We start from the raw sequence: 144,179 nt of genomic DNA on the forward strand, positions 1-144,179 counted from the left end.
TTTTGAAGTTTCTCATTCAAAGATTTAAAGTAGATGTTGCTCTCCTTGAGCACTTTGACTTGACTCTCAAAATTTTGTTTCAAGATAGCCACACTTTCTAATTCACTCTCTAATGACTTAATCTTCTCACACAATTTCAATTTAGCATTCTTTAGTTTCTGATTTTCTTCCTTTATGCTAAGAGTTTCGGTGAAAAGTAAGTCATACTTATCACAAAGTGCAGTGTAAGACTCATCATCAGGAGCAGATTCTGAGTCAGACCCACCATCTACTTGTTCAATCTCCTTGATTGATGCAACAAATGCAACTTCATCACCCTCAACATCGGAAGAAGACTCACAATCATTTGAGTCATCACTCTCACTATCACTCCAAGTGATTTTCATGGCTTTATTCTTACTTGAAGAATAATTCTTTCTATTATTTGCACATTCAATTGCTATGTGACCTATTCCACCACAAGTGTAACATTTCACATCTCTCTTGGTTGTTCTTCCTTCTTTAAAGTTAGACTTCCTCTCTTGGTTTCTCTCTAATGAATTCTCTCCTTGAGGTTTGAATTTGAACTCCTTAAAGTTGTTACCACTAGTTCTAGCTTCTCTCCCTTTATTTCTAAGAATTCGTCTAAATCTTTTGACAAAAAGGGCAACCTCATCATCGGACATGGATGATTTTTCACTCAAGTTTTCACTCATCTCTTTGACACTTTGCAAAGCAATATCCTTTGACTTCTTGCTGTCCCTTTCATCCATTTCAAGTTCCATCTCAAAGGTTTTAAGTTTTCCTACCAATTTACCAATTTTGAGTTCATCCAAATTTTGGACTTCTTGTATTGCATGCTTCTTAGATTGAAATCTCTTAGGTAGAGATCTAAGAACCTTTTGGACAATGGTAGACTCCTCATAAGGTTTACCTAGGGACATAGCTTCATTTGTGAGGGCTTCCAACCTTTCATAGAACTCGGAAAATGACTCGGACTCTTTCATCCTAATTTCTTCAAATTTGGCATGTACCATTTGAAGCTTAAGTGACCTAACTTGTTTGTCCCCTTCATGAACAACCCTAAGTTTGTTCCAAGCTTGCCTAGCCGTGACACAATGTTGTATGTGTGCAAATTGTGAGGAAGACAGTGCAGTGACAATAGCATTTCTAGCCTTCTTGTTAGAGCTAGAGGCCGTGACTTCGGCAAAAGACCATTCGGACCTAGGCTTAGGAGTTTCAATCCCATCAACAGTTCGTGTGGGAGGAATCCACTCAACAGTGAGATACTCATATGCCAACTCGTCATAGGCATCAAGAAAAATTTCAAATTTTTCTCTCCAAGCAGCGTAGTTGCTGCCATCAAAGAATGGAGGAGAGTTGCAAGATCCTGCAACGCGATCTCTTTCCATCTAGACACACCTAGAAAACAAACAACACCCTAGGATCTCTCTATTTGCTTTTAGAGTAGCGCTCTGATACCAATTGAAAGTTTAATTTAGGTGATCTATTCACTCAATTAACTTGATTAAATTCACTTTCAGTGATCGGACCCCAATTTTTGATTTATGTGATCACTCAGGAACTAGTCAAACAAACACAACTCAGACGATTCAGTAACGAAAATATGAAACTCCAGATTGACTTCTAAAAACCAAAAATCACTTCTGTAAACAACACAAATCAAACACACCAAGGATCAAGTGACATCCTATACACTCAGAGGACCCATCACAGTAGGCATCCCAGTGTTATCCACAACTACAGTGGTGTGTGATTAGCTAGACAGTTATATAAGGCATATATCAATTTAAAGCTTATAGCTACAGTACAGATTTGTGTTTAAAAGTTGAGTGAGTCAGTAAGCATAACAACACAAACAAGGAAGACAAATGCACACAAGATGTTCACCCAGAAAAACCACAAAGGGTAAAAACTGGGGGTCTATCCAGCTGACCAAGCAATCCACTAAATAAGAAGTTCAATACAAAGGGAGCACACAGCACACAAGCTCAATCACTAAGTCCTAGACTAAGTGGCAGCTTTCTTACCCCTTTGTGCAACTTCCATAAGCAAGGCAATTGGTCATTCATGAAGAAGGCAGCTCCAGTCCAAGCTCATCAACCCATGGCACCAATTCGCACCAAGCCCAGTAGATTCATCAATGCATGAACATGATATGCAAATGTAGGATTTTTAAAAAGAAAGGATCAACCTTATCAAGCTAGAGGCATGAAAAGGTTGATAATGAATCCTTCAACTAAAATCTAAAATGAATGTGTTTGAAGAATTATGAAAAGATTTAAACACTCAAACCCATTTAGAATTTTAGATGAAACAAAACAATTTCAGAAAATCTTTTTGATTTTTGAAGAATTAAAAGAACATTTTCTGAATTGTTAAAGATGAGCACTTAACCTCCAAAATACCCAGGCATGAAACCCGAAAAATACACACTCAAAATGCTCATACACACCCACGAAAAGATCTGAACAGAATGCGCCATATACCCGTACACACCCACGCAACTTTCATGTTTGCCCAAGCCACGTGGAAGCCAATCAATGGCTGTCCACAAGAGACGAATGAGGGGCATATTCTCTTTGTCCTAGAGGGGTATCCTAGTATTACTAAGGATAGGAATGAGGAGCTGTAAAAAGGAATTTTGCTTTATTTTGCAAAAATCAGAAATGGGGAAGATGATGAATAGTGCTGATGTGTGAAGGTGTGTGGCGTGAATGGCAAAGATGCAATCAGATCTGATTGATACAGTAGGGGAACCAAGCCATGTGCAATGCACATGCATGTTTAGTAAAAAAAACGAACATGGGCTTTCAATGAAATGGGCTTTAAAAGTAAAACCCGAAATGGCTCCACTGCAGTGTCTGTCACTGTATCAGTCACTGTACGTGAAGAAAATTGTTCTTTATGTTCAGTGAATGACTAGTCAAATAGACAAAAAACTGTTATTTTCCTGAAATGAATGAAGTGCAGTATACCTTGTGTCTTTGTTTATTCTTGACTTCTTCAATACAGCTGAACTTGTCCTTAATCTAGCCTAGAGCTTGTGAGTGATTAAATACAAATAAATACAATTGTTTTGACAAGGAAAATAGCCAATATAACAAATCCTAGAAACTAACACCATTTTTAGTGAAGCATCCATAATTATTTAATTAATAATTTTTAATAAATCTAATTTTAGCCTAAAATTATTTTGTGTGCCTATTTTATTTAACAAAATTATTTTAGCCTAACCCATTTTTAGGATTTAGTATTTAATACTAAATCCTCCTTTTTACTTAAACGAAATGAAAAAAATAAAAAATGAACAAAAACATACTTAAACAAATCTAACAAAAGTCTCGTAATCCATCTCTAACGTACTAACTTGTAATAACCCGAACCTAGAAATATTTATATAACACTCTAAGGTCTTACCATTTAGAGAATTATCTCATTATATCTCAGAACCATGTAGACACATGACACTTCTGAAATTCATAATCGCAAATTTTCTTAAATCATGAAATTAAACAATTTTAGAAGTTTTGGAGTTTTTGAATAAAATGACAAAAATATCATTCTACGTATATCATTGTTTTTGTTGCTTGACAAGTGACCCATATAGGAGTATGGCAATGATGTTACATCATGTTTTCATTTATGTAACTAATTGTAGAATTTATTTTGCTTATTTACGAATTCATGAATTTTTACTGGAAATTACCAAAATACCCTTAATTGTAGTTTTCTCTAAATTTCATTTAATAACGTTTAAACATCCAAGAATATTGTCTTAATGTATGAGTTTCCCACTCTAGAAAATTGTTTATAGACATGAATTCTTTTAACTCATTTTTTTTTTAGAAACTAGAAATTATCCTTTAAATAGGGGATAAGTGAAACAACAGTAAAAACAAAATCTAAAGAAGACACATCCGAGGTTATCTCAGCTGAGGTCAGCTTGGGATAACATAAGGTCATAAGCACATGCAGATGCTTGTGGTAATAATGAAACCTACAATTCCTAGCTAGCTAGCTTATCTGCTAAGAACAACTTGTTGATTTGGCCTATAAAACAGTAACTCCTGACCCTCACTTAACAGAACACCAAACTCCAAATAGCTCTCCCGAAATCACTCAAACAGAAAGCAAGTATCTAAATAGGAAACCCTCACTCAAAAAGGAGCTTCTACACTTGCACCCAACCACAGCATCTAGGATTGAACTCTTCGTCAACTCACTTCAAAGAATACTTCCTGTAAGAATCTAAACACTTTTGCATAGTCCCTTTGCCTCTAGAATGCTTTAATCGTGATAAATTATAAATTTTTCTATATTCAAGTCACTTTCAGATTTTCTCATTTTTCATACTTTATACTTTGTTTGTAGTTAAAACAGTCCCCATAATCTTAATATACATGAAAAATCGTTCAAAATAAACTCCGGAATTACTTAAAAAGGTTAAGAAATGAAGTAGTTATGCACAAAACAAATTTCCAATTTCCGGCGACATTTTTCCAAGAATCCGGCCACCGGAAAATCGGGTCTTCCATTTATTTCACCATTTGATACTCTATGTTGCATCTAACCTGCTTAAAATTGATTATATAACAAGTATATAGCTTTTCAATTAGTTTTAAAATGTTCAAAATACATGAATATGAGATGTATACAAAACTTTTTCGACGAACCTTGCCAGAAAACTCATAAAATGTTCATAACTTTGTTTGTTCATAATTTACTCAATTCTCAACTATTTTTAACGTTCTTTATATCAAATTAAAACTTATAATATGAACTTTGGATTTGGAAAGTTTGAAAGTAAGATCATAAAAACACAAAAAGATATTGACCCCGAAATCATACTGCCGGTCTAAAATGATATTTCTGCCCAGGTCTGTTATTGGCTTAATTTCAGATAACCTAAAATGAATTAGTAAATTTGATTCCGTTAGTTGAATTCCTTGTGAAAAATCCTTCAACTTTGTGTATTTATTTGCCCAAATCAGTCATAAAATGAGTAAGATATGCAAGGAAAAAGTTAAGAAAAATTTAGTATTCAAAGGTGACGAAAATGAACGTGCATGGGACAATTTCAGAGAATTTTGACTTTGTGACTATTTTGCCCCTGAATGACAAATTCTAAAAGTTGACTATTTCAATACCTGTTCCATTTTAAATTTTTGTCAACCAAGTTTGATGTTTCAATTTGTAAGTTATATGCTTATAAAATATTTTCTGCTTATGTATATATACTCATGTATATTTATGTTATGCTAGATTCTATGTAAATATATATTAATGTGTCTGAATTCGTATTCAATCGTGGATACAACGCTTATGATTTATGAAGATCTTATTCACCTACGCTAATGACTTATGATAATCTTATTTAATACTTATGATTTATGATGATTTTATGCACTAAGGCTTATGATCTTATTTATGTTAATAACTAATTCAATGAATCTTTCCTTTATAAAATTTTTTTTGATATACTTGATTGTTCTTGTTTTATCTTTATGATTTTAAGTATTGTTTGAGGTAATACTAATATGTTTAAGTTATTAGTTCTTACTGAGTTCGTGTAACTCATAAAGCTACACATTTATATTTTCAGGAAAATAGTAGACCCATGGGGAGTTTTGGGAAGAATATTGTTGTTTCCCTAAAATAAAAGAATTCGAAGTATTATATTTTCTACAAGTGTAATTTATATTTTCCAAAGTTTATGTGTTATCGAACTTTTAATTATGAATAAAGGTTGTATTTTGAAGTTTTACAAAATTTTATTCTTATGAAAATGGAGAAATTTATTTTCTCTCGTGTCACAAATTCATGTGCCATATTTTAATACAATATTGGCATTGGATTTGGCGGCGTGACATAACTACTAAGTATCTTGTTAACAATTTTATAGATAAAGCAAAGAAGCCAATTAAGTTGTGTAAAAGTTAAGAATCTTTAGTAAAAATTATAAATTTAATCACCCAACACAGAGAAATGAGGTTTTTTGCCTCCAAATGACAAAGGATATACCTTTCATGTGCCATATTTTAATACAATATTGGCATTGGATTTGGCAGCGTGACATAACTACTAAGTATCTTGTGAACAATTTTATAGATAAAGCAAGGAAGCCAATTAAGTTGTGTAAAAGTTAAGAATCTTTAGTAAAAATTGTAAATTTAATCACCCAACATAGAAAAATGAGGTTTTTTGCCTCCAAATGACAAAGGATATACCTTTCACTCTCGATGGGTATTGATGGGTACAAGTAACAATATCAACACTTAACAATATCATCATAAATACAATAATCTCATTCTCATCCCAGTTGTGCCATATTATAATACAGTACATGTGCGTCCACTCACAAAATTTTGTTGTATGTAACGAAATTTAAATGAACTCACTTTTCCAATAAATTGTCCTAAAATTTTTAATTCAATATCATAATGCTCACATATTAGACTTTCATTCAGTTTCCATATATTAAACTTAAAAATCATGCTCTCTCTCAGTCATATACCAAGAATTCAACCATTTTATGAAACCATCATAGCTCTATTCTACAAATAACAATGCCTACTTCATTCTAATTCAGTGCATGTATAAACATCATAAAACTAGATTTAGCAATGCACTAACATGATATCCGAATACTACATCCTTAATTATTAGAAGAATTACTTATTCAACTTTCTTTCTATGAAGCTCTGTATGGATTGAAATATTACGAGCAATTAGTATATTGATAGTATGAATATGAAAGAATGATGAAGGTCTCTCTGCTTCTTTATACATCCATCTGATCTTCCTCTCTCTCCCTTACTCCCATTATTAATTATTTATTTATTTATTATAATTAATTTGTTGGTCATAGTTTAGGAATTTCATGCAGCGACTTTAATTTTATTCTAACTGTCTTGCTAGGATCTTTAAGCAAGACATTACTTTGAACATACCTCATTTCTCAATCAATAACAAGCTAGCTAGTGGCCTCCTCTTATATTAACAATTTAACATTAATATAAACAGTTCTCCTTTCAGAAATAAAATTATTTAATTTAGACATTATTTAGCAATCACCTCATTGGCTAACTCTCTAATAGAGGTGAAATTTACTTATACAGATTCATGGATCTAGACTATCAAGTACCTCTATTAAAAATGCGGTATAACAAGTTGCTTAATAAATGTGAATCAAACAACAATTCTCCTTCTATTTCTTGTATGCGCATCCATGCCAATTAAGCAACTTAAGGTTTGAAGCCTTTCGGTCAAAATATGTACCTTCAAGCTTTTCATATGAAGCTAATTAAGCTGGTAGACAGAGTTAGGACAGCAAGTTGATTACTTACTCTATTTGTAAATTAGTACTTAGGAGCTGCTCTGCAGGCATAAAAGTTGAGACTATTTTTTTTTTTTTGGCCACTAATTAAGTTGAGACTATGTTTCAATGAAAAACTATGGGTTCGTTTTAGCATCTATTCCTGAATATACCTTGATTCTCACTTTTGTCTATGAATTAAATTTCGAAATTCTATTATCCGTAAATTATTTAACAATTCTCACTTTGATTGTGAAGCCCGAGGAGGTCCGGCCCTGCCCACCCGACCGGATTGGGGCATCCAGGTTCCGGTATCTGGACCGGGTCGACGCTATTGACAATGACGGGTGGTGGGTCGGAAGTGTTACTGGGAAGAGAGGGTCCAGTTACTATGTGTCCTTTGAGACCACTAGGGATGAGATTGCTTACCCTGTGGACAGGTTGAGGGTTCATCTTAATTGGAGGCATGGGAATTGGGTGCCTTCAAAAAAGAGAACTCTATTCACCATTTGAATGACTATTTCTTTCTGATTTAGGTTTAGTTAGTTAACTAGAAACTTTTGTTTATAAGAAAAATTACATCTACAAGATAGACTCTATTTAGAAGAAAGATTGCATACTTTATATCTTACGTTTTTCAATATTGATCTAGGGCTGATTTAAGGCACAGTCTGTTATCATAATTATGTCTGCGTTTTCTTTCCAAATTAGTATATCTCTATTAAATGAAAGCATACATATGTACTTAAATTTTTTTTCTCCTAAACTTTTCTTTTTCTAAGTTAAACATATGGAACAACCGTACCCCAACGTATGAAACATCATATATATGCTTTCTTTAGTACCAACTCAGTGAAAAAAGCAATATCTAGCTGTTGATCACTTCCTCACAAGTCACAATTGTGAATTGCTCTCTATATCCTTTAATTTTGTGACAATTCGTAGTGTAATTAGTACTATGAGCACTATCTTGGTGATGGAAAATACCGTCCATGTGGTACAAGCACTATCTACCAATTTTCTAAGAATAATCATTAACAAGCTAGAAAACAACTTTGAAACTTGGACTGATGCTGATATCCCATATAGTAAGAGTAGCTAGACTTTAAAATAAGCAGGTCCATAGATCCAATGACAAGTCTTCGCTTTGTCTCTGTACTGGAAATCGCTTTCCACATAATCAAGCATCTTGAAACTTGTGATTAATTAGCAATCTACATTTAACACAAATAGAGGTGTACAACGGGGGTGGGTCGGCCCATTTAAAGTCGGTTCATTCGTGCTTCATGTCGTGTTTGGGCCGGCCCATTTAATAATCGGGTCGGGCTGGGCTGGGCCGGTCTAATTATTTTAAATCTTAAGTCCAGCCCGGCCCATGACTCACCCAATAATGGGTCGTGCCGGGTTCGGATCAGGCCGAGCCGATTAATCATTTTAAGTTTCTATTATTGTTTAATAAATCAAATAGTTTTTTATGTCATTCCATTTCTATCAAAAATTTTAATTTTCTACTGTTTTTATTTCATTTTCTATCAAATTTCACCACCAAAATCAAAATTAAAAATTAAAACAAGGCTAATAGTAAATTTTTTTTTTTAAATTGAAAAATACTAATATAAACGGGCCGGCCCAAACCCATAACGGGCTCAGGCCGGCCTCACACAAAACGAGCTTGGGCCGGGTCGGCCCAACGAGATAGAAAACATTGGCCCAACCCGGCCCACTTATTAATGGGCCGGGCCCGTGCCGGTTTCGGGCCGGCCCATTGTATACCTCTAAACAGAAACAAGCCTTCTAGAAATACATCTGGGAAACAACAACTTGGAAGGCAATTTCTCTACCCTTAATTTCTCCAAACTTAGTCAACTTAAAACTACGGATTAATAACTTCACTGGTATGTTTCCTATGTAACCAAGTTTGAATCTATGGTTGATTTAACACTCCTCCTCTCTAACTGTCTTCCTGTTTGATTAAATTAACTATCCTTTGATCACTCACGTTGTATTTGATTTACGAGTATGAGTTTGTGCATAGCTATGTTTAATGTTGTTAAGTGGATAGAGTACTTTCATGTTTATGGGATTGAGAAAAAGGAATAGAGAAGGGGGTTTAAAAAATGTTTATTAATAAGGGTATTTTAGGGATATTATGGGATGAAAAAAGAAGATTAATTATTATTTCTTAAAATTTGATGTGAATGGGAATATAGGGTTGCAGTACTATTTCTATGGTAAAATGATATATATATTTTTTGCTTTTGGATTAAGGTAAAATGGTATATTGAAAGGAGTAGTACTATTTCTACCCACTTAATTGTCTTATTTTCTCACCCATATTATAATAAAAAATTTAACGACAAGTTCAGCCTTTTATAAAATGACCTTTAAAGACCTACTTTAAAAAAAACAAATGAATTCATCCTACTGGACCTACTCTATCCACCCATCTAAACTCCCTAAATCCTAAATTCATCTTGTTTCCATTTCTCATCTTTTAATATGGCCTTCATTTTTCATAGATTTTTCGCAATTTTTTTTGGTATATACATCGCGCAGTAAATTGTTTGCTACATAGATCCACCAACCCAGTTTGCAGCGGGCACAACATCTAAATGAGAAAATTCTGATTTGCAGCAACACCCCATATATGGTTTGTACAAATTATATATATCAAGACAAAGACATATATATGCAACAAAGTCTCACAATAATATGCCCACCCTCATAAAGAAGTGGAAAGTGAATGAAATTTGCGATTCACCCCCTCCCCACTTCCGCTAAAAATATGTGGAGAAAGAATGAAATTTATGATCAAATTCACCGGCCCCCAAACTAAAAACAAATTTAAAATATAAAATGATCATACTTTGTGATTAAGAAATGTATGAGTTTGTAAGATGAATTTAAAGTTTTTATGAGTGAATAGAGTTAGGATTTATGAGAGAGAGAAAAAATGAAGGAAGAGAAGGGTGTGATGATAAGATTGAAAGGTGAGAATAGTGCTTAAAGTTTCAATTTATATATTAGGGGTGTTTTAGGGATAATGGGTGGTGGGAAAAGAGGATGGTGTTTTTTTTTTTTGTTTTTTGTTTTTAAATTTAATGGATGGTGAGAATATAAGGTGGGTGACAAAATAAAAAAAGAGGGTAGAAATAGTAGCATTCTATTGAAAGTAATATATGATAAGTTTTTTTTTTTTTTAATGGTGGATTGAACTCTGATCTTTTTTAAATAATAATACATAGAAAATTAGATCCATGGAATTGGGATAGTAATGGTCCACGTATGGCTGCTCCTTCACAAGGACGTACAAGTTGGTTTCTTTCTCTCCTATGGCCACTGAAATTTTGGCAGGCTGAAGGAGCTATATATTTTAGAGGAAGCTAGACTATATATTAATTGTTGTAATTTTCATCGGTGCCGAATGATGAGTCGGTGTGAGATTATATATATATATATATATATATATATTTTTTTTTAGATTATAGAAGAAGGGGAGGGTTCGAACCCAAATGTGTAGGAAGAGAACTTTTGACCTCGACCAACCAGGCCAACCCCAATTCACGAATCTAGACTACATATTAATTGTTGTAATTTTCATTCTATTATCTATACATGTATGCAATTGGAGCATATCTTCTTGCGAAGAAGGTGCTTATGTTTCCCCAAGTACAGATACAGGTGGAAGAAGGGTCATGTTGGCTCTCTCATGTATTACTTCCGTATGTCAATATATATTGATCATCCATAAATGAAGTATTTCTTGACAACAAAAAAAAATTTAATACAAAACATAAGTCGCAAACCTGTGCCAGCGCCGCTGATGATGCAGAAAGCTTTTTTTATAGAGAGAGAGTCAAGGGGGCTGGGCGATTCTATAAGTTTCATTTTTAAATAAGACACGTTGAAAAATTAATCTCACAATATTTGCCGTAGAAAAAATCATTAGATTGAACCCGGCCAAAACTTAAATAAATGATAATGTCTGTTGTAGCCTATAAGAAAATAATAACGTATGCACAATAGAAAATTAAGTCATCTCACACGCGTAAGAGCCACTTCAAGTATGTGAAATAGGGAGAGCCACTTGATGCACGCATAAGCGGTGTTGAGAGGCTACTAAAACTATTAAATGAGTCTTATTTAATAGTAAAAGAAAATGATTTGAAATAAGTTAAAACAATAAAGAGTTTAATGATGTCTTGTTAATTACTTTTGCCTATAAGTTCACTAAATTTTGCAATATTTTCAATACTTTAAATGTGATTTCCTTTCAAATAAAAAACACCTTAAATGTGATCGTCAATAACTTTTACATGATAAGTTGCTCTTAATAAACTTACTCGTCTAACTTATGATAATCAAATATAAGTTTGTGTGTCTATAAGCGTAAGAACAATCAATGTAAGAGCTTTCATAAAACACTATCAATGCAAATAAAAAATTAAGGTGATATGTAATGATTCATTTTTTAGATATATATATATATATTTATGATATTGGAAAAAATTAAAAGAAATTACAGTTAATGTTACTACTAGCTATGGGAGGTTGAGGGTTCCTCTTGATTGACTCCATGGCAAGTGGGTTACCTTGCCCACCCGACCAGATTCGGGCATTGGGTTAATGTTATCTGGACCTAGCTGACGCTTTTGACAATGACGAGTGGTGGGTCGGAAGTGTTACTGGGAAGAGAGGGTCGAGTTCTTTGTTTTATTTGAGATCACTGGGGATGAGATTACTTACCCTGTCGAGAGGTTGAGGGTTCATCTTGATTGGAGGCATGAGAATTGGGTGGCTTCAAACAAGAAAAGGTTCACCGCAGCAATCTGATGATGAACAATTGATCATATGAATAAATGTTTTTTTCCGATTTCTTAAGGTTTAGTTATTTAGTTTTACTAATATCTGAGTTTTACAAAGATCTTCTCTCATTTGATATTATCAAATCTTCTTGTCTCTCAACAGTTTTGTTTTCTTTGTTCTCTTATTCACAATCTCAGTATTGCAGCCTAAAATTTCTTGGGTATGTAACCAAGTTTGAATAAATCAAGTATCCTCTCACTCACATTGTATTTGATTTAGGAGTATGAGTTTGTGCATGGGTTTAAATGTTGTTAAGTGGATAGAGTTTAATGTTTATGGGAGAAAAAGAAAATACAGAGAAAGAGAAGAGGTGGAAAAAATGTTTATTAATAAGGATATTTTAAGGTATTAGGGGGTGAAAAAAGAAGATTATTATTTCTTAAAATTTGATGTGAATGGGAATATAAGGGTGGGTGGAGAAATAGGATATGAGTGGGAATAGTAGCACTATTTCTATGGTAAAATGATACATATATATTTTTTTTCTTTTGTTGATTAAGGTAAAATGGTATATTGAAAGAATAGTAAATTATTAAGACCAGATATTATGCCCCCAGCGCTAGGCAATGGTATCGAGTACTTAATGTCATTTTTATAACAGCTGAGCACTGCAAGAAGCACTTAACTCTGCTTCCTTGATCCGCCTAGTTTTTGACCCCATCTGCAACAGTTTACCTCATACCCTCCTAAAATGAAGACAAAATCTCATAGTTAAAACATAACATAAAATTTACATGGAGGCCCTCCTCTTCAGATCATCGACAAGTCTTCGCTTTGGTCTCTATATTAATTGGAAATGATTTCAACGTATTGAGGGATTTGGAAAAGTTGTATTAAGCTAGCATTAACGTTTTGAGGGGTTTGGAAAATTTGTGTTAAGCATCATATCAAGTCAAAAAAGAAAAAAAATATAAAATCTTTTTCTTTTAGCTTTGCTTCTAACTCTTCAATGTATTGAGGGGTTTGGAAAAGTTGTATTAAACTAGCATTAACGTTTTGAGGGGTTTGGAAAATTTGTGTTAAGCATCATATCAAGTCAAAAAAGAAAAAAAATATATAAAATCTTTTTCTTTTGACTTTGCTTCTAACTCTTTAACGTATTGAAGCGTTTGGAAAAGTTGTACGTATTAAGATAGCATTAACGTTTTGAGGGGTTTGAAAAATTTGTGTTAAGCATCATATCAAGTCAAAAAAGAAAAAAAATATAAAATCTTTTTCTTTTGACTTTGCTTCTAACTCTTCAACGTATTGAAGGGTTTGGAAAAGTTGTATTAAGCTAGCATTAACGTTTTGAGGGGTTTGAAAAATTTGTGTTAAGCATCATATCAAGTCAAAAAAGAAAAAAAATATAAAATCTTTTTCTTTTGACTTTGCTTCTAACTCTTCAACGTATTGAAGGGTTTGGAAAAGTTGTATTAAGCTAGCATTAACGTTTTGAGGGGTTTGGAAAATTTGTGTTAAGCATCATATCAAGTCAAAAAAGAAAAAAAAAATATAAAATCTTTTTCCTTTGACTTTGCTTCGAACTCTTTAATTTAATTGTTCCAATATATATACAAACTAATTGTGATCAGCAATCTAAATATTCCATAAACATGGCCCAAAACAAACGAGACTAGCTAAGAACAAAGCTGACATCAATATTAATGAGGTTTTTCAATCATTTGTTACTGTCTTGGTGTTGAAAGTAAAAATCTCAACTTGCATAACAAAATATAAGGTCTTACGTACACCTCTTTACTTTTTACCAATTGATTTTAAATAAGTGTGTCTCTTCACTTTTTAGTTGAGATACATATATTTTCAAATTTTAAACAATATACAAGATTGACTCTATTTATTTTTCTTTCTTTTTTTTGTCAGAAAGTAACATTTCATTAAAGAAGCCCAAAAGGCAAAATATTACAAGAGGGGTGCTTTTCCAACCAACCTAAACAGTTGAGTTGACCACCCTATTTCAAAATTTCAATTTTACCTTTAAAACAAAAAAAATTCAATTTTGTTCGTTGGGTCATTCGACAATTATCTACCGAAATATTTGTGGTTATTCAACAGTTATCTGCTGAATATTGGTAGATTATTCGGTGGATAACCACCTAATGGAGATGAAAAAGGCATTTGACAGTTATTTGTCGAAATGTTTATATTTATTCGACACTTATCTGCCGAACATTGGTAGATGTTTCGATAGATAACCACCGAATGGATCTGGATGATTTTATCATGTTTTTGCAATAAAGGATAAAATAGGAAAAAATTAGGTAAAATATGTTAGGGTGCATGTTCAACTCAGCAACTGAGGGTGGTCTGCATAACCTCACTCATATTACAATCATGAAGGCCCAAGAGGCACAAGCCCAGCAAACACCACACAGAAAAAGTGCGAAGATAAAAAAGATTAAAACATAAAGTTCCCAAGAACATTTGCATGAACCCTAGCCAAACATAAATCCTAAAAGAGAAGCAAGTCCCACCATCTAAGCACAGCCCTAGTCCAAAAACATCAACCATCTCCATCATTGAAACACAGCAAACCAAGCAAGACCCGCAACCACCAAAGAGAGACAAGAGAACCGAAGTACTACATAAAGGAATTGAGAAAAATTGAGGTGTTTCCACCTACACATAATCCGATTGGGGAACGAAAAATCGCTTTAAGGTGGTAGTTACAAATGCTACAATGGTCCACCAACTCCAAGTGAGGAAACCACAAATGATTCCAACAAGGGCTTGAGATCTGGGTGGGCTTGGATAAGGGAACAAAGGCAAAAACAAAAGGGGAATAGAGTAGGAACTATGAGAAGAGGGGAGAAAATAAAATGAGAGAAGCACAAAGAAAAAAGAGGATGCAATACCTCTAGATCTGAGCATATAGCTCAAACAATCACCACAATAGGGTGAAGGATCACCACAAGAGGATGAAAGATCACCACAAAGGGGTGAAGGAAAGCTCAAATATGAAAAGAGAACACAAACGAGAGAGAATGGAGGAAAGGGAGGGAGATGGAGAGAGGCAAGTGTGATGAAGGTTAGAGGCAGGTGAGAGAGAGGGAGAGGCGAGTGGGATGAGGGGGAGGGGTGAGTCGACTCTCAAAACGGCACTTAGAATCAGTGCTCTCTAGTCCTTCTCATCCACTACTCCTACAACAAAAACCCAAGATTGACTCTATTTAGAAGCTAGATTGCACCTACTTTATATCTTATGTGTTGAACAAAAAATTTGATAAATATATATTAATAATTATATTGTTACCCAACATAATTTCACTCTACTCATTTAGGGAATAGAGTTTAATTATTTAGAGTACGACTCATTCAAGATGGAATACATCTCTTACTTACAATCCCTTGGCTCAAGGGAATACCATTTGATCCCAATTGCAATGAAACCAACGGATTATTCTATAAGTGTTTGGATTTCCAATAGATAAAAGACTCATTGAAATGAAATTTATTTGCGATTGCGATTGCACCCATATTTTAGGTTGCCTACTTACCCATTACAGGATCAAACCACACGTTGTTCTAATTAAGCTTTTTAGAAATTAAATAGGTGAATGACCCTTTTAAATGATTTGAGTAATTTGGGTAGGGTTTAGAGCCCTTGTATTTGATTTGAAAAATCATTTCAGTGACTTTCGTGTGTATAACTAATTTCTGGAAAATTTGGACGGATTTGATTTAGAGTCGGTTGGACTTAAATTTAAATATAGGTTGCGTACGTATCCTTAGAGGAATCAAACCGAACGTAGTTCACAAAAGAATTTGACTTGGTTGGCTTTGTGCCACTTTAAAGTTGAATTTAATTAGGATTTGGATTTGAGATCGAGATTTGGTTTTGTACCAATTTTAGGGAGATGATTTTGTACCATTTGAGAAAGTTTGTTTTGTACAAATTGGAGAAAGATGGTTTTGTACCATTTGAGAAAATTGGTTTTGTACCATTTGAGAGTTGTATTTTAGTTTTGGGATGGAAGAAATGTACCCACCAATTATTTTTTATTAATTATTTATTAATTGACACATTTTATTTTTTTAATGGGCGAATGAATTTAGGAAAGAAGTTTGTTTATTTTGTACCAATTATTTGTTAATTGGCAAATTTAAATTATTAATGGGTTCTCAAAGTTTGAACAAATACCCATTAATATTTGGGGCTTGAAGGCTTAGTTTTGACCACTGCCCTTGTATTTATTAACCATGCGGTGAGCCCATGAAATTTGGGGTTGTCCTATAAGTTAACTTTGATGGCCTTTCCTGGACTTGGCGAACTCCACTCCCCGTCGTCTACAATAAAACTACTCCAGTAGCCTTCCTTGGTGACTTGTAGGATTAATTGATTAATCTCATTTGAATGGCTGGACCCTTTTTTCTATATGTCAAAGATGGAAAAAACAAATAACATATTTCTTCTTTGGTCTCTCTTATCTAAATGGATTCCATTGCCACAATCTTTTTATGACTTAGCCAAGCATCCAATTATGCAAAGTCACATGGAAGAGAAGCGGACCATGCTTGACTTCTGCATATATATATATATATATATATTTTCTTTGTGGGGTTTAGCACAGAACTACCAGCTTGGAAAATTAATTTTCCATCTCTTGAAAGATGATAGATTTATGGGAGGATCTTGAGAGAAAAATGATTTATTGAAAGCAATTTATGGGGGGGTTCTGTTTCTGAACCCCCAACTCAAGAGATAGAACACCACCATAGGCCACTATCTTGAATTTGAGCAGCAACGGTACATCTTTTTTGAATCCTTCCTCCTCTATTTATGAAGTCCATGGGAAGCCTAAGTGATGAGATCAAATGGGGATGAAATAACTCTCTCTATTTAAATTTAATCTCATCTGATAAGAGATAATTAAGCTTCCAGATAAATCCACATTTTCTCAGTTTCCAACTTGTTTTCATTTGAAATTAATGTGGCACATGGTACATGAGAATCCAATCTCAACCTCAACCTTTGTATTTTTTTTTTTTTTTACAATTCAACACTATGTTTTTCAGTTTTTTCTTTTGGGGGCTGATTTAAGGCACAATTTGTTCTTATAATTCTGTCTTCTTTTTCTTTCCAAACTATTCTCTATTAAATGAAAGCATACATACTTAAACATTTTTTTCTCCAGCGCCACTTTTCTTTCTCTATGTTAAACATATGGAACAACCCCAACATATGAAACATCATATATATGCTTTCTTTAGTACCAATAGTCATGGAATGATTACTAATTCAGTACTAACTTAATTCAAATTCCAAGACATCCCACAAAGTATAAGTATAACACATCCCTTGTAGAATTATAAATTTAAAACTATAAAGCATATCCATTAAGTACATAACACGCTCAGTTATATCATACTATATATAAATATACATTATTTATACCTTTAGTTTTCCTTGTAAAAATACTGTTGGAAAACGAGAATAATATACCACAGAATAAAATTGTTACTCACTTATTAAGGTGTCATTATTTTTCAGTGAAACATGCAATATCTAGCCGTCCATCACTTCATCACAGATTGTTGCTCTCTATTTCTGTCTCTATCCTTTAATTTTGTGACAATTAATTCGTAGTGTAATTAGTACTATGTGCACAATCGTGGTGGTGGCAAGGAAAATACCCTCCATATATGTGTGCCAACTGCCAAGCACTATCTACCAATTTACAAATAATCATTAACAAGAAAACAACTTTCAAACCTGGACTGATAATTCTTATATCCCATAGAGTACGTCATGGTAGACTTTAAAATAAGCAGGTCTTCAGATCCAATGACAGGTCTCCGCTTTGTTCGATGTACTGGAAATTTCGTTCCACATATTCTTAATTAATTTGCCAATTTGGAAGTGATTTCTTGTTGTTTAATCAAGCATCATTTTCAAGTCGAGGAGAAAAGAAAAGAAAAAAAAAAAAAAAAAAAGATACTTTTTTCTTGTCTCCGATTCCAACTCTTTATAAACTTGTGATTAGCAATCTAAATCTAACACAAAGAAACATGCTAGTGCAGCCTGCAAATCACCCAATGGCTCATGGCTTCTTTCTCATGATCATATTCTCTTCCATGGTTTCAACAAATATTAATGCATATGCATGCAACCAAACTGAGCGCACCGCTCTTCTGTCCTTCTCCCTCGCTCTGTCTTCTCCTTCCTTTAATTGGACGTCCTTTAATTGCTGCAATTGGGATGGCATCACTTGTAATAACGATAGTTGGGTCACACATTTGCACTTACCCTCCAAAGGACTCAAACTCAACGCAGGTACTTTTCCCTCATTCTCACAGTCACTTTCAAATCTCACACATCTCAAATACTTGAATCTCTCCCAGAATTCACTTTATGGTACACTCGATCAAACTGGATTCTTCTTGTCCTTGAATCGCCTTGAGATCCTTGATTTGAGCTCTAACTTTCTTTCTGGAGAGCTACCGCTTTCTTTACCATCTCGTATTCAGACAGTGAATTTGTCCAATAATCATTTCCATGGTGCAATTTCAACTTCATTCTTCCGACAAGCTAGGAATTTGACTAGCTTTAGTGTTAGCAACAATACCTTCTCAGGTTCTATCCCAACCTCTGTTTGTCTCCACTCTTGTCCCTTGATTAAGCTATTTGATTTTTCCTTCAATAGATTCAATGGCAGTATCTCTCGTGGACTAGGGGAGTGTTCCAAACTCCAAGTTTTTCGTGCTGGTCACAATAACTTCTCAGGAGTACTTCCAGAAGATATGTATAATGCTACCAAACTTGAAGAAATTGCATTACCTTTGAATTCGCTCAATGGAACCATTAATGATAGAGTTGTCAACCTCACCAACCTCGTAATCTTTGACCTATACTCTAATCAATTGAGTGGCGTCCTCCCTCTCCATTTTGGGAAGCTCTCTCACTTGAAATTCTTGCTCCTTGATTTCAACAATCTAGAAGGTTCTTTGCCCCTTTCTTTGATGAATTGCACAAGCCTTCTAGAAATACATCTGGCATTCAACAACTTGGAAGGCAATCTCTCCACCCTTAATTTCTCCAAACTTGGTCAACTTACTAAACTTGACCTAGCGCAAAATAACTTCACTGGTATGTTTCCAGCAAGTCTTTACTCATGCAAGTCCCTGAAAGCAATTCGACTGAGTTTTAACAATATAGAGGGACAAATACAACCTGAGATTCTTTCATTGAAATCTCTGTCCTTCCTCTCCCTTACTTCCAACAGACTGACTAATGTCACAGGAGCACTCAAGATATTAGTGGGTTGCAAAAGTCTCGTATTCCTATCATGTGGTACAAATTTTGTAGGGGAGAAAATGCCGACAGCTAATGATATTGGCATGGTTGATTATGATGGTTTCAAAAACCTTAGATTATTGAATTTGGAAAACTGTGGGCTCACTGGTGAAATACCTGTATGGTTGTATAAGCTCAAGAAGCTTGAGATCTTGGACCTGGGTGATAATAGAATCACAGGGTCACTTCCTAGTTGGTTGGGGAACCTTCCAAGGCTCTTTTCAATAGATTTGGAATCCAACCTAATTTCAGGTGAATTTCCAAAAGAACTTTGCAGATTACCCATGTTGGTATCTAAAAAAATTGCAGCTCAAGTAGATCATAATTATCTTGAATTGCCTATTTTCAGCTCAAGTAATGGAAGACCTGTACAGTACAATTATTTTTCTTACTTCCCACAATCCATAGCGCTAGCCAACAATCGCTTCAACGGCAGCATACCTACCGAGATCGGGCAATTGCAGCTTCTCCGTGGGTTGATACTTGCCTCCAACCACTTCTCCGGCATCATTCCAGACCAAACATCAAACCTCAAAAACTTGGAGAAATTGGATCTCTCCATGAATCACTTGTCCGGGACAATTCCAGCATCAATGGCAAGTCTTACTTTCTTGTCGGATTTCAATGTCTCGTACAATAATCTTGAAGGACCAATACCAACAAGCACTCAGCTCCAAGGCTTGAATGCCTCTGCATTCGAGGGGAATCCCAAACTCTGTGGTGACCCACTTCCAAATGAGTGTGGATCAACTAGTGGCGTTGATGCAGATACAAAGAATAGCCAGGATGTAAAGAGTGCGCATCGGATTCCATGGTTTTATATTTCTGTTGCACTTGGATTCATTACAGGATTTTGGGGAGTGGTTGGTCCTTTGATGCTCAAGAAGACGTGGAGATATGCATATTTCCAATTCCTAGATAAAGTACAAGATAAGCTTTATGTGATGGTTTTATCAAAAAGCTCTCTTCGCTCCTCCCTCTGTTTTGAGAGTCGGTGGCGATAACCTTGGGCCGGTGTGCTTAGATCTGAGGCCTCATGCCTCTCTTTTGCTTCCCTTTGTTTTTCCTTCCGTGTCTTCTGCCCTCTTCATCCCTAAATCTCCCCCTAACCTCTATGTTTATTCCATTTTTCCCCTTTATCTCTTTCACCTTCTCACGGGCTTCTATCAACTCCTCTGCTTCTAGCTCATTCTTGTGGCTTCAACAACCAGTCCTCACCTCTCTGCTCAGGTGGCACTTCTGGGGTATCTCTTCAGCGGTGATGTTTGGTGCGAAATGGTTTGTCCAAACGAGTTCTCTCATTCCCCTGTCTCCGAAGGATAAAGCACGGGTTCTCCCATTCCTTAATCTGCTGGAAACTGTAGTGACTTCTCTGGCTCCATCTGGAGCTCTACTGGTGGTTGTTGACCTGGTTTATGGTTGGTTCTTGTGGTGTTCTTGGTGACATTCTGGTGTGGTGGTGATAGGTTGTGGTGGTTGGATGGCTGGCTTTGGATTTTGGTTAGGGCTAGCTTTAGGAGATTTTGTTGTCGTTTTTGTTCTGTTGTTGTCGTTTCTTCACTTTCTTATTTGTAGTTTACTGTGAATTTTGTTTGCTTGTTGGGCTATGCCCTTGTTTCGGTTTGTGCCCGGGTCTGGGCTTATGTAATATGGGTTTGCCTTTTGGGCTTTTAATGCATTTACTCTTTTAAAAAAAAAAAAAAACTTAGAAAGTACATCATTCGCACCTACCTATTTTATGGTTTATATTTTCAGTTTGTTTTTTCTTGTTGGCAAATGTAATGCACTGCTTTTCTCATAATACTACCTTTATTCTTTTTTTAGACTATTTAGTCTCTTGACATGCATTTTGTACATGTTAATTGACATTATTATTGTATACTGAATCTCAATAGTTTTATAGTTTTCCACTCTTTCTATGTTTTATGGTGATAGGGAGGGAGCCTTTTTCTTAATTTTTAAATTTTGTTTTAAAAGTATCACTTTATAACTATACCCTCAGACTGATTTTGTGTGCCTGTTTTATTTAATAAAATTATTTTAGCCTAACCCATTTTTAGTGAAGCATCCATAATTATTTAATTAATAATTTTTAATAAATCTAATTTTAGCCTAAAATTATTTTGTGTGCCTTTTTTATTTAATAATTTTTAATAAAATTATTTTAGCCTAACCCATTTTTAGGATTTAGTATTTAATACTAAATCCTCCTTTTGACTTAATGAAATGAAAAGGAAACGAAATGAAATATGAAATAAAAAATAAAAAATAAACAAAAACATACTTAAATGAATCTAACAAAAGTCTCGTAATCCATCTCTAAAGTACGAACTACTAAGTATCTTGTTAACAATTTTATGGATAAAGAAAAGAAGCCAATTAAGTGGTGTAAAAGTTAAGAATCTTTAGTCAAAATTGTAAATTTAATCACCCAACACAGAGAAATGAGGTTTTTTGCCTCCAAATTTTGTTTCTCCTGAACTTTTCTTTTTCTAAGTTAAACATATGGAACAACCATACCCCAACGTATGAAACATCATATATATGCTTTCTTTAGTACCAACTCAGTGAAAAAGCAATATCTAGCTTTTGATCACTTCCTCACAGATTGTGAATTGCTCTCTATATCCTTTAATTTTGTGACAATTCGTAGTGTAATTAGTACTATGAGCACTATCTTGGTGATGGAAATACCGTCCATGTGGTACAAGCACTATCTACCAATTTTCTAAGAATAATCATTAACAAGCTAGAAAACAACTTTGAAACTTGGACTGATGCTGATATCCCATATAGTAAGAGTAGCTAGACTTTAAAATAAGCAGGTCCATAGATCCAATGACAGGTCTTCGCCTTGTTCTCTGTACTGGAAATCGCTTTCCACATAATCAAGCATCTTGAAACTTGTGATTAATTAGCAATCTACATCTAACACAAACAAGCCTTCTAGAAATACATTTGGGAAACAACAACTTGGAAGGCAATCTCTCTAACCTTAATTTCTCCAAACTTAGTCAACTTAAAACTACAGATTAATAACTTCACAGATATGTTTCCTACGTAACCAAGTTTGAATCTATGGTTGATTTAACACCCCTGCTCTCTAACTGTCTTCCTGTTTGATTAAATTAACTATCCTTTGATCACTCACGCTTGTATTTGATTGAGTATGAGTTTGTGCATTGGCTATGTTAATGTTGTTAAGTGGATAGAGTACTTTCATGTTTATGGGATCGAGAAAAAGGAATAGAGAAGGGGGTTGAAAAAATGTTTATTAATAAGGGTATTTTAGGGATATTAGGTGGTGAAAAAAGAAGATTAATTATTATTTCTTAAAATTTGATGTGAATGGGAATATAGGGTTGTAGCACTATTTCTATGGTAAAATGATATATATATTTTTTTGCTTTTGGATTAAGGTAAAATGGTATATTGAAAGGAGTAGTACTATTTCTACCCACTTAATTGTCTTATTTTCTCACCCATATTATAATAAAAAATTTAACGACAAGTTCAGCCTTTTATAAAATAGAAAATTAGGATTAAATACCAAATATCAATAGTTTTTCAGTAAAGCAGCAAGACACTAAGTTTTTTTAGTTTAGGTACTTACCTAAAACAAGACATTTTGGATTAGGTCACAAATTAGTTTGCTATACACAACTATGACTGTTTCAAATTCATAAAAATTCAAACTTTATAAGATTTTAATGCTTTTAATTTAAGCTTGGGGGATAAAGTCATATAACCCATAGATTAAACATTAAAGTTTAAGCCTTGTAAATATTGAAAAAACAACAAATCAATAAAAAATTTATGACTGTTAGACAGTCACAGTTCAGTATAACCATGTTTTTTTAAAGTTGGTACATAAACTGAAATTTAGTATCTAAAGTGAAATGACATAAACGTTTTGGTAGTTAAAATGAAAAAACATTGCAATTTGGTATCTAAAGTCAACGGACCTTTTATAAAATGACCTTTAAAGACCTACTTAAAAAGAAACAAATGAATTCATCCTAGTCTATCCACCCATCTAAACTCCCTATATGAAACAAAGTCTCACAATATGACAATAGTATGCCCACCTCTTAAAGAAGTGGAAAGTGAATGAAATTTGCGATTCACCCCCCCCCCCCCCCCACTTCCGCTAAAAATATGTGGAGAAAGAATGAAATTTATGATCAAATTCACCGGCCCCCAAACTAAAAACAAATTTAAAATATAAAATGATCATACCTTGTGATTAAGAAAAGTATGAGTTTGTAAGATGAATTTAAAGTTTTTATGAGTGACTAGAGTTAGGATTTATGAGAGAAAGAAAAAATGAAGGAAGAGAAGGGTGTGATGATCAAATTGAAAGGTGAGAATAGTGCTTAAAGTTTCAATTTATATATTAGGGGTGTTTTAGGGATAATGGGTGGTGGGAAAAGAGGATGGTGTTTGTTTTTGTTTTTTTTTTTTAAATTTAACGGATGGTGAGAATATAAGGTGGGTGACAAAATAGGAAAAGAGGGTAGGAATAGTAACACTATTGAAAGTAATATATGATAAGTTTTCTTTTTTAAATGGTGGATTGAACTCTGATCTTTTTTAAATAACAATACATAGAAAATTAGATCCATGGAATTGGGATAGTAATGGTCTACTTATGGCTGCTGCTTCACAAGGACGTACTAGTTGGTTTCTTTCTCTCCTACGGCCACTGAAATTTTGGCAGGCTGAAGGAGCTATATATTTTAGAGGAAGCTAGACTATATATTAATTGTTGTAATTTTCATCGGTGCCGAACGATGAGTCGGTGTGAGACGTTCGTACGGTGCGAACGTTCGCATCTGAATCAGATTAAGAGGAGGGTTCGAACCCAAATGTGTAGGAAAAGAACTTTTGACCTCGACCAACCAGGCCAACCCCAATTCACGAATCTAGACTACATATTAATTGTTGTAATTTTCATTCTATTATCTATATATGTATGCAATTGGGCAGCATATCTTCTTGCAAAGAAGGTGCTTATGTTTCCCCAAGTACACATAGAGGTGGAGGAAGGGTCGCGTTGGCTATCTCATGTATTACTTCCGTATGTCAATATATATCGTTCATCCATAAATGAAGTATTTCGATCTTGACAACAAAAAAAAAAATTTTAATACAAAACATAAGTCGCAATTAGTATAAGTTTCATTTTTAAATAAGACACGTTGAAAAATTAATCTCACAATATTTGCCATAGAAAATATCATTAGATTGAACCCGGCCAAAACTTAAATAAATGATAATGTCTGTTGTAGCATGTAAGAAAATAATAACGTATGCACAACAGAAAATTAAGTCATCTCACACGCGTAAGAGCCACTTCAAGTATGTGAAATAGGGAGAGCCACTTGATTCACGCAGAAGCGTGTGTTGAGAGGCTAGTAAAACTATTAAATGAGTATTATTTAATAGTAAAAGAAAATGAGTTAAATGAGTTGAAATAAGTTAAAACAATAAAGAGTTTAATGATGTCTTGTTAATTACTTTTGCCTATAAGTTCACTAAATTTTGCAATATTTTCAATACTTTAAATGTGATTTCCTTCTAAATAAAAAACACCTTAAATGTGATCATCAATAACTTTTACATGATAAGTTGCTCTTAATAAACTTACTCCTCTAACTTATGATAACCAAATATAAGTTTGTGTGTCTATAAGCGTAAGAACAATCAATGTAAGAGCTTTCATAAAACACTATCAGTGCAAATAAAAAATTAACTTGATATGTAATGATTCATTTTTTAGATATATATATAGATTTATGATATTGGAAAAAATTAAAAGAAATTACAGTTAATGTTACTACTAGCTAGGGGAGGTTGAGGGTTCCTCTTGCTCTACTCCGTGGCAAGTGGGTGACCTTGCATTGGGTTAATGTTATCTGGACTTGGCTGATGCTTTTGACAATGACGAGTGGTGGGTCGTAAGTGTTACTGGGAAGAGAGGGTCGAGTTACTTTGTTTTATTTGAGATCACTGGGGATGAGATTACTTACCATGTCGAGAGGTTGAGGGTTCATCTTGATTGGAGGCATGAGAATTGGGTGGCTTCAAACAAGAAAAGGTTCACCGCAGCAATCTGATGATGAACAATTGATCATATGAATGAATGTTTTTTTTTCTGATTTCTTAAGGTTTAGGTATTTAGTTTTACTAATATTTGAGTTTTACAGAGATCTTCTCTCATTTCATATTACCAAATCTTCTTGTTTCCCAATAGTTTTGTTTTCTTTGTTCTCTTATTCACAATCTCAATACTGCAGCCTAAAATTTCTTGGGCATGTAACCAAGTTTGAATAAATCAACTATCCTCTCACTCACATTGTATTTGATTTAGGAGTATGAGTTTGTGCATGGGTTTAAATGTTGTTAAGTGGATAGAGTTTAATGTTTATGGGAAAAAAAGAAAATACAGAGAAAGAGAAGAGGTGGAAAAAATGTTTATTAATAAGGGTATTTTAAGGTATTAGGGGGTGAAAAAATAAGATTATTATTTCTTAAAATTTGATGTGAATGAAGTGGGTGGAGAAATAGGATATGAGTGGGAATAGTAGCACTATTTCTATGGTAAAATGATATATATATATATATTTTTTTTTCTTTCTTTTTTTGATTAAGGTAAAATGGTATATTGAAAGTATAGTAAATTATTGAAAACCAGATATTATGCCCCTAGCATTGGACAATGGTATCGAGTACTTAATGTCATTTTTATAACAGCTGAGCACTGCAAGAAGCACTTGACTCTGCTTCCTCGATTCGCCTAGTTTTTGACCCTATCTGCAACAGGTTACCTCATACCCTCTTAAAATGAACACAAAATCTCATAGTTAAAACATAACATAAAACTGGCATGAAGGCCCTCCTCTTCAGATCTAATAATCGACAAGTCTTCGCTTTGGTCTCTATATTAATTGGAAATGATTTCAACATATTGAGGGATTTGGAAAAGTTGTATTAAGCTAGCATTAATGTACGTTTTAAGGGGTTTGGAAAATTTGTGTTAAGCATCATATCAAGTCAAAAAAGAAAAAAAATATAAAATGTTTTTCTTTTTCTTTTGACTTTGCTTCTAACTCTTCAACGTATTGTGGGGTTTGGAAAAGTTGTATTAAGCTAGCATTAACGTTTTGAGGGGTTTGGAAAATTTGTGTTAAGCATCATATCAAGTCAAAAAAGAAAAAAAAATTTAAAATCTTTTTCTTTTGACTTTGCTTCTAACTCTTCAACGCATTGAAAGGTTTGGAAAAGTTGTATTAAGTTAGCATTAACGTTTTGAGGGGTTTGGAAAATTTGTGTTAAGCATCATATCAAGTCAAAAAATATAAAAAATATAAAATCTTTTTCTTTTGACTTTGCTTCTAACTCTTCAACGTATTGAAGGGTTTGGAAAAGTTGTATTAGGCTAGCTAGCATTAACGTTTTGAGGGGTTTGGAAAATTTGTGTTAAGCATCATATCAAGTCAAAAAAGAAAAAAAATATAAAAACTTTTTCTTTTGACTTTGCTTCTAACTCTTTAATTTAATTGTTCCAATATATATACAAACTAATTATGATCAGCAATCTAAATATTACATAAACATGGCCCAAAACAAACGAGACTAGCTAAGAACAAAGCTGACATCAATATTAATGAGGTTTTTCAATCATTTGTTACTGTCTTGGTGTTGAAAGTAAAAATCTCAACTTGCATAACAAAATATAGGGTCTTTACCAATTGATTTTAAATAAGTGTGTCTCTTCACTTTTTAGCTGAGATACATATATTTTCAAATTTTAGACAATATACAAGATTGACTCTATTTCTTTTTCTTTTCTTTTTTCTTGGTCAGAACGTAACATTTCACTAAAGAAGCCCAAAAGGCAAAATATTACAATATGGGTGCTTTTCCGACCACCCTAAACTGTTGAGTTGACCACCCTAAACTGTTGAGTTGACCACCCTATTTCAAAATTTCAATTTTACCTTTAAAACAAAAAATTTCTATTTTGCTCGTTGGGTTATTCGACAGTTATCTACCGAAATATTTGTGGTTATTCGATAGTTATCTGTTGAACATTGGTAGATTATTCGGTGGATAACCACCTAATGGAAATGAAAAAGGCATTCGACAGTTATTTGTCGAAATGTTTATATTTATTCGACACTTGTCTGCCGAACATTTATGGATGTTTCGATTAATAACCACCGAATGGATCTGGGTGATTTTATCATGTTTTTGCAATAAATGGTAAAATAGGAAAAAAGTTGGGTAAGATATGTTAGGGTGGTCAACTGAGGGTAGTCTGCATAACCTCACTCATATTACAATCATGAAGGCCCAAGAGGCATAAGCCCAACAAACACCAAACAGAAAAAGTACAAAGATCAAAAAGATCAAAACATAAAGTTCCCAAGAACATTTGCATGAACCCTAGCCAAACACAAATCCTGAAAGAGAAGCAAGTTCCACCATCTAAGCACAGCCCTAATCCAAAAACATCAACCATCTCCATCATTGAAACACAACAAACCAAGCAAGACCCGCAACCACCAAAGAGAGACAAGAGAACCGAAGTACTACATAAAGGAATTGAGAAAAATGGAGGTGTTTCCACCGGCACATAATCCGATTGAGGAGCGAAACATCGCTTTAAGGTGGTAGTTACAAATGCTACAATGGTCCACCAACTCCAAGTGAGGAAACCACAAATGATTTCAACAAGGGCTTGAGATCTGGGTGGGCTTGGATAAGGGAACAAAGGCAAAAACAAAGGGGGAATAGAGTAGGAACTATGAGAAGAGGGGAGAAAATAAAATGAGAGATGCACAAAGAAAAAAGAGGATGCAATACCTCTAGATCTGAGCGTATAGCTCAAACAATCACCGGAAATTCTAACATAACTGCAGGCATTAGATGCCTTCAAGCTTTTGACCGTTAGATCAGTAAATGTTGATCTAACGGTTAAGAAAAAAACTTATGGGCCAGCAGGTAGCAAGTTAATGAGATGAGAGAAAAAGTGAGCTAATATACAGGGTTAGCACTTATCGGTAGCCTTTCACGAAAAAACCCAGACTTCCACAGGGGCAGAGCTGAGCTCAGTGCACAACCCAGCAGGGGCAGAGCTGAGCTCAGTGCACAACCCAATCCGAGATCCATCCACACTTCCAGAGGGACAGAGCTCACTTCACAAAGAATCAATTTAATGGGTACATCGAGACTTCCACAGGGGCAGAGCTGAGCTCAGTGCACAACCCAATCCGAGATCCATCCACACTTCCAGAGGGACAGAGCTCACTTCACAAAGAATCAATTTAATGGGACAGAGCTCAACCACGAATTGCACATCCATCACACGAATTGCTCACTCCTTCCTCTGTTGTGCTCTGTTAATTTAAGGTATTTTGCACTATGGGTTTGGTATGGTCTTGACGTTTTCCCATTTAATTTGAAGATTTGGCTTAAAATTGTTATTGGGGTATGGGTTCATGTGGATAGTTTTGATAATTGTTCGATTTCAAGGTATGGATATATTTAGGGATTTCAGGACATTTGCATGCAAAACGCTATAAATGCTTATGACTGCTCATGTCCTTTTGGAATGTGTGTGTGTGTATGTGTGTGCTATTTATCTACTAATAAGTCTCTGCTGCATTGATTAAAAGAAAGAATATACATGTATCTTTCCTGTGCCAATCTGTAATCTGCATGACTTTATCTAGACATCATAATGTTGACCTTAAGTTTTAACCGGATTATTAGAAAGATACTTATATCATCAATACATGTACCTTACAAACCATACTAAAAACCAGTCTTTTAGTGGAAGAATAGTGATTGCATTACTTAAACATTACTCTTGCATGGTGGACCTTCTAGGTAGGGCTGGTCATTTGGAAGAAGCAGAAGAGATTATCAATGGCATGTCAGTTAAGGCAGATGCTGTGGTGTGGGGTGCATTATTCTTTGCTTGTTATATTCATAAAAATATTTTGATGGCAGAAAGAGCAGCTTCCAAGCTTCTCGAGTTGGACCCTCATGATAGTGGAGTTTACATTTTGCTTGCAAAAATGTATAGGGAATCAAATATGTGGGAGGAGGCAGGGAGGGTGCAAAATATGATGAAGGAGAGAGGAGTAGAGAAGACTCCTGGTTGCAGCTCAATTGAGGTCAATGACATTGTATATGAGTTTATTGTCAGAGACAAATCACACCCTCGGACGAAACAGATATATGATTGTTTAGTTCAGTTAACAAGACAAATAGAGCTTGTTGGTTGTTTATCTGCAGTTCATGCAGTTTGAAATGACTTTCTCCTTGGTTCTTAATTTAGGCAACAAATTTGAATTAGCAGGTAAAGGAGAAGAGTGCATGTGAAGTGTCCTTCATTTCAAACTGCTAGACAACGTTCAAAGAGTGCATTTTAAGAGTGTAGTTTGCTTTGAAGTGATCTAAATTAAAGAGTATCTAGAACAAAATCTGGACAGCTATACAATTGCAACAATTGAAGAACTTCTCTATTCTTTGGTGCTTCTGCTCTGGTATGAACCCTTAGGAGCTGCTTTTTTGTTTTTTGTTTTTTTTTGCCCCTCTTGTTTTGTACTTTTATGATTCTCTGAAAATGCTCACCCTTCTGGATTGACATTTTTCCTTAACAAAAAATAATAATAGGACTTTCCTGAATGCAATTTGTTTTTGTGTTTATTATACTGACCATGCTTTCTGCACTAATGTCAGGGTTCTTACAAGGAAAACATGATAGCTTTTCTTCACCAGCACCAAAATGTTTTCAAGGTTGCTAGCCAAGTACATCGCAGTTCCATCCTTTGTCAAGGTATTCAAAGTTGCTCCATTGGCTTTTGAAGGGCTGCTATTTATCAAAGCTAATTTCCACGAGGTAATGGACCATTACTTGCCCCAGAATTCAATATTGCACTTTCTAGAAATTGTCATTTTTATGGGAACTTTTTCTCTCAGATGAGCATGAAATGGACTTCGATCAATTTGGGATACTTATAGAAGTAAAGTTCAGGTGATTGCATTTTCGTTCCTGTTTACATATACTTTCATGGCACTACTTATTTGCGTTTGGAAGTTTAATTTATGACCTGATATAGTAGATTACCATTTTATAGCTGGAAAAGTCATTAGGATAGAGACGTCTTTTTCATTGGATTACTTCTGCCTTGACACTCTTGTGAGAGGTATTCAATTGGTTTAGAGAAGAAGGGAAATCTAGTGCACAATCCCTTAATAAGCTATATTGGATTTGGAACCATTATTAATACCAAATTTGAGATAATGTAAATTAGATCTCTTCCTAACTGCTTGGTTTTCTTTGTCAATCCAATTAATTTGATACACTTGGTACCAATTATTGCTTAATTGAAAGTCTGTCTTAGGTTAATGCGAAGTGTCTGGTTTCTCTTATTGCATTAAATGCTATGAATTCATAGTTTTGATTTGTTATGTGAAATTGTGCTTCTGAATAATTGGGTTGGTAGTTCTGTTCACTCAATGTATATCTTCATGTTAAAATTGTGTGAAGAAGCAACCTTGCCTCCAGACCTATTGCAGAGGCAGAGTATCTTGCCATTGTGTGGTCTGCAACGTCTCAGCAATCAACACATGAAGATTGACTAGTATTTCATACCAAGTGTGTTCAAGCTAGTTGCTGATATTTTCCAAACCACTTCCAATGGTCCCATTATGTTCTCCAAGGATCAAAATTGGTCTCTGAAACTCTCCGTGCTTTTGGAACATGTATTTGAACAAATATTGATTAGTTAAATGAATGGATGAAATTTTTTATGAATGGATGGATTTTTGTTGAATGGATGAATTTTTATGAGAGAATGGAATATAAATAACATTTATAACATCCAAATCCCATTAAAAATTGACATGTATAATCTTGTTTGTTTATATCAGTTTCAGGAGGTTTTATACATCGAAAAAACTTGATTACGATTTCCAATCTTGTTTTGGATATCAGTTGGGCTGAAAAAACAAATGGCATTTGCTTTGTTCTTTTGACAATTCATCCATTGCGTTTGATCTGTTGAAATGATTTTAAACGATTCGACAGGGACTGCTCAGGATCCCAATTATAACAGCATTATTCAATGATTAAAAAACAGAAAAAGATTTTGGTTAATACATAAAGGGGCAGCAAAATACAAGCATGTGTATTGGCAAAATATGTATTGGCACTTTTGGGTACTTGATATTCAACAAATTTTACCCAACTCAAGAATGCCTAAACATTTTGATACAATATTGATTAAAAATGTAAAACACATGTAAATGTGTAATGTATATAGTTTTAGACTTTTAGTATAAGGTTTTTAATTAAACTTGTTAATACTTAATACCTTAAAAAATTTGATCTAAAAAAAACCCCCTACAAAATTTAAAATTCAAAAAACTAAAACTGAAAATCACTAAAACAAAAAAATTAAAACACAAAATATTGAAATTGAAACCAAAAAAAGTCCATCCTCGCCCAAAATATAAAATTAACCCACCCAAGTTGAAAAAAAAATGAACCTCTGGCGCGTCTCCAGACTTGTCAAATAGTGTAATTTTGAATTGCATGTCAAAACCTGATTGTTACACAGGAGCTTGTATTTAGCACTCTGAGAATGCAATTGCCCTTTCGTGTATACACAGTTGCAGTGCGAAACGTTTTTTTGGCCCAGTGATGAAATTACCATTTTCTTGAGATTTGGTTCAAGAAAATGGTAACTTGGATTAAGAAAATGGTAACTTACAATTCATTGAGAAAAAGTTACCATTTCTTGAGAAAAAAAATCAAGAAAATGGTAAGTTTGGTCACGCTGGGGCTGGATTACCACTTTTTTGAATGAAGTTACCATTTTCTTGATCAATTGATCAAGAAAGTGGTAACGTGTTTTGCTTCACTGATTCCGTTACCATTTTCTTGATATTTGGTTCAAGAAAATGGTAACTTCGATCAAGAATGTGGTAACTTACCATTTCTTAAGAAAATGTTACCATTTCTTGAGGAAAAAAATCAAGAGAATTGTAACTTTGGTCAAGATTGGCCTTAGTTACCACATTCTTGAACTAAGTTACCATTTTCTTGATCGAACGATCAAGAAAGTGGTAACATGTTTTGCTTGGCTGATTTGGTTACCATTTTCTTGATGTTTGGTTCAAGAAAATGGTAACTTGGATCAACAAAATGGTAACTTACCATTTCTTAACAAAAAGTTACCATTTCTTGAGAAAAAAAATCAAAAAAATGGTAGCTTTGGTCAAGCTTGGGCTTGGTTACCACTTTCTTGATCAAAGTTACCATTTTCTTGATCGAACGATCAAGAAAGTGGTAACGTTTTCTGCCCCACTGATTTAGTTACCATTTTCTTGAGGATTGGTTTAAGAAAATGGTAACTTGGATCAAGAAAATGGTAACTTACTATTTCTTGAGAAAAAGTTACCATTTCTTGAGGAAATAAATCAAGAAAATGGTAACTTTTGTCAAGCTTGGGCTTGGTTACCACTTTCTTGATCAAAGTTACCATTTTCTTGATCGAACAATCAAGAAAGTGGTAACGTTTTTTGCTTGGCTAATTTGGTTACCATTTTCTTGAGGATTGGTTCAAGAAAATGGTAACTTGGATCAAGAAAATGGTAACTTACCATTTCTTGATCCAAAGTTACCATTTCTTGAGGAAAAAAATCAAGAAAATTGTAACTTTGATCAAGGTTGAGATTGGTTACCACATTCTTGAACCAAGTTACCATTTTCTTGATCGAATGATCAAGAAAGTGGTAACGTTTTTTGCTTGGCTGATTTGGTTACCATTTTCTTGAGGATTGGTTCAAGAAAATGGTAACTTGGATAAAGAAAATGGTAACTTACCATTTCTTGAGAAAAAGTTACCATTTCTTGAGGAAAAAAATCAAGAAAATGGTAAGTTTGGTCAAGCTTAGGCTGAGTTACCACTTTCTTGAACCAAGTTACCATTTTCTTGATCGATTGATCAAGAAAGTAGTAACGTGTTTTGCTTGGCTGATTTGGTTACCATTTTCTTGATGTTTGGTTTAAGAAAATGGTAACTTTGATCAAGAATGTGGTAACTTACCATTTCTTGAGAAAATGTTACCATTTCTTGAGGAAAAAATCAAGAAAATTGTAACTTTGGTCAAGATTGGCCTTTGTTACCACATTCTTGAACCAAGTTACTATTTTCTTGATCGAACGATCACGAATTTGGTAACGTGTTTTGCTTGGCTGATTTGGTTACCATTTTCTTGATGGTTGGTTCAAGAAAATGTAACTTTGATCAAGAATGTGGTAACTTACCATTTCTTGAGAAAATTTTACCATTTCTTGAGAAAAAAGATCAAGAAAATGGTAAGTTTGGTCAAGATATAATTTTGTGATTGCATGTTCAAACCGGATTGGCAAACAGGAGCTAGTTTTTAACACTCAGAGAATGCAATTGCCTTTTCATATATATAGAGTTGCATGCGTAGGTGGTTACCACATTCTTGATGTGAATTTAAGATCAAGAAAGTGGTAACTTGGGTTTTAGGCAGTTTTGTGAAGTTACCACTTTTTTGATGCATCCCTCAAGAAAGTGGTAACTCATAGTCAAAATTTGGTAAGTAACCAAATCTTGACAGAGTTACCACTTTCTTGAGGGATGCATCAAAAAAGTGGTAAAACCCAAATCACACAGAACTTCCGCTCATTTCACTCTCCATTCAAAATAAATAACGTAGCCTCACCCAGACCCTCGCTCGCCGCCCTCGACTCTCTCTCGCCGTCCTGGCACTGTCGTTCAATCCTCGCTTGGCCACCCTTTCGCCATCCTCCCACCAAAAACGCAGAAAACTCAGAAACCCATCCTAGCACGTCCATCGCCCATCATACCAGAAGACTCAGACCCTCTCTCACTGAGTTTCGAAACCTAGAAACCCAGAAAACTCACTCAAACTCTTTCTCTCACCGAGTTTCGATCTCTCAGAAACTATAAAACTCCGACTCTGTCTCTCTCACCCAGGTTAGGGCTTCGATTTGTTTACATTTGATTTTGTAGATTTATTCATATGTCAAACTCTCTATCTCTTTCATGAATTTAATATTTGGATTTTGAACTAATTTATGCAGGCGCAACAGGCACTTGCAGCAATTTAACTGAAGCCAAGACACGTTGAATGACAAATATTTCTGCGCAGGGATGACCTGTGTTTATGCAGGTTGAATTATGTGATTTGTCAACTTCAATCCCAAATCCCTTTTATCCCTGTGCACCACTGACATCTGGGAAGCAGAGTATGAAAACAAATTGGCACTGCTAAATCAAAAGGAGAATCGGTATATTCATTTTTCTAAGGTTCTCCTCTGTGTGTTTGTTTTTGTTAGGAATAAGTTTGACTATGACTATGCACAGGGGACAATTACATGCATTAGTTTTATTAAAGAGTGGACAATTTAGGAATATATGAAGGATTATCACAGTGCACACCTTTATTTCTTTACTATTGATTCTGAATATCATCTTTTCTTTGACCTCTGATATATGAAGGATTACTACCTTTCCAATTAATTGATTGCGTACTATTTTTTCGTGTGGCAATAAGAGTTTTTTCATTTGTAGTGAATAGTTATAGCTTTCCCTTTTTTCTTTTTAATTTGTGCAAGGAAAAAGAAAAGTGGGGTTTGTTTTTATGCTCTTTTTCTTTTCAAAATCTTGGAAAGGGGGGGGGGGAGGAGGAGTACGTAAGTGGGGCTGATTTGTTAGGCTATTTTATTTTCCATGAAGGTTTAAAATTAGATATACTTTACGATGATGAGGTTCCGTTGAAATTATTCAGAAACTTGATCAGGTGGAGAGCAATATTTTTAAATAACTGGAAGGTATGAGATCATGCGTAGGATGGGTTTGTTGAGCACCCTTGTAGGCTGGGTCTACAATTCATATGATGACATCCATAAACTGGAAATGCATGCACTGTTTAGCTTTTCCACTTTTTTTTGGGTGTCAATATTCATTAACTAAAATTTGCACTAGTTGAAAGACAGTATTGCTTTAGGGAGAACAAATTGAAAGTTTTACTTTAACTTAACTTTAAAGCCCATGGTACATTTTGAAGCCATGGTAGACAGTCAAGTGAGATGTATATGTTCTTATTGAAATTATCCTGTTACTATATTGTGTCTACCTAATCTTTTTACGTAAAAAGTAATCTTCTTTTCACTAAATGTTTTTACTTTTATGCATCTCTTAATCAAAATTTGTAATTATCTATTAAATCTTGCAGGTAGCATCCTTCAAGCACACAATTGCTAAAAAAGATGAGAAGATTGAGTGATTGCTGAAGGTCAATAGTAATGTCTATTGATTGACATGACTTTCTCTTCATTATGAAGCCTAGAGTCTCTTTCCTCTTGCAGGTTTTTTTTTTTTTTTTTTTTGGATTCTCATATCTTTTATCAATGCAATAATTTCTTTGCTCTTGCAGTTGTTAACTTGTTGCAATATATTATGAAACATTTGACTGCTTCATTTACAAACTATGAAATAGGACTGTATTAGATAGCTTCTAGGAAGTGTATGTATGTGCAGTAAAAATATCTTAAATATGTCCTTTTTTTTATTAAATGAAATCATTGTCATTTTCTGGAATTATATGGAAGTTGGACTTTTACCTTGATTATTCTTGTTTCAGAATTTGTACATAGAAAGTTTCACTTCTTGGGATATCTATTCATCTTATTGAAGACACTTTGTCGAATTACATATATATAACCACAACGTTTGTAGTTTTTCAATTGACTAGTGCTTGCATGTTCTGTTTACTTGTTTAATAGGAACACTGACTTCCACATTTGAGAAATAGATTTCACATCTAGACAATTGGCAAGAGGAGGTCTACCTGAAGGTACTATCTCTCTCTCTCTCTCTCTCTCTCTCTCTCTCTCTCTCTCTCTCTCTCTCTCTCTCTCACTCCCTCTATCTCTCCCTCTCTCTCTTACTTTGAGAATTTATGGTGACTGTCTTTTCTACTATCTATTTGGGTAGTGTTGTGAAGATATACAAGTTGTAAGAGCGATTGCTTACTTAATATGAAATATAAGTAGGAATAATCTGTTTAGTATAAAAGTCTTAATTCACAATTTTGTATTATTTTCTTAGTATAAAAGTATTAATGTGTTTAATATAAGTAGGAATAATATGTTTAGTATAAAATCAAGTATATTATGATTAAGTGAATTCATTGTTTCCATCCATGTTTGTTTTGGTTGAAATTGCAGGATGTGTTCAATCTATTTCCAAATTTCAATGTGGCTGAGTTAATCTAGGCATGCATTTGCAGGTATACAAGACATCACATGGTCGCATTTTAGCTTATGATTTTATGAACTCGTTACGTGCTGTTTTTCTGAGTTTGTTTTGTTGGTGCCATTGAATAATACAGTGATGAGTGCAATGCATATGCCTGAACTGAATATTGAAACAAATATGTTTGTCAAGGAAAATTCCCCTAGCTTCTATTCTTGCATCTTATATTTAAGGAACAAGTAATTTATGTTTTGAGATTTATGTTAATGGGTTGTTTGTGTTTAATTTTAGGGGTTGAAGATGTGAGCACAAATTGCAAGACTCACAAGGTGGTTGTGCAGGGTGAGAAGGTTGATCCCATTAAGGTGCTTGAGCTTTTCATTTTCAGAATGGGTTTTTTTTTCTCCATCATTTTTGTAATTAATTCTGTATTTTTTGTTTTTTAATTTGTTGGGTAGAATAAATTGGCTACTCAGGACGGGCTTTTGGGTTAAATCATCCTTCATAGTTGTGGCTTAATTAATGGGTTAAGTCATGAGGGGCTTTGTTTTTTGGTTTAAATCATCCTCCATGATTGTGGCTTTTGTTCAATGAAATTATGAGTAATTTGTTGTGGGTTCCATTTGAGAATCTGAAATCGATGATGATAGCATGAGGTTGGTATGGTCTTGATGTTTTCCCATTTAATTTGAGGATTTGGCTTAAGATTGTTATTGGGGTATGGGTTCATGTGGATAGTTTTGATAATTGTTCGATTTCAAGGTATGGATATATTTAGGGATTTAAGAATTTGGGTTAAAATTACTCTTGACGTTTCCCATTGAGCTTGACAATTTGACTTCAAATTGGTTCGATTGAGTGAGTTGGGTAGAATTTGGTAGGGTTTACAATTATGGGTAGTATTTTGTCTGAATTATTGGCTTGAAACTGGCATTTCAATTTTTTTTTTATTGTTATTTGTGCAAAATGTTATTTGATTGCATGTCAAAACATGATTGGCAAACAGTAGATTGTATTGACTGGTCTGAGAATGCAATTGTACTTTCGTCATGGACAGTTCATGAATTGCTTACTTAAAAAATATATCTATTTTGCAGCAGGGAGACATGGGTACCGCTTGTAACAGATTTGCTTCAACATCTGCACCCCACGAAGCTCAGAATGTTCCCGGTCCTTCAACCCCTACTCGCAACATGTTTCGGTTTGGTGATATTCTGCAGCACAACGGGATAAGTTATGAGCAGCTAACTGAAAATGACCTTATAGACTCCGAATTTTTGTCACTGGAAGAAGCAGACAAGTTTTACAGAGATTATGCCTCGGCGATGGGATTTGGTGTTAGGGTACGTGATGGGAGACGGTCCGTGGTGACCGATAAATTCTGTAGTAGATTATGGGTTTGTGACAAGGAAGGCGAAAGAGCCGAGAAGTACATAAACTCACCGAATAAGAAGCGATGTCCCAGGGGCATCACAAGAGTTAATTGTCCAGCAGCATTCCGCATTGGCTTATGTAGGAAAAGTGATTGTTATGTTGTGAAGAAATTCTGTGTGGAACACAACCACCCATTGGCAATGTCACGCGAGGCTCCTCTAATCCGATCACACCGCTCTATCCCGAACGATGATCTTTTCCAGGCCACTTCAATGCGAGGTGTATCAATTAGGACGTGCCAAATATACGAGTACATGGTCGACCGAGCAGGAGGCTACCGTAATGTTGGTTACACGATCAAGGATTTGTACAATAAGGTGAATTGTAGACGCCGAGAAATCCTTTTTGAGGGTGACATTGAAGCTGCACTTGCATACTTGAGTGGGAAAGTCGACAGTGACCCCGAATTATATTGTAAGTTTAGTGTGGACGAGGAAAACAAGTTGGTAAATTTGTTTTGGAGAGACTCGCAATCTCTAGTGGATTACACTTGTTTTGGAGATGTTGTGCTGTTTGATAGCACTTACAAGACAAATTACTATGAGAAGCCTCTAGTGTTGTTTGTCGGTGCAAATAACCATCTATCAAGTACTATTTTTGGATGTGCGATCCTTGGGGACGAGACCAAGGAGACATACACATGGTTGTTGGAGACCTTCGTATCTTCCATGAGGGACAAGCGGCCTGAGTCGGTAATTACCGATGGAGACCTTGCTATGCGCAATGCCATAGATGCAGTTCTTCCTGGAGTTCCACATCGTCTGTGTGGATGGCACATCACGAAGAATTTAGCACAAAACTTGAAAGACCCAAACTTGATTCAGGCTTTCAAGCGATGTTTGTGGGCCACCTCAAGCCCCCCTGAGTTTGAAATGCGGTGGACGAGCATGGTTGAAGAATTTGGTGAATCAGAGTGGTTGAAGAATATGTATGAGATTCGTCACAAATGGGCCGAAGGATATTGTAGACAGCATTTTTGGGGTAGGATGCGTAGCACGCAACGGTGTGAGGGCATGAACAGATTTGTCAAGGACTTTCTCAAGAGTGGTCCGAAGTTGTTTGAAGTTATCCCAGCTATTGACAGGGGTCTGGCACGCCTGAGGAATTCACATGTGATTGAAGATTTTCAGATGAAGAATTCGAAACAGGTGCTGACAACTCATCTCAATGCATTGGAGCGGCATGCAGCAAACTTGTACACCGACAAAGTGTTCAAGTTAGTAAGGGAGGAGATAAATAAGGTTGCTTCACTTGTGACCCGCGCAGCCTGTACAATTTGGGAAAAGTCGCATGTATGTAATTCATACATACGGTGAAGAACATGTTCAGTTCAAAGTTTTATTCCACCATATCAAAGGTATCTTAGAAATAAATTGCACTTGCAATCTCCTTAAATCACAGGGCTTCCCATGTTGCCATGTTATTAATGTCATGAAGTATGAGAATTTGAAAGAGTTTCCGGAATCTCTCATTCTTAAGAGATGGACAAAGTCAGCGAAGGAATCAGCTTCTGGTATCCCACTGCCGGACAACATTGTTCCCGACGAAGCACGAGAATTAGCGAGGTACAGTTATTTGAGTACAAGTTGCAACAAACTGTGTTTCCTGGCTTCCAGAACAGAGGAAGGTTTCAATTTGTTGAATAATGAATTAAGTAGGTTAGCACCATTGTTGGATGGGTTTGGGAAGCAAGCAGGAGATACCCACCTTCGCTTCCGTCGAAATGCTGCTCGACCAAACAACATTGTTAGAGATCCAAACATCGTGAGGACCAAGGGAACCCAAGACACAGGAGGCAGACGGGGAGGCAATGGAAGAAAATGCGGTACATGTGATGCATTTGGTCATGACAGGCGCAACTGTCCCAAGCGTAAGGGACACCGTAGAGGAAATAAGAACGGAAATGGCAGCAGGAAGATTGAAAGTGACAGCGATGCGGAGTAGCAACAGGTTGAGCCGCAGATGCAAAGTTTCGTCTTGAACACTTGAAAGTCCCATAACAAAAAATTATTATGTATTGCTATTATTTATTTGTAGCAGGATGAGCCTCAGTGTCGTTTGGAACACTTTTACGTCCCATAACAAACAATTAGTATGTAGAGCTATTATTTAATTTTTAATGTGAAATTAATTTAGATTGTAACTGTTATTGAATGTAAATGCTTGATTATGACAGTGCTTGTTTATTAAGTAAAAACTATTACAAGGACCAATTAAATTTATAGTCTTTACGAAACTAGACAAACTCACATCTCCACAATCTAGCTAAGTACATGTAGGGAATCAAATTGTAAAGGAAATGAGATAAAAGGATTCCGCCAAAATATGTTAGTAGGACACACTTACTGTCTAAATGTATAAACATGAGCGGTTTGGGTTTTGGTGAAATTAGAAACTTAGTCATAAATTATAGCCCACCCAAGTATGATACAATGTTATGTAATGTCAATCCATTATAGCCTGATGTGCAATTGCTTTATTAAAGTATTCTATTGACGCCCCTGTTTGACAGTCATAGTTGGACATGCAATCCTAAACCCTCAACCCTAATACCACTACTACAAATACCCCCCTTATATATCAGTGAATAATTGATGTCTATTCATGTTTTATGGCGATGTCTAGGTAGACGATATCTAATGTACTTTGGTCAAGATATCGTTTTGACACTGATATCCATTTTGAGGTTAGACATCTTTTTTATTTTAATTCTAATATCTAATAGGCCCTTTTGATATCAGTTTTCAAATTTTCTAGTGAATTAAAATTCTGACTATGATATTAAAGATAGGACACACATCGTTAATTACTATGGAAATGATCTAAATTCTTATTAAGACATTAGTTCTGTTATATTTATCGATATGGTAAATCCATTAAATGCATTTTTGTATGCTTTCTACATCATATTTAATGTTATTTTGGATATGTAAAGTACCTTAGATATCGTTTTATGCGCCCAGAACTGATCTACATGCTATGTTACATATTGAGTTTTTTCTATTTAAAGATGTTTGAATGTATCTAAAACATCTATATTTAATCTATAACTGATATAAAAGACAATGTTGGACATCATGTTCTTTTATATTTATTGATATGGTAATGTTACTTAGATATTGGTTGTTTTTGATAAACTACTGTCCATACTATTTTATATATCTGTGTGTAAATAAACTGATATGCAATTTGTACGATAATATCACCGTCATTATCCAATTTGTACTACAATCCTGATATAAAAGAAACTGACATTCCAGCCTGAAATTGGTGCAATCTCAATCCATTCCATTACCATTAATTCCAACCTCCAATACAAGTATTTCAAGACGTTTCGAAAAAAGATTACACATTGCACCAAAATATAGAGCATATATCTATAATTAATTACCCCATCCCATCCTAATATCTAAATTAAGGTAGCCTCCCTTTACAAAAATCAATAATCAGCGCATGCATTTGCACAAAAATAGGTGCATGATTCACCGCTTCTAAAGGCTGCCTTCATTTACAAAATATTAATTGGCAGCACTTGTTACCTTCCTTCACAAAAAAATGCGAACACCTGTTATAATTCAGATTCATTCACAAAAGAAAACCTCAACTGTTATTTCAGACATGAAACAAACTCAAAGATTTGCAATTTAACAGTCAAACTCAAATAAACAATAAAAATAAACATCTCCAACAGTCAACAGGAATTCATGCCAAACAAGATGCAAATGGTTTTGGGACTTCTTATGATTCATCCTTATTCAATTTCCCAACGCAAAGACATGCAAACATATCACAGCCACCATCACCCACTGGTTTTGTGAAACAGGAAATTGTGAGTGATGCAACTAATAATACCAGATAAACTTGTCAATAAGCTCTAAGCAACTGAAAAACTAGGAAAACAATGGATGAATGGATGAATCGAATGTAAGTTATTATATAGTAACAGGGCATGAACTAAATAGTCTAATAAAAACAATCAATCATAACCTTGTACAAAATTTACTGAATTTGATCAACAACCATTTCAACAAGTTAGCTAAGAAGCAATGTATATGGTCTGATATCACACTGCTCATCATTGATTACTTCTAAATATGCACTTTGCAAGCTTAGCTACATAAAGTAACAAATGGACATATGTCGCTTACAAAATATAATTTACTCCAAAAGAAAACAAAAAAAAAAAAAAATTTATGAAACACACTACCTCATCAAAACCATGACTAATATAGGCAAGCTCTATTTATTCTTCCATGAATCTCTCCAACCCCATTTTTTTCTCTAATTTAATAGCTTCAATTAACACATGTAGATCTTCTGTTTTCCTACAATGCTATATTGTTCTTTTTCTTGTTTTTTATTTTTTTGTTTTTTTTTTTTCATCTAACCCGCTCCAATGTCCAATCTCAAACAGAGGAATCAAAATGTATTTTCAATTTCTGTAATATATGCCAGGAAGTGTTAAAGGGAAAAGAAGATGAGTGAAGCTAATGAATAAAAGGAAAAATAAAAGTAGATAAAGAAAGTGCAATCATCCAGTTTTGCTTGGCTGAAAAGGTTGGGAACTTGGAGATAATGTTTAATGCTCAGAGAATAAAAAGTTGATCAAAAGACAGGGATGAGTGAGTAACGAAGTAAAGACATTGCTATTTCTTGATTTTATTCTTTTAATTATAAGTTAACAGTCAATCTAAAAGTTGTTAACAAAGTTAAAGTAGCTATTAAGAAGAGGGACATGTGTCAAAAAAATAGCTTAGGGGGCATGAAAAATGGAGACAGCAGATCTTTTTGCTCCACAAACATTATATCCACAAACCATTTAAACAAGCTGTACAGAAAAATAACTAATAAATTTCTATACCACTGAATTAACCACATTATTAATGAAGCTTATAGTTTAAATATTGCTAGGTGACTATAACTATTGCAGCTTAATTATATACTACAATATCAGTTGTTTGTGTAGTTTAACTATTGCTCTCAAACCACAAAGCTTTCAATGTTTTTTATTGATTGCATTCAAACTCAACAGAGTATCACCCAATCCTACACTACAAGAAACATGCCAACAAAAAAATTTTCTCTAGCAATTTGTTGTGGTAACTACTTAAATAAAGCATGCATTAGGCATAAGGCATGGCATATGATTTGGAAAAATACATAATCAATTTAGAATTCATGTTCCTGCAATCTTTCAATTCCTTTATGATACTATCCTGCACTATAAAATATGCACATTAAGAACTGATTGAGGTTTGTAAACGGTGATATGAAACTTTTCTTTTCCTAAAAAATATATGGTGTACATATAACTGACATAAATTAGGACTGTTGTAAATATAACCTGTGTTAATCAATTTGAAACTGTTGTAGGCATTGCAGTAATGACTCCTCATTCTGTTACATTTGGTTCATCAATAAAGAAAACTCATAAGCCTAAATTTCCAGAGGAGCATGAACAGATATTAGAACAAAAAATAACAAGACATGCTAAAAGGTGAAAGTAAAATTGGCTTATGAATGACAGCAAAACTCATACACCGCATACCCCTGCCAACTATATCTACTATAAGTCTATAACATATCATCCCTAGATAACCCCCTCCCCCACGAGATATTAAATAAATATTGTAAAAGACATGAGAATCTTGGCTTCACTTAAATAACACAACCAGAAAAAAAAAAAATTACTTTGAGCCAAGTATGAAGTTTTCCTATTATTAGACTAACCCTTACCAAAAAAACAAAAAAAACAAAATGATTATGACAAGATAGGAAGCTAATTTAATTCATGGCAAGCAGAAACCTTGACAACAACAGCTGGTAATAGAAATAAAAATACCGGTACTAATTTAATACCAACCAAAAGAAATCATACAATGCCATGAAGTCGATCAATATTTACCATTGAAATAAGATACTCTAAATCCAACATAATTAAATAGAAAGAAACGGTGTAACAAAACTTTAATTTGTGGAGGATGACAATCATGACATCAATTCCTTACAGACTAGTGAACATGAAAATCTACCTGTTTAAAGTCACCACTATGCTCATCTGTGTGTGTAAAGAGAATGCATAAGGCCTTGACAGTAGAACCAAACGAAGAAAGAGAAGTCACTTGGGAAATGATTAATATTGTTAATTATTGATAAGAATGCTTTAATTCTTACATGATCTTTGGTCGGTTAATTAAGAAACCTTTCATAATCTTCAAACTGTTATAAAGATTCATGTAATAAGAGAGGTCAACTAAGACCTATAGTAATTCGGGACAAAACAAATGACTGGATAGGAGATAAGCTAAATAACTCAATTAACGACTAATATAAACAATCATATATAATAAACTGAATAAGCGTTGAACTTAGATTCACCTTGAAGTTCACACCTATTTCTCATAAAGGCTTTATAATCATAAAAAAAACAAATGGACCAAGTCAATTTTCAATTGATTGATTGAAAGTATAGTATATATTGCTGCAGTTACTATGTCTTACATATGCTTCTACTTATTTCATGAAAGAAAATGAATTTGTTTATTTGAGCTAATTATGGATTTAGAGTTCATATTGCTGTGTTAATAACTTTGGGAACTATTGAACACTAGATTTTAGTTGTAATTAATAATGGGTATGACCTAAGGTCATAATCTCGTTCGAATTGTGATGAAAGCATAAAGGGCAGTCAAATTAAGTAAGATATCTCACGGAAGGCAACAAACATGGCACAAAGCATTCAAGCATTTAGTCATCTCAGATACATTGAATTGAGTACATGAAAGAAGAGTAATGTACACATCCCTAGCTATTATGTTCCAGTTATCTTCAATGGGACGACATTAACTTCCATGTCAACATACAACATAACCTGAAAAGTCACATAAAGCATCAAACTAAATACCAAGAGAACTTTTTAAAAAATAACAAAGGATAGAGGAATATGGACACTCATACATACCACCCTTGTAAAAGCTGTCATTATATATATATATATATTCATATAAATTAATCAACACCTTCATCCAAACTCAAGTCAAATAGGCTGTTGTTTGGTGGGCATTCATGGTTCCATTTCAAAACTCACGAGAAGAGGACAGAGAGAAAGAGATAACCCAGGAGAGATGAGACTGAGCTTACCTTTAGACGTTGCAACCCAGGAGGATCAGATAGTTCGTGCTTCACCACCGACGCCAAGGTCAACCGGCGGCAACTTGGACTTCGACTTGGACTTCGACGACAATGTCTCAGTGAGAACGAGAACCCCAAGCAGAGAGGAGAGAATGGCAGTGAGTGTGTGTCTCACTGAGGGTGAGAGAGAGCTCGTGTGATTGTGTGAGTGTGTGTTTCTGTTTGTGTTTGGATGTGTTGGAAAACATAGTCAAAATTTTTAAGTTTGTCCAAAAATTTTGTTTCCAATTTCTTTTTGCTCCAACAAAGATGTCAGTTAAGGCCTTCCAGTATGGTAAAACTCATTTTTGGTGACTAAAACCCATTTTGGGTCACAAATAGTGCTGTGACCCAATTCTCACTGCAATGGTACTGTGATCTAAAATGGGTCACAGTGTTTTATACATATTTAAAATATGGCTAATATTGATTAAGTGATATTTAATTTATAATTTATAATTTAAATTATAAGAAAAATTATTCTATTGGTCTTATTTTAATGAGATATTTAAAATAAGGTCAATATTGAATATATTAAGAATAAGAAAATTCTACAGGTATGTCATCACTAGGGCTTCATCTTTAGCTACCTCCCAAGCATTTCTTGTAGGAGCCATGACAAAGAAAACAAAATTTTGTGCAAATTTAGTAAACAAAGGTTGTAGTTTGTGTTGAAAAACTATGAGTGTTGTATAATATATATAGACCCTGATTTATCTATATAGCTGTTGGAGGGTTTGAGGAATTTCAATTAATGTTTTTGAAATTTTCTGGCAAATTTTTGGTTATTATTTCAATTTTAAATGATTTATTAATTATTTGTTTTAACAAAAAAAGCTTGGGCGATCTAGACCGTTGATTATCAACGGTCCATTAATCTAAACCCTTTAATTTCAAACCAGCCACTTCAAATAAATAAAAAATGACAAAAAATGGCAGCCTCATATCACCAACGGTCATTTAATATGGACCGTTGGTGATCACCCATCACTGTCGCACACGTCACACCAAAGCAAGTGGCTGACAATTGTTGCAGGCGGGGCCCACCAAATTTTCGGCTATAGCACACTCTCTCTCCTCACGTGGGTACGTGGGCCACTTTCGCAATTGGGTCACAGCTATTTTGGCTCACATTGAGACCCATATTTGGGCTACTCCCTCTTTTCGGTCACATTTTCCGGCTCATAGTGCTTGGATGTGAGCCATTTGTGACCCAAAATGGGTTTTAGATTATATTTTCATGTGGCATAGTGGAAGGCCTAACGGTTTAGATATCAATTTTTAATGAAAGTAGGAAAAAATTAAGATATCGTAAAAATTATTAAAAATTATTAGGTGATATCTTAATAAATTAAGATATTGTTGAACAAATCAAATGATATCTAAAATGTTTTAATCTATTTTTTACAATAATTGATATTAAACAAGTGATGTTTATCAAGGTTTTTGTTGTAGTATATCATAACCCTAAACCCTAAATCTTTTACCCTATACCCTAATACCCTAATATCCCATACCATAATACCCTAAACCCTAGTGTGTTCTTTTAAAATTTGTAATCCTATACCTTACCCTATACCCTATACCCTAAGACTATAATTCATAGTTGGTAACTTGGTATATAATTATAGAAATTTTTAGGATATGGTAGATACTATACCCTATACCCTATACCCTATACCCTAAGGTCTAGGATATGATGTATACTTTTTATTAGGGTATAGGGTGTTTTTATGGGGTTTAGGGTTTATTAAATAGATCACATAAAGTAACATATTTATATAATAAACATATTTACTGATGACTTTAATGTTTTAATACCCTAAACATATTGTTAATGTTAATGTTTTCATAAACCCAGCCATATTTGTTTATGTTAATGTTTTAATTAAACTAAACTATATTTGTTAATGTTTTAATAACCTAAAAATTACGGAAACTGTAAAAACTCAAAATGAAAAAGTCAAATGATGAACTAAATTTGTTTTTTACAAATTATTAACTAAAGTTTTATATATATATATAATTTTTTAATAATTTTTTTTTAATAACAGATTATTAACCAACCCTACTAAATCCCAAACCAATCCCCATTGAAACCCCATAAGAACCCCAAACCCGGTTTTTTTATTTATTTTTTTTCGTGCCCAGTGTCCACCCAAACCCTGAATAATGAGTTAGAATTTCAGATGTTCATTTCAACTAAATTCCCGCTTACATTTCTCTCTCTGCGATCGCTCTCTTCTCTCTCTTCCCTCTCCCTGCGCCGATCATCTTCTTCGGTGAGAACTGTCTCGTCCGGCGGCCGATATATTCTCCGGTGAGAACTCTCTCGATCTCGCCTCTCTCTCAGTCTCCAGCCCACCCACAACTTGGGCAAAGGCTCGATCAAAATCTCGATCTCACCCAGGCTCTGTCGCATCTCACTCTCACTAGCATCTCTCCCAAAATCAAAAGGTATGTCTCATCTCTCTCACTCTCATCTCTGAAATTTCAAATAAGGGATTTAGGTTTAGGATTTTTATTTGGTGATTGAGTGACTCTCGGATTAGGGGTTTGATTTAGGTTTTCAATTACTGATTTTAGCTTATTCATTTATCTGTATTTGGGAATTGGGGTTCTGTGACTTTGTCAATGATGGGTTATGGGTTGGGTTGGGGTTTCAGGTTTTGTGAGTCATGGTATACTGATTTGCTGGTTTGGGTACTGGTTTCAGGTTCTTGGTTGTTGTTTGATTGTTTATAGGTTGCTAGAAATTGTTTTTCTTAGTTTATGAATAACTGTGTAATGGATTTTTCGGATGGAGGGTAGAGAGAGAGAGCAGTTGTCATCCTTAAGAGATGTGGACAATTTTCTTTATGTGTAATGATATGTCCAGTAACTTAAGTTTGTTTGTTTGTTTGCTTGACAGTAAATTATGGCACGAACAAAGCTTGCCAGTAAAAATATGGGTAGGGGCTCCGACATCACCAGCGAAACTGGTATAGATCACCTCCAAGCTTCCACTTCAAGTGCTGCACACCCAGAAGCCACGGGCCAAGGTCATGTGGCAGGAGGAATGCCGTCGTCAAGTGTTGGCGAGAATGTGGTTGTTCGACGAGCATCGTCAATGACCACAGTCAAGGCTTGGAGTCCTGCTGACTGCCCAAGCTTTGGTGTCAAGGGCCACAAGCCCCAAAGTCGGAATCCTTACAGCAAGGAGCTCCACTTGGATACGGACGTCCATCTCTCGTCCGCGGTGATTTTCAGCTACCTTTAAAATTGATTTTTGTTAGTTTTTAGTGAGTTGTTAGTCATAATGTCGTTTATCCTAATTACTTCATTTGAACTTGCAGTGCGACATCAAATCTGTTCGTGGCTGTGGCGAACAACTTACACTGAGATGTTGGTGGAAAGAGCTCAGCTCTAGCTGCAAGGAGAAGGTTAATGCAGCAGGCTTTGGGGGCATTGTCCAAATGGCAACTTCAAAAGGCCAGCGGGATAGAAGGTTGCTCGTTGCCCTGGCAACTCGGTGGTGGGACACGACCCACACCTTTCATTTTGACACAGTTGGGGAGCTGACCATGACCCCGCTGGACTTTGCCGCTATCACCGGAATACGGTTTAGTGGGCATCCAGTGAAGTATGAAAAGGACGCCCACAAAGATAAGAGGCGACTTACCCGGTTATTTGGTCAAGAGTTTGCTCGGGCTGCGGATAAGAAGATGGTGTGCGAGGACCTGTACACCAAGTACGGGCGGTTCGAAACCGGCACCCCCGAGTTAGAAGATCGGATGGTCAGACTTTTCATCCTCCATCTACTCGGCGCCACCTTGCTCAACGACAAGAGCAAGTTTGTGTGGCTGTGGTATGTACCAAGTCTTGAGACGGTTGAAGACATTGGTTTATACAATTGGGGCGCACCATCTCTTTCCTGCTTGTATCGGAACATGGACGCCATCTCAAGGAAGAAGAATAGGACCATGGGAGGCTTTTGGCGCGCATAGGAGGTAACGTAACTATTACATTCGTTTTTAAAGTTTGCACCATGTTGGCTGTGTTTTTTTAATATACACTAACTCCCGCTATTTGTTACTGTTTGATAGATATGGGCATGCGAATACTTGATGCCCGTGTCTTTACGTGATCCCAAGCCAAAGGACACATGGCCTCGAGGCTTGAGGTGGTTGGCTACACCGGGGGTGCGAGCCAACTCACATGACACAGCTGGACTGATTGAGTCCCTCGCAAACCTAACGGCTGATCAGGTACCCTACGAACCACGTGTGATTAAACCATTTAAGGTGTATGAGTAGGAAGAATGGAAAAAAAATAACACACTTGTTCAATTCGTTTCACCCATTGTACGTTGTATGACTTTTGGTTTGTGTTTCTGTTCTGTCCTCAATTTGATAACTGCTAATTAGAACATGTGAACTTGGTTTGATTTCCCTTCTCTTCTCATTTTTAGGTTGAATGGCACCCTTGGGGAAGCAATGCCTCAGATCTGCCAAGCTATGTCGCTGCCAGTATTCCAGTCAGCAGGCTGCGAATACTCCTGGAAGGGCCTGCTGGGTTTGCCTGGTACTTGGGCGAGAGAGTGAGTGTGCAAAGCTTGGGGACCCCGGCGCCATGTGTTCCCATCAGTCCTCCGCCCACCATGTTGGACGACGTTCGTTTGACGGTGGAGGAAAAAGTAGAGGGATTGATAGGCAAGGATGCAAAAGACTTGCTGCATCCGGACAGCCCTGACTACAACACCTTTCGGAGGGAGTACTTGGTGTACAAACATACCTCCCGGCCGTCTAGGGACGAGGGGGATGGTGTGATGCCAAGTACTCAACCTCGGGCAGCCGAGGGTGTCAGCAGTCACATCCCGATGCCAAGTAGGTCCATCACAGTTCCGGGTGTGGGAGAAGAAGGGGACTGTGAGGAGCTTGTCATCCCTCGGGGGAAACACACTGCATGCCTTCCGCTTCCCAGTGATTGCAAAAGTGTAAGTGCGTTGTCTTTATGGTTAATGTATAGTGTACGATCAAGTATGCTTAGGGAAATGCTATATGGTGCATGTTATATGTTCGAACAATTATGATTTGCAAACGTGGTCGACTAATGAATGCAAAAATTGCAGGTGAGTGCTGAAACGGTGGCGGAGCTGCTTGATATGCATGCAGGGGTAACATCCCTGCTGTTTGCTAAGTGCCACTCGTTGAGCAAGGCTTGCCGGGAACTTGCAACAGCTCGGAGGAAGATTGTTGAGCTGGAAACTTCCAAGGGTATATCTGACCGGCTTGTGCACACGTTACACTCGCAAATAGTGAGTATTGCATTTGATGATGAATTTTGGTTTCACTTTAAAGTTATAATTGTTTTTGATAATTTTACCTATCATTCACTCATGCAGAGGGGACTAGAGGCCAAGGTGCAGGGCAGCAGAACGGACGTGGGGACTTCTACATTAGCCCAGGCAGATGACGATGATGAAAGGGACGATGAAGCGGCCTCGGGGGAGGAAGAGGAGCATGAGGAGGCAGATGAGGAGGACGAAGATGATGAAGAAGAGGCAGCGGCAACTGAAGAGGAGGAAGATGAGGATGGGGAGGACGATCACGAGGAAGAGAGCGATGAAGAGGCAGGGGAAGATGACCACGAGGACGCGCAAGAACAATCACCTCCCATTCCAACCTGCCCTGCTGCATCCACTGTTTCAAAGAAGCGGAAGGAAAGAACTGTCCCCCATGTCAGAGCAGCTGTAAGACGAAGCAATAGAATCAAGGGCAGGTGATGCTCCCCTGCTGCATCGACTGTTTCGTTCTCCTCGCCACGGGCAGGCTCTCTGTGCCACTCACTTGGGCTGACGATGCTTCATGACAGCCTCCAAAGGGCAGCGGCTTTCCCGTTATTCTCCTCTTGGCGTATGTGCTTTGGGTATGCTGTTTTTTTTTTTGGTCAAATGCTTTGGGGGTATCTTTTTCTTAATAACATGAGCACAAAAAGTCCAGGAGTCCAGGGTTTCCGTATGCAACCAAGGATTAGACTAGCTGACCCCGCACCCAATTTTTCTGGTACTTGCTTGGTTTTTGTGTTTTTTTTTTCCCTATAAGAAGCACTTTCTTATACTGTGTTCTGCGTTTTTTTTTTTTGTTTATGGGAAAGTTATACTTTTTATATCTTTGGTATGCATAGTTGTCTCTAATTTTGCTCACAGGTGGTGCAGTCTGTGAGTTTATGTTGCTGTTTATAGAAAAAACTGTTATTAAGTTATCTATTTATGGGGTTATCTTATACACAGGCAAATAGATCAAAATTATGCAATTGAAGTTAGTCTCAATTACCCAAAGATTGCTAAGGTTTTAGGCTGTGGGTGCTTAACTTGGAAGGCTAAAAATATCAGCTTAGACGGATTATGCTAATGAGTATCAGTTTAAGCCTGTTTAGGCCCAGCTATATATAGATGCTCTTTATATACTCATATCTCTATTAATTATTAAAGGAGAGCTAGCTCCACGTAAAAAAGCACTTGCATCTTCTTTTGCTGGTGTTTGATTGAAGGGGTTGGTATAAGCTTTTGCTCTCATTATATCTCGAGTACATGAGACATTGTTAAGTGGCAAAAAAAGGGGAACCTAACAGACTTTCATTTGAATGTGAGGGATGTGAGAAGATGTTAATTATTTAAGTCATCATCAGAATGGTCTCATGTCTTGATATTCCATTAAACAGCCGAACATGTATGATAGTGGACATGGCTTCAGATCCTCCAATTTGTATCCGAACAGGCAATAAGTGACCTTGGGATTGATAGTGGACATGGCTTCAGATCCTCCAATTTGAATTTGGTAAAAGTTGGCTTTTGCAAATACCATTTAATCAAATAATAGTTTCAATCTCAATTTCACTAAATGATGAGATTATGATTAAAATGATAAGGGTATTTATAGTTATAATAGATTGTTCTTACTTTTTAGAAGATCAAGAAAGAAGAATTCAACTATAAAGTTCTCTCTAAAATGGAACCAACATAAATAAACTTGCAAGATCATGTATTAGTTTATTATACCACATTAGTTAAAAATAATTAGTTGTTGTGCAATTACTTATTGCATAATAGTATTTTGTAGACCTAAACTCTAAGATATAATAGTATAAATTTATCTTTCTCTTCATTTATGATTTCTTAAATAATTTTCTTTCACAGTTAAACTTGTTAAAAATTTCACTCCCAATTGATTTAGGAAGCTAAATTCAATAAGATACTTAACCTAAATTATCTATGCATCTGTCTTTTCCAGCATGCGGACACAAGACCTTAATTAAGTTTTTCACTAAATACTTTTCACTAAATACTTTTTCACTAAATACTTATGTTAGTGTATTGGTGGTACTGGCTAAGATTGATTATGGACAATCTGAATATCTGGAACTACATTATGAAGATGCTACATAGAGTTTGGCAACTCAAGTTGCCTGGTGTTAGAGAAGAGATTGATGCTTGACATACTGCTGTTGCATTCTGTTATTTTTTATGCTTGTAACTTTTCCTGAAACCAATGTGGAGTTGCTTATTTTGCAGGAGTGTCCCAACGCATGGACCTGTTGCATCTATTGGAGGGAATCTTTTTGCATAGGATTATATTGGAGAGACGTTGTTGCTTTTATAATTTCTTTTGTTTTCATTGAATTATGGTTCATGTGAATTGATGTCAATTGATTTGTGCTGTTGTCAATTATTGAGTCAAGTCTGAAACCTCTTTGATACTGTCTGGGGTGAGTTTAAGTTCCTAAGTGTACGGGTATAGTGAATGCTGAATACAAATGTGAGTACTGGCCTTCAGCAAGAAAGTAATTATAGTTGGGTCCCTTCTACACTCGTTTTCTGTTTTAAACGAGTGTTACTGTATCTACTGCTGTTTCTTGTATTTTAAATTAAATGATTGCAACAAGTCCATATCCATTACAGGGCTAATTTGTTTTACTAGTGAAAGCTTTTGTGATAGACGAAAAAATGTTCCAACTTCAGTGTTATGCAGTACCAATATTGACCTCTAATACATTGTCTCAGTTATTTTTCGTAAGAGCTAGTTGATATGGTAGATAGTGCGATGACTAAGGCTTCCAATGAAATTTACTTTTTCCCACCCTAGTTTGTTGAAATGGAAATCAAAATTCATTCCCACCCGCTAAAAAAATATTGAAATTGAAACCAAATTTGCTTCCCCTCCCAAAAATGAGGTATGAAACTAAACATCTACATTCTACGAAAAAGATATGCTGAAAACATAATGACATGGTCAGGGGCTTGCCTCCGTAAAAATATGCCTAATAGGAACCCGAGTTGTGCACGAGGATGCAGTAGACCTTTCATTCAATCCCATGCAGAGTAAATGTGTCCAAGAAGGAGGCAGATTGTTGAACAGATGCTGCCTCTGGCGCGTTTCAAGACTAGTCAAATTGTGTAATTTTGGATTGCATGTGAAAACGTGATTGGCAAACAGGAGCTTGTATTGAGTACTCTGAGAATGCAATTGCCCTTTCGTTTGTACCCAGTTGCAGTGCGAATCGTTTTTTGGCCCAGTGATGAAGTTACCAGTCTCTTGAGGATTGGTTAAATAAAATGGTAACTTGGATCAAGAAAATCTTAACTTACCTATTCTTGAGAAAAAGTTACCATTTCTTGAGGAACAACATCAAGAAAATGGTAACATTGGTCAAGCTTGAGATTGTTTACCACTTTGTTGATTCAAGTTACAATTTTCTTGATAATTGTACCAAGAAAGTGGTAACGTTTTTTGCCCCACTTATTTGGTTACCATTTTCTTGAGAATTGGTTCAACCAAATGGTAACTTGAAGAAAGAAAATGGGAACTTACCATTACTAGAGAAACAGTTATGATTTCTTGAGGGAAAAAATCACGAACATGGTAACTTTGGTCAATCTTGGGCTGGGTTACCACTTTCTTGGTCCAATTTACCATTTTCTTGAACCAACTCTAATGATCAAGAAAGTGATAACTTGGTTTGAGGCATGGATTTGGTTATCATTTTCTTGATCCAAATCTCAAGAAAATGGTAACTGTGGATCAAGAAAATGGTCACTTACAACATGGGTAATTTTTTAGTTCTGCAAAATTTAATTTTGTGATTGCATTTCCAAACCGGATTGGTACACAGGAGCTTGTTTGTAATAGCCCGATAATGCAATTGCCTCTTTGTCTGCATACAGTTGCATGCGTGGTATATGAAACACGTATATACATTTTAATTTTTTTCAACATTAAAGATTGTGTTATATAAATGAAGGGAAGTTAAGAAATGGGTGCAGTGGCCATAAAAGAAATTTCAGAAATTAGTGCTTCGATTATGCAAAATATTCTGAAAATATTTTAGTATGTCATGTACACTTTACAAAAAGATTTCGAACCTGTACAAAATAAATCAGAACCATGTACAAAAGGACTCCGCATCATGTACAAAAGGAATCTGAACAATGTTAAAAGAGAATCCCAACTATGTACAAAAGGAAGCCAACCCATGTACAAAAAAAAAAGGAATCCGAACCATGTACAAATAAATGGTGTCCGAACCATGTACAAAAATAACCGAGTCGCCTAAATAAGGTTGATAATCTTTTTCGTTCGACCCCTTCCTCTTTTGGTCTCTTTTCCTTTTTGTTTTGGCACTTTGGTAGATGGAGGCACTCCCGACATCAATTCATCAAATGAGTCCTTCGGCGCCTCGGAGTTGGGCTGCGATCCTGTCTCAATGTCCTTCAAAATCGCATGAAGCCTAAGGTTTCGTGGATGTCTGACAATTTCAAGGGCGATTTTCATCCGCTCACCCACATAATCAAAAGGCTGCATGAAACCAAATAATATTCACAATACTGAAACACAAACACTCAAATAACCAATAATGCATAAGATATTAAAAAAACTCACATCTTTGCCAAAATCTAAGGCATTTTCAAAATCCATCATCCACCTCATCACAAATAACCCACAGTCGTAGCCATTAGGTTGTTGCGGGACGCCCTTGGGGTAAATGAGTTTGAAACTCCTGAATTCCAACATTTCTTCTACCCGCTCGTTACAAAACAAAAAATCGAGTAGACGCAACTGAGGTAAATTCAATTGAAACGAAAATATTAACAATTAGTACAACTAAACTAGAAATAAGATACATGCATGTTGTATACGTCAGACAAGTAAACTCACCAAACCGGAAACCATCCCTTGACGGTGTAACTCACGATTAGGCGTCCTAAGTGAATCCCATATCTCAGCCTCTTTTTTTTTTAGGCTTAACAACTAATAAAAATAGATGGGGTGTTTCGGCATCCCGTAATGTGAAAAACATCTGCAACAATATACCCATGGTGTCATGCTTGCACATATATTAAGTAACTTTGTTTATTCACAAATTGATCAATTCACAAATTTATTGATTTATTGACTAAAAAAGTAGAGAATGAAATATACCCGCTCACAGTTCTTGAAAGGACAAGTATCTGTTGCCTCGACGAGTGCATTCTCCTTCCACCCTTTCACTTGCTTTTCACACTTGGCCTTATCGGGAGGTAGCATGTGTGCCTTTTCCTACAAACATTTAGAAAAATCATAAACAGTTGCATTCAACATCAATATTTGTCACTATAGTAAGGTTATTAGGGTAAGGTACCGAGAAGAAAAAGGGGAAGAACCAATCCGTAGAACCGGGATGCCTTTGGTATTTTCCTACCACATCTATCAGGTCCGTGCTGATGTGCTGTTCAGGCCACAAAGTTTCAAAACTCTGCCGATACAATGTAAGTCCGTATCCTTTGTCAAGAGTCACAATGGCATATCTACATGATTTGAGGGGATGTCATATAAGTAACTCTGGAACATTGATTATGTACTGTACATTCATAAACTTTTATTAAGTAACAATCTTACCTGTCAAACCTATCCGCCATAAAAATGAAGGCACACATTGAGATATCATCATGGGATAGATGGCCGGGAAGAGGACCCTTGAAAGGTCCGCATCCTTGCCTCTCGCAGATTTTATCAAATTTTTTTTCCAATAAAGAGGATTTCATCACTTCATCAGGAACAAATGGTCTCTTAAAACCCATGGCCACATTGCTGGTGCTGGTCATGCTGGTGGACTCATTGTGCTTTGAATAATAAACCAATCAACCAACACGAACATAACATGCATGAAAAAAAACCAAGCAACACATCAATACTTGCTAATTCAATATTCCGACCAAAAAAACAACAATATGCACAAAAGCCAATCAACACATGAATACTTGCTATTCAAGATTAGAAACAATAACACATGCAAATTAAAGCCAACCAATCAACCATTACATTTTAATGGTACCTATACTTGTTTCAAAAAACATGGGAAACACTTATTATTCAATATTCCAAATCTAGACAATTTGTTCTACATTAAACATTAATTATACTTGAACACTCATGAAATATGGTCAATACTCGTTATTCAAAGCTCATTCATACCTCTTTGCGGGGTAGCTCCTCCAAAGACAAAGATTTCTGCCGAGTTATTATGGGTTCAATTCGTGGCGGGGGTTGCACTTCATTAATTGGAGGTAATCGGTGTCGAGTTGTTTCACTCTCCTTAGGCACATTATGGACATGTGCATTTTGCGAAACCGCCACCATACTAGCAATTTTTCCGCTCACTTTGTTAAAAAATTCTTCTTGAAATTGCATAAATCTGTGCGACATTACTTCATTGCCGTCGGCGATGCATTTCTGGATAGCAGAAACATTTGCATTCATTTCAACTTGGGATTTCTGGAGGGCAGAAATTGATGAGCAAGCATCAGCCACATACTTCTGGAGGACATACACAGTATGGGACAATGTGGCCACCTCTCCCTTCAAGGAAGTCACATCCGTATGTTGGTGAACTGGGAAACAACGATCGCCTAGTTCAATTTCTGTGCTTACAAATCCCCCTCTCTCTTTCACCCATTTGAGCAGCGTACTAATCTTTTGGTCATCCCATGAAACCACGGCTGGCAAAGAACGGTCTACCATTGTTCTGCCATGTTGAAGAGCATCCATATAGTACAATTGTAAGAACAGAACACAGCCGCATAGGTAGCTTCCTTCGTTAGACTTGAAGGCCTTGATTCCATCAACCAGATGCTTTAGGGAATAACTTGCCCATTTACCAAGTCGTATGGTATTCGGTTCTTTCAGTGCTTCCAGAAATTTTCTACTTACTAGTAGGCTAGAAGTTGGGCAAAGAATAGTGCCCAAGGCGAACAACATAAAAGTCACTCGAAAGTTGTCGTCAATTATATCTACCTCACCAAGCCTTTTTTGTAAGTCACCAATCTTGATCTTCCCATCACTGGTGCAATGGATACTGGCCAACGTCTGGACTTCGGTCTTGTTCACGGAGTCCGCAGTTGAAATTTCCATTCCACCCTCCGGAACACCCATTAAGACCATGGAATCTTGAGGCGTGATGATGGAAGTCTTGCCATGTATCTCAATAGAACATGTGTCTGGTTGAAAGCGATCCACGAGAAACCGACATAGACGGCGACGCAAGCTATGGCACTTCATCCGGGCAAGCACACCGAACCCCATCTCATTTATAGCTGTGATTTTATCATTATTAAACCGACCCACAACTTGGGCAAACCGATCCGGGGCGCATCTAGTCTTGATTATGGCGCCGCTCGCTTCCCCAACAACCTCACTAAACTTTGGCTTCAAACAATACTCTGCTTTGGTCTTCGCATCCAGTGCCTTCCATTGAGTGGCCATTTCTTGCTTCCACTGTCAAAATTGAGTGCTAAGTCATCAAATATAATAGAAAATAGGCAGTTCATTTAAATTCAATAGGCCATAAACTCAACAAAAAATTAAATAAAACAACCTTTTTGTCGTTCTTGAATAGCTTGCCAGCTTGTTTAAGTCTCTCCGACTGGACTTGCCTAAACCATTGACCAATGAAACAACAATCATTTACCAGTCACACTGTATTTCAAATGTCATTTAAAACGAAAAATACATGATCACATACAGATATCGGAAAAAGGCACCATGCGCAACCGATGGCATGGTGGTGTCCTTGTCTCCCGTTAGTACGGGGATTTGATTTGAGGGGATTGGTATTTCGTTGGACATCGAATTGGAGATGCGTTCCTTCAAATAAGATAAGAACATGTTACAACCAAAAATTTGAAAATATAATTAGTGAACAAATAATTTCACACAATGACCATGGAAACAATGGCATTAATATTTAAGGTCATATCAAGTTCTATGTGGCTTTATGTTCATGTGAAAAAAAAAATATCAGTTGGCAAGACACAGGCCTTCTAGGCAAATTAATGAGCATAACAGTTGAACAAAATAGGTTTTGCAAAATTTAACTTCATAGTTGGCAGTTCATTCGTAATTGTCAAACAGTAGGTCCTTTCTGCCATTTTAATAGTGCAATTGCATTTCTATCCTAACAAAATTGTAACCTTCAATCAAGACTTCAGACAAAACCATCGCAAATGAGCTAACCCAACAAAAATGATATTCACAGGGTTTCATGTATATGCATAAGTGATCCCACAAGACAATCAAGCAATACCACAAGACCACAAGACAATCAAGCAATACCACAAGCCCACAAGACAATCAGCGAATAGCACAAGACCATTACCTTGAAATGTTGATTGCAGAAGGCAGAACAGAGGATGACCACGACGACGGCAAAGGAGGGCGAGGGATGAGGTACGCTTCAGTGTGGGTGAAGATGCCTGCCAACTTTGGGCGCTGAGAAGACGACAACGGCAAAGGAGGAAGCTGAAGAGAGAGTGCGCGCGAAGAGAGAGTGGGAGGGAGAGTGCGCGCGAAGAGAGTGTCTGTGGTACGTTGAAGTTGTTTGAAAACTTCAGCAAATTGAAAGATAAGGGAGAGAGAAAGACAGAGGAAGCTTATAAGCTAAGCCAAAGGGTTGCCTGCTGTCACATGTGCGTTGCACATGTCTTTTTTTTTTTAGATATTTAGCTGTTAACCTCTAAATCTCTGTTACACAGGTTAGCTTTTTCTTGTTTTGAAAAATAGCACACTCGTCCCCCAAGTCCCATCGGAGCAGATTTGACTCACCCTGAGAATGGAGAAGCTTCCAGCCCCTCCATTGCTGCTGTAAAATTCTTTACCATCAGGAACTTCTTTCGGCAATGTAAGTTGAGACCTTGTTGCTAATGGATGTTTGTACTATTGTAGGTAGTAGCTTCCCAGGATTGGTCTGAAGTGACCAAATATGTTGGATTAGTTTGTGCTGAAGCTCAAAGACAGGAACTCATTCAAGATTTATATAAAACATGGGACGACCCTGTTCGTGGCACAGTCAGTGGTGGCATGAGGAGGTATGAGAGCTCTAGAATCACTTCTTTTGAACTTTCTCAAATAGTCAGTACTTCATTGGTTCACTCCCATTTGCTTGTACCAACCTTCTCTTGCCCATAGGCAAGCACACCAATATTCCCCAAAGTCTAAACTCATACAGACCCTTCAATTTGTTCCCTCGATATTCTGCTTGCCTATAATGCTACTCCCTGATGGAAATTGTTGCCATTTTATCTTTTTGTAAGGTGTTAATATTCTATCTCAATATCATATTCTATTTTGTCCAGGGATCTTCTGGTTTCGTGTAGGAAGGTAACAGGGCAGAAGCCACTAAGGATTATATTTTACAGGTACATGTTTGTATTCCTAGGTCAGTCTGTGCAACAAAAATTAACATTGGCACTGCATGTTTGTAAAAAATACTTGGGTTACCCTTCAACTAGGTTGCTCTGTTCTTATTTGAATGGCAAATATTTCTGATCAGGGATGGCGTAAGTGAAGGGCAATTTTATGAAGCCTTACTGTATGTGATTTATGCAATCCGAATGGTGATAATTGATTCATTTTGCTTCATTATCACTAGTATCAGAATGTTGGAGATAAAAAACGGAAATTTTTTTTGCAAGGAGCATCTAGATGTCTTAACACAATCATGACTCCATTATCAAATCAACTACATGTCTTAAAGCAATCTTGGGAATCCATTATCAGTTTACCCCTCCCCTCTAGAAAATAGTTATTAAAGAAAGAAAAACAAGGATTCAACAATTCAACAAGAAGAATATAGTCTCAACTTTTCTTAAAGAAGAAAGTACCCTAAATTGTTAATTTACTTGGCATAGAAGCCTACAGGTCATTCTAATTTACTTTCAATATACTTTTAGTTTCTCTCATTGTAGTTTTCTGTTATTTTTGTAGTGTTTGTAATAAGTGGGTATTGGTTATTTAATTCTTGATTCCTCACCCAGAGGTAATGTTGTTTTTTTCTTTTATTTATTTATAATTTTTGTATGAGTGTTTTATATGTTGAGGAGGAGCAGGTGTATTCTTTATTTTCTGTCATGTTCAAACAATGGATACTGCAGGCAGAAATTTGTAGCTATCCATATGTTGTGCAATTACATTCATTCATGATGCAGTAAGCCTTCAGTTGTTCTTTTCATGCTCCACCTTTTTTCTTTTGGATGTGAATGTATATTCAACGTAAAGTTGTAGCTAGAGGATTATAGCTTAGTATATTGTTTTTTTTTTTTTTTTGTTCTCAATAATTTTTTGAAACTTAGCATGACTTCAATTTTGTACAAGTTATGGAAAAAAGAAACAGGGATACTAATGGTGAAAATGAATGTTTTTTATATTTTCTCTCAAAGGTGAAACTATGGGCTGCTCTCGAGCTAGAAGGTATTTTTGAGATATTTCCATTACGAAACCTCAAGTCAGCAGTAGCTTAAGTGCATAATTTCACTCAGTTCTTGATTTGCTGCTAATTATATTTGGCTACCCACTCATTTTTACCCCGGTCTCCTTAATTAATTCATTACAAGTATGCCCACAAGTTTATGACTCTGCTCCCCATTCGCTTGACCCTTTTATTTATTTATTTATTTTTTTCCATGAAGGACTCCTGGGTTAAGCAAACCAACATTCACATTCAAAGAAGTAAATCTGAAGGTGTTTGATCTGCAAGACAAGGTATTGTTGCAATTATGTTTCTGGATTAAGAAAATAATTGCTATGTTCTTTTATTCCACTTCAAATTTCAAATTTAATTTATGCATATATTCAAATCTCAACCACTCTCTTTTCTTAATGATATGAAAAACGTGATTCATAAATGCAGTTTTTTATTGTATGCAATTTGATAACAAAGTCATCTTTATTGAAGCATCTCAAATAATATTTTAGATATAACGTTTCAATACTTTAACTTGCTCGTTTAATTTTTTCAATTTTAATCACAGCCTATTTTATGTCATCATTTTCATCTAATTACAATATTATAAGATTTTACCTTTTCATCCATTACAATATTTGTCCGCGGCATCAAATATTTTTTGTTTGCCTTTTCTTTGCGTTTGCTAGCTTGCCTTCTGTTTTTCTTCCTGGGTTTCGTTTGCTTGGTCGTCTGCATTGACCTGCAAGGTCCTCGAGCCTGTGAGTTTGTTTTGGGGGTGGCATTGTTATCAAATTCCCCCCACTTAATGCATGTGAATTTAAGCTTGCTAATTTTTTCCCTTTATGTTGGCAAAGATGGCAGTCTTTGATTTTCGTTATGGACTTGATTTCATTTCGTTTCCAACCCTTGAAAGGTTGGTTATGTCTAAGGCTGGTCTTGAAAGTAGGCAAATGAATGAGATACTTACATATCTCAGGCCGTCGAATATTTAGGACCCCAAAATTTTATAAATCCATTGTATATTATGTCTGCTTTTGGCAAGTTTCTACCTAAACAATAATGTTAATAAACACATAAACATGTTGTGAAATCATTTATTTTATCTTCAGGTTTCTTAAATAGTTGATGACATGCCCAAGAATAAGACGGTTTAATGGTGAATATTGACTATGTATAGATATAGCTACTTAGCTGGCTACAGACGTCGCTTAATTGATTTTGAAAGCTAATTCATGAGGTTTCTCAATTCAATTGTCCAACGTAAAATGGACATGCAGTCATTTGGGCCACGACTGTGAGTCTCTTAAAAAAGAGATTAGGCTTTCTGGTTTTCTTTTTTTCTTTGGCGAGGGGTGCTGTGGAAAAGTGGTTCCACTTTTTTGCCTTCTTATATAGATTATGATTTTAGTAGGTATCGATTCATGATTAAAACACTCTGATTAATCAAACACTTTGATTAAAATATTCTGATCATTTTGAAATAGTAGATGATACTTCTGTATTGCTCAGTAAGTTAGAGGTTCTTCCTTTGTTCTCAAAATTTGCATTTAAAAACATTTTTACAAATCAGTAAATTTGTACTACTGTGCAAAATTGCTTTTGACTGCTGATCTTTATGCTTAATCTATTAATTAGTATAAGTTACCAATTATCATAACATTTTCGGCTTGGTTACCACATTCTTGAACCAAGTTACCATTTTTTTGATCAAACCATCACGAAAGTTGTAACGTGTTTTGGTTGGCTGATTTGGTTACCCTTTTCTTGATGTTTGGTTCAAGAAAATGGTAACTTCGATCAAGAATGTGGTAACTGACCATTTATTGAGAAAATGTAACCAATTCTTGAGAAAAAACATCAAGAAAATGGTAACTTTGGTCAACATTGGGCTTGGCTACCACATTCTTGAACCAAGTTACCATTTTAAAAACGAATGATCAAGAAAGTGGTAACGTTTTTTGCCCCACTGATTTGGTTACCATTTTCTTGATGTTTGGTTCAAGAAAATGGTAACTTCGATCAAGAAACTAATAAATTACCATTTCTTGAGATTAAGTTACCAATTCTTGAAAACAAAATCAAAAAAATGGTAAGTTTGTTCAAGATGTAATTTTGTGATTGCATGTCCAAACCCGATTGGCAAACAGGAGCTTGTATATAATACTCGGAGAAGGCAACTGCCTTTTCGTCTATCTACAGTTGCATGCGTAGGTGGTTACCACATTCTTGATGTGAAGTTACCATTTTCTTGAATAAAAGATCAAGAAAGTGATAACTTGGGTTTTAAGCATTTGTGAAGTTACCACTCATTGAAACAACTCTCAAGAAAGTGGTAACTCTTAGTCAAGATTTGGTAAGACTGAGAGTTACCACTTTCTTGAGGCATGCATCAAAAAAGTGGTAAAACCCAAATGACACTCTCATTTCACTCTCCATTCAAAATAAATAACGTAGCCTCACCCAGACTCTCTCTCGCCGCCCTCGCCCTCTCAGTCTCTCACTTTCTCACTGAATCCTCGCCCTCTTGGTCTCTCACTCTCTCACTGAATCCTCGCCCTCTCGCCATCCTCGATCTCACCATCCTCTCACCAAAAACTCAGAAACCCATCCCAGAAAGATCAGACTCTCTCTCGCCGTCCTCGCCCTCTCGTTGAATCCTCGCCCTCTCGCCACCCTTTCGCCATCCTCTCACCAAAAACGCAGAAAACTCAGAAACCCATCCTAGCACGTCCATCGCCCAGCATCCCAGAAAACTCAGACCCTCTCTCTCACTGAGTTTCGAAACCTAGAAACCCAGAAATAGGAGTACATGGATTCATCTACACACTAGGGGGAGGGCATAGTATATTAATGGGGTTAAAGAGACCTGCTATCAATAGTTTTTAGACTAACGGATGGCGAAGTAGCTTCACCTGGTTCTCTACCTTCCATTTTTTTGAAGATTTTTTGTGGGACTTTCAAGGTTAGTGCGACAGTAAAAAGAAACCGTCAGAACTGAGCTCCAGTTTTTTAACTCTTGGTCTTGTTTCTCTCTATGCTTTGGTTTTCTTGTTATTGACACTTTTGGAGATCTCAAAAATTTAAATGTAGTTGGTATTGTGCAAAACTACGCTATTATAATACTCTTGGTCTTCTTTCCTTGAAGGCCATTAATCTATCAGGGGTTTCCTTGCTGGTACATCTCCATTAATTTTTTTTACTTATTATGCATTCTCATTTATCACCATGGTTGACCATTCTCTTTTCATCATTAGAATAAATTAAATGCATCTTTGCCTTTCCTAAAAACCAATGTAGCTTGTAAGTTAATATTGATGAGGCCACATCCAACAAGTTGATATAACTATGGTTCTTTCTTGTCCTTGTCTTGTTTGGAATGAGTCGAATGACATGGGTCTTGTTATGGGCAATAACTAGATCTCTTTCAACTTCTGCAGGGAAGAGAAGAGGAGAGGTCTAAGGAAAAACAAAGCTGCCAGCAATAACAATGGTAGTGGAGAGTGAGCAATGGACAACCTTCCAAGTATGGGTGGTAAGTTACTGTGGGGGAATTAATGAGATGCTTCACTGGGAAGTAGATTGGCTTTTGAAAACTCTGCAGGGACTCATTGTAGCATGATACTTTCTTTGTAGCTAGGAATGAATCAGTTTCATATAGCTGGACCTCTGTGCTTTGTAGAAGTCCATAAAGTTTTGTTTAGTTCCTTTTGTTATTGGTTTTTGGCCAACAATTTGTTTGTTTGTTGAGAGCAGGAAAATGAATTAATATATTATTGTTTCAGAAACTCAAATAGTCAAATTTCTTGTATAGATCCCCAGTCCGAAACTCTCACTGAATGTCTTTCTCCCTTAATTTCTTGCTCGATCTCTTTCGCTGTTTCCTTCTCATGATTCTCTCCTTGTAAGAGGCAATCCACACCTAATGTCATTTTAGTGGTCATCTCTTTTGCACAACAGAGAAAAGTAGAAAGAACATGCTCAAATCAGTAGTTGTCGATGGTACTCTTCTAGGTTCTTGGTTTGTTTTCGTTCTACTGTTGTGTGCTTGAGAATACCCATAGGTTTCAATGGAACAAAGAAACATAATCATGTTCTGCTGTGCAAATATGCGCTATGGATTCTTGTTTCCTTTCACATGCATCCCAGTAACTAACTTGCACACAAGTAAAAACTATTTTGCAATGGCCTTTTGAACTTGTTTCTAAGACACTTAACATTTAAACTTAGATGTGTTATGGGATTAATTGACTTTGAGTTTTAAGGAGACTATAGTAAGTTTCAATTTTCTTAAACATCCAACTTCAATAGAAGTTGAGTTGGTAATCACATATTTTGTTTATTCTAGTTTCCAGGATATGAAAGAAGACATTTAAACCAACTCGAAAGTTTTCACAAATTCAAGTTTGAAGAAGGCAGTAAAGATGCACCCCTGGCCTTCAAATTGCTCTGAGAAGTGATGTGAAGGACCAGTGCTTTCCTTTGGCTGTTAATTGTGCCTCTGTTATATGCTGCAGGGTCTCTACAAAACAGAAGGATTTGGTAGGTCTATTATATATAATCTTCATTTTAGAAGTTAGGCAAACAGAAGGCTTCTTCTTCTTTTATATTCTGTACTGAATTTTATCATCTTACCAACTTCTGTAATTAAGAAAAACAAGCCGATTCCATCTTTTCATTTCAAAATACGTACGAGTGTCCTGAAATCAATCGTATATTTTTGCAGATTACTCGTTTGGTTTAAAAAAAAAAAAACATACAGGAAGGACAACCTTGGCAATTGGAGATGGGGCAAATGATGTTGGCATGATTCAAGAGGCTGATATTGGAGTAGGAATCAATGGCATGGAAGGAATGCAGGTAAGCTTCAGAAATGATCTTTGACTTTAGGACTTATTTGTGGTGACATGGGTGATATGTATCTGTATAATATACCCTTGTTATTCAATTTGAAATTTGTCGTCTTTGCAGGCTGTTGAGATTTCAAGGACAGATTACAAGCCTTCGGAATGGACATCTTGTATCTAGAGATTTGCATTGTTGGGTTTTTTATTAAAATCTAAGTTGTGAGAGAGATGTACATGTTTTGATGGATAAACTTTGATATCCGAATACTAGTCACTTGTCATTTTGAAATGAAATGTATTAACATCTACTGTTGCTACTTATATTGAAAACAAAGCAGGATGTATTTAATGTTGTAATTTTGAAAAAATGAGTTTAAAATAGTAATTAAAATCGAATTTGTGACCAAATTCTATCACTAAATGTATCTACAATATTTTAGTGAAGGAATGGTAGGTTTTAGTAATGAAGATTTTGATCACTATTTCATGTAACCACCAGATCCACCTCAGCATATTTTAGGGATGAATATATTTATGTTCCTCACTGAACCATCATCTATGGTGATGAAACATAGGCCTTTAGTGACCAAAATTTTGGTATTTTTGGGATGGAATAGTTCATCAATAAATCAATTTTTTTAGTGAGGAAAGACTTTGGTCACAAAAAAGTATAGGTTTTAGTGATGAATATTTTTTGTTCCTCACTAATAGGCTTTAGTCACTTGGTTTGGGTTTCGGTCAATTTAGAAACTTAAACTTAAACTTAAACCCTATATTATATATCCTAAATCCTACTGTGTTTTTTTCAAATTGTAAATCCTATAACTTACCCAATACACTATACCTTAAGACTATAATTCATAGTTGGTAACTTGGTATATAACTATAGAAGCAATTTTGTTGAGAATTTGGGATTGCATGTCAAAACCTGATTGTCAAACAGGAGCTTATGTTTAGTTGTCTGAGAATGCAATTGCTCTTTCGTCTATACACAGTTGCAGTGTGAAACAATTTTTGGCCAACTGATGATGTTACCATTTTCTTGATGTTTGGTTCAAGAAAATGGTAACTTGGATCAAGAAAATGATAACTTACCATTTTTTGGAAAAAACGTTACCATTTCTTGAGAAAAAAAATCAAAAAAATGGTAACTTTGGTCAAGGTTGGGCTTGGTTACCACTTTTTTGATCAAAGTTACCATTTTCTTGATTGAACAATCAAGAAAGTGGTAACGTTTTTTTCTTGGCTGATTTGGTTACCATTTTGTTGAGGATTGAATCAAGAAAATGGTAACTTGGATGAACAAAATGGTAACTTACCATTTCTTGAGCCAATGTTAACATTTCTTGAGGGAAAAAATCAAGAAAATGGTAAGTTTGGTGAAGCTTGGGCTGGGTTACCACATTCTTGAACCAAATTACCATTTTCTTGATCGATCGATCAAGAAAGTGGTAACGTGTTTTGCTTGGCTGATTTGGTTACTATTTTCTTGATGTTTGGTTCAACAAAATGGTAACTTTGATCAAGAATGTGGTAACTTACCATTTCTTGAGAAAATGTTACCATTTCTTGAGGAAAAAAATCAAGAAAGTGGTAAATTTGGTCAAGATTGGCCTTGGTAACCATATACTTGAACCAAGTTACCATTTTCTTGATCGAATGATCAAGAAAGTGGTAACGTGTTTTGCTTGACTGATTTGGTTACCATTTTCTTCATGATTGGTTCAAGAAAATGGTAACTTTGATCAAGAATGTGGTAACTTACCATTTCTTGAGAAAATTTTACCATTTCTTGAGAAAAAAGATCAAGAAAATGGTAAGTTTGGTCAAGATTGGGCATGGTTACCACATTCTTGAATCAAGTTACCATTTTCTTGGTCGAACGATCAAGAAAGTGGTAACGTTTTTTACCCCACTGATTTGGTTACCATTTTCTTGATGTTTGGTTGAAGAAAATGGTAATTTCAATTAAGAAAATGGTAAATTACCATTTCTTGAGAAAAAAGATCAAGAAAATGGTAAGTTTGGTCAAGATATAATTTTGTGATTGCATGTTCAAACCGGATTGGCAAACAGGAGCTAGTTTTTAATACTCAGAGAATGCAATTGCCTTTTCATCTATATACAGTTGCATGCGTAGGTGGTTACCACATTCTTGATGTAAAGTTACCATATTCTTGAATATAAGATCAAGAAACTAGTAACTTGGGTTTTAGACAGTTTTCTGAAGTTACCATTTTTTTGATGCATCCCTCAAGAAAGTGGTAACTCGTAGTCAAGATTTGGTAAGTAACCAAATCTTGACTGAGTTACCACTTTCTTGAGGGATGCATCAAACAAATGGTAAAACCCAAATCACACAGAATTTCCGCTCATCTCACTCTCCATTCAAAATAAATAACCTAGCCTCTCACCCAGACCCTCTCTCGCCGCCCTCGCCCTCTCAGTCTCTCACTCTCTCGGTAAGCTATCCCTCCTCTCTTTCGCTTTGTAGCATTCTCTCTACCTCATCCTCTTGGGTTTCTTCTTTATCAAATAGGGTTTCAAATTAGGGGTTTTTTTGGGGTTTATGTTTTTCTTCAAATTAGGGGTTTTCTTAGGTTTGTTTGTTTCTTCAAATTAACTACACCTTCGTCCGACACTGGAGTCTCCCATTTTCTGCTTATCAAGGTTTTTTTTTCATTTTGGGGTTTTTATTTTTCTTCTGCATTTGGGATAGTTACAAGTTTGGTTTTTGGGCATGTTCGGCTCCGCATTTGGGTTTTGCATCTCACAGAGAGTGCAAAAAAAGACTAAGACAAGGAAATAGCCTTGTCCTTACCTACTGGCAGTGGCCCTGTTTACCTCACCATCATCGACGTACCCACTCGCATCCTCAAATATTGAGATATGGGTTGGTTGCTGCTATATCCAACTCCTCCAGCAAATTTATGGACATATGAGTGAGAAACCGTAGCCTTAAAACAGTTCTTTTATGTACTACTGAATTTGTAGATCTCACTGGCGCTATCAGATGCTCGGCCTTTCTATCTCAATTCAATCTCTGTTTTTGTTTTTGTATTTTTTTCTTTTTTAAATCTATTTATGTTGTCAATCAAAGTATATTTGGTTGAATTTTGTTGTAGGTTTTTGGTAGTTCTCTGTATCTATGTGAATCTGGTGTTGGTTTTATAAATTTCTTTATGATTTGGTATTATAGATCAACACTTAATCCTGCTGGATGTTCTGAGGCAAGAATAAAAAAAAAAAAATCTGGCCTGAAGTTCCAGTTTTTGATATGCTTCCTTAATCCTTAGTTCTAAAATTATTTCTTCCCTTTTTCCTAATATAATTAGATATCCAAGTGTATATATTGAGGTGAGATTTTGAAACAGGATACTCGAACTTTGTTTACATGGGCTCTTGATGGTGAAATTCTTGTTCTTAACATTACCCAACAACAGATTTTTGCCTCCAACCCCCAATTAAATAGCATCAATGATTGCAGTTCTCATTTAAGAGGAATGATGCAAAACCCTGAATTTCTTTGTCAGTTGGCTTCTCCTGAGAATATGCAGGTATGGTAATGAGTTACTAGCTTGCTTTTGGAATTTTGAAGTGTTTGTTTACCTAGGCTACCCAATTCACATGAGAAGTCTACTGGATTGGGTTTCTACTTTGTAGTTGTTTTGGTTTGTCGTATTTCTTTCTACTTTTTTTGTTTGTATGAACCTCTTGTATCACTTTGGCGGTTTTCCTTTTAATGGTTGAAGTATTTTCTATTTTTCTTTTTTAGGAACATGTTTTGGGTTGGGATCATTGTAAATTGTGGAGTTGGAAATTAATAAAGCTATGTAAGGTCTTGATGCATGTTTTAAGTGAACTGCAATGAGTAAGGGAATATGTTGGTTTTGACTTGCAATAGAGCAGATGTAATTGGACACTTGATGAAATTTATATGAATAATACTTGAGAAATGTTTAGCCTTTTCTTTTCCTTAGATGATGCTGGTTCAGATCAATTTGTAGCTTTCAACTAAATTTATCACTTGTTATGGTTTTCTTTTGTAGGTTTGTATGTCAAGGGTAGTTAGTACGTACTCTGCATTGGGGTTTATTAGTTTTTTTGTAGTTGCGTGTGAATTATTGGAAAGATTTTCAAACATGTCATGCAGATTGGCCTGTAATGAGTTACAAGGAATTGTGTTAATGCATATTGGACTATAATGAGTTCCACAAAGCTAGGAAGACTGATATTTTGATTAACATACTCTGCAGTTGAAGGAGCATTTGAGGATGAGAATACTGGTATGTTTACTTTCTTATCTATTTTGTTTAATTTGTTTTCTATGTAAATGTCATCATAAGAAGGAAAAATTGATAACTTTTATTGCTGCTTTTGTACTGTGACAACTGATCCAGCTGTTTGTTTGAGTACTGGTAAGCCCCTCTTGTTAGTATGGTGTTTTATTATCTGTTTGTTATTTTTTCATTCTGGGCTTGAATGTTGTGTTCACTATTTATTCATGGTAGATGTTGAGACGAATGCGTGCTTGGATAACAATGGTGGTTGCTGGCAAAATAAAGCAGCCAACCTCACAGCCTGCAAGGTATAGATCATAACTTACTAGCTCATCACATGCTTTTTGACAAATCAGAAAATCGTGTATTTTAACTCCTCTTCTTTGGGACTTCAGCTCGCATACTCAGGATACATTTCGTGGGAGGGTTTTTGAGTGCCCCCTAGTTGATGGTGTGCAGTTCAAAGGAGATGGTTACACTAGCTGTGAAGGTAAAACGAAAAAACTATATATTTTTTGTTTATGTCAAAAAAGACATGAAAATTAAATAGAGAAGGCAAAAGTGTGGTTAAAAAAAACTGTGGATTTTTTTAATGCTCCTGGTTTTGCATTCAAGTTGGTCAAAAGGTTTGATCAGGATTTAATGATCCTAGTTGTTTATATCTAGATATTGCAGACTTAGTTCTAAAAATAAATATGTATGGGTTACAGATCAATGGAAATCTGCACTGAAATTTCAGTGCTTATATTCTTCTTCATGTTAATCAAATTATAGCTAGAATACTTCCACTTTGCAAAAGTTTTCCTTTTGTTGCACATTGTATTTCAATATATTAATATTACCATTGGCTTCCAGCGAGTGGGCCTGGGAGGTGCAAGGTAAACAATGGAGGTGGTTGGCATGAAGCTCAAGATGGACATGCATATTCTGCTTGTACGGTAAGTGATCTTTATGTGTTCCCTTTTTTAAAAAAAAAAAAAAAAAACCAAACATTCTGCTCTTGGAAAATATATTTATTTTAAATTCCTATTATTTCTCTAAACATGATGATGGAGAGGTCAAATACAAGTGTCCTGCTGGGTTTAAAGGTGATGGTGTCAAAAGTTGTGAAGGTAAGAGAAATTAACGTCTTGGTATTTTTTGTTGTTGTTTTTCAATTTCACTGTAATAGGAAATAAATCTAGTAATGCATCGATGTCTAAATAGCTCAAGTTCAGAAATTAAAGTCATGTTTTTGTACTGTGACAACAATGGTTCGATGCAATATATTGCCAATTTTGAAGGTAATCAACGCCCAGCCTGGGGATGCAAAGGGACTAATGTAAGTGAACGTTTTTGTTAAGTTTGGCCGACCATTTGTGCAACCAAAACATTGAAATGTCATAATGCATGTGTTTTGTATTAGGGTAAGGCTGACTGCCATGGCTGGATATGGGTAGATGAGTACAAGAACTGTGGATTCACCAATGTTTCGGCATCACAACCACCCAAAGATACCGGAGTGTCAAATGTCGCGGATTCATCACAAGGGTCAGCTGCCCCTGATTTATCTCAACAGTCCAGACCCCTAGATTTGGTGGATGAAGAACCTGGGAACGACTATCATTCAGAGTCATCGCCAGACTGCACCCCTGCCAATTAGCGTCCATGGTGGCCATCTGACTCATCGTGGTCACCTGATCCTGATGAAATTTACTCCCCGTATTAACAAATGTAATTATAATGTGCAAAACTGGTTGTGACGTCACTAAACTTGGCAGGCTACAATCAGGAAGATTGCTGTTACTCTTGATTAATTTTGCAGTTTTCATGTTGTGAGAATTGCTTCTTGGGTATCTGCTTGGTTATTGTTGTACTAAGACTCAATCTAAGTACTATGGATGAAGTGTATGCTTGGCCATTTTATTTTATGCATTTTGTTCGTTCTGTTGTTTATGGATGTGAGTAATGTGACTGTGTATATATGAATACGTGGCTGCATTGTTTGGTAAATAAATGACGTATCGGTGTGCATCCTGACAATTATGACAATTAAGTTATTGAGACGTTAATAAGTTCATGTTCGTTAGTAAATATTCAGGCACTCCAATTTAAACTAGCAGAGGATAATTGGGTATGTTAGACTAGACAAATACATTCATTTAAGAAGAGATGCTGAAAAACATAATGTCATGGGCAGGGGCTTGCCTCTGTAATAATATGCCTTATAGGAACCCTAGTTGTGCGTGAGGATGCAGTAGACCTATCATTCAATCCCATGCAGAGTTCCATGTGTCCAAGAAGGAGGCAGATTCTTCAACAGATGCTGCCTCTGGCGCGTTTCCAGACTAGTCAAACTGTGTAATTTTGGATTGCATGTCAAAACCTGATTGTCAAACAGGAGCTCGTATTTAGCACTCTGAGAATGCAATTGCCCTTTCGTGTATACACAGTTGCAGTGCGAAACCTTTTTTTGGCCCAGTGATATTCAGCAACATGTAAATGCTTGATTCTAACATTGCTTGTTTATTAAGTCAAAACTATTACAAGGGGATCAATTAAATTTATAGTCTTTATGAAACTAGACAAACTCACATCTCCACGAAAAAGTTAAGTACATGTAGGGAATCAAATTGTAAGAGAAATGAGCTAAAAGGCTTCCGCCAAAATATATTAGTAGGAACCACAGTTACTGTCTAAATGTATAAATATGAGTGGTTTGGGTTTTGGTTAAATTAGAAACTTAAACTTAAACCCTATATTATATATCCTAAATCCTATTGTGTTTTTTTAAAATTTTAAATCCTATAACTTACCCAATACCCTATACCTTAATACTATATTTCATAGTTGGTAATATGGTATATAACTATAGAAGCAATTTTGTTCAGAATTTTGGATTGCATGTCAAAACCTGATTGTCAAACAGGAGCTTGTATTTAGTAGTCTGCGAATGCAATTGCCTTTTCGTCTATACACAGTTGCAGTGTGAAACGATTTTTGGCCCAGTGATGAAGTTACCATTCTCTTGATGTTTGGTTCAAGAAAATGGTAACTTGGATCAACAAAATGGTAACTTACCAATTTTTGACAAAAAGTTACCATTTCTTGAGAAAAAAATCAAGAAAATGGTAACTTTGGTCAAGGTTGGGCTTGGTTACCACTTTCTTGATCGAAGTTACCATTTTCTTGATCGAACGATCAAGAAAGTGGTAACGTTTTTGCCCCACTGATTTGCTTACCAGTTTCTTGAGGATTGGTTCAAGAAAATGGTAACTTGGGTCAAGAAAATGGTAACTTACCATTTCTTGAGAAAAAGTTATCATTTCTTGAGAAAAATAATCAAGAAAATGATAACTTTGGTCAAGATTTGGCTTCGTTACCATATTCTTGACTGAGGTTACCATTTTCTTGATCGAACGATCAAGAAAGTGGTAACATTTTTTGCCCCACTGATTTGGTTACCATTTTCTTGATGTTTGGTTCAAGAAAATGGTAACTTGGATCAAGAAAATGGTAACTTACCATTTCTTGAGAAAAAGTTACCATTTCTTGAGAAAAAAAATCAAGATAATGGTAACTTTGGTCAAGGTTGGGCTTGGTTACCACTTTCTTGATCAAAGTTACCATTTTCTTGATCGAACAATCAAGAAAGTGGTAACGATTTTTTCTTGGCTGATTTGGTTACCATTTTCTTGAGGATTGGTTCAAGAAAATGGTAACTTGGACCAAGAAAATGGTAACTTACCATTTCTTGAGAAAAAATTACCATTTCTTGAGGAAAAAAATCAAGAAAATGGTAACTTTGGTCAAGGTTGGGATTGGTTACCACATTCTTGAACCAAGTTACCATTTTCTTGATCGAACGATCAAGAAAGTGGTAACGTTTTTTGCTTGGCTGATTTGGTTACCATTTTCTTGAGGATTGGTTCAAGAAAATGGTAACTTCAATCAAGAAAATGGTAACTTACCATTTCTTGAGAAAAAGTTACCATTTTTTGAGGAAAAAAATCAAGAAAGTGGTAACTTTGGTCAAGATTGGGCTTCGTTACCACATTCTTGAACCAAGTTACCATTTTCTTGATCGAATGATCAAGAAAGTGGTAACGTTTTTTGCCCCACTGATTTGGTTACCATTTCTTGAGGATTGGTTCAAGAAAATGGTAACTTACCATTTCTTGATAAAAAGTTACCATTTCTTGAGGAAAAAAATCAAGAAAATGGTAACTTTGGTCAAGATTGGGCTTGGTTACCATATTCTTGAACCAAGTTACCATTTTCTTGATCGAACGATCAAGAAAGTGGTAACGTTTTTTGCCTCACTAATTTGTTACCATTTTCTTGATGTTTGGCAAGAATATGGTAACTTTGATCAAGAAAATGGTAACTTACCATTTCTTGAGAACAAGTAACCATTTCTTGAGGAAAAAAATCAAAAAAATGGTAATTTTGGTCATGATTGGGCTTGGTTACCACATTCTTGAACCAAGTTACCATTTTCTTGATCGAACGATCAAAAAAGTGGTAACTTGGTTTGAGGCAAGGTTTTGGTTACCATTCTCTTGATGTTTGGTTCAAGAAAATGGTAACTTGGATCAAGAATATGGTAAGTTACCACATCTTGATCAAGAGTTACCATTATCTTGAGAGATGCATCAAAAAAATGGTAAAACTTGTTTACCAGTTCAGCAGGTTATCTATTTTTTTTTTTTTTTTTGCTGCAGGCATTCTATGCCTGCAGTCATTATAGAAGCTCCCAACAATCACCACAATGGGGTGAAGGATCACCACAAGAGGATGAAAGATCACCACAAAGGGGTGAAGGAAAGCTCAAATACGAACAGAGAACACAAATGAGAGAGAATGGAGGGAAGGGAGGGAGATGGAGAGAGGCAACTGTAATGAAGGTTGGAGGCAGGTGAGAGAGAGGTAGAGGCGAGTGGGATGAGGGGGAGGTGAGTCGACTCTCAAAATGGCGCTTAGAATCTGTGCTCTCTAGTCCTTCTCCACTACTCCTACAACAAAAACCCAAGATTGACTCTATTTAGAAGCTAGATTGCACCTACTTTATATCTTATGTGTTGAACAAAAAATTTGATAAATATATATTAATAATTATATTGTTACCCAACATAATTTCACTCTACTCATTTAGGAAATAGAGTTTTATTATTTAGAGTACGACTCATTCAAGATGGAATACATCTCTTACTTACAATCCCTTGGCTCAAGGGAATACCATTTGATCCCAATTGCAATGAAACCAACGTATCATTCTATAAGTGTTTGGATTTCCAATAGATAAAAGACTCATTGAAATGGAATTTATTTGCGATTGCGATTGCACCCATATTTTAGGTTGCCTACTTACCCATTGCAGGATCAAACCACACGTTGTTCTAAGCTTTTTAGAAATTAAATAGGTGAATGACCCATCTAAATGATTTGAGTAATTTGGGTAGGGTTTAGAGCCCTTAGATTTGATTTGAGAAATCATTTCAGGGACTTTCGTGTGTATAACTAAGTTCTGGAGAATTTGGACGGATTTGATTTAGAGTCGGTTGTACTTAAATTTAAATATAGGTTGCGTATGTATCCTTAGAGGAATCAAACCAAACGTAGTTCATAAAAGAATTTGACTTGGTTGGCTTTGTGCCACTTTGAAGTTGAATTTAGGATTTGGATTTGAGATCGAGATTTGGTTTTGTACCAATTTTAGGGAGATGATTTTGTACCGTTTGAGAAAATTGGTTTTGTACCAATTGAAAGAGATGGTTTTGTATTATTTGAGAGTTGTATTTGAGTTTTGGGATGGAAGAAATGTGCCCACTAATTATTTTTTATTAATTATTTATTAATTGACACATTTTATGTTTTTTAATGGGCGAATGAATTTAGGAAAGAAGTTTGTTTATTTTGTATGAATTATTTGTTAATTGGCAAATTTAAATTATTAATGGGTTCTCAAAGTTTGAACAAAAACCCATTAAATTTACGGGCTTGAAGGCTTAGTTTTGACCACTGCCCTTGTATTTATTAACCATGCAGTGAGCCCATGAAATTTGGGGTTGGCCTATAAGTTAACTTTGATGGCCTTTCCTGGACTTGGCGAACTCAACTCCCCGTCGTCTACAATAAAACTACTCCAATAGCCTTCCTTGGTGACTTGTAGGATTAATTGATTAATCTCATTTGAATGGCTAGGCACTTTTTTTTATATGTCAAAGATGGAAAAAACAAACATATTTCTTCTTTGGTCTCTCTGACCTAAATGGATTCCATTGCCACAATCTTTTTATGACTTAGCCAAGCATCCAATTATGCAAAGTCACATGGAGGAGATAGATACGGACCATGCTTGACTTCTGCTTATATATATTTCCTTTGTGGGGTTTAGCACAGAACTACCAGCTTGGAAAATTAATTTTGGGGGTTCAGATCAGAATCCCCATCTTGTGAGAGAATTGATTTATGGAGGGTTCAAATCAGAACCCCCCATCTCTTGAGAGATAATAGATTTATGGGGGAATCTTGAGAGAAAAATGATTTATTGAAAGCAATTTATGGGGGGTTCTGTTTCTGAACCCCCAACTCAAGAGATAGAACACCACCATAGGCCACTATCTTGAATTTGAGCTGCAACGGTACATCTTTTTTGAATCCTTACTGCTCTATTTATACACTACAAGAAAAAACAGTTTGGACGACGAACCTAGTTCCTCTCCCAAAGTTGATTTTTGGGCGATGAAATGTGTTCGTCGAGTGTTTGGTCGCCCAAACCATGACGCTCAAGAGTTTGGGCGATGAACTTTTCAATTTTGTCACCCAAAGCTACCTGGGGAGACAAATTTAGTTCGTCTCCTAAGGTAACTTTGGGCGACGAACATGTGGTTTGTCGCCCAAAGTTAAGCTTAGGCGACGAAATAATTCGTTGCCTAAACATACTTTAGGCGACGAATTAGTAGTTCCTCTCCCAAAGTATATTTAGACGACGAATTTTGAACAATTCTGTCGCCTAAACATACTTTGGGCAATGAATTAGTAGTTCCTCTCTCAAAGTATATTTAGGCGACGAACAATTCCGTCGCCTAAACCTATCAATTCTGTCGCCTAAACCAAAAAAAAAAAGCTTTTCATGTGAAGTTAATTAATCTGGTAGACAGAGTTAGCACAACAATTTGATTTCTTACTCTATTTGTAAATTAGTACTTAGGAGCTGCTCTGCAGGCATAAAAGTTGAGACTATTTTAATTTTTTCTTTTTTGGCCACTAAGTTGAGACTATGTTTCAATGAAAAACTATGGGTTCGTTTTAGTATCTATTCCTAAATATACCTTGATTCCTACTTTTATCCATGAATTAAATTTTAAAACTCTATTATCCGTAAATTTTGAAAAATTCCTGAACTTTTCTTTTTCTAAGTTAAACATATGGAATGGAACAACCCCAACGTATGAAACATCATATATATGCTTTTCTTTAGTAGCACCTCAGTAAAAAAAGCAATATCTAGCTGTTGATCACTTCCTCACAGATTGTGAATTGCTCTCTATATCCTTTAATTTTGTGACAATTCTTAGTGTAATTAGTACTATGAGCACTCTCTTGGTGATGGAAAATACCGTCCATGTGGTACAAGCACTATCTACCAATTTTCTAAGAATAATCATTAACAAGAAAACAACTTTGAAACTTGGACTGATGCTGATATATATCCCATATAGTAAATTAGTAAGAGTAGACTTTAAAATAAGCAGGTCCATAGATCTAATGACAGGTCTTCGCTTTGTTCTCTGTACTGGAAATCGCTTTCCACATAATCAAGCATCTTGAAACTTGTGATTAATTAGCAATCTACATCTAACACAAACATGGCCCATCCACAAAGAAACATGCTACTGCAGCCTGCAGATTAGCCAATGGCTCATGGCTTCTTTCTCATAATCATGATCTTAGTCTCTTCCATTGTTTCCACAAATATTCATGCATATGCATATATGCAACAAAACCGAACGCAGTTCTCTTCTGTCCTTGGCCCTTACTCTGTGTTCTCCCTCCTTTAATTGGACTTCCTTTAATTGCTGCAATTGGGACGACATCACTTGAAATAAGGATGGTTGGGTCACACATTTGTACTTACCCCGAAGGGACTCAAACTCAAAGCAGCTACTTTTTCCTCATTCTCACTTTCAAATCTCACCCATCTCACATACTTAAAAATCTCTCCCAGAATATATTCACTTTATGGTACACTCAATCAAATTGGATTCTTCTTTTCCTTAAAACATATTGAGACCCTTGATTTGAGCACTAATCTTCTTTCTAGAGAGCTACCGCTTTCTTTACCATCTCGTATTCGGACAGTGGATTTGTCCAGCAATCATTTCCATGGTGCAATTTCGTCTTCATTCTTCCGCCAAGCTAGAAATTGCATTACCTGTTAATTCGATCTACGGAGCCATTAATGATAGAGTTGTCAACCTTACCAACCTCGTAATCTTTGACCTCTACTCTAATCAATTGAGTGGCTTGCTCCCTCTCCATTTTGGGAAGCTCTCTTAAGTTAAAATTCTTGTTCCTTCATTTCAACAATCTAGAAGGTTCTTTGCCCCCATCTTTGATGAATTGCACAAGCCTTCTAGAAATACATCTAGGAAACAACAACTTGGAAGGCAACCTCTCTGCCCTTAATTTCTCCAAACTTAGTGAACTTAAAACTACGGATTAATAACTTCACTGGTATGTTTCCTATGTAACCAAGTTTGAATCTATGGTTGATTTAACACCCCTCCTCTCTAACTGTCTTCCTGTTTGATTAAATCATCTATCCTCTGATCACTCACGTTGTATTTGATTTACGAGTATGAGTTTGTGCATGGCTATGTTTAATTTTGTTAAGTGGATAGAGTACTTTCATGTTTATGGGATCAAGAAAATGGAAATACAGAGGAAGAGAAGGGGGTTGAAAAAATGTTTATTAATAAGGGTATTTTAGGCAATTGATTTATTAATTGTTGTAATTTTCATTCTATTATCTATATGTGTATGCAATTGGGCAGCATATCTTCTTGCGAAGAAGGTGCTTATATATGTTTCCCCAAGTACACATAGAGGTGGAAGAAGGGCCACTTTGGCTCTCTCATGTATTACTTCCAGATGTCAATTGATCATCCATAAATGAAGTATTTCTTGACAACAAAAAAAAAAATACAAAATTAATACAAAACATAAGTCGCAGACTCGCAATTAGTATATGTTTCATTTTTAAATAAGACACATTGAAAAATTAATCTCACAATATTTGCCGTAGAAAAAATCATTAAATTGAACCGGCCAAAACTTAAATAAATGATAAGATCCGTTGACTTTAGATATTAAATTTCAATGTTATTTTATTTTAACTATTAAAATATTTATGTCATTTTACTTTAGATATTAAATTTCAGTTTAGGCACCAACTTTAAAAAACATAGTTTTACTGAGCTGTGACTGTTAACTTTCTATTGATTTGTTTTTTCAGTGTTTGAAAAGCTTAAACTTTAATGTTTAGTCTATAGGTTATAGTACTTCATCTCCCAAGCCTAAATCAAAAACACTAAACTCTTATAAACTTTGAATGTTTATGAATTTCAAACAGTCACAACTGTATAGCAAACTGATTTATGACCTAATCCAAAATGTTTTGTTCTAGGTTAGTATCTAAACTAAAAAAAATTGGTGTCTTTCTGCTTTACCAAAAATCTATTGATATTTAGTATTTAATCTTAATTTTCTATAAAAGATAATGTCTGATGTAAGAAAATAACAACGTATGCACAATAGAAAATTAACTCATCTCACACGCATAAGAGCCACTTCAAGTATGTGAAATAGGAAAAGCCACTTGATGCATGCGGAAGTGTGTGTTGAAAGGCTAGTAAAACTATTAAATGAACATTATTTAATAGTAAAGAAAATGAGTTGAATGAGTTGGAATAAGTTAAAACAATAAAGAGTTTAATGATTTCTTGTTAATAACTTTTGCATATAAGTTCACTAAATTGTGCAATATTTTTCAATACATTAAATGTGATTTCCTTCCAAATAAAAAATACCTTAAATGTCAATAACTTTTACATGATATATTGATCATAATAAACTTACTCCTTTAACTTATGATAACCAAATATAAGTTTGTGTGTCTATAAGCGTAAAAAAAATCAATGTAAGGGCTTTCATGCATAAAACACTATCAATGCAAATACAAATTTGAGTTAATATGTAATGCTTCCTTATTTAGATATATATATTTAAGATATTGGAAAAATTAAAAGAAATTATATTTAATGTTAATACTAGGGGAGATTGAGGTTTCTCTTGATTAGCTCCATGGCAAGTGGGTGGCTTCCAAGAAGAGGAGGGTTCGCAACAGATAGTTATCAATTGATTTAAATGAATGTTCTTGATGATGATCTAGTTGATGTGTGCTTTTTGGTTTCTTGTTGGATTTAGTTTTTTGGTTGTTGTAAATCATTCCAAGCTAGCCTTATTTAGAAATATAATTTGTTGTTTATTGAGTTTGCGGTGTATATATGGCTGGAAATTGGCGTTGAATGTTAAATGCAATAATATCTATGGAAAGGTAATGCTAGAGTGCCCTAATAGTTGGTGCCCTAATGGTACTCTAATAAATTGGTAGGCTTTTCATGTTAGGCTTTTCATTAATGTAGTGCGGTGCTTCAAGAACTAGTAGTATCTATAGTAGTATACTCTGCTGTACTTGAACTCATTTTCGGCATTCAGTATTGCATTAATCTATATTTTTTAGTTCCAAACAAATTACTATGTCTAATTAAGGCTTAGTTTGTATTACTGTGAGAAAAAACAGCTGTGAATTTAAGTATAGTCAGCTGTAAACTAAAGCAGATGAATGTTTGTTAAACTATGTTTCCAAAAGCGCTATGAGTGCAAAAAGTGTTTGGTAAATTTTAATATAAAACTGTCGTATCTGTGTATAAATATTAAAATAGACATGATGCTGAAAGTGCTTGAAATGAGGGATAACCCTTTGTCATTTGAATAAAAATTGAGGGTATATTGAGCAACTTAAAATTTTTATTAATGAGGCCCACAATTTTCATTCACAACCATTTTGAATAGCATATGGATAACTACTTTTTAAAACTAGCACTACAATTTTTGCTTTTATTATCAAACATTAAAATTGTTGTGAGTGACCTATAATTATTATCTACAACAGTATTTGGTTGTCCAACTACAATCTCAAACGGGACTTAAAAAAGTTTATGTTCTTTAAAAAAAAAAAAAACAATATTTGGTTTTGGTAATCAAATTAATTTAAACAAACAAAAGAATCTAACCACCACCACCAGGCTGCAAGGCAAACTATACAAAGAGTACCATTACGTTAACAATGAATAGAAGTACCAATTTCAATCAGCATTGATGCCAATTCTAGAATATGAAAATCCTAAGATTTCCAATTCCATGAGCAAGTCCTTGGAATTTTAAGAGTCCAAAAACTTTCTTATCTTTCAAGTAATCGCTTTCACCCACTCCACCCAAGCATTCTTGTCATTCATGAGACTGACATAAACCACAAGTACTGCCTCAACAGGAAAGAGTCAAGAGACTTACTTCACAAACCACCAGGGTAAGAAAATAACTTGTCTGCATGTCCCAGTGATAAGGACAGGCTGGTGTCATGAGAGAGAGAGAGAGAGAGAGAGAGAGAGAGAGAGAGAGAGAGAGAGAGAGAGAGAGGGATACCAGCTCTGGGTATCCCCGGGACATGTAAGTCCCTCTCCAAGGGTAAACCTCCTAAGCCCCGAGTTATCACCTTGGTGCACATCCCCCCTAGAAACTTTAGCAACATAATGAGTTGAGAAGATTATCTACAATATTTGTTTCCAAACACTAAAATATTGTCATGAATCTCATGATAGTGCAAATTAGTGCCTACTCTAAAAATTGTTTCTACCTTTTAATAATATTTCGTTCCTTATAAGTAAGCAGTCATTTCTCTTCACAAACTCATTACGATTCGACACATATTGACATAATAAAGAATTAATCGATAAGAGAAAAAGAATTAGAAAAGTCAACACGTTATGGGGTTTTAAAAATGACCGGTTACATGTAACTTTTCTTCTAATCCTAAATGAAAATCCGAATTTTGGTAATGAGATTAGGCTGCCTTTTCTCTGCCAAAACAGGCCCTTCTAAATCATAAGAACTCAAGCCCCCACTCTAACGGTATAAACCGTCAAGACAAGGCAATTATGCCAACTAAGGACGTCGTCGTTGCAAGACAGCTTTTGCTGTTCACAACGCTCCCACTTTGCTTGCCTTGTATCCAGTAGTTCTTGCCTTAACCATATCACTCTACCCTTTCAGATTCTTACCAAGATATTTGTGTTTTGTGAATCAGACAGCACAGATATGGAAAATTGACTTACACATGATCATTTGATCATCACCACACACCAATCAGAAACTCAGAATTCATGTGAAAATAAAGCCCCCTTTTTTATTTTCTTTGCCTTTTAATTTTTTAAAAATTATTGTGCATTCTATATTGCTCCTTTCCTTGTTTCTTCTTGGGAATCAAAGAGAGATTTGGTGAATGGAGTCATATGGTTTTTTCTTTGTGAATGGTTTCTGTGGTTTTGTTGTGTGACCAAGCGGGTTTACTGTAAACAGGAAGTGCCTTCTAAGGAGACTGTCTGACCAAGCGGGTTACTGCTATCAAATGGAGACCGGCATCAACACGGCGTGAGCAAGAGAAGTGGGCTAGAGCAACTAAGGCTGCAACAGGAGGCAGTGTAAGTCAGATGTTTCATCAGTAACTAGAAGTCCCTTTGATAACCAGCCACTTGGTGATCTTGTCCAGAGGCTTTCAAGCTTTAGAGGCAAATAAGGGTTTTGCTCTTAGGAAAAAGGAAAATAGAACTTTCAGTTACATTAATCTAAATGTTACTTTGGAAGGATGCATCTTAGTTTTGTGCATCTCACTTAGAGCTAACCTGCAGGAAGTGATGTTTTGCGAAGGCGCTCTCGGGAGGACCCAAAAGTAGTGGCCGAGCAGTATAGGAAGCAGTATTTTAAGGTACTTCTCTGCAGTACCTGTCAACTAAATCATCTTGTTTTTGTCCATATTCATCCTCCTTTCTATAATTTAAGAAATAAATAATAATTTTCCTTTTGATTTTGCTATTATAGTTAAAGAAGAGGTTGCAAGTCCTTACACTGGGTATAGGTGGTGTTGGATTAGTTTCAGCTTATGTTTCATATTCCCCTGAAATTGCAGCTAGGTATGAACATTTCAGGGAACTTTTTTTTTTAAATAATTTCAACTGTAAATTACCAATATACTCCCACTAGTTCCTGTCATCCAACATCTGGGTTGTCAGGTTCATTTTGTACTTTGCCATCCTTCCCAGCGAACTGCATTGGAAATGTCTTAAGAAGATCTTCTTTCTACACGCTTTCTGTTTTTATCTTTTTTATTTTTAATCCTAAAAGTTCTTATGGCAGTCCTACGTGTATATTAAGAAAGTTTATAAGCTGATTGTATGAAGCTTCATATCACTATTAAATAAGCTAAAAATAAACTTTTACTTATTTTTACTAACAGAACAGAATAAGAAGAAATTTTGTTGAATACACTATGCAATTTGAGATGGTACATTTGGCTTCAGAGTGTTACATTTATTTGCTGGCTACTTTACTGCCCATGCTCATTTTATTGCATACTGAAGTGCAATAAAAGTTACTCCTTTTCATGATTTCACCATTAGGATAAGTCATGCCAGTTAAGCTTTTGAGCATTTGTAAGGTACAAAAAAAAATCCAAAACTTCTCTTTTTCGACCAATAGAATATTTCCTGACAGTTTTATTTGTGAGCATGTAACCAGTAGATATGTCCTGACTATTTCATTTATGAGCAAGTAGCCAACCCTGCTAATGTTTAGTGTTCCTGTTAATTCTATTTGGACAATTGCAATCTCTCAGGATGTCTGGTGATGTTTCATATAAATTTTTATAGATTATAATTTATTCATGAAATTGATGCTCATCTATCTCCTATACATTCAGCTATGGTGTTGGGTTGCTGGGTTCCATGGCTTACATGCGTATGCTGGGTAGTGGCGTGCATTCCATGGCAGATGGAGCAAGAGGACTTCTCAAGTATGTAATAAATGACTACTGGTGTTGTCTGATCTAAATGCATCAGCTGCATGTTTCGTACGTTAATTGTTCCTTTTATTTATGGTATATTGGTGAGCAGTTCAATTTGCAATTTGATTATCTTCTTTAAATACATGTAACAAGATGTTCAGAAAATTCACACAAATTACAACAACTTGCTAATTTCCCTGATTTCGCAATCAACTTATTGAAGCTTCACCTGAGGATGCCTGCTAGCACCACTAATGCCTTATGTTTCTAATGCCACAAGCCTGGGTTTAGGCTTTCTGTAAGCTTCCAATTTACAAATCGTGCTTGTAAGCTGCCAACCTTCAGTTCAAAATTTCCACTGCCTGCTGATTGTGTGAATTGTCTTTACATATTAGTAAAATATTGCTTCAATGAATGGTGTTTCAGTTTAGAGCTGTTTGTCATTAATTTTTCCTGCTTGTCTGAAAGGAAATAGAATGTGGGGGCTCATAAGCTCAAGAAGAATAATGACATTATATAGTGGTTACACTCATCAAGATTAGTGTACTGGATTTCTTTTGCTGCTTTTTTTCCGTATAACCGTACAAGAGTTGCAGTTAACAGCTATGGAGAGGCACGAATGATTCCCATCTCTCCCCCCCCCAAAAAAAAAAAAAAAAGAATTGTCATTTAACCGATGCTATTGGTTCCTGTTGTATTAGTCATGATCTTTAACAGGTGGAATGGGTAAATATCTGCTCTGGCATGTAACTGCACTCTTCTTCTTTGAAAGATACTTCTACAGATGGTTTGTGCAAATTAGAAAAACAGAAGCCTCGCAGCAGCAATTTAGTGATGATCAATTCATCATTTGAATGACTGTTTCTTTCTGATTTAGGTTTAGTTAGTTAATTAGAAACTTTTGTTAAGAAGCAATGTTGGATCTACTTAATATTGATTTAGGGCTGATTTAAGGCACAGTCTGTTCTCATAATTATGTCTTCGTTTTCTTTCCAAACTAATCTCTATTAAATGAAAGCATACATATATACTTAATTCTTTTCTCCTGAACTTTTCTTTTTCTAAGTTAAACGTATGGAATGGAACAACCCCAACGTATGAAACATCATATATATGCTTTCTTTAGTACCAACACAGTGAAAAAAGCAATATCTAGCTGTTGATCACTTCCTTACAGATTGTGAATTGCTCTCTATATCCTTTAATTTTGTGACTACAATTCGTAGTGTAATTAGTACTATGAGCACTATCTTGGTGATGGAAAATACCGTCCCGTCGATGTGGTACAAGCACTATCTACCAATAATATAAGAATAATCATTAACAAGAACACAACTTTGAAACTTGGATTGATGCTGATATCCCATATAGTAAGAGTAGACTTTAAAATAATCTGGTCCATAGATCCAATGACAGGTCTTCGCTTTGTTCTCTGTACTGGAAATCGCTTTCCACATAATCAAGCATCTTGAAACTTGTGATTAATTAGCAATTTACATCTAACACAAACAAGCCTTCTAAAAATACATCTGGGAAACAAAAAACTTGGAAGGCAATCTCTCTGTCCTTAATTTCTTTAAACTTAGTCAACTTAAAACTACGGATTAATAACTTCACTGGTATGTTTCCTATGTAACCAAGTTTGAATCTATGGTTGATTTAACACCCCTCCTCTCTAACTGTCTTCCTGTTTAATTAAATTAACTATCCACTGATCACTCACGTTGTATTTGATTTACAAGTATGAGTTTGTGCATAGCGATGTTTAACGTTGTTAAGTGGATAGAATACTTCCATGTTTATGGGATCGAGAAAAAGGAATAGAGAAGGGGGTTGAAAAAATGTTTATTAATAAGGGTATTTTAGGGATTTTAGGGGGTGAAAAAAGAAGATTAATTATTATTTCTTAAAATTTGATGTGAATGGGAATATAGGGTTGTAGCACTATTTCTATGGTAAAATGATACATATTTTTTTTGCTTTTGGATTAAGGTAAAATGGTATATTGAAAGGAATAGTACTATTTCCACCCACTTAATTGTCTTATTTTCTCACCCATATTATAATAAAAAATTTAACAACAAGTTCAGCCTTTTATCAAATGACCTTTAAGGACCTAGTTAAAAAGAAACAAATGAATTCATCCTACTCTATCCACCCATCTAAACTCCCTAAATCCTAAATTCATCTTGTTTCCATTTCTCATCTTGTAATATGGCCCTCATTTTTCATATATTTTTCGCAATTTTTTTTGGTATATACATCGCGCAGTAAATTGTTTGCTACATAGATCCACCAACCCAGTTTGCAGCGGGCACAACATCTAAATGAGAAAATTCTGATTTGCAGCAACACCCCAATATATGGTTTGTACAAATAATATATATCAATACACATATATATGAAACAAAGTCTCACAATAATATGCCCACCCTCTTAAAGAAGTGGAAAGTGAATGAAATTTGCGATTCACCCCCTCCCCACTTCCGCTAAAAATATGTGGAGAAAGAATGAAATTTATGATCAAATTTGTGATTAAGAAAAGTATAAGTTTGTAAGATGAATTTAAAGTTTTTATGAGTGAATAGAGTTAGGATTTATGAGAGAGAGAAAAAATGAAGGAAGAGAAGGGTGTGATGATCGATAAGATTGAAAGGTGGGAATAGTGCTTAAAGTTTCAATTTATATATTAGGGGTGTTTTAGGGATAATGGGTGGTGGGAAAAGAGGATGGTGTTTTTTTTTTTTTGGTTTTTTTTAAAATTTAATGGATGGTGAGAATATAAGGTGGGTGACAAAATAGAAAAAGAGGGTAGAAATAGTAGCACCCTATTGAAAGTAATATATGATAAGGTATTTTTTTTTTTTTTTTAATGGTGGATTGAACTCTGATCTTTTTTAAATAACAATACATAGAAAATTAGATCCATGGAATTGGGATAGTAATGGTCTACTTATGGCTGCTGCTTCACAAGGACGTACTAGTTGGTTTCTTTCTCTCCTATGGCCACTGAAATTTTGGCAGGCTGAAGGAGCTATATATTTTAGAGGAAGCTAGACTATATATTAATTGTTGTAATTTTTATCGGTGCCGAACGATGAGTCCATGTTAGACGTTCACACGGTGCAAACATTCGCATCTGAATCAAACTATATATATATATATATTTTTTTTTTTTTTTTTGAGATTATAGAAGAAGGGGAGGGTTCGAACCCAAATGTGTAGGAAGAGAACTTTTGACCTCGACCAACCAAGCCAACCCCAATTCACGAATCTAGACTACATATTAATTGTTGTAATTTTCATTCTATTATCTATATATGTATGCAATTGGAGCATATCTTCTTGCGAAGAAGGTGCTTATGTTTTCCCAAGTACACATAGAGGTGGAAGAAGGCCGGATCACGTTGGCTCTCTCATGTATTACTTCCGTATGTCAATATATATTGATCATCCATAAATGAAGTATTTCTTGACAACAAAAAAAAATTTAATACAAAATTAATACAAAACATAAGTCGCAATTAGTATAAGTTTCATTTTTAAATAAGACACGTTGAAAAATTAATCTCACAATATTTGCCGTAGAAAAAATCATTAGATTGAACTCGGCCACTTCAAGTATGTGAAATAGGGAGAGCCACTTAATGCACGCAGAAGCATGTGTTAAGAGGCTAGTAAAACTATTAAATGAGTCTTATTTAATAGTAAAAGAAAATGAGTTAAATGAGTTGAAATAAGTTAAAACAATAAAGAGTTTAATGCTGTCTTGTTAATTACTTTTGCCTATAAGTTCACTAAATTTTGCAATATTTTCAATACTTTAAATGTGATTTCCTTTCAAATAAAAAACACCTTAAATGTGATCGTCAATAACTTTTACATGATAAGTTGCTCTTAATAAACTTACTCCTCCAACTTATGATAACCAAATATAAGTTTGTGTGTCTATAAGCGTAAGAACAATCAATGTAAGAGCTTTCATAAAACACTATCAATGCAAATAAAAAATTAAGTTGATATGTAATGATTCATTTTTTAGATATATATATATATTTATGATATTGGAAAAAATTAAAAGAAATTACAGTTAATGTTACTACTAGCTAGGGGAGGTTGAGGGTTCCTCTTGATCGACTCCGTGGCAAGTGGGTGACCTTGCCCACCCGACCAAATTCGGGCATTGGGTTAATGTTATCTGGACCTGGCTGACGCTTTTGACAATGACGAGTGGTGGGTCGGAAGTGTAACTGGGAAGAGAGGGTCGAGTTACTTTGTTTTATTTGAGATCACTGGGGATGAGATTACTTACCCTGTCGAGAGGTTGAGGGTTCATCTTGATTGGAGGCATGAGAATTGGGTGGCTTCAAACAAGAAAAGGTTCACCGCAGCAATCTGATGATGAACAATTGATCATATGAATGAATGTTTTTTTCCGATTTCTTAAGGTTTAGTTATTTAGTTTTACTAATATCTGAGTTTTACAAAGATCTCTTATTTGATATTATCAAATCTTCTTGTTTCTAAATAGTTTTGTTTTCTTTGTTCTCTTAATCACAATCTTAGTATTGCAGCCTAAAACTTCTTGGGCATGTAACCAAGTTTGAATAAATCAACTATCCTCTCACTCACATTGTATTTGATTTAGGAGTATGAGTTTGTGCATGGGTTTAAATGTTGTTAAGTGGATAGAGTTTAATGTTTATGGGAGACAAAGAAAATACAGAGAAAGAGAAGAGGTGGAAAAAATGTTTATTAATAAGGATATTTTAAGGTATTAGGGGATGAAAAAAGAAGATTATTATTTCTTAAAATTTGATGTGAATGGGAATATAAGGGTGGGTGGAGAAATAGGATATGAGTGAGAATAGTAGCACTATTTCTATGGTAAAATGATATATATATATATATTTTTTTTCTTTTTTTGATTAAGGTAAAATGGTATATTGAAAGAATAGTAAATTATTTAAAACCAGATATTATGCCCCCAGCGCTAGGCAATGGTATTGAGTACTTAATGTCATTTTTATAACAGCCGAGCACTGCAAGAAGCACTTGACTCTGCTTCCTCGATCCGCCTAGTTTTTGACCCCATCTGCAACAGGTTACCTCATACCCTCCTAAAATGAAGACAAAATCTCATAGTTAAAATATAACATAAAACTGACATGGAGGCCCTCCTCTTCAGATCTAATGATCGACAAGTCTTCGCTTTGGTCTCTATATTAATTGGAAATGATTTCAACGTATTGAGGGATTTGGAAAAGTTGTATATTAAGCTAGCATTAACGTTTTGAGGGGTTTGGAAAATTTGTGTTAAGCATCATATCAAGTCAAAAAAGAAAAAAAATATAAAATCTTTTTCTTTTGACTTTGCTTCTAACTCTTCAATGTATTGAGGGGTTTGGAAAAGTTGTATTAAGCTAGCATTAACGTTTTGAGGGGTTTGGAAAATTTGTGTTAAGCATCATATCAAGTCAAAAAAGAAAAAAAAAAATATAAAATCTTTTTCTTGACTTTGCTCCTAACTCTTCAACGTATTGAAGGGTTTGGAAAAGTTGTATTAAGTTAGCATTAATGTTTTGAGGGGTTTGAAAAATTTGTGTTAAGCATCATATCAAGTCAAAAAAGAAGAAAAAAATACAAAATCTTTTTCTTTTGACTTTGCTTCTAACTCTTCAACGTATTGAAGGGTTTGGAAAAGTTGTATTAAGCTAGCATTAACGTTTTGGGGGGTTTGGAAAATTAATTTGTGTTAAGCACTTAAGCATCATATCAAGTCAAAAAAGAAAAAAAAATATAAAATCTTTTTGTTTTGACTTTGCTGCTTCGAACTCTTTAATTTAATTGTTCCAATATATATACAAACTAATTGTGATGAGCAATCTAAATATTCCATAAACATGGCCCAAAACAAACGAGACTAGCTAAGAACAAAGCTGACATCAATATTAATGAGGTTTTTCAATCATTTGTTACTGTCTTGGTGTTGAAAGTAAAAATCTCAACTTGCATAACAAAATATAAGGTCTTACGTACACCTCTTTACTTTTTACCAATTGATTTTAAATAAGTGTGTCTCTTCACTTTTTAGCTGAGATACATATATTTTCAAATTTTAAACAATATACAAGATTGACTCTATTTATTTTTCTTTCTTTTTTTTGTCAGAAAGTAACATTTCATTAAAGAAGCCCAAAAGGAAAAATATTACAAGAGGGGTGCTTTTCCGACCACCCTAAACTGTTGAGTTGACCACCCTATTTCAAAATTTCAATTTTACCTTTAAAACAAAAAAAATTCAATTTTGTTCGTTGGGTCATTCGATAATTATCTACCGAAATATTTGTGGTTCTTCAACAGTTATCTGCTGAACATTGGTAGATTATTCGGTGGATAACCACCTAATGGAGATGAAAAAGGCATTTGACAGTTATTTGTCGAAATGTTTATATTTATTCGACACTTATCTGCCGAACATTGGTGGATGTTTCGATAGATAACCACCGAATGGATCTGGATGATTTATCATGTTTTTGCAATAAAGGGTAAAATAAAAAAAAGTTAGGTAAAATATGTTAGGGTGGTCAACTCAACAACTGAGGGTGGTCTGCATAACCTCACTCATATTACAATCATGAAGGCCCAAGAGGCACAAGCCCAGCAAACACCACACAGAAAAAGTACAAAGATAAAAGAGATTAAAACATAAAGTTCCCAAGAACATTTGCATGAACCCTATCCAAACACAAATCCTGAAAGAGAAGCAAGTCCCACCATCTAAGCACAGCCCTAGTCCAAAAACATCAACCATCTCCATCATTGAAACACAGAAAACCAAGCAAGACCCGCAACCACCAAAGAGAGACAAGAGAACCGAAGTACTACATAAAGGAATTGAGAAAAATTGAGGTGTTTCCACCTACACATAATCCGATTGGGGAACGAAAAATCGCTTTAAGGTGGTAGTTACAAATGCTACAATGGTCCACCAACTCCAAGTGAGGAAACCACAAATGATTCCAACAAGGGCTTGAGATCTGGGTGGGCTTGGATAAGGAAACAAAGGCAAAAACAAAAGGGAAATAGAGTAGGAACTATGAGAAGAGGGGAGAAAATAAAATGAGAGAAGCACAAAGAAAAAAGAGGATGCAATACCTCTAGATCTGAGCATATAGCTCAAACAATCACCACAATAGGGTGAAGGATCACCACAAGAGGATGAAAGATCACCACAAAGGGGTGAAGGAAAGCTCAAATACGAAAAGAGAACACAAATGAGAGAGAATGGAGGGAAGGGAGGGAGATGGAGAGAGGCAAGTGTGATGAAGGTTAGAGGCAGGTGAGAGAGAGGGAGAGCGAGTGGGATGAGGGGGAGGGGTGAGTCGACTCTCAAAACGGCGCTTAGAATCAGTGCTCTCTAGTCCTTCTCATCCACTACTCCTACAACAAAAACCCAAGATTGACTCTATTTAGAAGCTAGATTGCACCTACTTTATATCTTATGTGTTGAACAAAAAATTTGATAAATATATATTAATAATTATATTGTTACCCAACATAATTTCACTCTACTCATTTAGGGAATAGAGTTTTATTATTTAGAGTACGACTCATTCAAGATGGAATACATCTCTTACTTACAATCCCTTGGCTCAAGGGAATACTATTTGATCCCAATTGCAATGAAACCAACGGATCATTCTATAAGTGTTTGGATTTCCAATAGATAAAAGACTCATTGAAATGAAATTTATTTGCGATTGCGATTGCACCCATATTTTAGGTTGCCTACTTATCCATTACAGGATCAAACCACACGTTGTTCTAAGCTTTTTAGAAATTAAATAGGTGAATGACCCTTTTAAATGATTTGAGTAATTTGGGTAGGGTTTAGAGCCCTTGGATTTGATTTGAGAAATCATTTCAGTGACTTTCGTGTGTATAACTAATTTCTGGAGAATTTGGACGGATTTGATTTAGAGTCGGTTGGACTTAAATTTAAATATAGGTTGCGTACGTATCCTTAGAGGAATCAAACTGAACGTAGTTCACAAAAGAATTTGACTTGGTTGACTTTGTGCCACTTTAAAGTTGAATTTAAGATTTGGATTTGAGATCGAGATTTGGTTTTGTACCAATTTTAGGGAGATGATTTTGTACCATTTGAGAAAGTTTGTTTTGTACAAATTGGAGAAAGATGGTTTTGTACCATTTGAGAAAATTGGTTTTGTACCATTTGAGAGTTGTATTTGAGTTTTGGGATGGAAGAAATGTGCCCACTAATTATTTTTTATTAATTATTTATTAATTGACACATTTTATTTTTTTAATGGGCGAATGAATTTAGGAAAGAAGTTTGTTTATTTTGTACCAATTATTTGTTAATTGGCAAATTTAAATTATTAATGGGTTCTCAAAGTTTGAACAAAAACCCATTAATTTTAGGGGTTTGAAGGCTTAGTTTTGACCACTGCCCTTGTATTTATTAACCATGCGGTGAGCCCATGAAATTTGGGGTTGTCCTATAAGTTAACTTTGGTGGCCTTTCCTGGACTTGGCGAACTCCACTCCCCGTCTACAATAAAACTACTCCAGCAGCCTTCCTTGGTGACTTGTAGGATTAATTGATTAATCTCATTTGAATGGCTGGACCCTTTTTTCTATATGTCAAAGATGGAAAAAACAAATAACATATTTCTTCTTTGGTCTCTCTTATCTAAATGGATTCCATTGCCACAATCTTTTTATGACTTAGCCAAGCATCCAATTATGCAAAGTCACATAGAAGAGAAGCGGACCATGCTTGACTTCTGCATATATATATATATATATATATATTTTCTTTGTGGGGTTTAGCACAGAACTACCAGCTTGGAAAATTAATTTTCCATCTCTTGAAAGATGATAGATTTATGAGAGGATTTTGAGAGAAAAATGATTTATTGAAAGCAATTTATGGGGGGGTTCTGTTTCTGAACCCCCAACTCAAGAGATAGAACACCACCATAGGCCACTATCTTGAATTTGAGCAACAACCGTACATCTTTTTTCAATCCTTCCTCCTCTATTTATAGAGTCCATGGGAAGCCTAAGTGATGAGATCAAATGGGGATGAAATAACTCTCTTTGTTTAAATTTAATCTCATCTGATAAGAAATAATTAAGCTTCCAGATAAATCCACATTTTCTCAGTTTCCAACCTGTTTTCATTTGAAATTAATGTGGCACATGGTACATGAGAATCCAATCTCAACCTCAACCTTTGTATTTTTTTTTTTTTTTTTACAATTCAACACTATGTTTTTCAGTTTTTTCTTTTGGGGGCTGATTTAAGGCACAATTTGTTCTTATAATTCTGTCTTATTTTTCTTTCCAAACTATTCTCTATTAAATGAAAGCATACATACTTAAACATTTTTTTCTCCAGCGCCACTTTTCTTTCTCTATGTTAAACATATGGAACAACCCCAACATCTGAAACATCATATATATGCTTTCTTTAGTACCAATAGTCATGGAATGATTACTAATTCAGTACTAACTTAATTCAAATTCCAAGACATCCCACAAAGTATAAGTATAACACATCCCTTGTAGAATTATAAATTTAAAACTATAAAGCATATCCATTAAGTACATAACACGCTCAGTTATATCATACTATATATAAATATACATTATTTATACCTTTAGTTTTCCTTGTAAAAATACTGTTGGAAAACGAGAATAATATACCACAGAATAAAATTGTTACTCACTTATTAAGGTGTCATTATTTTTCAGTGAAACATGCAATATCTAGCCGTCCATCACTTCATCACAGATTGTTGCTCTCTATTTCTGTCTCTATCCTTTAATTTTGTGAGAATTAATTCGTAGTGTAATTAGTACTATGTGCACAATCGTGGTGGTGGCAAGGAAAATACCCTCCATATATGTGTGCCAACTGCCAAGCACTATCTTTACGAATAATCATTAACAAGAAAACAACTTTCAAACCTGGACTGATAATTCTTATATCCCATAGAGTACGTCATAGTAGACTTTAAAATAAGCAGGTCTTCAGATCCAATCACAGGTCTCCGCTTTGTTCGATGTACTGGAAATTTCGTTCCACATATTCTTAATTAATTTGCCAATTTGGAAGTGATTTTTTGTTGTTTAATCAAGCATCATTTTCAAGTCGAGGAGAAAAAAAAAAAAAAAAAACTTTTTTCTTGTCTCTGATTCCAACTCTTTATAAACTTGTGATTAGTAATCTAAATCTAACACAAAGAAACATGCTAGTGCAGCCTGCAAATCACCCAATGGCTCATGGCTTCTTTCTCATGATCATATTCTCTTCCATGGTTTCAACAAATATTCATGCATATGCATGCAACCAAACTGAGCGCACCGCTCTTCTGTCCTTCTCCCTCGCTCTGTCTTCTCCTTCCTTTAATTGGACGTCCTTTAATTGCTGCAATTGGGATGGCATCACTTGTAATAAGGATGGTTGGGTCACACATTTGCACTTACCCTCCAAAGGACTCAAACTCAAAGCAGGTACTTTTCCCACATTCTCACAATCACTTTCAAATCTCACACATCTCAAATACTTGAATCTCTCCCAGAATTCACTTTATGGTACACTTGATCAAACTGGATTCTTCTTGTCCTTGAATCGCCTTGAGATCCTTGATTTGAGCTCTAACTTTCTTTCTGGAGAACTACCGTTTTCTTTACCATTTTGTATTCAGACAGTGAATTTGTCCAATAATCATTTCCATGGTGCAATTTCATCTTCATTCTTCCGACAAGCTAGGAATTTGACTAGCTTCAGTGTTAGCAACAATACCATCTCAGGTTCTATCCCAACCTCTATTTGTCTCCACTCTTGTCCCTTGATTAAGCTATTTGATTTTTCCTTCAATAGATTCAATGGCAGTATCTCTCGTGGACTAGGGGAGTGTTCCAAACTCCAAGTTTTTCGTGCTGGTCACAATAACTTCTCAGGAATACTTCCAGAAGATATGTATAATGCTACCAAACTTGAAGAAATTGCATTACCTTTTAATTCTCTCTACGGAGCCCTTAATGATAGAGTTGTCAACCTCACCAACCTCATAATCTTTGACCTCTACTCTAATCAATTGAGTGGCGTCCTCCCTCTCCATTTTGGGAAGCTCTCTAAGTTGAAATTCTTGCTCCTTGATTTGAACAATCTAGAAGGTTCTTTGCCCCCTTCTTTGATGAATTGCACAAGCCTTCTAGAGATACATCTGGCAAGCAACAACTTGGAAGGCAACATCTCCACCCTTAATTTCTCAAAACTTAGTCAACTTACTAAACTTGACCTGCGGTCAAATAACTTCATTGGTATGTTTCCAGCAAGTCTTTACTCATGCAAGTCCCTGAAAGCAATTCGACTGAGTTATAACAATCTAGAGGGACAAATACAACCTGAGATTCTTTCATTGAAATCTCTGTCCTTCCTCTCCCTTTTTGCCAACAGACTGACTAATGTCACAGGAGCACTCAAGATATTAGTGGGTTGCAAAAGTCTCGTATTCCTATCATATGGTACAAATTTTGTAGGGGAGAAAATGCCGCCAGCTAATGATATTGGCATGGTTGATTATGATGGTTTCAAAAACCTTAGAGTATTGAATTTGAATAACTGTGGGCTCACTGGTGAAATACCTGTATGGTTGTCTAAGCTCAAGAAGCTTGAGATCTTGACACTGAGTAATAATAGAATCACAGGGTCACTTCCTAGTTGGTTGGGGAACCTTCCAAGGCTCTTTTCGATAGATTTGGAATCCAACCTAATTTCAGGTGAATTTCCAAAGGAACTTTGCAGACTACCCATGTTGGTATCTAAACAAATTGCAGCTCATGTAGATGATAATTATCTTGAATTGCCTATCTTCGACCAGACTGTGGGTGGAATATATCGACAGTTCAATTATTTGTCTAACTACCCACCATTCATAAACCTACCGAACAATAGCATCAATGGCAGCATACCTACCGAGATCGGCCAATTGCAGCTTCTCCATTACTTGAATCTTTCCTTCAACCGCTTCTCCGGCATAATTCCAGACCAAATATCAAACCTCAAAAACTTGGAGCAATTGGATCTCTCCATGAATCACTTGTCTGGGACAATTCCAGCATCAGTGGCAACTCTTAATTTCTTGTCTTATATCAATGTCTCGTACAATAATCTTGAAGGACCAATACCAACAAGCACTCAGCTCCAAGGCTTGAATGCCTCTGCATTTGAGGGGAACCCCAAACTTTGTGGTGACCCGCTTCCAAATGAGTGTGGATCAACCAGTGGCGTTGATGTAGATACAAAGAATAGCCAAGACGTAAACAGTACGCATCGGATTCCATGGTTTTATATTTCTGTTGCACTTGGATTCATTACAGGATTTTGGGGAGTGGTTGGTCCTTTGATGCTCAAGAAGACATGGAGATATGCATATTTCCAATTCCTAGATAAGGTACAGGATAGGCTCTATGTGATCATAGCGGTGCGTATGACCAGGATGAAGAGAAGGCTTCATTAGAACTTAGAAGGTACATCGCACCTTCCTACTTTATGGTTTATATTTTTCAGTTTGTTTTGCTTGTCGGCTAATGTAATGCACTGTTTTTCTCATAATACTACCCTCAGATTGATTTTGTGTGCCTGTTTTATTTAATAAAATTATTTTAGCCTAACCCATTTTTAGAATTTAGTATTTAATACTAAATCCTCTTTCTGACTTAAATGAAATGAAACAAAAAATAAAAAATGAACAGAAACATATTTAAATGAATCTAACAAAAGTCTCGTAATCCATCTCTAACGTACTAACTACTATGTATCTTGTAAACAATTTTATGGATAAAACAAGGAAGCCAATTAAGTTGTGTAAAGTTAAGAATCTTTAGTAAAAATTGTATATTTAATCACTCAACACAGAGAAATGAGGTTTTTTCCCTCCAAATGACAAAGGATATATGCCTTTCACTCTCTATGGGTATGATGGATACAAGTAACAATATCATCAGAAATACAATACTCTCATTCTCATTCCAGTTGTGCCATATTATAATATAGTACATGTGCGTCCACTCACAAAATTTTGTTGTATGTGACGAAATTTAAATGAACTCCCTTTTCCAATAAATTCTCCTAAAATTTCTTAATTCAATATCATAAAGCTCACATATTAGACTTTCATTCAGTTTCCATATATTAAACTTAAAAATCATGCTCTCTCTCATATAGTCATATCCAAGAATTCAACCATTTTATGAAACCATCATAGCTCTATTCTACAAATAACAATGCCTACTCCATTCTAATTCAGTGCATGGATAAACATCATAAAACTAGATTTAGCAATGCACTAACATGATATTCGAATACTACATCCTTAATTATCATAAGAATTACTTATTCAACTTTCTTTCTATGAAGCTCTGTATGAATTGAAATATTACGAGCAATTAGTATATTGATAGTATGAATATGAAAGAATGATGAAGGTCTCTCTGCTTCTTTTTACATCCATGATCTTCCTCTCTCTTCTCTTTCATTATTAATTTTTTTTTATGATAATTAATTTGTTGGTCATAGTTTATGAATTTCATGCACCGACTTTAATTTTATTCTAACTGTCTTGTTGGGATCTTTAAGCAAGACATTACTTTGAACATACCCCATTTCTCAATCAATAACAAGCTAGGACAGCAAGTTGATTTCTTACTCTATTTGTAAATTAGTACTTAGGAGCTGCTCTGCAGGCATAAAAGTTGAGACTATTTTTCTTCTTTTTTTTCGGGCCACTAAGTTGAAACTATGTTTCAATGAAAAACTATGGGTTCGTTTTAGCATCTTTTCCTGAATATACCTTGATTCCCACTTTTACAATTACAGTATGGAACAACCCCAACGTATGAAACATCATATATATGCTTTCTTTAGTACCAACTCAGTGAAAAAAGCAATATCTAGCTGTTGATCACTTCCTCACAGATTGTGAATTGCTCTCTATTTCCTTTAATTTTGTGACAATTCGTAGTGTAATTAGTACTATGAGCACTATCTTGGTGATGGAAAATACCGTCCATGTGGTACAAGCACTATCTACCAATTTTCTAAGAATAATCATTAACAAGAAAACAACTTTGAAACTGACTGATGCTGATATATATCCCATATAGTAAATTAGTAAGAGTAGACTTTAAAATAAGCAGGTCCATAGATCCAATGACAGGTCTTCGCTTTGTTCTCTGTACTGGAAATCGCTTTCCACATAATCAAGCATCTTGAAACTTGTGATTAATTAGCAATCTACATCTAACACAAACAATCCTTATAGAAATACATCTGGGAAACAACAACTTGGAAGGCAATCTCTTTGCCCTTAATTTCTCCAAACTTAGTCAACTTAAAACTACGGATTAATAACTTCACTGATATGTTTCCTTATGTAACCAAGTTTGAATCTATGGTTGATTTAACACCTCTTCTCTCTAACTGTCTTCCTGTTTGATTAAATCAACTATCCTCTGATCACTCACGTTGTATTTGATTTACGAGTATGAGTTTGTGCATGGCTATGTTAATTTTGTTAAGTGGGATAGAGTACTTTCATGTTTATGGGATCGGGAAAAAGGAAATACAGAGGAAGAGAAGGGGGTTTAAAAAATGTTTATTAATAAGGGTATTTTAGGCAATTGATTTATTAATTGTTTTAATTTTCATTCTATTATCTATATGTGTATGCAATTGGGCAGCATATCTTCTTGCGAAGAACGTGCTTATATTTGTTTCCCCAAGTACACATAGAGGTGGAAGAAGGGCCACGTTGGCTCTCTCATGTATTACTTCCGGATGTCAATCGATCATCCATAAATGAAGTATTTCTTGACAACAACAAATATAGAAAATTAATACAAAACATAAGTGGCAATTAGTATATGTTTCATTTTTAAATAAAACACATTGAAAAATTAATCTCACAATATTTGCCGTAGAAAAAATTATTAGATTGAACCGGCCAAAACTTAAATAAATGATAAGATTCGTTGATTTAAATCAACTAAATTTCAATGTTATTTTATTTTAACTATTAAAATATTTATGTCATTTTACTTTATATACTAAATTTCAGTTTGAACACCAACTTTTAAAAACATAGTTTTACTGAGCTGTGACTGTTTAACAGTCACAATTTTTTATTGATTTGTTGTTTTTTCAGTGTTTGAAAGGCTTAAACTTTAATGTTTAGTTTATAGGTTATAGTACTTCATCTCCCAAGCCTAAATCAAAAGCATTAAATTCTTATAAACTTTGAATTTTTACGAATTTCAGACAGTCACAACTGTATAACAAACTAATTTATGATCTAATCTAAAATGTCTTGCTCTAGGTTAGTACCTAAACTAAAAAAAATTAATGTTTTTCTGCTTTACTGAAAAACTATTGATATTGAGTATTTAATTTTAATTTTCTATAAAAGATAATATCTGCTGTAAGAAAATAACAACGTATGCACAATAGAAAATTAACTTATCTCACACGCATAAGAGCCACTTCAAGTATGTGAAATAGGAAAAGCCACTTGATGCACGGGGAAGCGTGTGTTGAGAAGCTAGTAAAACTATTAAATGAACATTATTTAATAGTAAAGAAAATGAGTTGAATGAGTTGAAATAAGTTAAAACAATAAAAAGTTTACTGATTTCTTGTTAATTACTTTTGCCTATAAGTTCACTAAATTGTGCAATATTTTTCAATATATTAAATGTGATTTCCTTCCAAATAAAAAACACCTTAAATGTAATTGTCAATAACTTTTACATGATATATTGCTCATAATAAACTTACTCCTTTAACTTATGATAACTAAATATAAGTTTGTGTGTCTATAAGCGTAAAAACAATCAATGTAAGGGCTTTCATGCATAAAACACTATCAATGCAAATAAAAAGTTGAGTTAATATGTAATGCTTCATTATTTAGATATATATATATTTAAGATATTGGAAAAATTAAAAGAAATTATATTTAATGTTAATACTAGGGGAGGTTGAGGGTTTCTCTTGATTAGCTCCATGGCAAGTGGGTGGCTTCCAAGAAGAGGAGGGTTCGCAACAGATAGAATGTTCTTGATGATGATCTAGTTGATGTGTGCTTTCTGGTTTTTTGTTGGGTTTAGTTTTTTTGTTGTTGTAAATCATTCCAAGCTAGCCTTATTTAGAAATATAATTTGTTGTTTATTGAGTTTTCGGTGTATATATGGCTGGAAATTGGTGTTGAATGTTAAATGCAATTATATCTATGGAAGGATAATGCTAGAGTGCCCTAATAGTTGGTGCCCTAATGGTACTCTAATGAATTGGTAGGCCCTAATGGTACTCTAATGAATTGGTAGGCTTTTTATTAATGTAGTGCAGTGCTTCAAGAACTAGTAGTATCTATAGTAGTATAACAGACTATACTCTGTTGTACTTGAACTCATTTTCGGCATTCAGTATTGCATCAATCTATATTTTTTAGTTCCAAACAAATTACTATTTCTAATTAAGGCTTAGTTTGTATTACTGTGAGAAAAAACAGCTGTGAATTAAGTATAGTCAGTTGTAAAGTAAAGCACATGCGTGTTTGTTAAACTATATTTCTAAAAGCGCTGTGACTGCGAAAAGTGTTTGGTATATTTTAATGTAAAACTGTCGTGTCTGTGTATAATTATTAAAATAGACATGATGCTGAAAGTGCTTGAAATGAGGGATAACCCTTTGTCATTTGAATAAAAATTGAGGGTATATTAAGCAACTTAAAATTTTTATTAATGAGGCCCACAAATTTCATTCACAACCATTTTGAATAGCATATGAATAATTACTTTTCAAAACTAGAACTACAACTTTTGCTTTTATTATCAAACACTAAAATTGTTATAAATGACCTATAATTGTTATCTACAACAACTTTTAGTTGTTCAACTACAATCTCAAACAGGCCCTAAAAAAGTTTATATTCTTTTGTTTTTTTAAACAATATTTTGGTTTTGGTAATCAAATTAATTAAAACAAACAAAAGAATCTAACCACCACCACCAGGCTGCAAGGCAAACTATACAAAGAGTACCATTACGTTAACAATGAATAGAAGTACCAATTTCAATTAGCATTGATGCCAATTCTAGAATATGCAAAAATCCTAAGATTTCCAATTCCATGAGCAAGTCCTTGGAATTTTAAGAGTCCAAAAACTTTCTTATCTTTCAAGTAATCACTTTCACCCACTCCACCCAAGCATTCTTGTCATTCATAAGACTGACATAAACCACAAGTACTGCCTCGACGGGAGAGAGTCAAGAGACTTACTTCACAAACCACAAGGGTAAGAAAATAACTTGCCTGCCTGTCCTGTGATAGGGACAGGCTGGTGTCATGGGAGAGAGAGAAAAAGAGAAAAAGGAGATGAGAGAGAGAGAGAGAGGGGATACCAGCTCTGGGTATCCCCGGGACATGTAAGTCCCTCTCCAAGGGTAAACCTCCTAAGCCCCAAGTTATCACCTTGGTGCACATCCTCCCTAGAAACTTTAGCAACATAATGAGTTGAGAGGATTATCTCCAATATTTGTTTCCAAACACTAAAAAATTGTCATGAATCTCATGATAGTGCACAAATTAGTGCCCACTCTAAAAATTGTTTTTACCTTTTAATAATATTTCGTTCCTTATAAGTAAGCAGTCATTTCTCTTCACAAACTCATCACAATTTGACACATATTAACTTATAATAAAGAATTAATCGATAAGAGAAAAAGAATTAGAAAAGTCAACACGTTATCGGGTTTTAAGAAAGACCGGTTACATGTAACTTTTCTTCTAATCCTAAAAGAAAATCCGAATTTTGGTAATGAGATTAGGCTGCCTTTTCCCTGCCAAAACAATCCCTTCTAAATCATGAGAACTCAAGCCCCCACTCTAACGGTATAAACCGTCAAGACAAGGCAATTATGCCAACTAAGAACGTCGTCGTTGCAAGACAACTTTTGCTTTGCTTTTCACAACGGTCCCACTTTGCTTGCCTTGTATCCAGTAGTTTTTGCCTTAACCATATCACTCTACCCTTTCAGATTCTTACCAAGATATTTGTGTTTTGTGAATCAAACAGCACAGATGTGGAAAATTGACTTACACATGATCATTTGATCATCACCACACGCCAATCAGAAACTCAGAATTCATGTGAAAAAAAAAAAAAAAAAAAAAAAAGCCCCCTTTTTTATTTTCTTTTCCTTTTAATTTTTTAAAAGGGTTTTTTTCAGTTTTGGTACCCAAATTTTGAGCCATGTCTTAATGTGGTACCCAAACTTTTATTTGAGCAAATTGAGTACCTAAACTTTTATTTTGTATGTAATAAGTACCTCATGAAATTTCCGTTATAATGGTTAACAAAATCTAGGGGTAATATTGTCACTCCAGAAAACTTATATTTTATTTCATTTCATTTATATATTTAAAAGTGAAAAAATTAAGAAATTCAAATGTTTCAAAAGTTAAACATAAAAAATAAAAAATTTGCTGCATCGTCCACCCAGACCCAGGCACATTGAACCATCATCCCCACCCCCATTCCCCTCCAACCTAGCACCAGCCGGACCCATCTCCCTCACCGGCCGGCGACCAATCCTCTCTCTCTCTCTCTCTCTCACTCACTCAAACCTAGCACCACTGCTGCACCATCATCCCCCTCTCCCTTTGATTGGAGGCCAATCAGATCTATTTCATTCTACCGGCGTCTAAGCTTGAACGCCGCCTCAGTGCAACGGACATGGCGGCCTTGGCAGTCAGAGCCAACCTCGCCCTCCAAAATGCCTCCAACAACACCAAAGGAGTTGACTCTCACTCTCGTCATCGCCGTAACAACAAGGCCTGTATTTCTCCGCTTCTCACAGTGAATTCGAAACCCAGATTAGATGATCATGATATCGATTACGATATAACGATTGCACCCTCCAAGAAGAAGAACAATATTAAAGCTGCTCCTGGCTTGGGGATTTCTAGATCTGGGTCTGTTCGGAAGTTTCACAAATGTTTCAATAGATGATGGTTCAATGTGCCTGGGTTTGGGTGGAGGATGCAGCAAATTTTTTATTTTTTATGTTTAATTTTGAAACATTTGATTTTTTTAATTTTTTCACTTTTAAATATATAAATGAAATGAAATAAAATGTAAGTTTTCTGGAGTGACAATATTACCCCTAGATTTTGTTAACCATTATACGAAAATTTCATGAGGTACTTATTACATACAAAATAAAAATTTAGGTACTCAATTTTAAATATATAAATGTAAGTTTTCTAGAGTGACAATATTACCCCTAGATTTTGTTAACCATTATAACGGAAATTTCATGAGGTACTTATTATATATAAAATAAAAATTTAGATATTCAATTGCCTCAAATAAAAATTTGAGTACCACACATTAAGACATGGCTCAAAATTTGGGTACCAAAACTGAAAAAAAACCCTTTTTAAAAATTATTGTGCATTCTATATTGCTCGCTACTGAGTACTGACTGACCCAGTAACACAATATTCCTGCACAATTTCTTTCACCATCACCATTATCAACCACAAAAAAGCAATGGCAATTCTGAACTACTATCATCTCTCAGTGACGTCCACAGCAACACCCATTTCTCCAGACTCAGCAAACCCACCACCTGTGCCAGACCCAAGACTCGGGACCAAGATCCTATTGCCCAAGAAGAAGCCCATGAAATGGTCCACTGGGATGGCTCCAGGCGAGTACGGTGGACCGCCTACCACAACCAAGCTCCGCAAGTACTGGGGAGGCGAAGAAGACCCTCTAAAATCTGATGACTTTATTTGGAACAAAGAATTCATGGTCCGCATGAAAAAATTGATTCAGGACCCTGTCTCTTCCACTCAACCCACTCCTGTTAAGGTTTCAACTATGCTAGTCTTTTATTTTTTCCTGAGTTGATTGTTTTCTTATCTGGGTTGTCCACATTTTGTGTTTATTTTGGTGGTTGGTTGGTTAATTTGATTGTAAAGATGGTTGGAGAGTAATGGGTGGTGTGGATTTTGATATGATATTGGAATTGTGAAATGTATGGTGATTTATATTAGCAATCAATTTGATGGGTTTTTGTTTCTTAGTCAATTTCACGTTTTTATATTTACTTGGACATTCGGTTTGGTTCTTGAAGAACTGGAAGGAAAGAAATAAACATTGTATTATTCGCTGTCTTGATTCCATGATTATCTGGCTGAGTTTGAATTTTATGTTGGCTTAGCAAAAAAAAAAAGCATCATAAGATTTCATGCTTCCTTTCCTTGTTTCTTCTTGGGAATCAAAGAGAGATTTGGTGAATGGAGTCATATGGTTTTTTCTTTGTGAATGGTTTCTGTGTTTTTGTTGTGTGACCAAGCGGGTTTACTGTAAACAGGAAGTGCCTTCTGGGTTTCTTAGCTTGAATAGAGTCATGAGCCTTGACAGGTTTGTTCTCACTTCTCGCTAGTAGTTTCATTTTTCATTTTTATTATTATGTGTTCAAAACTTGACTGAACTACGGGGCATACAGTTTAGAAGTTGATTTGAGCAAAGAACTCACTGCTGCTCCAGCCCAGCCCGAGTTAGAACAACATGTTGAGGCTACAACTCAAGTATGAGGACTGTCTTTGAATTTTCAATCTGAGTAATTTATCTAAGGGTAGTTGTGCGTTTACGAGCTCCTTCTAAGGGAATAAATTGATTGTCAGAGTGGCAGCAGCACTGCTATCAAATGGAGACCGGCACCAACACGGCGTGAGCAAGATAAGTGGGCTAGAGCAACTAAGGCTGCAACAGGAGGCAGTGTAAGTCAGATGTTTCATCAGTAACTAGAAGTCCCTTTGATAACCAGCCACTTGGTGATCTTTTCCAAAGGCTTGCAAGCTTATAGAGGCAAATAAGGGTTTTTCTTTTTAGAAAAAAGAAAATAGAACTTTCAGTTACATTAATCTAATGTTACTTGGAAGGATGCATCTTAGTTTTGTGCATCTCACTTAGAGCTAACCTGCAGGAAGTGATGTTTCGCGAATTAAGGCGCTCTCGGGAGGACCCAAAAGTAGTGGCTGAGCAGTATAGGAAGCAGTATTTTAAGGTACTTCTCTGCAGTACCTGTCAACTATATCATCTTGCCTTTGTACCCATTCATCCTCCTTTCTATAATTTAAAAAATAAATAATAATTTTCCTTTTGATTTTGCTATTATAGTTAAAGAAGAGGTTGCAAGTCCTTACACTGGGTATAGGCGGTGTTGGATTAGTCTCAGCTTATGTTTCATATTCCCCTGAAATTGCGGCTAGGTATGAACATTTCAGGGAACTTTTTTATTTAATAATTTCAACTGTAAATTACTAATATACTCCCACTAGTTCCTGTCATCCAACATCTGGGTTGTCAGGTTCATTTTCTACTTTTGTCATCCTTCCCAGTGAACTGCATGGGAAATGTCTTAAGAATATCTTCTTTCTACATGCTTTCTGTTTTTATCATTTTTATTTTTAATCCTAAAAGTTCTTATGGCAGTCCTACATGTATATTAAGAAAGCTTATAACCTGTAGTTTAAAAAAGTTTATAAGCTGCTTGTACGAAGCTTCATACCGCTATTTAATAAACTAAAAATAAACTTTACTTATTTTCACTAACAGAAGAGATTAAGAAGAAATTTTGTTGAATATACTGTGCAATTTGAGATTGTACATTTGGCTTCAGACTGTTACGTTTATATGCAGGCTACTTTGCTACCCATGCTCATTTTATTGCATACTAAAGTGCAATAAAAGTTACTCCTTTTCATGATTTCACCATTAGGATAAGTCATGACGTTAAGCTTTTGAGCATTTGTGAGGCAAAAAAAAAAATCCAAAACTTCTCTCTTTCGACAAATTGAATATTTCCTTACAGTTTTATTTGTGAGCATGTAACCAATAGAATATGTCCTGACTATTTCATTTATGAGCAAGTAACCAACCCTGCTAATGTTTAGTGTTCCTGTTAATTCTCTTTCGACAATTGCAATCTCTCAGGATGTCTGGTGATGTTTCATATAAATTTGTATAGATTATAATTTATTCATGAATTTGATTCTCATCTATCTCTTATACATTCAGCTATGGTGTTGGGTTGCTGGGTTCTGTGGCTTACATGCGTATGCTGGGGAGTAGCGTGGATTCCATGGCAGATGGAGCAAGGGGACTTCTCAAGTATGTAATAAATGACTACTTGTGTTGTCTGATCTAATTGCATCAGCTGCATGTTTCGTACATTGATTGTTCCTTTTATTTATGGTATATTGGTGAGCAGTTCAATTTGCAATTTGGTTATCTTCTTTAAATACACGTATCAAGATGTTCAGAAAATTCACCAAATTACAACAACTCGCTAGTTTCCCTGATTTCGCAATCAACTTATTGAAGCTTCACCTGAGGATGCCTGCTAGCACCACTAATGCCACAAGCCTGGGTTTAGGTTTTCTGTAAGCTTCCAATTTACAAACTGTGTTTGTAAGCTGCCAACCTTCAGTTCAAAATTTCCACTGCCTGCTGATTGAGTGAATTGTCCTTACATATTAGTAAAATATTACTTTAATGAATGGTGTTTCAGTTCAGAGCGGTTTGTCATGAATTTTTCATGCTTGTCTGAAAGGAAATAGAATGTGGGAGGCTCATAAGCTCAAGAAGAAGAATGATATTATAAAGTGGTTACACTCATCAAGATTACTGTACTGGATTTCTTATGCTGCTTTTTTCCGTATAACCGTATGAGAGTTGTAGTTAAGTGCTATGGAGAGGCATGAATGATTCCCCACTCCCCCCCAACCCCCAAAAAAAAAAAAGGACCAAAAAAGGAATATCATTTAACTTTATGGAATTTTAATGCAGGGGAGCAATTGGGCAACCGAGGCTATTGGTTCCGGTTGTATTAGTCATGATCTTTAACAGGTGGAATGGGTAAGTATCTTCTCTGTCTGGCATGTAACTGCACTCTTCTTCTTTGAAAGATACTTCTACAGATGGTTTGTGCAAATTTCTTTAAAATGCATGTCAATGCTTTCGCCCCTTTCCTTTCTTTGAAGTTCTTTACATTTTAAATACTGTGAAATTGGTATCAATAAGTATTCATGATGTTGTTGATTTACAGTGGTTGTGGATAATGCTTATGTGGTTAAGGCTGAACACAAAAATTCAGTAGCTATGACTCTTTTTCAGTGACTAACTAGTGTTGAGTTTGGGTGCAGGATTGTTGTTCCACAATATGGGTTTATGCACCTGGAATTGATACCAATGTTGGTGGGATTCTTCACATACAAGATTGCTACTTTTATCCAAGCCATTGAGGAAGCACTTCCTAAAGTTGAGAAATAGACACAAGTTCAAGATAAACGTTCTCATCTTCATACATCAATAGAATATCCAGTGATTATCTGATGCAACTTGTGGAGGTATGTTCTGATTTTCAATTGTTTCTAGTTGGTCAGCATATTTACAATCTTTTTTTCTGAAATTAAGAAAAACTTTATAGCCAAAATGTTGCCAACATAAATCTGTTGAATATGAAACTATCATCGGAGTTTATGAATTATAAATTTCCTGAATTTTTTATCACATTCTCAGATAATTGATAAAGATGGCCAACTGTCCTCCACAGTTTATGTCCCTCAGACTTTACCGGAATGAACAAATCCAGTCGTTTCGAACCAATCAAAACAAACTGTATATGAATTACTCTGGGTGGTGTCATAGACTCACCATATTTTTAAGTTATAATTTGCACCTTGACAATCTTTAAACAATTATTTTGTATCTTTTGTATTGGTTTATTTTCTGTGTTGCAGATAATGGTTGCCTCTCTAGTTAACAAGCTGCTTGGAAGTGAAGAGGTATATGTGGTGCAGGGAATAACAGTGAATAACAGGAATTGTTTACTCGTTATTGCTGTTAATTTTCTTTTGTACTATAGTAATTTTGTAAAAGAAGGAAAATTGATATTCTTTTGCCTATGATTTGCCTCATATTATTTGTAATATTTTCAGACTCCTTTAGAAAAACGACCCTTTTTTTTTTTTTTTGTGAATAACTCAATCACTTAGCAAGAAAATCTTTGTTTTGTTAAAAACTTTAGGAGCATTGAGAGATTAGTCTAAATGAGAAATACCATATACAAAATAGTCTAGCTCTCCAAAAGATGAACAACCCAAATACCCGATCAACTTTTAAGCAACCATACGAATTTTCCATCAAACATTCGAAATGCTCTGCAAACGCTTGAATGGTCTATGATAGTGTTGAACACTCATCATTGTAATTGTTGATCAGTGACATCCGATTAAGTGGGTTAAAATAATACTTGTGGAATATTAATACACACAATAAATTATTACTCAAAAGTCAAAACTCAGAAAAAATAACTGCAAAAATAAGATTGTTATTGTTACTCGGTAATAACATCATTAATGTGAAGAGCTTACTTTAAAGTTAAACTGGAGAGAAAGAAATTCAAAACGTGGGTATTTTTAGTATAGTCTGCATGGGAGTGTTTAACATTGTCTACCATTAAATTTAGACAAGGATAGGCTTAGACAATTAAATTGGATAAGAGCTCTTGACTCTGTATATGGTTTTTATCAAGTCCCAAAGAAATCGTGAATAACACAGCCCCACCCTCCGGGGTAGGTCACATTATCCTAGGCTGAAGAATGAAATATACCTAGATGATTGTATATAAATCCAGAAGATTCTACCAAGCTAGTACATGCATCTATGACAGACTATTTATTTAGAATTTTTAGAATCAACCTCTTCTTTTGAGGCAAGGCCAGATGGAAACAAGCACCAGAAGTAAATCATAAGCAAAGGCCATAAAGAATGCAAATTCTGGTCCACACAAACCAAAAATCTATTTGTATTAAACTTATTACAGAAGCTTTATTAGATGGAGGTTTAGAGTACTGATAAACAGAGAGCACCCACTTCGTACAACACTTCATATGTAAGAAAACGCGAGATAATTAAAGCTTCAACCAGTGTTCTGCATGCCAGCAGCAATACCCTTCATGGTCAAAATGAGTGTGTCTTCTAAACCAGGAGCATACTCGCTCGTCGGATTGAGCTTGACGAGCTCCGCTGCTGGCTTGCTTGTTGATTCCGAGTGTGGCCTTACTTTCACATGGTAGTTGGGGTCACGGATCTGCTTCAGTGTATAGGCTTGGCACACATTAAGTGTCGTGATATACGAATCACGAAGAAGGAGTCTCTGCCTTAGATAAGGATCTCCTTCTAGAATTTCTCTGTGCCCAGCAACCTAGAAAATTAAAAGCAAATGAGATTTGCTTTTGCAAATATATGTGTGCAGTCACTAAGTTCCGATTCACTGCAGGTATAAGCTATTTTGGTTTTTCATCAAGTTAAAAAAAGCAGGAAAGATATGGTTTACCATATCTTTGAACAAGTAGAATCATTTAATTCAAGTTTTATGAAAAAGAAGTATTTCAAATTTTTAAAAACGAAAACAGATGCAGGAACAATTAAGGGGCTGTCTAAACTCTGTGCTTATGTCAGTGATTTAGCTGCTGCTGCATTACCTGGAGGACGTAGCGCTTAGTTTCTTCATAGTTGGCCCTCAATTTCTCTCCAAATGGCCATAGGTCTTCTGAAACCAGAAGCTTGTCATACAGAGAAGCAATACCGGGGTCTCCTTTGGCAAACACCATCTCAATTAAATCAATTGTGACTCTGAAGAAAGGCCACTGATTATACATCTCCCGAAGCATGTGAAGATTCTTCGCATCCTTCTCAATAGCATGCTTAAATGCTGCCCCAAAGCCAAGCCACACAGGTAAATGAAATCTTGTCTGGGTCCATGCAAAGATCCACGGGATTGCACGAAGTGATTCGATGCCTCCACTTGGCTTTCGCTTTGATGGACGACTCCCAATGTTCATCCGACCATACTCCATCTCTGGTGTTGCCTGCATTATCCAAGAGAATTGTATCATTTATGAGTTTATGACCGTTTTCATCTCTCTGGCAAGAACAGGCAACAAGGTAGCATTAAAAGAAGACGAAGAACAAATCTCATTTAAGGTAGGAAAAGCATGCAAGAGGAAGACAACACAAGAAAAATTCTTGTTACTCATTTTGAGGATTCAACAAGTTATGTCTTTCATTAATGATAAAATTATTAAGTTACTATTGCAGACATCAAGAGGGATTTTATTAAAATGTTTAATTCACATGTATTCAAAGGAAGATCATGTTGGATGAAGAGGCTACTTACAAGGCGAAAGTATTCAACAAAGCGGGGTTCCTGGAAAACTATTGAACGGTATTGCTTTGTTGCAACGACTGCCATCTCATCCATGAGTGCACGCCATTCTGGCTTTGGCGAGACAGGGGGATGCATTCCATGCTCAAGTGTAGCTGCTGTGAAACGCTGGAGTGTTCTAAAGCACAAGTGCTCCTCCCCAAATGATTGTTCAATAACTTCACCTTGAACTGTCACACGAAGCGAACCATGAATTGTGTCGGGTGGCTGAGACAATATAGCAAGATGGGTAGGGCCCCCTCCTCTTCCAACTGTTCCACCTCGACCGTGGAACATTGTAAGCTTAACTCCATATTGTTTTGCAACCTTTATGAGCTCTTCTTGAGCTTTGTACAGCTGCCATGCTGCAGATAGACGGCCAGCATCCTTTCCTGAATCTGAGTACCCTATCATGACTTCTTGTTTCCCATTGATCCGGTTTTTGTACCAATCTATAGAGAAGAGACGAGCTACAGCAGCAGGTGCAGCCTCAAGATCAGCAAGCTTCTCAAACAATGGGACAACCCTTAGTGGCTTCTTCACACGACATTCACGTTGTAAAAGCTCAACAGCAAGTACATCAGATGGGGCTGTTGCCATTGAGATAATATAGGCACCAAAGCTGTCCGAGGGAAGTTCTGAAATGACATGGAAAGTCTCCAACACATCAGCAATTTCTTCAGTCTTAGGGACATCAGGTCCAAAAAGGGGGCGCTTGCCACTGAGCTCAGACAAGAGCCATTCTTGCCTACGTTCCTCGGACCATTCTCGATAAGACCCAAGGCCCAGGTGCTTTGTAATTGCATCAATCACATCAGTGTGCCTGTCTGATTCTTGCCGTATGTCTAGTCTCACAAGGGAAAGCCCAAAAGTAGAAACTTGCCGTAAGAAATCAAGAAGGCTCCCATCAGCAATTGACCGATCACCACAGGAACAGAGTGATCGGTAGCACAGTTCGAGAGGCTCAAGGAACTACAACGGAGCAAAAAGACAAAATCAGCTCTAATATGGATAGTGTTGTAAGAGGATGGTAGCTGGGGGTACGTCCAAACAGAATTTCTATCATTAACATCTATTATATTTAATTCAAAGATTACCCCAAAGTTTAAAGTTGAGAATATCTTGAAATAGGATAGACTTCAGCAATTAAATTTTTATAAAACTCTACAACGAAACTCATAAATTTAGTTAGGAGAGACCTGTTCAACATTGGTAAAAGTTGTGTCCTCAGGAATGTCAGAGACTCCATTGGCTAATAATTGACGAGCACGCTCACGTGTATTATAAAGCTTGTCTCTTACATCACCCAGAATAACACGATACGGCTCATTTGGAGGAACTTGTTTCCAAAACTCTGCATAAAAAAGAATGATTAAAATTGACACCACGATGAACAAAAGAAACAGAGCTACAATGGAATACCAAAGCCAAAGATTTGAGGTTCCACTGAATATTCAAATAGTTTCAAGCAAGGGTGATCAAAACATGAACTCATCTTGATTGCATACCTATGTAGTGTTTTGCATCCTTCTTTGAAGACCTATGCAGTTCATGAGCACGAGCACTAAGTTCATCATTGCAACGCCACATAGACAACTGTAGACAAAAAAATGGTTATAAGAAAACACAGTATAAAGAAAAAAAATTAAACACTCTGAAGATTAGAAGGCAGAAAAATGTAGTTTTTGAGTGGAAGTAATGATTCTTTTGACACCTCAAACATCAGATCCTCTATCTGGGAGAAGTACAAGTTGGCAGCCATCATTCTAGCCAATAAGCATACATCCCGTGTAACTTCAGGAGTGACCCTGGGATTTCCTGCATTTCACATTAGGTAGATTTTAAGATACAGAAACAAGAAAATCATTTTTTAAGGCATGCTTCTAGAGAAAGTGGGAGAGAAATGCCAAAGTGATGAAAGCAGCACTGCGTAAGGAAAGAATATGTTCATCCAGTAATAGCATGAGATGACCATACCATCACGATCCCCACCCATCCAAGAAGAAAATTGAATGAGAGGGGCATTGTAAGGCACACGTTCGTTTATCCCTATGTTCTTCAAAGCAGTGTCAACACGGCGTAAGAATTTTGGTACGCCTTTCCAAATTGTCTCATGAAAGTAGCTCATTCCTGCCCTCATCTCATCTTGAGGGGTTGGAGGAGTCCTTCGGATTTCATCTGTACGAAATGCAGCTTGAATCTACAAGAAAGAAATAGGTATGCTGTATAAGTTTGAATAAAAATCTAATAATTGCAGATGCAATTGCTGTACACTAGAAGCAATTATTGGAGAACTGAAATTCGTGAAGGCAGATATTATTGGAGAAGCAATTCTCCGTGTTTATAATTGTGTTTGAGAGAGAGAGAGAGCAACATTGAAAAATTCAACAAACTTAAGGCAATGTAAGCATAGTCTGGAGAAAATGAGTTTTGAATTCAAATTTGGCAATCATAAGGAAAATATATAATATGAGTACATAGTATCAATAAACAGTTATTTTCCACATACCTCCCTTTGTAAAGCCTCATCGAGTTCCTGTTTATCATCGGGTGTAATGTCCTTTGCATACAACTGCGTCAAACAATTTCTTATCCTGAAAAGATAAAAAAGAACGCAATGTCAATAGCAAAATAATAAACCATTAAACATAGCACACAAGGTAAGTGGAGAACGAACCTTGCATGTTTCTGAAGCAAAGATCTTCGAACAGACTGGGTAGGGTGTGCAGTTAGAACCAAATCTACCGTCTGATTCTTCAATGCATCAAAAATTTCTTCTGGAGACTTTTTAAGTTGGACCACGAGCCTCTTCAGAGTCTCTTCAATGTCTGATTCAGTTGTAGCTGAGGCCTCATCAGCAAAATCTCCCTTCTTCAACTTGATCCTTCTCCGATAAGCAATCTGAACTTCCTCAGCTAAGTTTGCCAGATTAAGCATGTGGGAAAACGATTTGGCAAGGACGATAGAGTCCCCGGGTTCCAAACTGGTTAGCACATTCCCAAGTTCTGCTAACTTCTGCGGATCCTGCTTTCCTTCATACTCTGCCGAAAGCTCGTAGCAGTCTTGAACCTACGCCAAATTAGATTAAAAAAAGTCCATAAATAACTAGTTTATCATCATATACTCGCATGCAAGAACCCAATTTCCTAGTATCATCACCATCTAAAATGCATAACGCTTCGAATGAAATTTCATATGTCCAAACTGAATCATTATTGTTTACTCTTTTAAGTCTAGACTAACCAACATGGCCAAAAAAAAAAAAAGTCTAGACTAACCAAAAAATCTTTCAATACTACGAGCCCTGAACAGTACAAAAGAATGAACTTTTTGAGTTTTTTTTAATGAAAATATCACTGAAAAGCAAGAATGAAAATTGATTTTTTAATCCAAGTTTTCTTTTAGCAAAACAAAAAAGTAACGATACTCCCAAGTAGAAAAAACAAGCGATAACATCAAGGTTTGCACCAGAAACTAAAAACAGACACAATCTGAAAAAACCAAGCAACTAGATCAAAACATGGGTATCCATGAAATTTGCTACACTGTCAACAATTAAGTTCCACAAGCTCACTAAGTAGTCAAAGATAAATTAGTAACAAAAAAATTGAGTAATTCTAAAAAAAAATAAAAAACAAAAAGAATCAAATCCAATACCGTTTCTCTGAGATCCTCTCCATGTAAATCCTGAAGAATATCAAGGAATCGATCCAACAACAAAGCATCATACTCAATCAGTTTGTCATCCTCAGACACTTTCCCTGGTGCCAACTGCCTCAGCTGTGCGTCAATTGAAGCCATCTTCTCCAAGTTCCTTGCCGCCATGGCTGCCCTCTCTCTCTCTCTCTCTCTCTCTCTCTCTCTCTCTCTCTCTCTCTCTCTCTCTCTCTCTCAGTTGCTCTGTTTCTGGGTTGCTCTGCTTCTGACTTTTTAACGAATAAAGATATGCATCGTACTATTCATCCAAAACAAGAAAACCCAAGAGGAAAAAAGGGTACACAAAACTAAGTTTCAGAGGAACTGTAAACCCAATTCAAGTAGAACACAAACTCTTAGATATTTTGTATATTTGGGAAAAACAAATAAAAAGGAGAAGAAAGTGGTGGGAACCAAGGCAAATCCGTGAGACCCAGATGAAGAAGGAGGGTTTAGTTCCAGGAAAACGGGTTGCTTGTGATCTCTGCACGAGAAAGTACAAGAAAGAAGCAAAGGCCTTGATGCTTTGAAGGGTTTGATCACGGGAGAGTCAGACTGTGAGTGAGTGTGTGATGTAGAAAGCAAGAGTCTTTTCTGTGTTGGTTTATTTATAGAGAGGGAGAGAGAGAGAGAGAGAGAGAGAGAGAGAGAGAGAGAGAGAGAGAAACGGTTTACTTTTGTGACTCGGACATGGAGAGCTGGAATTTACTAATTTACATTACAAATGGATTCATTGGATTAACTACGAGATTTCTTTATTAATAAGTCATAACATACAATATTTTTTAATCATAAATACAAATTTCTAATTTATTAATTTTTAAGCCACACAAAATATTTCTAATTCATAATTCAAGAAAAAATCAAATATAAAGCATTCAATACTATTTAACCTCAAACATATCCAAGTAAAGTATTCAAACATACTCAAGTTTTAGTTAAATTAATTTTTGAATTTTTTTGAGAGCTTAGGGTTTATGTTATAGTCTTTAAAATTTAGGACTAAATCCCTAAAACCATAAATATGAAGTCATAAAACATAAATTCTAAATGCTTAAACCTTAAAACAACATTAAATTATTCAACAAAGTGTAATTCTACAAAATTATAAAATACAAATCTTGTAAAGTTACATACTATATCATAACAAAATAAAATGTAACTTTTTACAGGTATCATAACAAAAATAAAGTGTATCTCTGTAAAAGTTACATACGACGTCAGGAAAAAAATTTAATTTTAAGTCACTATTTGTGGCTTAAAAATAAATAGATATTTTACATGAATTTATAAGTGAAACTTACAATTTTTTGTGATTTTTTGCTAATTTACTTTAACTAGGATACTTAATAAGGTGTTAAATACATATATTTTTCTTTTATGTTTGATGGGAGATTATTACTTGAGGCTGAAATATTATTCATGGAGAAACACAAAAGACTTTATTAATGGAGAAATATGTAGATTGTTATAAGGGCATAGAAAATAATTCATTAATAATGAATGTTAAAAAATCTCTCTTTTAGACTTTACAATGATGATAAAATTCATGTTTTAAATTTCTTTGAATTTGGTTTAGTTTTAATTAAGTTGAGCATTCTTACCAGCCTGTTTGACACAAAATCATTTAGATACATAAAGTGGACTAAATTATTTATTTTTTTAACATAAATGGACTATTTTGTATGTAGTTTCTCTCATTTGAACTTATTTATCACTTATTCTAATAATTAATGGGACAAAAAATTGAACACCAAAACATGAACAAGATAATTATCAATCTAATGGATACTTTTGTTAGCATTAGCTTCGTCATGTCTTTTGGGAAGCTAATTTTGTAGTAGATGCCATGTTCGAATTTTGATCGCTTTTACGCAAGAAAGGGGGATCATCCTCGGGCCCGTTTGGCACTGCTTTTAAAATTGATAAAAGCGTTTTCAGATTAGTAAAAGCGTTTTTGGTTGCGTTTAGCAAAAATAAATAAAAGTGCTTTTAAGTAGTTTTTTGAGAAGCACTTGACAGGTGCTTCCTCAAGAAGCACTTCTAAGTGCTTTTGCATAAAACACTTGAATTTTTTATAAAAATTTATATGTGCTTATGAGCATAAGCTCTTCCAATAAAATCATTACTGATTATAAGCGCTTATAAGAAGCAGTGTCAAACGGGCCCTAAGTCTAAGTATTCCACAATGAATGTGCTATTTCCATCTCTTGCTTAGCTTTGGTCTGCGTTTAATGAGTTAACTCCAAAATCCCGTCCTCATTTCGCTTTCATTTCTTTGGCCACGATTAGAAAGATTTCAAAGTCTGAATTCGTTCGTTTTTGCCTAAAGGCTATTCAAGCTTTTCAGTTTGACCAATTGGGACCGGTTATTATGGTGGCTTTGTTATGTAGTCTTCTTTTCCTAGAAAAAAAATCTAATGGAAATGAGAATATTAGCCAGACATTATAAGTAATCGTTTAGCAATAAATCTAATAAAGTAGGTTGAAGTTATAACACAAACCACTAGTTACATCCAAGGAGTAAAATTTCGAATTTCGCAGAAATTTCGATAAAAATTAGACAGAAACAACATAAATTGCTATCAAAATACATAAATTTTAATGAAACTTTACCATATGTTTATTTAACATATTATCTACTATATTGATAAAAAATAATTGAAGAAACCTAATTATATAGTAGGTTTCATGTTATATAAAATAAATATAATGCGCGCTGGAGGCAAATACTGTTAAATAAAATTAGTATATTCTTTATACTCTATAATCTATACTCTATATACCCTAACACTCTCTACAATCTATACTAAACTCTATATACTCTATAATTTGTACTCTATATTGTTTATGATATAGTGTAAGATATTAGGTTTAAGCGCTTTAAGGTATTTTTAATTATTTTTTATATAGAAATATATTAGAGTTTAGGGTATAAAAATAATTAAACAAAACCCCAAACCCTTTTTTTTCTTTCTAATTGCTCAAAGGCCCCAAACTTCAATCAACCCTTAACCTTCAAAGTTCGTGGATCAGAATGAAAAAAAATAAAAAATTATAGACCAAATCGAGACAAAGTAAACAATAAGTGGACCATTTTTATAATTCCCTCTAAATAGTTTTATTTGCCTTCAAAAAATATTTGTCTTTAAAACTAACTCAAGACTTCATAGATTTTTGTCGGATAAAAAAAAGGGACTATTGAACTTCGTCAAAAGTGGTAAAATAGGATCAAATTTTATCTGTTGGCCTGTTGGGAGTTGATTGTTGTAAGGACTAAGGATTGTGTTTTGTAATTAACTTTTATTAGCCAAAGAAAAAATTATTTATAGATTTATTTTCCATTGGCCAGAAAGAAAAAAAAAAAGTTTTATTTTCCCAACTTTATTTTTAGATCGTGGTAGTCAACACTTGTACAGTGGGACAAAGACAGTTCCTCTAGGAAAGTAGGAGTGGAAAAATGGAATATGCCTTGAGAAAGAAGTATATGCCAGGTAGGAATTAATGCTTTGTTTTCCTTTCTTTGCTCAAAATTCAGTATTTGTAATTGTGGTTGAGGGCCTCCCAAGTTGAGGCTAATTGTGATCTCAGAAGAAAATAATTTGCTATTAAAATTATATGTGTTATATATGTTATCCCCTTTTCCGAAGTGGAAAAAGAAGCCTCTACTTTTTCCTAATCTTTTGCTGAGTGAGTGACGCAAGATGTGGAAATATATAAAGCTTAAAATGGAGAAGTCTATTCCTACTTTATATCTGGTAGTCTGGTACTAGTACTAGTGTGCTACTATGTTTAAGGATAAAAGGCATATCCTTTTAAAGAGATTCTATTGAACTCTCACTCATTATACTCTTTTCTTTTCTTTTCTTGTTTTTTACTTTAAAATTCTTACTTTACCCTTCATCTTCTTCCCCTCTCTCACCCTCTCCCCCTGGCACCATGGTGGGTACACCTCAATTTTTGCCTCTTTAATCAAATTAATTTCTTAAACTAAACTCGAGTCTTAATTGTATTATTGTTTGTCATGTCTAGTCAAGTTGTGTAATTTATGTAAGTAGATCTACACTCAAAACAAACTTAACTAATTAAACTTCAAAGTATTTCGAGTTCATGTTCACATTATGTTCAAAGTTGGAGGTAATTAAAAGTTCTCAAGCTCAAGCAAGTGTACATGCATGCATTTTAGGAGGCTAGGAATTTTCACACATTTTTGTTTAGATACTTTTATTGGCTTTGTGTGTGTGAAAGTATATATTTTTTTTAATCTTAAAGTAAGTTTTTGATCTTTTTTAATGTGTTTTGATGCTTTTAAAACGTGTCTTGCATTTGATTTCTACATAGTCAGGGCAGGCCTTGAAATATATGCAGCCCTATGCGAACTCTGAAACCAACATTTTTCGAAGTTGTGGAATGTATTTTAATAAAAGAAAACATTTAATACTTTCAATATTAAAACAAAACAAAAATTAACAGATAGATATAAATCATTCACTAGAAAAATAATTTGAAGGATTTCTAGGAATATGTGGAATGGTGTTTAGTTCTTTAAACATACTAAAAATTTACTAAAGAAAAATTCTGACTACCAATTCACTTGCTTTTAAATTTTTTTTTTTACTTTGGAGTAATTTTAAATACACATATTTTGTTAAGAGGAAATTACAGATTTGGTCCACTTATTTTATACCTAGTTCAATTTTGGTTCACGATCTTTTTTAAGTTCTGTTTTGGTCCACTAATTGTTTCATTTGTTCAATAAAAGTCCAGATTTGTGACTTTAAATCTTTTGGATTGTGTTTTCTTCAATTATAATTGAAGTATAAGTTATATTTCATCATTTCTTAGTCATAAAAACAAATTTGGAGTATTATAATCTAAGAGAATTGAGATTTGGTGAAATTTAAAAAATTGGCAGTTTTGGGTACCCTACTTTAGGGTCAATTATTTTGAGTTTTAGAACTCCAATTTGAATGATCTTTATATGGTTGTAAAGAAGAAATGCATAGCTTTAAAACAAGTATATATTTGCTGAATTTGGGTGAGATTTGATAGGGTAAAAAGCAGGCCAAATTTGAGAAAACAAATCTGGACTTTTATTGAACAAGTCAAACAATTAGTGAACCAAAACAGAACTTAAAAAAGATTGTGGACCAAAATTGAACTAGGTATAAAATAACTGGACTAAATCTGTAATTTTCTCTTTAGTTAATGAAAGAAAAAGTGATGAAAGCATAATAAACATGGGAATATGGGAATAGAGATGCAGCACAAAAAAAATAATAATAATAAATTATTTATAAATTTAATTTTTGAAAGATTTTTAACTATGAACTTAGTCAATTAAAAAGTTAAGTTTTAGCTTAATCTATTTGTGTACCCGCGGGTTAAAATTGAAAAGTATATTATTAAGCGTTCGGCAGGATACCGACTCTGGATGCAGATGAAGATGCAGATTAAGCAAAAGAAACAACGGAATATTGCAGTGGGCCTCAGCTTTGTAGAATAATAATAGTTCAGTACAGTTACAACTTACACGTATCACAAAGAGAAAAATAAGTGATTAATGTAATATGAAGTATGAACAAACCCAAAGCCAGTCCAGCAAAATAGCATATCCGCTTATATATTAAACAAAGCAAATAAGAATCTTGGGGCCGGGCCCCTGTGCGGGTGCTTCTATTGCACTTGCTCAGGGTCGGGCCTGTAAATAGTTATTGATTTTCTTGACTTAACTTTGAAAAATAAATTTAGACAGGTGTATTGATTGATGGGGTAAATTCGAGCAAAATTTAAAATTGCTTTAGCGAATTCTTTCCTAATCGTCTTGAATGTTATTTTATAAACCAAATTGTGGTTGCATACCAATCACACCATTGTCATGCAACCACACTATTGTGACTACATGACTGTCACATTTTACTTCATTTATTATTTGTTAGTTTTTGAATATTATTTATAGTATATAGTTAGAAGGTGGAAATACTCAACTTTTTATAAACTATTAAGCAAGGCTTTATTTTTCATAATTTTTCTCTCAATGCGCTCTTCACGTGTAGGGTCAATCAAGCCTAATACATGAGAAATTCATATTATATAACATGAGAGCACGTGTGCCCGTTAGACCTAACACATGTATAACTTGCTATGATACTAATGAAGAAAATTGGAGCATCCAACCAAGACCAAATTGGTAATGGGTAAAGAGACTCAACTCTTTAATTATAAACCACTTAACAAGACTATTTTGTTTTCAATGCAGAATTTTTCTCTAAATAGAAAGTTCAAACGCTAGGCCAAACATATGGACAATTCATATTAAATGATGTGGGTACACGTGCATGTGGCCATTAGGCCTAACACGAGTATAACATGCTCTTATATCATGAAGAAGGACCTGGATCATCTACCAGTTTTTCTCTACCAGACTGCTACAAGGCTTCTAATCATAGCCATTCAAAATATCCAAGAAATAGGATTGTGCCACGTGTTAAAAAAAATATGAGTGCACTTCCCTCTCATTCTTTCCTCTTCGCCACTTCCTCTGGCCGCCTGCCACCGCCTCACCCTCCCATTTTCTTCTCTCCTCCACCCTCGAATCAGCCTGAGCCTCTTTCTCGCTAACCATACAAAACACAAAACACATACAGCAAAGCAAAGCAGACCCATTAAAACCCTCCCAATTCTAAACCCCATCTGCCCACCATTAATTACTTTACTACCATTTTTCAGATTTTGAGGCCTTGAGCCCTCAGATTTTGGGAGAGGCGATGAAGGGAAGAGGGTGGAGGATAGAAGAAAATGGGAGGGTAAAGGCGGTGGCAGGCGGTCGGAGGAAGTGGCGAAGAGGAAAGGAGAGGGAAGTGCACTCAGATTTTTTTAACATGTGTGCCAATCCTATCTCTTGGATATTTTGAATGGCTATGATTAGAAACCTTGTACCAGTCTGGTAGGGAAAAATTGGTAGAGGATCCAAGTCCCATGAAGAAAATTGGAGCTTCCAACCCAAAACCAATTGGCAATGGGTGGAGTGACTAAACTCCTTATAAACTAATTAACAAGGTTATATTTTTTCGATGTATGATTTTTCTCTAAACAGTTCGAACACTCGACCAGACATTTGAACTATTATATAGGAATTTGCCTCTTGGCCTGATTTTTGGCCCCATATTAATAGTGTGTCATTTGCTTAGTACCTAATCTAAAATAAAAATGTTTACTACCATTTTATTGAAAACAAAAGTTTCACTTACTATTTACTAATCCACATTTTTACAAGCTTAGATAGGAGTTTGCCTTTTTTATCCTTAAACTAATAAACTAATAGTGCATCATTTGCTTAGTACTGGCCTTAAAAAAATGTTTACTACCATTTTATTGATATTAAAAGTTTTACTTACCACTTATTAATCCAAATTTTTACAAAGAAAAATGATATTCCAATTTCACAAAATATGGTATACTAAGGGAAAGAAAGAAACAAGATATTAGTGCATCCAAGAAAAATTAAAAGCAATTTTCATTTTTGTAACATTAGAATCTTCCAAGAAATAAAAGAACTGTTGCCCTTCGGATGGTCTCAAGGGGCACTTTTTTTTTTTTTTTTCTCTTTTCTTTTTAAATTTTCCCTCTTTTTATCATTTGAAGAATGAATTTAATTTTTTAAAAGGATATATACAATATTATGGTTGCTTTTGGTAATGACAAAAGTTGATGTGGCGGATTTGTTCAAGTGAGGTAATGTTGTCACTTCTCATTGTGTATGGATGAGCTCTTTTCCTCAAGATTTCATTATCCATTCTAGTAGAGATGTTGTAGGTCTTGGGTGCACTAGGTTACCGGTGTCTTTTGTGTCTCAAATAATAATGTTGATGTTCTTACAAAAATGGAAATCTTAATTAGGCAATGTATACAATGCATGCAAGTGCATGACATTTAAGGGTGACAATTTTTAGGCTCATCGGATATAGACTCTAAAAAATTATTAAAACAAATTATCGTTTATTAGATTCATTAACAATTAAAAACAATGAAATAATTTATTTTTTAACCACATATGGAATTGATAGTAATGAAAATGTAAGAAGCATGGTGCAGCCTTTTATTAGTATTACTCAGTTTGGCACTAAAAACACTTTCTCATATCCCCATGAGTCGGACAATACTATATTATTTTCGATGCTTGTATTAGTTTTATTTACGCTGTTCATTGGAGTTGTAGGAATTCATTTCTTCAATCAAAAAGGAATGGATGTGGATATACTATCCACCAAATTGCTAACTTCATCTATAAACCTTTTACATCAAAATAGAAACCATTATGTGGATTGGTATGCATTTATCACAAATGCAATTTTTTCAGTCAGTATAGCTTATTTTGGAATCCGTATATCATCTTTTTTATATAAGCCTGTTTACTCATCTTTACAAAATTTGAATTTCTTTAATTCATTTGTTATTTTTGTATCTTCTAACTTATTGGCTTTTTTATTCTTAAAACATGTACAAAATTAAAAAATTTAGCCACTATTTGACAATGACAATTAGTAGCAATCATTTTTTAGGTAATAATACGGGTGAATGTGACTTCATAAACTTGAATTGTGTGTTTTATGTTGGTTTCATTAGTTTTTGACATATTTATGTAAAAAAAAACATAAGGTATAAATATAAGTATTATTTTTATGCAGTTCAAATAGTTATTGTTGCACAGTGACAATTGCTGAACACTTGGTGAACAGTGCCGAGCACTCAGTATTGTTCACCAAGCGCTCGGTGAGTTCCATGTCGCGTGCATTTCATTAAAGTGAACCAGACTGAGAGTTACTGTAACACATGAATTGAGTTATCAAGATTATTTTTCAACTGCACTTTATAAACAAAACCCAAATTTTTATATATATAAAAATTAAACAAAAAGAATAATATTGCTGACACAAGGTGTTTAAGAAAGGTGTTTATTTGCCAGGCCAAAAAAAAGAAACAAAGGTGTTTATTTGTATCATACAATTTATACCTTATTCTATTATAAATTTCATTTATTTTTCTAAGAATAATTGTCATGTCATATTTATCCATAAAAGAATATTATGTATACGGTGGAGTTTTTTGTTATTTTCTTTTTCCACTTATCTGATACGCGGTTGGAGTTGGAAGTATAGCCATGCGTTTTTATAAGTGAGATTATGAAAAATTGAAAAGGCATTGGCAGTCCGTAGAATAAGTGATGATAAGAAACCTTTGGATTAGAAACAGCCAAAGTACATGGCCAAAAAACACATAGTCAAAGTGCATCCACGTACACGCAGTTCCATACCACACTTTTCTTTGTCCAGTTGACACTTGACACCAAACAATAGAAGACCAACACTTTTCATATCCAATGACTATTATGATTAATAATATGAGAAATTTTAGTATAACTTTGTGCCTCTATGTGAGATTCACCCATATGAATAGGTTCCACATCTATGACAATTATGATTAATAAATATAAATACATGTGAAACGAGACAAACACCAAAGATTCAAATAAAATTTGATGTTAATTTGGGAAGCTAGTTAGGTTTAAATAAATATTATCCAACTATTTTAATTAGTAAAGTAGGTGGCATTTACATAGAGAGAATCGTACTACTCAACTCATGCAAAAAGAAGGAATAATATTAATGTTGTTGATATGCATGTTAGATAGTGTTAAAATAAAATGGGAAAACAAGTAATTGGAGAATCCTTTGTCGCATGCTTCATGGTGACACTGTCTTCACAAATATATTATAAATGTAATTAGCTGAAAGGTGTGCATCAAGTTGACATGCTTACCATTGGCGCATGCTTGTTTAAATTGGCTGCAACATGCACCAACAATTAATAACAATACCAATCATAATAAAAAATGATGACAACAATAGATCAAAATAAATAAAAAATGTGGGCGCATGAAGTTTTGTGTCTCTCCACGTCATAGGTCATATGGGTATTATTCTTCAGATTCCATAACAATAACTATTTCAAAAAATTGTTATTAAATTTTTATCAGCTGGTTCTTTGTTTTTTTAAGGTAGTAATCAATTTCTGAACTTATTCTATTTACTCTATTCAATGATTTCAATCTCATCATTTGGACTAACTTTTAGAATATTCTTATAAGACAGTTTGTGTGTCTTGGAATGTGCTTGTGAGTACCAAATTTCAATATTGATATTGGCCAGCATTGTAGGATGACCTGCTTTATTTTTATTTTACCAACATAGTTTTGAGACGATAATGCTAATTAAATCACTCAATCTTAACTTAATTGAAAACAAAATTGTTTGGCTGCTTGTTACAATGAAAATTAACGAGAAAAAAAAAAAAGATGCTCAATTCTTTTTCTAACTTTTTTCTTTTAAACTCTTTTCATCCATTCTGATGTAAAAAGTTGGGTTATAAATTATTTTTCGAGAAAGCAACTCAAAAAGAGTTTTTTTACTTTTTTATTTTTAAGGAATTAGGACATGTTATTATGTTAATGCCTAGTTGAACCAAAATCGTACCCAAACGTACCAAGGGGGCCCATTGACTCATGTCGAAGCCCAGAGAGAGATGAAACCAGGCCCAATAAAGTGCGGGTCAGATACGAGGCTGGAAGGATTTGGGAAAGGGTCTAGCCTTATATGGATAGTCAACCCGATTCCAAAACCCTTCTCACGAAAAACCAAATTCTCAATAATAAAGAAAAAAATTTCAAAGTACGAATGTTGTTTGTGGAAGATAATAAGTGCTTTTAACAAAACAAGCCATTCCACCAAAAACAAAAATACAAAAATACAAACAACAAAACAAGCCATACAATGTATTTGTAGGCTTACTTAAGTTGCTTAATATAATGTCAGGAATATTCATATATATTTTTGGACTTGAAGATTCTGGGGACTTGGGAGAGATTTATATGAAGAGAAGTTGATAAAGGATTTGGGCTTAGATTTTAGCCCATATGATTGGGCTGGGTTGAACTTTCCTTCCCCAATCTTCTTTTGATAAGGGATTGGACTTGCAAAATTTTGCACCAGCTCAGCCAGCCCATGAATATCTGTAAGGGGCCCATCTTTAATTGTAATTGGATTACGGCTTTTATTGTTTTTATTGTTTTGAGACGAAGATGCTCCTTTAAAGTTTAACCTGACCAAGAGGTTAATGGGGAATGGTAAAAAGATTAGTTTTAAGTAGATTAGGTCAAGAATTCGATCTCTTCTAATATATTAATAGAGAAAAATACTTGTCCATGTCACATAAGCTCAAAGGTCAATAGTTTATGATGATTTTGGAAATGTAATTTCTTTTGACACTCATGCTTAGATTTCAAAAATATAAAAGTTGCTATGGATACTCAACAACATCTACAAATACACCAACGTTAACCTTAACAAACTTTTGTTGTATTTTCTAAAGGGGTGACAATTTTCACACTTTTATTTTGTATCTTCATATTTTAATGCTTTCAAATTTCTTTTAGTTATTTGATTACCAAAGTATATACAAATTCTATTGAATTCTCCTTTAGATCTTGCACTTTACACCTTTCATTTTAGACCTTAGACACTTGTAGAAAGTCCAAAGATGAAACAACAATAAGGGCCATATGTTGGAATACATTATGTGGCTTGATACCAAGTCATGGATTTGAACATGAATCCCATATTGGAAAACACAACAAATTGATTAAACAGAAATTTTATTCAATAATCCTTTTAAATACCCCTTAAAAAAATTTGACCCTTTAGCCCCAAATCTTACTTTAATGACCCTTTTGTCTGTGAAATATCCATAATACCCTCCATATAAAACCTTTTTTTTTTTTTCTTTCTTTCTTTCTCTTCCCCAGCCAACCACTGCCCCTTTCTCCCTTTCTTCCTTAGCCAACCCCTCTCTCCCTCCCTCCCTGCCCAGCCAACCACTGCCCCCATCGTTGCCCCAGCTACCAATGCCCCCATCCCCCACTGCTACAACAAACCCAACAAAATCCAATGAAAAAAAAAAACTCACGTTGCCCAACAAAACCTATAAAAAAACCCCTTTGCCTCCCCTCTCGTCGCCCAACAAAACCCACAAAAAAAAACCTAGAAAATGGTTGATTTTTTTAGAGATCAAACTAATCAAAACCCAGCAATGTAGAAGAAGAATATGCAAAATATTCAGATATGGGTTTTTAGTTGACACATGATCGAATTTTTGGTCGACACATGGTGGTGTTATAGCACTTACCACAAATTACTTTTGTGGAATTTTTGGTCGACACATGTGGTGACCACAAATTTGACTATCTTTTCTCCTCTTTTGGCTATAGCACATTCCATCAGATTTGAGTTTTCAATTGTTGTTTAGATTTGGGTTAGGAGAGAAGGGGGGAGAAATAGAGAGAGAGAAGATGATGGGTCGTTGGCCGGTGCCCACCACCATCCTCCACCTCCTCTACCTACCTCTCATCTCTGCCTCTCTCTCTCTCTCTCTCTCTCTCTCTCTCTTCCTTCTCAACCCATTTAGAGAAAAACTTAGATCTGGATTTTCAAATTTTAATTTTTTTTTCATAATTGAGTTGGGAGAAAATGGGAGAGAGATAGAGGAGATGATGAGTCGTTGGCCGGTGAGGGAGGTCGCTCTCTATGGCTGCTACAGGAAGAAGGTGAAGGAGGGTTTGGCTGCTGCAACAACTTGTCGAATTTTTTGTCAACATATAGTAGATTGTGGCAACATTTTCGTATATAAAGGGGAATTTTGGTCTAAAAAATACAAAAAGATCATTATTATTAGTTTTGAGGCTAAAGGATCAAAAAAGTTTAAAAGATATTTAAAAGAATGATTGAATAAAATTTCTCTTGACCGGATATAAGTAGGTAGTCCACCAGTAAGTGACACATCAATCTAATAACACCGAGCACATGATTCAAGGAGGAGCAAGCACACGGTAAAAGAGGCAGATTCCAATTGGAGTTTGAGTTGGATGATGGCTGGTGAGGTGCATTGAATATTGCCAATGCGGAGATTGTGTGTGGCTCGATACCAAGTGGGACCATGCTAGTCTGTTGCCCAACATATCATATGGGCTGTAGCCCGGCCCAATCTAATCTTTTATATCTAGTTTTTTCCTATATAATTTTGGCCCATAGCCCAACCTATTCTCAAACCCACCCCACCACCTACATCCCAGTCAATCTCCTAAGTTATTTTAATTTGGAAGTCCAACCCCCAGCCTATTTCGAAATCGTGGTGAGCTATAAACCCTCCAAAACCCTAGGAATTGGGGTAAGTAGAATTCAGTCCCAATTATTTGTGGTTACAACAACCTTAGACTTCGAGAACAAGTTAATCGACCTATCAATTGCAATAAATGAAATAAGTCCTACTACTCAAACAAGCCTTAGCTAGCTAATAATAAGTCAGCTTCAAGTCGTGATGACTTTAATTAATTGAGTAACCTTTGTAGGGCATTAATTTGGACTTGATTGGTCACAAAAAAGTTATGATAAAGAAGCTTCAAGATGCATAAACAAGTTGAAGAATGAAGACCAAATAGTTGTTTTAATTCTTGACCAAAAAAACAAAATATTTGTTTTAATTGAGTTTTAAATTTTAGGGTCATTAATTTTAGTCCAATCATGCAAAAGAAAGAAAAAAGAAAGGGTTCGTGTATTTAGACTGTCAGGGCGAAACTAGAGGCCTTCCCTATCAACTAAAAGTAGGAAAAGAGATTTGTGGGGCATTTTGTCCTACAGCCTACAGCCTACAGCCTACGGCACCCTACAGAACCCTACATAACCCTACAGGGACCCTACACCAACTTACTCTTAGCTTCATGCCAAGCCAAAATATTCTCAAAGGACAACCCATTTGTTTTGCCGAAACAGAAGAAAAGCACTCAACCCATGCAAACCGACAAACCCCATTGGCTTGTCCATTGAGTAGTCGGTAGGCCGCAGGGGTACGAATTCAAGGACCTGAAGGAGACTTACATGGTTACATACAACACCAAAGACAAAAGTCTCTGTCACTGTTCAAATATTGTGTGACATATATTATGACCGGTGTTTTATTTGTTTATATTTATACTCAATTTCAATTTTATTTATAACTTCTAACAAGCAAGATATTATTAATATATTATTTTATGTGTCATTTGGTGACTAAAATGACTAACATATCTTTACATAGGTTAACGATATTCGAATAACTAATGTTAGAGATATTAAAACACATTTTAAAATTTTATATCTCAAATTATGATAGTGTTTCAAATGTTTGTATTTGAGTCTGGTTTAAATCCTATTTACAGTTTTTAAAATAAAATTTCTTTTCGTATTATTTAGCACGTGACTGAAATTTGGAAATGTCATCAATTTAATATTATTATTTTTTTAAATTGCCCATCATACACCTATTATTAATCATTTAATATGGAGAATATGTGCCGGAAATTTCAAATTGAATTCCCTCCAAAAGGGTTAAGAAAGGGAAACCCCCAAATGAAAAGGAAAATATTTTTCCACTTTTTGCCATTACTAGAACAGTTATAGTGTTTACAGGAGGCTTTAAAGAGAAGTTATCACTATCTTTTATACACGTTTGTATGTCACCTAACGACAAACATGTCTGGCATCATTCATATATCTAGCTAGCTATTAACTTCTCTTGTGAAGTGAAGTGAAGTGACTGCCTTTGATAGTTTTTTTTTTTTTTTTGGCCAGGGACTGCCTTTGATAGCTAAATGCACTATTGGGCACCAAGCACAATAATTAAATTTCAGCTTTTATCTGCCTTGCTTCATAATAGAATGAACATTCACGAACCTAATTCATCAAGCTAGCCATAAGTAGTCTTACACATAAGAATTTTGTCAACCATCATGAACTTACTCATCAATCTAAATATTTCTTTTGCTGCTTTGTTAAGAAAAGAATATAAACTATGAACAAGCTGGTTGTCTTCATGTGAGGGATGTTGATTGAAAGTTTTTGCAAGGAGATGAGTTGCTTGAGATTCCCTTTGATCTTTATGTTGAAAGTGTAGATCTCAAAAAGTGATTGAAATGCACCCTTTTTACCCCTCTTTTAATTATTGCGTGCTTTGTAATCACAGCTGAAGATACCGCTAAATTTAGGTATGATTGACAAGTACGTGAAAGAGACACAACTTCTAAAAAACTGTAGGTAAGATTGACATATACCATAATGCAAAAACAATTTCTTGAAAATAGTAACTAAAATTATTTCTTTTATGGTTTAGGCCGTGAAATGACAACTCTAACTATAAAATAACACTAAAGGCAATGACAATAATAATGATGATGGTGATTTAGAAATTAACATAGTGTGGATGGCAATTCATAAGCGTGAACATATTCATGTGTTTAGATTCAAACTTAATCAAAGAAAGAAGGAACAGAACGAAATGGCAAAAATTTGTGCAGCTTTAAACATAAAGCAATATTTCCACCTACATTTTGGAAAACACTAGAAAAAAAAAGGCGCCAGAGTCATATATGTAGCTAGTGCCCTTATGAGTTATGTTTAGGGGTGGCAAATTTTGACACAACACGATAACACGATTCGAATCTGACACGAAATTAGCAAGTTTGGGTCGGCCATTCTTGACACGAACATGATACGACACGATCCACTAAATACGAATAATAAATGGATCAAGTTAGTATCAAGCAGTGTAACACGATTGTGACACGCTAAACACGTTTAACTAGTATTATATGAAGAAAATAAATAATTTTTCTCATTTTTTAATATATATTATATGACTTATTGTAGAATTATGACTTATTTGTATATGATTTTATTAGTATTATGATTAAATATGTTTTTTATGTTTTAAAGGTAATGCATAAGTAACTACTTTGGTTTAAAATTACAAGAAATTATGTTTAAGTTTTGATTGACGAGATATATGGGTCAACTCGAAAACGACACGATTATAAACGGATTGGTTTAGGGTTGAGTCACTCGATACGATTAATTAAACGAGTCGAGTTAGAATTGACTAATATTTAACACGAACACGAAATGATATTACATGAATCCGACATAACACGACCCATTACCAGCCCTAGTTATGCTTTTAGCTTTTTTATTTTTATTTTTATTTTTTAATTATATGAGCAATTCTGATTACCAAAATTACGACATGAGGTCTCTGGCAGAATTTTGTACTACGTACAAACACAAAGTTGATAATGATGCTCTCCCTTTTGTCTGTAAGCAAAACTATAAAATGCAATAGAACTATATAGAAGTAGTACTTTTGCTTTGCTACATGTTAAGACATCTACTCAATTGGATATATATCAGGATGGCATCGTTTGCCTTTTGCCGGTATCCTCAGGAAGAAAATAATGTCAGTACTTTTTTTTTTTTTTTGGCCTGAATGTCATGTATGGTTTCACACCTTCCTCATATGATGGACTTGTGATTTATGAAATCAGCACTAGCATCACATTAATTTTGGGTTACATATATATTGGGAATATGTTATTATTATTGCAGTCTCACATGTTATTTTATTAACTGTGAATTAAGAATATTTATTAGATGAACTATTATTTAAACTATAGTGCTAAATTGATAGTTTGACAACAAAATATTTCAAATATCTGCTAAGAGAACATTACAATGTATATACATATACATATATATATATATATACTGGCTCCTTCTGTTAAGGTATACCTCAACTTATTTATGTTGAGGTATGACCTTGTTGGGGCCTACACGAGTCCTTTTGTGTCGATCCAAACCGTTCAATTTTTACATCTCCATAGATAGATCATCCTTGCAAAAAATTAGCCTAATCGGAAATCATTTGCCTATCTAACTTTGATCAAATAAATGGACAAACCAAATATTTTCGATGAAACCGTTCATTTGTTTTATCAAAATTAGATAGGCAAATGATTTCCGATTTGGCTAATTTTTTGCAAAGATGATCTATCAATGAAGATGATCCTTGCGAACGGTTCGGATCGACACAAAAGGACTCATGTGGGCCCCAACATGGTATACCTCAATATAAATAAGTTGAGGTATACCTCAACAGAAGGAGCCTGTATATATATATATATATATCTATCTATCTATCCTGATATATATATAATTCGTCTATACTTTTGCCAAGTGCTCAGTGTATTTTTCTTCTTCTTCGAGAGCTTAGCATCTGATTTGTCGACTTTATGTTAGGTTTGAACTTTGGGATATATCTAATGATCGAGAGTTGAATCCCACATTGGACAAGTAGAGCCTTATATAACTAAATATAAGGTTTTAAGTTTCTCTACTCATAGCTAATCAGTTTTAGGTTAGATGCTCAAATTTATTCATGGTATCAAAGCGTGGCTATCTACGTGTTAGATCAAATGGTCGAAAGTGTTTCCACATTACCCAAAAAGTTGTGTACGTGTTTGGTTTAAGTGACGCCACATGTGAAGGAGTGTGTTGAGAGTTTTATCCCATATTGAGGAATATAAAGCCTTGCATAACTAAAAATAAGGTTTTGGACCTCTCCACTCGATTTACTAACTAATTTGAGTTAGATGCTCCAATTTTTTCATTTTTCAATTATCAATTTAGTTTTTTTAGTGAAAAGGGAATTAAAAAAGCCCTTTAATTTCCATTCTAAAAAAGAGAGGGGGCCGGGGGGGTGTTTGAATAAGGACATTAGCCTGATTACATTTGGTCCAAAGTGGAACTCTCGGTCAAATTTAAAATGTAAAGCAACTCGGAAATGTATTTGAAATATTCTTCAAGGGAAAACTATTGTGTGTTTTCTATCCTTAATTTTCATTTTTTCATTTTCCCATTTTAATTTGAGGGACATATTTATGTACCAAAACAATTGCTTCTGCTATATATTTCATTTAAGAAGAAAAAGAGCTAGAAAACGTTCCCTGCAACATGCGACAGAAATTCAACAATGGGGGCACTCGCAGTAGTAATTTTTAGATGTGATGGGATTCACGTACGTACAGGATGGAACGTACCCTGGATTGTTAATGCAATAGCAATAATAATAAAAATTTAAAAATAAAACTTGTATAGTATATATGTAGATGGAAAGAAACAAAAAAGTAAGTAGATACAGAATTAATAGAGAGATATAATTGAAAAAAAAAAAAAAAAAAAAAAAAAACTATTCCGACAAGGTGCACGTTGATGTCAATCGTGAGAGCCATAATTGTAAGTTAAAAACCAGCTACAAGGCCACGAGGAGGGAGGGCATGCATGTTACATATTGTAGTATTCAAAGAAAACAGAATGATTAACAAAGACAAAACCAAATATATATATATATATATATAAAGGAGTGTTCTAAACCTAACTGGTTAGTAAATTAATACGAAGCTAACCATGTTTTTAGAGCTACTACATAATTAATCTCAGAATCCGAGCAGTAAATTTTTTAGATCATACTTCGAAGATCATTATTGCAAAAAATCAACTAAATCGAAAATCATTTAGTCATTTAATTGTGATCAAATAAATAGACAATCACTGATTTCGATAAAAACATATAAATAGTTATTATTATAATCAATGGCTAAATGACTTTCGATTTTGAATATTTTTTTACAGAGATGATCTTTTAAGTATGGCCTAAAAAATAGGCGGTTCATATTTTAAGATTATAGTGTACGGTGGGCCTAATAGGGTAGTTCGTTTTATATTAACTTTCTAACTAGTTAGTTTTAGAGTATTTTTGTATATATATATATATATATATATATATAGGCTCCTTCTATTGAGGTATACCTTAACTTTTTTATGTTGAGGTATGACCTTATTGGGGCCCACACGAGTCGTTTTGTGTCTATCCGAACCATTTGCAAGGATCATTTTCATTGATAGATCATCATTGCAAAAAATTAGTCAAATCGAAAATCATTTGTCTATCTAACTTTGATAAAACAAATGGGCGGTTTCATCGAAAATATTTGGTTCGTCCATTTATTTGATCAAAGTTAGATGGACAAATGATTTCCGATTTTGCTAATTTTTTGCAAGGATGATCTATCAATGGAGATGTAAAAAATGAACGGTTCGGATCGACACAAATGACTCGGGTGGGCCCTAATATGGTATATCTCAACATAAATAAGTTGAAGTATACCTCAATAGAAGGAGGCTGTATATCTATATATATATATCAATCATACATATGTATACATATGGAATCTATATTTTGCGATATATTTCAACCGTTACTCGACAATATAGGCCAGACCCCATATCAGAAGACACATCATATATATACACACTCTTATTGATCCATCGAGAGATGTAAGATAATTGGAGAATGTGTAGTTAGATTAGATACCTCTATATATTAACAGGACTGGCTCTCAAATTTAATTTGAAGAATTTAGGCGAACTATAAAAATTAATGAACCCATCGACTCTTTATATACATTTTCATATTATTTAATTTTTTTAAATAAATTTTCACAAAAATCATCAAGATCACATATATGGACTAGTTTGATTTTGATTAGGGTTGGTTATAGTGCGGATTTTATGGTGTCAAGATTTTCTCATATCCAAGTCATATGCCCACTTGGGGTTTCTGGTCTAGCTAGGTTTAAGGTGTTATCAATTGTGTGGAACAATTGTGATTGTCACTTGTTCGAATTGATTATTTATCATTAGATATATTAATAATGACATTTTTCTAAGTTACACCGAATTCTTCTTAGATACATATAGAGTACTATTTGCACTTTTTTTTTCTCTCACTACACACCCTTATCTTCCATTTAGTGAATTACAATTTTAACTCAACCTAAAATGATTATAAAGGAAAACCACACAAACCCGGCCACCCCAAGTCCTAACCCCACGCTGTCATCATTGCCGACTCCCCGCTACCATCGTCGCCGCCTCCCTGTCGCCATCGTCGCCGCTTCCCTGTCTCCATCGTCGCTGATGTTCCATCCCTCTGGCCTCCTTTTTCTCCCTCTCTCTCTCTCTCTTATGTCCCTCTTTGTCCTCACCCCAACACCACCCTCGCCGCCAGCAAGGTCACTGGTGGTTCAACCTTCCCCTTCTCTTTTCTTCTCTCTCCTATTCTCTCATTCCCTCTTTCTCCTTTGTCTCTTTCCCTCTCTCTCCTTCCCTCTTTCTCTTTTGTCTCTTCCCCTCTCTCTCCTCTCACCATTTCTCTATATTCTCTCCTCCATTTCTCTCTCTTATCTCCTTTGTCCCCTTCGTTCTGATCCATCGATCTGGAGGCCGGCAAGGTCGTCGACCTCTGCAATAGATAAAAAAAAAGGGGACAGAGGAGAGAAGAGAGAGAAATGGAGAGAGTAGAGACATAGGGAAAGAGAAGGAAGAAGAGAGGGAGAGAGAAAGGGAGACCGGAGGCCAACCCGCAGGCGCTGGCGGCGGAGGGACGTGGTTGGAGCGGACGAACTGGGTGGTCAGAGTCAGGACTTGGGTGGCTAGGTTTTGACTTTAAAAAAAAAATTATAATGAGGTATTTTAATAAATTTAAGTGTGCATAATGAGAAATTTAAGAAATTGGAAAAAAATGAGTGTGAAGTGAAAAAGAGGTGTGTAGTGAGGAAAAATGGTATGCAAATAGCAGCACTCTACATATAACAAGACTTATTGGGTATGCCTAAACCCTATTAAAGCTAGTTGGTTAAATTGGAGACTATATTAGTGTAACATGAGAAGTCGAAAGGACTTTACCAGAAAATAAGGATTATTAATTTTGATAAATATAGATTAATCAAATGACACCTGATTTGTCGACTCCTATATATGATGGATTGTTTTATAAGAGTCTTTATTAATTAAATAAAACTTGGTTTGTCGTTTTTATGTTAGGTTTTAATTCTGAGCTCAAAATTTTAGAGTTAAAATATGCAGCTTCTAGAAGTTCTATACTCTAGGAGGGTATGAATTGAACCCGTTAGTGGATGGGGTCAAAAATTGGATGAGAAATAAAATGTGTTTGGGTGATGGTTTATTTTTTGTTAGGATTAGAAATTTAAAACGAGTTATTGGGTAATAAAATAGGTATGAGTGAAGTTTTTATTTTTTACTTTTTAAAGGAAATATGAGTTAAGTTATAAAAATGTGTCATTGGATTAATCTAAGAGCTTTTATAAAACAATCTATCATAATGAATCATTCATAAAAGTCATTCTATTTTATACCTAAACAGAAAGATTAATTTTGAAAAATCCCATTTGGTGGGGTAATTAAACTAAAGTGTAGTTATTAATTATTTCCGTCAAAATTGAAAATAATCCTACTTTTCTTCTGGGTCAGATGAAAAGCTGCTGCCGTTTAAAGTTGCAATAGTATCTTTCTATAATTTCGCTAATTCTGTGCTGCCTTTGCAATCATTCGGGATGCACACAAAATACACTTGCATCTTGATATTTGTGTGTGGCTCATTGTGTAACACAAATATCTTTAAAATACAGTCATAATTAAATAGGGGTGGAACAGATTCAACCGAATCACAATGATCATCATATGAACTCAACAGGAAATTTGACTCCTTATGAACATAGTAGAAGGAACATGAGTTGAGAAATTGTCAACCCAATCAAATTAATTTAGGTCAATTTTCAATTGAAGATTTGAACATCCTAATTATATTCAACGATTCCATATAAATCCAACACGAAATTTGACTCCGTATCTATGCATGGAATGGACCATAAGTATTGTGAATTGATAAATTGTCAATTCCATCAAATTTGGGTTAATCTTCGATTGAGGATTTGGGCAACCTAACAGGTGCAAATTCTCAATCTGAACCCTCAACATCAATTTATAACATTATTTGTGACTCAAGTTTATAATCCATAATATATATAATAATATAGGGAATTTTCTTTAAGGGATTATTTATGGGGGCATCCACAATGTAGTTAAGTGATCCAAGATATCTATTTTTAAATCTCCATTCAATAATTATCTTTATAAAAATCTGACAAATCAGAAACAATTTAATCATTTGATTAAACAGTGATAATTAATTTCAGTGTTAATTTATCTATGAGATAGTTTTCGTTTATTTATTTTGTAACAATTCTAAATGTCTTAGTGGTTTTTAATTTGTCTATTTTTTTTTAAATGATCATTTAATGAAGACTTCTATATAGATATATATAATATATACATATATAAATAAAATAATATTATTAATTAGGTTCGGATGTCGGAATGTTATACATTTTTGAACTGACTACCAATTAAACCACAGATTGAAGAGGCAGGCGGATTTATTCTCAATTTATTATTGCAACTACTAGAAGCAAGGGTGCTTCGATCGACAACTATTTATTTTAAATATATTTTCTCATTAATTCTTGACAAGGTTGCTTACTTTGGAGTATAAAATCATTATCTAGAACTTAAAGTTTAGGTTTTAATTAACTCTAGAATTTTAGACCATGATAATTAAACAGATGCTGATTGATCTGTGAGAAACATAATTTACACTAAATGATCGATTACCTTCGTATAGAGACTTAAACATATATAAGCATCCGAATAACAAAATAGCTGTATAAATAAATCAGTACATTGTGCTCACTTTAGAGACTTCATTGGAAAGATAGGCAAGGGATAACTTATATATTCAAAGGTTTGATTCACTTCAATCAATAATTATTTTCAACGGATATGTCAAACTCAACTATAAAATGCATTGATTTTGCTAGTATTCCATGTAAGTGGCTGCCAATTACCGGATGAAGATTTAGCTCTCGACATGAATCTTTTGGAAGAGGCTGAGAGTTTACTATCCCTGTTTCATGTTTATTCTTGCCCCGTACTATTAATGTTCATGCTATGTCTACAGCTCGTTCTTGGACTTGGGATGGTACGACTCCCCCTTGGCTTCAGCCCTACCTCTTTATTGATCATCTATCTTCTTGGCATTTTTCAATAAATCGTCTTTAATTCATCAACAACAACAAAAATGCATTGTTCCTCATTTATATATCCTCAAATTAAATTCTTTAAATAAGCATGCCAAATAAGCACATATAGGTTATTCTAATAGTGAATAAATATATAATTTAAGTTAGTCATATGAAAAATATAATTAACCACACGAATGGAGAAACTAGAACTAATAAAATTATGAGCGTATGTTAAGCTCATAATAACTTGAGAAAGAACATCAACTAATTATTAATTTAATGATATTTGTTGTATTGTGTCATAAGATATTCCAAATTTGAATCCTTTTTTATTAAACAAAAATTAAAAAGAAAAAACTCAAAGAATCCTAACTCGGAAATTAATAAAAGTATTTCAAAGTTGAGTTGGGATTGACCTTTTAGCACTCCCAACAGGCCAACCCATCCAAATTGGAAATCTAATAAATATTAGTACTCTCAGGTCTGGTCAACCACACCATGAAAGTAAAAGAGGTTTCCATGATCTTCAATTGGACTTTCTCCATTTTCAGTCATCTCCGTGGAGCTCATATATACCAAATTCTCTATTATTGCCGCCACAAATAATTTAGCTTAGTGAGCTGTATTCTTAACATGTGCATTATAGGACAAAGGAGTCAGTCAATTTATAACATTTTATAAGTGTTAGCATAAATAAAAATTTTATTCGAGACTTTTGATTATATTGTATCAAGTATGTTAACTAAAATAGTGAAGAATCATATGAAAATGAGTTAGAGTTATGATAGGATCGAGGATGACTCAGTCTCTTTCAAATTTTCAATACCGTAAAAAGTAAAAATTTCATGTCTCTTCCAATCTGCATATTATGATGAATAATTAATCCAACGGTTGTAATTAGTGTTAGGGCAATATATATATATATATATATATATTTATGGACTTTGTGGGGAAGTATCAAATTGGTCGTGGGACCCCTGAAATTGGTCGGCTGTCATGTCCATCAAATTGACGTGTACCTTAGGTTTCCTCCTCTCAAATCATGGCAAGTATGAATTTAATTGTAATTGTAATGTGTGCTGAATTACAACAACCACCACATTAGGTTTAGTGCCAAAATTTGATCACATGCATGGCTAACCTAATCAATCTTAATTTGTTTTCACTGAAAATTTAGGACCACCCTAACCAGCCATTCTACACATTTCAAATTTTTTCAAACGAATTTTCTCTAATTAATAATTTCTTATTAAAAAAATAAATAGAGTGATTAAGCCTAGATGATAGAAAAATAAAATTTAAGATGGTTTGTTTCTATTTTCTGTACTGATTAAATTTTACTCTTCTTTATACTTGCATTAATTATTTCATGGCACCTCCACAATCAATTCAATTATCTTTTCAAACTAAACTTCTAGGTCGCTTCATGTGTGAATGTTCACACTGTGAACACAACGCTGAGCGATCGGCTGTCATATCGAGTGCTTGGTATTATAAAATTTTACAGAAATTTATACCATTAAGCTAGCGAACAACATTTTTTGCTCGGTTAGATTTTAGGTTTTAACTATTTGGTTTTAGAGGCCTCAAATATTGATTCGATACAAAGCACTTATTAGGGGTGTGATTTGGATTGGAAAATCCAAATCTGACCAATTTCGTTCAGAAAATTTTCAATTTTGGAACACTCAAATTAAATCCGAAAAAAAAAGGGATTGAAATCGGAATGATTCTATAAATTCCAATTCGATCTGAAAAATTCCAAATTTTCCCGAAGGTATATTATATATGATCCGTTAGATCCGAAATTTTGCCAATTTATTCCAAATTTATATTAATTAATATTATATCTTTTATAATTTATTTAGTTTTCTACCAAATACTTCATTAATTTTTTATTTGTTTCAAAGAGACACATACATATATACTAAAAAAAGATGACTAATACTTTTAATATAAATATGTGTATCATAATAACATAATTGCTAACAAAAACACCCATGTTTTTTGTACATGTAATTACTAATTATTAATTAAGTTTGTTATATTCAAAAATTAAAAAATAATATATATGTGTATATAGTGACATTTACTCTCACAATGCTGGATGAGGTCCAAAGTTTAATCCCCCCCCCCCTCCCCCCCCTCAAGATAAAACAATAATATATACATGCTATTATACTAAGAAAAAAAAAAAAGTATAATCCGAATTTATTCGAAAAATTCTTAGTTTTTATCTGAAAATTTCAAATATTTATCCGAAAATGTGATATTCCGAAATAATTTGAGAAATTTGAAAAATTCCGAACCGGGATGATGTTGAAATTCCAATTTTTTGGAATGAGAATTGGACTAGAAATTTCATTCTGAAATTTTTTGAATTGGAATTGAAAAACCCTATTTCTGATATGATCCGTTCGAAACACACCTATATATAGTGCTTATGGTAGTGAACATTTAACAGCGCCAAGCACTAGCTGGACAACTCTTATCGAGTGATGGTAAAACATTCGCATGTGAACACGTTCGCTTGAAGCTCTTTGTATAAACTTTAAACTTAATAAGAAACTCTAAACTCTAAACTCTTTTTTGGCCTACATCTTTCAAACCCCAGTGTTATACGTACTTATGTTGTACCTAACTTAACCACTTTAGGTGCATATAAGTGTGAGTTTTTATCTAAAAAGTTTGGATGCAACTTAAGAAGACATTTCACTTACTATGATGATCACATACCATGCGTTATACTCAAACCGTCAATTTAATTGGATACCACTTGGTGAGGGCCCAAGTCCTTTAGAATCATGTTGTACAGATATTGTATCCACCTTAACAACTTTTCGTGCAGACATGTGTAGGCTTCTATGTATATCAAGAGATCTCAGTGCAACTTAGGGAGGTATCTCATTTATATATATATATATATATATATTCAATGATGGATGATTACTTATCCAATGTGAAATAATTATATTTGATTCACACAATTCCAAACAAACCAACATCCTTATATATTTCCTAAACGTACGATATTGTTTTTACCAAAAGCATAATATATTAAAAAATATAAATTGAGGATCTTAGTTCAAGAACAAAAGTTATGCATCCATTATTAACTATTATTATTATTATTATAATAATAATATGCATGTGAGTGAGAAAAATTTGAATTCGAAAATATCTTCTTTAGAGAGGTGGAAGCATCAACTAAAGTATTCTTAGCGACTACACATGCATGCATGCACTATTTGGAGAGCTATTAATAATTTAAAGGAGAAGACAGAGAGAGAAAGAAAAGAAAGAAATTAAGGAAAGAAAGAAAAATTATATATGCATGTATTAGTATTTAGGATGCATCCAAAAAATATGTGAATTTTGGCGTGATGATTTTTCTAGAGTATACCTTAATTCATTGTTTATTCATTTATTGGTTAGTTATTACTTTTATTTTTGCACTCTAGGGTTTATATGCTCACTCCGGCCAATTTAATTTAGAGATAATTAGATTTAGGTCATTTAGAAAAACAGTTTTTAGATGGAGACCGGGAGTGTTTTAAATTTTATAAGAAAATCATTTTAATTCATAATAATTTATAAGAAAATCCTTTTTAATTCATAATAAAGTTATTTTCCGATTTGAAGGATATTTCCCCCTATTTGAAGGATTTTTTCCCTCTTAAAGTGTAAAGTGGGCTTTGTAGAGACTGCATGTTAGGTTTTAACTTCGAGATTTTGGGCGGAACCCAAAAGCTTGGAGTTAAAACCTAACATAAAACTGTCAAAGAAGAAAAATAAAATGACTTAATTAAAAATCCTAAATCACTACCGGTCTTAGTTTAAAAAAGACTCATAAAATAGACTGGACTCTAAGTCTCCCTTTAATTTATCTCTGACGACAAAGACATCCAAGCTAGCAACACTATATCAATCTAGCTCATCCACTTTATCAGTAGTGCTATAAAATATACTAGTATATAAGTGAATGTGAATATACCATTCTTTTGAGCTTGCCACACCATATATTTCATATTTTAAATCGTTCATATTTTAATTTCTGCTTCAGCAATTATTTGTGCAAATACTCAAGCAAAGATAGAAGTCGTTTAGCCATTATTACAATGCTTTTTATCAAAATATTGTGTTTGTTAATTTATTTTTCATAGTTAGATGATTGAATGACTTTCTATTTTATTGATTTTTTTAAATATATCTTATTTTTGAAGTATGACTTATAAAATAAATGATTAAGATTATAAAAAACATCATGTACGTGGTGGCATGGGACAAAAAAAATAATATGTTTTGTATTAATTTATGTTGTAATATGTTTTAGAGCGCTACTGATAGCAAAAGGCCAGGAATCCTCAAGTCAAAAATCTTATATCAATACATAAGAGTCATAGACCGTCTCTTTTCTCATGTTTTTGTTTTTTCACTTGGAAATTATATATACACCTGTTTCTTCCGCGAACATTCTTGTTGGCTGAAAAACCTTGAATTCTACATTCTAAAGTAATAAATTATACTTTAACCGACTTCAAGAATTAAATATACAAAAAAAGAGCAGATGGAAAAAATACATTATTGTCAAACGATAACAACTTATTCGCACTTGAAACTATCTATGTGTGTGTGTACGTACATATACATATATATATATTTATTTATTTGAGTTCTCGTGATACACTAACATAAGCTTTCAGTATTAAAGTCGCAGCCGATTAAAAACTAAAAAGAGAGTACTTCAATTGCAAAGACCATTACTGATTTTAGTTAGTGATGACCAGATTCAAGGCAATTGTGGAAATTAGGCTTAATTAATTAATTAATTATGATTAGGGCCAATAGGGCACATATAGATTAAGAAATTAAAGACTTATAATATGTACATTGTAATGGTAAAGGTGGTGCATGCACTATTAGAGAAAAAGGAGAGTAAAAATGAAAGATATATGAAGAAAAAGATGAACAGAAAGCAACTCATCATATATATATGGCCCCCATGGGAGGTCTACTCACTGGGCCCATAATGTATGTGATCTCCATCATATGATGCATCTTCCTCCTCCCTATAATTTTTCCTTCCCCCTATTCCTTTCACCTACCACCCTTCATTTCTTTTCTTTATTTAGCAAAATAAAATCCCTTTCAAAACAGCAATTGATCATCCAATCCCCCGCCCTCCGCCGCTATGTCTAGCGAAAGAGGCAAAGATTTCGCAGAATCATCCGCAGCGGGGTCTCCGGGATGCCGGGGCGGAGAGCCACCGGCCACGCCCAGCCGGTACGAGTCCCAGAAGAGGAGGGACTGGAACACCTTTGGGCAGTACTTGAAGAACCAGAGGCCTCCAGTGGCACTGTCCCACTGCAACTACAACCATGTACTGGAGTTCCTGAGGTACCTTGACCAGTTTGGGAAGACCAAAGTTCATGTCCTAGGCTGCATGTTTTATGGGCACCCTGAGCCACCTGCCCCTTGTACTTGTCCCCTCAGACAAGCTTGGGGGAGCCTTGATGCCCTAATTGGGAGGCTGAGGGCTGCCTATGAGGAAAATGGAGGATCCCCAGAGACTAACCCTTTTGCTAGTGGTGCAATCAGGGTTTATCTGAGGGAGGTCAGGGAGTGCCAAGCTAAGGCAAGGGGGATTCCTTATAAGAAGAAGAAGAAGAAGCCATCATCATCAAGTAATAGTAATATGGGATCATCAGGAAATGATCATGATGATCAATCAAGTTCTACCATGATGCACTTCTCTTGATCATCTCATCATCATGTTCCTTTGGCCTAATTTCAGAATATCACAATGGTAAATGTTGCATTATATATATGTTTTTTTTTTTTTTGCTCAGATATATATATATATATATGTAGATTAATTACTTGATAAATTTTCATGGTTAGCTATATATAGCTTGTGCATTAATTAAGTACTTTCACACCACAACACCAAAATTAATTAAAGCAAAATTCAAGTAGTTGTGTAATTAATGGACTAGCTAAACTCTAAATATATGTTATTCATTTTAAACCCCCATAGATAGTTGTCAATGTAATTTGAGCCATACCAAGATATTTGAAAAGAGGAATAGCTAGAAAAAAAAGGAAAATTAATATTACACTTAATTTCACTCAAAATTATTGTAAATTATTACTAAAAATTAGTTTGGCATCTGTAATTAATACATGAAAACCGATTCAATCCCAGTGAGCCAAACCCAGAAACCACCCAAGAAATTCAAACCCTAAATGGCAAACTCAAATTAATATTTTGATTGATGATCGATGTCTCAAAATACAGTTCTTATCAGTTAACTTAACCCAAAACATCTTGTAGCTAGTCTAAAATTAGATTCAATGAAGACAATATATATAGTTCAAATTCTTTACTCTTGGGAGCATTACCAGAAACAATAATCGCTCCATCTCCTCTCTCTCGCTCTCTCTCTCTCTCTCTCTCTCTCTCTCTCTCTCTCTCTCTCTCTCTCTCTCTCTCTCTCTCTCTCTCTCTCTCTCTCTCTCTCTCTCCCTCTCCCTCTCTCTCTCTATGTCCCTCTCTCACCCAAAAAGAACACTCACAATGTGAAACTTCACTGTGATTGTCGTACATTAATTAAAAATTGTTATCTATTTTTGTAACTTTTCATTAATTTGGCCCTTTTAAGATTCTGCAGATTTTTTGTGCCCCCACGATTGAATATTTGGTCAAGTGAGATATCATCAGGCAATTTCT

General features: G+C 34.8%; 7 protein-coding genes, 2 long non-coding RNA genes and 2 pseudogenes across 15 annotated transcripts in view; 10 read left to right on the forward strand and 1 right to left on the reverse strand.

The window, feature by feature from the left end:
* The first annotated feature begins 18,193 nt into the window (after window positions 1–18,193).
* LOC147286756 (receptor-like protein 2 pseudogene) lies at window positions 18,194–21,242 on the forward strand (annotated as a pseudogene).
* A 7,257-nt stretch (window positions 21,243–28,499) lies between these two features.
* LOC147286757 (uncharacterized) lies at window positions 28,500–31,315 on the forward strand. 2 transcript variants are annotated; one of them, XR_015121912.1, is made up of 5 exons: window positions 28,500–28,895; window positions 29,376–30,037; window positions 30,234–30,393; window positions 30,474–30,528; window positions 31,048–31,315. It is a non-coding gene; the product is annotated as an uncharacterized LOC147286757 (long non-coding RNA). The 2 variants fall into 2 exon arrangements; XR_015121913.1 differs by having other exon boundaries at window positions 28,503–28,895; window positions 29,499–30,037.
* A 3,338-nt stretch (window positions 31,316–34,653) lies between these two features.
* Window positions 34,654–40,192, forward strand: LOC147286758 (protein FAR1-RELATED SEQUENCE 5-like). Its single transcript, XM_086240832.1, has 7 exons — window positions 34,654–34,845; window positions 35,793–35,925; window positions 36,343–36,413; window positions 36,787–36,848; window positions 37,106–37,179; window positions 37,912–39,540; window positions 39,650–40,192. The coding sequence occupies exons 6-7, from the start codon at window positions 37,921–37,923 to the stop codon at window positions 40,190–40,192; spliced, it is 2,163 nt and encodes a 720-aa protein (XP_086096958.1). The 5' UTR covers window positions 34,654–34,845; window positions 35,793–35,925; window positions 36,343–36,413; window positions 36,787–36,848; window positions 37,106–37,179; window positions 37,912–37,920.
* A 7,383-nt stretch (window positions 40,193–47,575) lies between these two features.
* On the forward strand, window positions 47,576–53,354 carry LOC147286759 (uncharacterized). Of its 4 annotated transcripts, none has more exons than XR_015121869.1 (8): window positions 47,576–47,875; window positions 48,330–48,656; window positions 48,754–49,407; window positions 49,504–49,665; window positions 49,869–50,393; window positions 50,529–50,714; window positions 50,802–51,325; window positions 52,971–53,354. XR_015121869.1 is itself a non-coding variant. In XM_086241611.1 (7 exons), exons 4-7 carry the CDS (start codon window positions 49,525–49,527, stop codon window positions 51,180–51,182), a joined length of 1,233 nt encoding a protein of 410 aa, XP_086097737.1. In that variant the 5' UTR covers window positions 47,576–47,875; window positions 48,330–48,656; window positions 48,754–49,407; window positions 49,504–49,524; the 3' UTR covers window positions 51,183–51,647. The 4 variants fall into 4 exon arrangements, 1 of the variants encoding a protein (XP_086097737.1); XR_015121871.1 differs by having other exon boundaries at window positions 50,802–51,312; XR_015121870.1 differs by lacking the exon at window positions 52,971–53,354 and adding an exon at window positions 51,690–52,925.
* A 6,405-nt stretch (window positions 53,355–59,759) lies between these two features.
* Window positions 59,760–72,221, forward strand: LOC147286760 (uncharacterized). The gene is made up of 9 exons (XM_086241719.1): window positions 59,760–59,795; window positions 60,063–60,125; window positions 69,503–69,572; window positions 70,272–70,301; window positions 70,527–70,603; window positions 70,691–70,785; window positions 71,151–71,233; window positions 71,384–71,407; window positions 71,701–72,221. The coding sequence occupies exons 1-9, from the start codon at window positions 59,788–59,790 to the stop codon at window positions 71,935–71,937; spliced, it is 687 nt and encodes a 228-aa protein (XP_086097845.1). The 5' UTR covers window positions 59,760–59,787; the 3' UTR covers window positions 71,938–72,221.
* A 5,972-nt stretch (window positions 72,222–78,193) lies between these two features.
* LOC147286761 (uncharacterized) lies at window positions 78,194–78,718 on the forward strand (annotated as a pseudogene).
* A 3,966-nt stretch (window positions 78,719–82,684) lies between these two features.
* On the forward strand, window positions 82,685–84,648 carry LOC147286762 (uncharacterized). Its single transcript, XR_015122014.1, has 4 exons — window positions 82,685–83,098; window positions 83,306–83,382; window positions 83,496–83,587; window positions 84,373–84,648. It is a non-coding gene; the product is annotated as an uncharacterized LOC147286762 (long non-coding RNA).
* Window positions 84,649–94,950: 10,302 nt separating this feature from the next.
* Window positions 94,951–97,138, forward strand: LOC147286763 (receptor-like protein 2). Its single transcript, XM_086240061.1, has 2 exons — window positions 94,951–95,004; window positions 95,133–97,138. Exons 1-2 carry the CDS (start codon window positions 94,951–94,953, stop codon window positions 97,014–97,016), a joined length of 1,938 nt encoding a protein of 645 aa, XP_086096187.1. The 3' UTR covers window positions 97,017–97,138.
* A 6,892-nt stretch (window positions 97,139–104,030) lies between these two features.
* LOC147286764 (ATP synthase protein I-like protein) lies at window positions 104,031–108,583 on the forward strand. Of its 3 annotated transcripts, none has more exons than XM_086241968.1 (10): window positions 104,031–104,426; window positions 104,938–104,987; window positions 105,073–105,154; window positions 105,251–105,346; window positions 105,553–105,633; window positions 105,747–105,838; window positions 106,647–106,739; window positions 107,418–107,486; window positions 107,774–107,977; window positions 108,371–108,583. In XM_086241968.1, the coding sequence occupies exons 1-9, from the start codon at window positions 104,109–104,111 to the stop codon at window positions 107,898–107,900; spliced, it is 1,008 nt and encodes a 335-aa protein (XP_086098094.1). In that variant the 5' UTR covers window positions 104,031–104,108; the 3' UTR covers window positions 107,901–107,977; window positions 108,371–108,583. The 3 variants fall into 3 exon arrangements, with proteins under 3 accessions (XP_086098094.1, XP_086098092.1, XP_086098093.1); XM_086241966.1 differs by having other exon boundaries at window positions 104,032–104,432; XM_086241967.1 differs by lacking the exon at window positions 108,371–108,583 and adding an exon at window positions 108,150–108,301 and having other exon boundaries at window positions 104,032–104,432.
* A 791-nt stretch (window positions 108,584–109,374) lies between these two features.
* On the reverse strand, window positions 109,375–115,100 carry LOC147286765 (phosphoenolpyruvate carboxylase 2). The gene is made up of 10 exons (XM_086241829.1): window positions 114,496–115,100; window positions 113,516–113,907; window positions 113,348–113,432; window positions 112,816–113,038; window positions 112,553–112,656; window positions 112,347–112,434; window positions 112,038–112,192; window positions 110,812–111,810; window positions 110,117–110,503; window positions 109,375–109,836 (listed from the first exon to the last, which is right to left on the reverse strand). The coding sequence occupies exons 1-10, from the start codon at window positions 114,661–114,663 to the stop codon at window positions 109,552–109,554; spliced, it is 2,886 nt and encodes a 961-aa protein (XP_086097955.1). The 5' UTR covers window positions 114,664–115,100; the 3' UTR covers window positions 109,375–109,551.
* Window positions 115,101–142,577: 27,477 nt separating this feature from the next.
* Window positions 142,578–144,179, forward strand: part of LSH10 (LIGHT-DEPENDENT SHORT HYPOCOTYLS-like protein (DUF640)) — a 4,000-nt gene continuing 2,398 nt past the window's right edge. Inside the window, exon 1 of the mRNA XM_086239841.1 lies at window positions 142,578–143,255. Coding sequence (XP_086095967.1) covers window positions 142,641–143,207 — 567 coding nt within the window. The 5' untranslated portion in view covers window positions 142,578–142,640 and the 3' untranslated portion in view covers window positions 143,208–143,255. The remainder of the gene's footprint in view (window positions 143,256–144,179) is intronic.

This window comes from Dryas octopetala, chromosome 4 (genome assembly GCF_963921425.1).
Source record: "Dryas octopetala chromosome 4, drDryOcto1.1, whole genome shotgun sequence".
Lineage (NCBI taxonomy): Eukaryota > Viridiplantae > Streptophyta > Magnoliopsida > Rosales > Rosaceae > Dryas > Dryas octopetala.

Bases quoted from the DNA above. Each gene is read 5' to 3' on its own strand.
- LOC147286758 (XM_086240832.1), top strand. From the start codon at position 37,921: ATGGGTACCGCTTGTAACAGATTTGCTTCAACATCTGCACCCCACGAA. The intron at 39,541-39,649 runs GTATGTAATTCA...CTTAAATCACAG, and splicing joins CAATTTGGGAAAAGTCGCAT to GGCTTCCCATGTTGCCATGT.
- LOC147286759 (XM_086241611.1), top strand. From the start codon at position 49,525: ATGCCCGTGTCTTTACGTGATCCCAAGCCAAAGGACACATGGCCTCGA. The intron at 49,666-49,868 runs GTACCCTACGAA...TCTCATTTTTAG, and splicing joins CAAACCTAACGGCTGATCAG to GTTGAATGGCACCCTTGGGG. The intron at 50,394-50,528 runs GTAAGTGCGTTG...CAAAAATTGCAG, and splicing joins TTCCCAGTGATTGCAAAAGT to GTGAGTGCTGAAACGGTGGC.
- LOC147286760 (XM_086241719.1), top strand. The intron at 71,234-71,383 runs GTAAGTGATCTT...CTGGGTTTAAAG, and splicing joins ATGCATATTCTGCTTGTACG to GTGATGGTGTCAAAAGTTGT. The intron at 71,408-71,700 runs GTAAGAGAAATT...GTTTTGTATTAG, and splicing joins TGGTGTCAAAAGTTGTGAAG to GGTAAGGCTGACTGCCATGG.
- LOC147286763 (XM_086240061.1), top strand. From the start codon at position 94,951: ATGGTTGGGTCACACATTTGCACTTACCCTCCAAAGGACTCAAACTCA. The intron at 95,005-95,132 runs GTACTTTTCCCA...AATCGCCTTGAG, and splicing joins AGGACTCAAACTCAAAGCAG to ATCCTTGATTTGAGCTCTAA.
- LOC147286764 (XM_086241966.1), top strand. From the start codon at position 104,109: ATGGCAATTCTGAACTACTATCATCTCTCAGTGACGTCCACAGCAACA. The intron at 105,347-105,552 runs GTAAGTCAGATG...GCTAACCTGCAG, and splicing joins AGGCTGCAACAGGAGGCAGT to GAAGTGATGTTTCGCGAATT. The intron at 105,839-106,646 runs GTATGAACATTT...TTATACATTCAG, and splicing joins TCCCCTGAAATTGCGGCTAG to CTATGGTGTTGGGTTGCTGG.
- LOC147286765 (XM_086241829.1), bottom strand. From the start codon at position 114,663: ATGGCGGCAAGGAACTTGGAGAAGATGGCTTCAATTGACGCACAGCTG. The intron at 113,433-113,515 runs GTTCGTTCTCCA...TTATCTTTTCAG, and splicing joins TTGCTTCAGAAACATGCAAG to GATAAGAAATTGTTTGACGC. The intron at 112,657-112,815 runs GTATGGTCATCT...TGTGAAATGCAG, and splicing joins GATGGGTGGGGATCGTGATG to GAAATCCCAGGGTCACTCCT.